This window comes from Mastigoproctus giganteus, chromosome 9 (assembly GCF_048544385.1).
Source record: "Mastigoproctus giganteus isolate SK-2022 chromosome 9, ASM4854438v1, whole genome shotgun sequence".
NCBI classification, from domain to species: domain Eukaryota; kingdom Metazoa; phylum Arthropoda; class Arachnida; order Uropygi; family Thelyphonidae; genus Mastigoproctus; species Mastigoproctus giganteus.
In genome coordinates, this window is record NC_143583.1 from 95,160,542 (window position 1) to 95,282,437 (window position 121,896).

Sequence of the window (121,896 nt, forward strand, 5' to 3'; positions counted from 1 at the left end):
GTCTCGATACGCATTCACATTGATAGTTAGTGGATAACCTCCGTGTTGTATTCAATGAACTAAGGTTGAGCAATGTCATGGATTAACGTAGCTGTCCACGGTTTTTTTTCTCAAAAGGTATTTGTACTTAATCCTCTGCTTTCTTCCATTCTAGAAATAATGTTTTGCATATTTATAATTTGTATCGGTTTGAATATTGTTTTGTGTTAAGACATGATATTCATATGACCACAATTATTCAAATATCCTTAATTCTGTTAAAAATTACTTAACGTACACTGTCTTATCACTTTATCAGTGACAAGACAGGCCACGTCTCATATCGCCAAAGTGACAATGGACACTGTACGCTGTTTTTCCACAACTACATCATCTCCAGGAATGGTGACATTTATTGGTCTCCGAGGCCCCCCAGGCTTCTCGGCGTGTGGCTGTTTTCATGGGAGCACTTAAAAACTAAGGTGTATTTCAGCTCTTCACTATTGTGTGGTCGCCCACAACACTGAAGAGCTGAAAGAAAGAATTCGTGAAAATATTTCCGGAACAAATTCGCTTCCTTTGGAGGTGCTACGCCGCGTCATAGGAAACATGCGTGGAAGATTAGAAGAATGTGCCTGCACAGAGATGGAGGTCACCTCGACGATATCATCTTCAAAAAATAAATGGCACGATATGTTCTTTAAGATGGCATATTTGTAATTTGGAAAATACATATTCTTTATTTAATTATTGAGTTTTAAAATCGCTCGTTTCTCTGCCTCATCCTCTGCTTCTAAAATGTCGCCTGGGCATTTTACAAGTTTAAACAAAAACACTTAGCCTATGTTTTTGTTTATTCTCACAGTTTACTTCCATTCTGATTTTGGTGAGTATTGAGTATATGCAGAACCAGTACCATCCGAAATTTCCGTTTTATTTGGAAACCTGACTTATGAAATTTATGTTCAAATATTTTGCTTCTTTATGAGACAGCCACCATTTCGGTAATTTCAAAAGCTTCCCTTTCCCTCACCGAATACGAATACAAAAGCATTCGTATTCGGTGAATATTGTGAATCATAAGATCACTGTACACCATTCACATGAAACAAGGTAAATCTGTAGTATTGTACTTGGATGATATTTGCTTAGAGAGTGACTTTTATGCGCTTGATGAACTTAAGTTATAATTCGTTTGTTTCAGATAAACATCTACCAAAAGTCAGAAACGACAACCACTCTAGAGATGAGAGGTAAGTTTTCAATATTTTCCACAGTACATTTATAAAATAGTGAGGTGCAGGATAATTAACAAAATACACTCTCACTAAAATTTCGGCTCATTAAAAGAGATTTCTTTAAAATTTTAAGAATCAGTAATTCGGTTCTAACCAAAACAACGAAGACATTTTGGGTGATGTTAAACGTTTGTAACATAAGAAATGGAGTTATCTTGATTTATATGAGCGGTCATACCAAAAATGAAAATACGCTCTAAGGGGCAGTGATTGCAGAGAAAGGAAAAAATCTCTCTTCCAATATTTCTTGCGTACGCCTCGAAAGCTAAGTGCTTTCAAGGAGTACACAAGGAGAGACCACTTTTTCATTACCACTATCTCAATATGCCATGTTTTAAAAGTGCTGATAAAAATTAAAACTATTATTGTAATGGTGGTTTTATTATTTCAGGGTCTCCTGTTAGCCAGGGTGTAGCGAAAGGTACTGCCAGAGTTGTACAACACTTTGAGGATGTTTCAAGTATTCAGGTTTGTGTGTGTGCGCACTTATCTTTCAATGTGGTTTTTCAATGATTTGCTAAGTTGCGAGACTGAAAAACCAAAAATCTTTTGTTTTCACTTTCAGCCAGGCGACATTCTGATCACTTTCAGCACAGACATCGGGTGGAGTCCCTACTTCCCCATGTTGGCAGGAGTTGTTACTGAACTTGGAGGTCTCATATCTCACGGTAAGAATTTGTGGTACTAAATTTTAAGGTGCAGTATTTTATAATCACTGATTTTTAGATATAATTTTTATCAATTCCGGAGAAAATTCCATAAGAATAATCCACTGTTTCTTCTTGATAGTAGAAAGAATCAGTGCTCGCATTGATGGTCGATAATCCACGGAGTCCCAAAAAAGGTTTTCAGATTTCAAATGAGAATAATTCCGTACCAATCAACCGTCTATTAACTTGGCATACACCAAATGAAAAAGGAAATCTACGAGTTTTAGAAGGTCACCTCGAGACGGCTCCACTGTCGCTGTGGCTCCAATTCTGCTCCCCGTTTGTGTTCAGTGGCAAAGCAACTTTTAATTTAAGTGGCAAGGTGAACTGTCACAACCTTTGCATATGGGGCATAGAAAACCCACATGTAACAATCGAGAACGAGCGCCATTCACCTAAAGTTAACGTCTTCTGTGTAATTTCCCGGGCAAAGGTTTATGGCCCTTTCTTTTTCATGGAGAACACAGTGAGTAGTCACTCCTATCTTGATATGTTGCAGAACTGGCTATTTCCCCAATTTAACGAAGATTCCGGCTACTACATTTTCCAGAAAGATGGGGCGCCGCCTCATTGGCATTTGGATGTTCGCAGTTTCCTCAACGAAGTGCTCCCTCTCCGTTGGATTGGTCGCAGTGGACCCCATGACTTGGTGCTCTACAGCTGGCCAACTAGGTCACCGGATTTTATGCTTCTTTTGTGGGTACGTTAAGGATGCTGTGTACGTGCCAGCGTTGTCCACAACCCTGGATCAAAAATCGCATTGTTACTGCTGTGGAGTCAGTGACAAAGGACATGTTGGAGCAAGTATGGGAGGAATTCGAATATTTAGCCATAATAATCGCAAAAGATCATTCACAATCCGTGCAGTTTTGAAGTGAGTCACAGTTTAGAAACCTTACAATTGAGCAAATGCGGATGAGAAAGTTCTTCCTGAAATTTCTCACATACCATATGCGCAATATAACGGCCACAAGCATCTGCCATTTCATAGATGTACCCTGGATATCTCAATGCTATTTATAATACCATCATAAATAGCACCAAGGGAAGATAAGATATTCCTTAAAGTAAATTCTTCTGGAATGTTTTGATTTTACAATTTTTTTAAACATCGTTTGAAAAATGGATAGCTTAAATTATTGAAAGGGTTGCTTGTAGATAATAAAGCATTCAAAACCTACGTTGGTATTACTATGCTTATTTCCGAATTGGAAATATGTACATAATGGAGTTCAAACATTTCGTGGTATTTCTTTACCACTTATTCAGTGACAGCTGCCTTTGCAATATTATAATCACAAAAGATCAGTTTTTACCAGAACAAATTTTTGTGATAATCATAATAAACATAATAATGCCAACGTAGGTTTGGAGTGCTTTATTATCTTCAAACAACACAGTTTACCTACGCAATCATGCCGCCCAAGGAATATCATATTGAAAGGACATTGTTGCTTACCAAGGCGCAACATGGATCCTCTGAAAAGTTGCTTTTTTCTCCTCTTAGGGATTTTTTTTTCTTCTCTGAGTCAGTGATTCCAGTTGCTCTGAACGCATATGCGATTTTGAAAAAACGTACGATCTGGAACCATTCACTCCAGATCCTACAACTCCAGGACCAAGTTTAAATTCTCAGCATCAGATAAATTATTACCAATTACTTACTATACAGCACTCAAGATCAGCACTCTGTGTCTTATCAAGAACCTTATCATAGCAAGAGAAACATTTCTCGCTACCCACTTACCTCTAGAGTGATTCAACCCAACTACCAAAGGTCTCGCTTTAAAATCACAATAAGTGATAGCTGGAGTTTGCAGTAAAATTATATTCTGGCCGAACATATTCGGATGTGAACGAATTTTGTTTTATGCAAATTGCAGAAACAGAGCATAATTTTAGATAATTTGAACCGAACAACATATAAGACCTGTCGATTAGAATACAGATACTTTATATCGATAATGCTACTGAAAAAAGACAAAACTACTTTCGGTAAACCATAATAACTGGCTCTGAGAAAGATATCTACTGTAATCATTATTGAATTTGTAAGATAAAATCTTACAAGGAAATTGTATATAAAGATAACAGATCGACGTTCCCAAACTGAGAAATTTAATAATAAAGGATACGTCAGGAATAGTTATATTGAAAAATAAAATATAACAAATCAAATAAATTCAACAAAGTGGATCGTTAAAAGGGGGGGGGGAGATTAAATTAGGAGAGGGCTAATCGAAGGGAAGGGAGAGTCGTGGGACTTACTGCTCGAAAATTTCTACCAACAGATGGATAAACACTCAGCTACAAGTACCGTAAACAAATCTAAAGGTCTAAAACGGGTAGCAGGGTCGCTCAGGAACAACAATAGAAAGGTGAGCCGGATTAGTCGGAGCATTCCTTTGATCAGAGACTCCGGGAGACAAACAGGAAGTAAGTACAAGACTAATACCGTGCCCAAAACAATGGGGCTAGCATCTGGTTGTCTGCAATAGCTTGTTCCGCAGAAATTTAGGGTAAGTGTGAGGTAGTAACAGGTGCCTGTGGTAATGTTCGGCCGACTTCAAAAGGAGCAGACGGCCTGGGAAACGAATATTGATATTAAAATGAGAGGTTGGATCTACCGGGGATGGAGACAGTATGGGAAATCCACACTAGCGAATAGTTCTGGATGTAAATTTAAATATTGAAGTACGAGTGGTTAAATTTCTGAGCGAAGGTGGGCCAACAAAAAAAAGGGCGGTACACAAATTCTTAGAACAAAAAGAGAGCGCGCGTAGCCAAGAAGACAGAGGTTAGCAAGTTTAGAAAGTTTGACAAAGTTAAGATGGAAGTAGTAAGTTGTGGAGGGTTAGATAACTTTAAGTACAGTCAAGAAATATAGTCAAGGAAGAAATATAGTGGAGAAAAACAAGCCTAGTCCATAATCGGAAGGTAGTGAAAGTGGCTCGTATGTAAACGAGTGAAGTGTAAGGAGAAATAAGATTAGTCCATCATCGGAAGGGAGTGAACGTGGCCAGTGTGCAAATAAGTGAAAGGAGGAACCTTGGTAAACCTAAAGAAGCAGCCTTGTGAAGCTGAAGTAGGAGCCTTGGTAAGGAGAAAATAAGCCTAGTCCGTCCTCGGAAGGAAGTGGTAGTGGCCCGTATGCAAATGAGTGAAGTGTAAGAAGGAATAAGCCTAGTCCGTCATCGGAAGTAAGGGTAGTGGCTCGTATGTAAACGAGTGAAGTGTAAGGAGAAATAAGCCTAGTCCGTAATCGGAAGGAAGTGAAAGTGGCCAGCGTGAAAATAAGTGTTTGTGTAAGGAGAGAAATAACTCTAGTCAGTCATCTGAAGGCAGTGATAAAAGCCAATGCACAGATAAATGAGCTGAGAAGGTAAAGTTGTAGTCCCGAACCCGCCAGAATAGCTGAACCGAAGGCTAAGTAGCAGTATCGAAGACCAGCCCATAAATTCCTAAGAGACTCAGTGATGCCCTATCCAGACGTAGACTACAGCCAATTGAGAAACGAAAGGCCCAACCAAAAGATCCTGTTCAGTATCAGAGGTAAGAGTCTAATTAACATGAGTATTCACTTGTAAATTATAGGACTCTAAAGAAGGGTTAGGAATTATAAGAGGGACATTATAACATATGTAATAAGAGATATGTACCTTAAAAAATGTGTAATTAAGATAAAGTTCCCTAGATAAAGGTAAAGAGAGGGAGATTCATAGATGCAGAAAATTTTCTTGAGTAACGTAAAGTAAGGTAACAGTTTTGGAAGTGGGATAATTCAGAGGGATTATAGAAAGAGCGTTTGTATATATGTGATACACTGAACTGTCATAAGTTGACAAGTCAAGAGTAAGGTTGTTGGCATAACTTAGGGATTCAGATAAATATTGATTTAAAAGATGAATGCTAATGTATTAGAAAAGATAATCTAATTAGAAAGAGATTACCCTTAATGTTGCTAACAGAGAAACCTTACTGTTAAAAAAAGGAAGATTGGAATGTGAGAGACAAGCCCGATCTATTAGAATAAAACATGATTTACTCAGAGAATGTTTTACTCAGTAATGTATAAAAAGAGTGGCATAAGAAAGATGTTGTTAGCCTTGTGATATAATGGAAGTTGTACAGGAATATAACTAAACTTAATCAATAATTTTATGCTTGTATGGTAATAGAACAATACCAATTATAATATGTACTGGATCATTGAACAATTTCATTTATGTAAATATATGTAATAAAATCTTGTGTATATTTTAAACGGTCTTTGTTTAGTCATTTTGTGCCAAACCCAATGGAGGAACATAATAATATAGAAACCCCTTAGAACCTGAAAGCTCCTGATAGATATACGAGTCAGATTGCAAAGTGGGGAATTGCAAAGTACTGTGGGGGTTGGTATTTTATTTTGGGGGGTGTGGGTATTTATTGTTTTTCTTGGTTGCCCTAATTTTCTTTATATTTTAATTATTATAATTTATCCCCTTTTTTATATGTATATCCCCGTAGTCCAATCCTCCCACTTAGCATCTGACTTGTTTGTTCTCAGAAGATTACCAGACCCAAAGGGGACCCCAATTATTTTAGGTATTTTTCTACCGGATTGGCTGAGTTTCGGAATGACAGACTCTAACACATGAATGTAAAATAAAACAATGTTTATTAACATATCATACAAAAATTAGCAATAGTATTTGGTCAAACTATATTTGGCTGGTGACTTGTTAATTCATTAACCTTTATATGTGTAAATATCTTGTTCAAACTCAATTGTTTCATCATCTGATATCCTATTCTAATACACATTATTATTCATTATGACATGGTGTCTCTTCATGTTCTTTACAGGGACTTCAATAGGTCGTGTCATACACTTTACATAGATTCTTCCCACTCTTCTCCTGAACAGTCTGTATAATAAACCAACAACTACCACCAATGAACTGGCTCACAAAAACCTTCAGAGTTCGTGTCTCAATTTGTAAGAAAATTGCATTTATTCAATCAGACACCCTTTCTGCAATCAGGTCAACAGGAGATATTAATCAATTCAATTTAACATTACCCTTCAGAACAGTTAATCCTCTATACCTTTATATATAACTTATTAATTAGCCCCTACTCAAATCAGAAATACTCTCCACAAATCAACTCATAATAAATTGAAATTTCAACCTTCAATTTCATACATATTATAAAAACCTTTCCCAACCTTTAACAATTCTCAGTTATCTATTATACCCTCTCCTTCCAGCAAGCATTTATATGAGGAGCTTCACTCCAAATTATAGGCTGCGTCCGTCTTAAATACATTACCCCTTTATTCATATATTCATTACTTAAATATACACATTTTTCTCCTAAAGTCCTCTCCTTAATAAATTAAGTACACCTATTTCGGTAAACTCTCTAGCACTTACGTGTTTGGCCTGGAACTTTCCTCTCTGCTCGGCTTCCTTTCATATCGGTCATTCAGGTACTGGAATGCGGGGGCGCTCATTTGGGGATCTCGGTGATCATGGTGTTTCCCTACCGGGTACTGCACGGCTGGAATCAATCAGTGTCGCATACTCTTTACCGGTCAGCATTTCTTCTTCCGTGGATAGAGGGGTTTTCGAGTAGGTCAATGGTTCGACCACTCATTCGACTGGCTTTGCCTATATAATTCTCAGGGTGTGATTCTTCCTTCTTCCTCACTACGGCTTCCATGTTTACAGGTGAACATTCCTACGGGCTGTCGGGATATGCAGAATTTCTATCACTGCTTCCATCTACCTCAGGTCTGCAGCTATCACCCAAATTAGACTACTGCTCTGCTTTGTATCGTTCTCCAACTCCTTCAAATCATTCTCCAGACCGCTCCGTGAACTTCTTCCGACTCCTCCGAAAACTTTTCCAGAAATGCCACGAAAACTTTTCCAGAATCTCCCTCTCAAAATTCCCTCTACTTTCTTCCTGGCCAATAGGAGATCTGCACATCCTTTTTCCTGTGTTCTCATTTGTCTCCTCTCCTCTTCCGTGGGCGGGTCTTCTTTACTCTTTGTGTCCCAACTTCCGTGGACCTCGAACATACGAGAACAATCCAGAAAGAGAGGCGGAAGTTCAGGTCAGCTGAGAAGCGTCACAGCTCCTCCCGTGACCTCACGCGCGCATACCTGGTGACGTCGCCTACCTCTAATAGCGTTTCACCGTGAAATCTTTAAGAGGGCCAGCTTAAGCACTCTTGGCCCTTACTATGGTGCATCTGCTTCTGTCTTAATGGGGATTTGTCATGGTATATTACTTTCACTGACTCGTCAAAGAACTTCCATACAAACAAGCTACAACTAAACAAGGAGTGACTGGAAGGTATTTTTGAATTCCAGTGCTACTTAACTCATGTTGTTTTTACCAGAAAACCACTATTCGTATTACAGTTAAATTCTCATAATATTTAACAAATTTTATTAATTAATGTAAGGACGGGTCCTTACATATTTGGTAATAATACCTTTATTTGGTAATAATAAATATAAGGGAGGATATAAATAACAAAAGGGGTTAAAATAAATATAATAAAATATAAAATAATTATAAAGTAAATAAAGAAAAAACTTCCCCCCCACAAATTGCCAGTATAATTAAAGTACTATTTCTCTTAGGATATATTTTTATTTTAACTAGTTCTACCATGTCAGTTTTATTATTTGAATATTCTTATGTGAAAAATGCCTTATCACATTTACTTGACGTCATTGATCAGAGAAACATTTTAACACTACCAAAGACTATCAAAATCGAAATGTGTGAGACTGTCCTACTTGCTTTGTGACATTTGCTAATGATTTTCATTCGTCCTTTTTCAGGGGCTGTTGTTGCACGTGAATATGGTCTGCCATGCGTAATAGGTCTGCATGGAGCTACTTCTATGTTTTCTTCAGGTAAGCTTCATATTCATCAGCGCATTTCTCACCTAAAAGTGTAGAAAATATTAAGTCTGAAAGTCGTATAAAAGAATTTTGCATGCACAATAATCTCTCTCTCTCTCTCTCTCTCTCTCTATGATTATTATGAGTACAATATTCTCTTAATAAACCTATGTCAGACTGTATAAATGCTTGTTGTGGCAGATATTGCAAGTTCTGCACAGTAAAAATCTTTCACACGGATATATTTTGCTTATGGGCAACGTATGACTGCTGTATTCGTGCCGTTGTTCTCTTATTAGTGTACCACCCACCTTTCTAAATTGTCATTAATATTTTTATTGGCCTCCACCATACATTGATTTCCTAAACTGATAGCAGAAATTAAAGTATTGAGACAATTGTAAGAGGAAATACTACATTTCTTGAGTGGACATTAGCTACAACGCAAATAAGCTACATACACCATAAAGCAGATCATGAATTCGTAAGAACACAAACACACAAAATATCAGAAAGGGGATTTCAGTAGTCATTTTTCTTCTATTTTTATTGAATATAAAAGCTCACAGAATCAATTTTCATACTAAGCAGAGGCCCCTTCACACGTGAAATGAGAAGGAGCCCTTCCTTTGCAAATTGATTTATAAATTGAGTCGAAATTGTGCGCATATGTCAATTAACTGATGCAAGTACAAATGAGCCTTCTAAATACGGTTTGGAATACAGCGGTTTGACCGCGAGTCACTCAGTTCAATTTCCAATGACAAGATATGAACGATTTATTTCTTTGGAGAGCAGTCGACAGGATGGCGTCGGGAAAATCCAGGCCGATTAGGAAGGGCCCTAAATATATATCCAAATGTGATATTTCGATTGTGTAGCCAGTTCCAGGAAACAGGGGAAAGCATTCAAAAGTTGTACTAGGTAACCAAGAAGGATCACAACACTAGCAGATAACAGATATTTATTCATAACTACTGATATCAGAAAAGACAGAAAGACGTCAGCACACCAACTGTCTTCCAAATTTGCATCTACTTCAGGAATATCTGCTCGTGGGGTAGTAAAGTTGGTAGGATCGCCATTTTCCCCACACCGGGTGGAAAAGACCTGAGTTTGAATTCCGTCAACGAGGTGAGCAATTTTTATGGGCATTTTTTCACAAAGTGACTGAGTTCAGTCAGTCTCAGGCAAGATGAGCATGGTTTTTCCTCCCGAAAACTCTGGTTTTTCGTCCAGCAGACAGAAAAATCGGCCATAGAAGGCACGCAATTTACAGATATATTATTATATATGCCGCAATATCGCCTAAGTTGCTGATGCGCCTTAAATCCTACAACAGGATTATCTCGCCGAAATGTAGGCCCAGAGAGAGAGAGAGAGACCAGAAGCCAAGGGACCAGAAGGGAGAAGGGATCACTATGAAGGGATACGATGGTCTGCGCAGGCGTAATGTGCAATGCAGGTCTCGTAGTTGTACGTCTTTAAGGGAAACACTTAATCATAGGAATAGATTCTCCCCAAAACTGGACGTCTCGACAGACGTCCATTTTTGGATAGCACGAACCAATTTGCATATTTCACAGGTGGCATGCTTTATAAATTATCATAAGTTTACACGCATTGTTAAGTCATAACAAGCTACTTGTCTACTAAAGTTTATTGGCTTGTGTTTTTAGCGTGCTGTTGATTTGTGTTTAGTGTACTGATCAACTCTTGGACTTTGCCAACTATTGCACATTTTTCCACTTGAACCTTAATTTTCCCCCTAGTTTGGAAACATTAGGGTTTAGGAGCACCAAAGACTAAGGCCATATTTCTCCGTGTATGCTGTCTCTAAATTGCGTGCGTTCTGTCGTCGATTTTCTGTTTGCTGGACCAAAAACCAGTTTCCAGAAAAAAAAAAAAAGACTATGCTATCCTCACCTGAGACCGCCAATTGTCGGCCAATTCAGACATTTCTGAAAAAGGCCCATAAAAATTTCTTTCCTTAATCGACGGGATTCTAACCCAGGTCTTTTCCACCTGGTGTGGAGAGGATGACGATTCTACCAGCAATGCTGCTCACGAGGGCAAGGTACAGGTATAATAGTATAAGGTGTTAGCATATATTCATACAGACTGACCAACTCTTTGGACTTCAGATATCTTTAGTTAGTGATCTATTTTAAATTTAGGATTTATTTTGATGTGTCGAAAATATCTTCTTCCAAGTATGTCTTTTAATTGAACCAATAAGCTTATCTTGTATATTAAATGATATAAAATAAATTATCATTAATTGTAAAATAATATTAGAAAGTGTATTTTAGTTCGATGAAATGCTAAAAGGTAATAGATTTTCCTGGAAAAATCTTTTGTTTCTTCAAAGTTTATCGTTTCAAATTTTGAAGTTGAGAGAAAAAAAAAGTTTATTTTTCATATATAGATATGGACTATGAGCCCCAGATGGATATTTATACACTTTTTTTTTTTCAGGAGATACTGTGATACTGGATGGAACTCGTGGCATCTTGAAGAAAGTTGAATAGTATTTTTGATACAGTGGTTTCTCGCAAAAGTCAACTTGGAGGCCGAATACCCGCTTTTGAATAGATCTATTTTGTGTAAGCGTTCGTGTTAAATATATCTCAAGTCGATAATAAAGTTCAATTTTCTCTTATACTGAAGTCTTATTTCATGCTAATATTCTAGCAGCCAAGATTCACTTGAAAGTCATGATGCATTCACACCACTTATGATGAATTCAAACTTTTGTAGAACTTTTTACAATGTCACTGAATTATGACCACCTATCAATATCGTCTTGGGCCATTATTCGCACGTATAACAGCCGCTATTCGCCTAGGCATTGACTCCACTACATGTCTAAAGACGCCCGTAGGGATCTGCAGCCATGCTGCTTGTAAGGTCCTCCACAGTATTGGAATAGATGATAGTTGTCCATACGCTTCACTTCTGTTCCAAAATATACCACAGATGTTCAATTGGAGTGAAGTCAGGCGAATTTAGAGGCCATTCAAGATGAGTGATATCCTTACTATGTTTGCTCTTATGAGACCGTGTGCACTAGGGTGCACACGGTCTCATAAGAAACGGGATCTTCCAAGGCGATATTGCGTCATGTCATCGAGCCCACAATGTGCAAGAGTGGTTCGAGGAAACATAGTGAGGATATTACCATCTTCAAATTAGCCTGACCTCACTCCAATGGTGGGAATGTCTCATTTTCCATAGACTCGTGTTGCTTGCGCCACGCACACGAAGGCGTCTGTCGACGTGTTGCACCAGGTATTTGGACTCATCCGACAAGCACACTCGTTTCCAGTGTCTAACCAGCGTGTTGTTGATTCCCTAGCATTCGCCGTTGATGATAATCAGCCATGAGGAGAGGGTGTCTCTTAAGTCGCTGCTGTGGAACCCCATATGTTTGAGAGTGCGGTGTATAATCATTTGGGACATTGTGCTTGCTGTCCTCATGTTGTATTGCAATGTCAACCATCGCACAGTGACTTGCTGTTGAGCCCGTACAGCGCGCTGCACTCTTCAGTCACGAAGAACATCCACCTTGCATAATTCGTTACAGTTCTGTCGGCGGGAGATGGTCTGACCCTTTCAAAACCATTTTTTGTACACGTTAACCACTGTGAGCTGTGACCAACCGACAAGACGTCCCGTTTCTGGTATGGAAGCACCCGATTCATGAGTTCCCACAATTATACATATTTGAAACTACGTGACATCTTCTACTTTCCATAATTCCTAATTTATCATTTTGATTTGCACTACCAGACGCAAATTACCACTGCTTTAACGTACGTTAAAGCAGTGGTAATTTTTTAACGCATAAAAGCTGTTCGGCTTTTATAATGCAAGCAATGCGGCTTAATCCATTACGGATGGGGTGGTCATAATTAAAAAAAAAATATATATATAAGGATCCTCTGTAAATGATTACATCTATCCATATATTTATTTTGTCTGTAAATTGCATGTGTTCTCTGGTCGATTTGCCTGTTTTGCTGGACGAAAAAAACCACAGTTTCTGGAGGAGAAAATCCTTGCTATCTGCGCCTGAGACCGACTAACTCAACCACGGAGTGAAAAAAGCCCACTAAAATTCCTCGCTTCATTAACGAGATTCGAACCCGGGCCTTTTCCACCCGGTGTGGGTAGGACAGTGACGATACCACTGTGCTACCGTGCAGACTGGTCATAATTCAAATTATTATATTAGGGCCACCCGTGATTTCTTACAACTACCCATATATTTATTTGTCCGTAAATTGCGTGCGTTCTCTGGTCGATTTGCCTGTTTGCTAGACGAGAAAACCCCAATTTACTGGTCATAATTCAGTGATCGCTGAGTGTACGACCTCAGGTTGAAAGGAATTTGGAGGTTACGGAACACATCTCTGAGTATAATCCAGTCCACTCATCGCCGATTAGGGACAATGGGAATAAATCGTTAGGACTTAACAATACTTTCGCTAATAAACCGGCGCTCAAAAGTGAGGAACCTTTCATTGTACACAATAAAATAATCACGAAAAACATTTTGTTTTGTTAATTTTGTCGAGCAATGTACTTGATTTCTGTATTGCCTATAACTTCATAGGCATCTATTGCTGCGGAAAGAGGTTTTTCTCTATCATTGTGTCAGATTATCAACAGTATACCTGAGATCTATGGATTTTAGGATGAAATGTGGAATTTTATCAGAGTCGGCGGCATCAGAGTGTAATACTTTGATAGCATTTAAGAGCTGCTTTTGGTAATGATAATCAAGTCAAGGGTAACGGGTTATTTGAGTATTTGGGACCTGGAGTGGTGGGCACCACGTTCAAGAATCTTCCGATATGGTTGGGCCTCTCCTCTCTTTGAGATTTTGAGGGAAGTTTGATTGAACGTTTGCACAGGGGATTTCCCATGTATTCTTTTCGATGTTCAAATAGTCATTTTATCAGAGTCGGCGACATCAAGAGTGTAATACTTTGATAGCACTTAAGAGGTGGCTAGAAAAATTTTTATGCATTTCCAAGTAGCTCGCTGAAGTTAGTGAAGGGAACTGGAAGGAGTAATGTCACTGGTGCCCTGGCATTACTTCATGATCTGAATAAAAATGTTTCCGCGAGGGAGAAAAATTTACAGTTTTGAGGCAGAAAATGAGGTCATGCTGATTGGAGCTCCGGGCTGAAAGCTCAATGACATTTTAAATGCCACTAGCCATCACATTAATAGATTCTGTGTTATCATTTGTTAGAGTTTGCCAAGTTGCTGCGAAAGATTAAAGTTCCACAAATCAGTTAATTGACAAAGTTGAGAGTGGCTCTTAAAGCATCAAAGAGATGGTCTTGGTTGGACTCCTGACTAATTGCTGCAGAGTGGTTTAACTTATGGAGTAGGTAGTCACCTCCACATCTTATATCCGATCAATATGCAAATAATGTAGCATATTCTACAGGGTTATCCGCATAAATAGTTGCTTTGGTTTTCTCTGGTAGGAGACAACCAAGTTTTAATAAAAACAACATCATATTACTATGATAGGAACATTTGTTCAAGGATATGGCAGTCATCTCGAAGACTTCAAACGTATATTAATCCTTCTGAATAAAACGTGTTTTAAATATTTACGTAACTTGTAATGGAGTTTACTTCTTTTTTTTTTCCTATTTGACGTGAAAAAAATATAAGTTTCGTCACAAGATGGCCAAATATATGTAGCGCCATCTGCATTGGTGTTTGTAATGCGAGGAAATGTTTCTGCCATATTGCAGAAATCTTTTCTCCAAAATACAATCCGTATGAGTATTAGCATGGACTCTTCAAGGTATTACAGGGTGTTCTGTGATCGTGCTACCCATGTGTTGCACAACGTGTCCAGTAATGCCAGCACATTGTCAAGTGGATGGTCACAGAATCGAATGCCTTGTTCCAGTAGGTCCTAAACATGCTAAACTTGTGGTTAGAGCTTGTTGATGTAGAGTTTTAGGACCACCAGCAAACTTAGGCACTACTACACTGTATATATGTCTGTAAATTGCGTGTGCTCTGTGGTAGATTCGCTGTTTGCTGGATAAAAACCCCGAAAGAAAAATCTCCCAGAAACTGAAAGTTTTTTTCTGGAGATTATGAGAAAATCTTCCGGAAAACGAAAAAAAAAAAAAAAAATCTGGGTTCGAATTCCGTCGATGACGGAATTAGAACTCAGATCTTTTCCATCCAGTTGGGGAGGCGGCAATTGTACCAAATGTGCTACCCACGAGGCTGCTCTCGTGGATAGAAGAGTTCGCAGAATCGCCTGCCCACACGCCTTCGTGGGTAGCACAGTTGGTGGGATCGCCGTCTTCCCCACAGTGTGGAAAAGACCTCAGTTCCAGTCCTGTTGATGACGGGAGGAATTTTTATGTGCCTTTTTCACAATGTTACTGAGTTAGTCGGTCTCAGGGGAGGGTAGCACGGTTTTTTCTCCCTGCATATAGGATTTTCCGTCCAGCAAAGAGAACAAATCAACCATAGAACACACGCAGTTTACCGACAAAATACAAGGAGCAAAATGTCCTTCATCTCTGATGCTCCTAAAACAACTTCCCCACACCGGTTGGAGAGGATCTGACTTCGAATCCTATCAATGACTCGAGGAGGTGTTCCCTGTCTTTTTCACAATGTGATTGAGTGTTGGTTTCAGCCGAGGGAAGCTAGTTTTTTTCTCCCGGAAAGTCGGGTTTTTTATCCAGCAAACCGCAAATCGACCACAAGAACACAGGCAATTTACAGACAAATTACATACAGCGTAATATGGCCTAAGTTGCTGATGCGCCTAAAACACTACACCTTGTCTCTACCAAACGTGCTCAACTGGGTTGAGATCGGCTAATTTGGGTGGCTCTTGGAGGATGGAAAATTCATTGTCATGTCACTGAAATCAGTTAGCAACCTGCCGGCCTTGTGGCATGGTGCGTTGTCTCGTTAATGGACACTAGAATTGTTTGATATACTGTCATCATGAAGGGGTGTACTTGATTGGTGATTACAGAAAGGTAGGATTTCTACGAAGTAGTTGATTAATGGTGAGCAGAGAACCCAGGGAATGCCACAAAAACAAACAGGCCCCCAAACTTGCTGAACACCAACAATGTATCCATTGTGTCATATTGCTTTCTCCAAATGCGGATATGCAAATCAGCAGGATAGAGTTGGAAACTGTATTCTTCACACCAGGCGACAGATATCCATATGTCGGTGGTCCAGTGTTGGTGCTGATGTGCCCATGCAAGGCTTCTTATGCCTCGCTTCTTGATCGTCACCGTCCTCCCACACCGGGTGGAAAAGGCCCGGGTTCGAATCCCGTCGATGAAGCAAGGAACTTTAATGGGCTTTTTTCACTTCGTGGGTGAGTTAGTCGGTCTCAGGAGTAAATAGCAAGGTTTTGCCTCCCACGAACTGGGGTTTTTAGTCCAGCAAAACAGACAAATGAACTATAGAACACACGCAATTAACAGACATAAGACACACAGCACAGCAGATGAATTTAATTATTCGGGTGACCTAAAAAGACTCCTGACACCACAGGTTAAATTTCGCTTAACCATGCTGGCTGTTGTCGAGATATCGCCACCTGCACGTCTTGCCCTCCACAATAATTCCACGTTCGAAGTCGGAAAGATCTCGACGCCGACCCATTCCTCTTCGCAGACGCTCAAAAACTGCTTACCCCGTGTGGGAACACGGGATAAGCTTCACACAGGGGGTAAGCAGTTTTTGAGCGCGTGTGTGTGTGTGTGTGTGTGTACAATCTTATATTAGCCGTTACCGACTTTTAGCCTTCATGTGTCACAGACCAGTTCCTTTGCACTCTAGAGGGTTGTCGCCTTTGCTCATTTGAGTGCAAAAGCTTTATTAGCCTGTCCAGAGTCCCTACATCTTCACTCAACAACTTTCGAATAAACTGGTATCTGGATTGTGTTCAAGAAGAAGAAGAATGTATAAAAAGACCTCCATACTGCTATCAAAAATGGTTCGGAGAGACGAGAATATATTGTATAAAACAGGCCTTCCGGTGATTATAAGTAGGAGAGGGGGCACTTTGAACGAAACTGACCAGGGGGGGCGGTCTGTCAAGCCTCCCTTCCCTCCCCCACCCCGCCAACCCTCCCCTCTCCGAGCTTGCGGTCTGCCTCCCCCCTCCCTCCCCTACCCCCGAAACACTTTGAACAGAATTACACAGCGGGTGGTCTGGCGACTTCCCCCTCCCTCCCCCACCCCAAAACACTTTGAACAGATTTTGTCAGCGGGTGGTCCGTCGATCCCACCCCGCCACTAGGTGGCGCTGTCATCGAAACACTTTGAACAGAATTTCACAGCGGGTGGTCTGTCGACCCACCCCCGAAACACTTTGAACCGATTTTGGTTGCGACGGTCGCCGCTAGGTGGCACTGCCATAGAAACACTTAAGCTAGCTGACCAAGGGCAGTATTCCACCCTCCCCACCCCCACACACAGATGTTGAATCTTTGATTGTGATGACGTCATCAATCACGTGAATCCTTCCCATGATAATGTTATTTTTAGGCAATAAATTAATTAGTGTTATTTTGAATTGTTTTTACTTTAAAGTATTCATGAACAAATCAATGGTATTTTTAAAGTATTCATGACCAATATTTTTAACCAATGGTATTTTTTAAAGTATTCATGAACAAATCAATGGTATTATTTGAACATAATTAAAGTATTCATGACCAATATTTTTAACCAATGGTATTTTTTAAAGTATTCATGAAGAAATCAATGGTATTTTGTGATTTGAAAGTGATTTTCAATATAATTTTTAATGAAGACAGATTTTAACGGATGACCTTTTTTGTTTGGAATACTGAACTACAGTTGCTTTCGAATAGATTTGAATAAATTTGTACATGAACATCCTCGTGAATATTGTTGTTTGCCGTATAACGAACAGTGAAACTCATTCATGGCAAGATTTCACTGGTTCTCTTTATTTCGAACACAGTTATAATTTGATTAGTGTTATTACTTGAATGCAATTAATGTGTTTTTTCATAATTATAAAGTTCGAAATTAATTTAAAATGGTTGAAGTTTAAGGGGAAATTTAAAAAGTTAAAATAAATTTACCACAGGTTGTGTGAAAATTACAAGGTAAACATCGTAACTCCCAAGCTGTATAACATTCTTACTATTCTGGTTAAAATTCTAAAATCTTCATTGCAGACTGGGTTAAACGGGCTTTTATCGGAATTGTAAAGAGACCGCACAGGTCTTTACTAATAATAAAATCTCAATTCAGATTGCATACTGTTATGAGAACAATCCATTTTTTGTTTTCCCGTATGAAGTTTTCAAGCATAGTTCCAGAAAGTGTTCAGCATTTACAGTATGGAAAAAATTTTGAGCTCCACAAAAATAGACCGGCGATGCTAAGTTTAAGTACTTAGCAATTAAATTTAACTTATTTGCATAGTTTTCCACTCACCTAGTTTTATTAGAGTTCACATTTTGTCTTTCCAGTGAGCGAAACTTTTACACACACACACACATAGCTGAACGAGAATGGTTTCCATTTGAAATTGTATGTTACCCAGAGCCACAATCCAGAGACACGTTGTCTTCCTTTTGCTGCGAATATTTTATCAATTCAGGACGTTTCTTCTCCACTTTGATAACTACACCACAAGAATCTGAATGGAGGGTTGAAAAATTCACAAAACCAACACAAGCAATCCATTTGAAGATACAGAAATTGTAATGACACCAACCCCACGGCTAAAGGCAACTGAAATGCTATAATTATCATGTGAGAGTTTAACCAATCATAAACCAGCTTTGCACGATAACAAGCAAAAAATTAAGTGATATCCACAATATTTTTTCAAAAATGTTTCCAACATTTGTGCGAAACGTAATCTGTATACTGATATGTCCATAAGCCTGGAAAACGTAAAATAGGTAGAACTCTGAGAAAACCCCCCAAAACAGCAGTGTCATAAAATTCCGTTTATGTCATAATCCTTTGGTTTAATTCCAGGAACACAATTCCCAATTAAACAACATTTTTTACATAATTGTAATATGTCTCTGTAGCCAATAGAAAATACTGTAATTGCATGTCTATATGAACGCAATAATATTTATTGTGATCCTGCGATTGTGTTTTTCCCAAAACACAATCGTTAGTATGAACTTATTTTCACTCTCAATAATAGTACTAAGACACAGATAAAATTCGCAAAAGAATAAAAACTTATTTCTCTATCAATAATAATGTTAAGGAACCACAAAGATACAGATAAAAGTTACAAAAGAATATTCTATTTTATTCTTAAAAAAACTAAAGAAAGATACAAAATACTTACAACTAAAGATTCCCTAATCTAAATAAATCAAGCTACTGTAACCACCATCTGTTGTTAAAACATCGTTACTCCGATCGTGCCAGATGATGGGCACGGTGGAAGCACCGGACGTGGAAAAACCGCTCTCGTCAACGGCATAGGGATTCCGAGGACCACCAACATTTACATTGTCTTCTTCATACTCCCTGACAATAATTATGTCCGGTGAATGAACCTCACGATCAACGTATGCCGATCCTATTGACACTCCCGATGCCGACCGTGAGGAGTTGGATGCGGATATATCACCATCGTATGAAAGATGCAAACTTGCAGAGGTTGAAAATTTCATAGACACTTCCCATGAACAGAGGCTATCATCCAGCGATAGAGATGAATTGGTGTAATCGATACAGGACAGCCCCGTACTAATGGGAGTTGAGCTCCGTGTTTTTGGAAAATATGTCGAGGCATTCCAGTCAAAGACCTCATAACGGTTAGCAACGTCCGAAAGGTCTATGTCGTCGCAGGAATCCAAGGGAGTTGAACTCCGTATTTTCGGAAAATATGTCGAGGCGTTCCAGTCAAAGGTCTCACAACAGTCAGCAACTTCCAAAAGGTCTACGTCGTTGCAGGAAACCCACGGGTCACCACACTCTGAACTTTTATCATAACAGACACCTGACCCTGAACACATGCACAAACTGTAGCTACGCAACATTGTAAGGACGGAAAAAACGTGAGAGTAGCATGAAGAAATAAACACAAAACTAGCCCTTTTAAACTCAAACAGGTTCAAATGTTAACCCAATACAATCAGATTGGTAGGGAAAGCTGAAAATTTAACCAATGAGATGCGTTCATGAACGTGAGTACGCGCCCGCGTGTACGTACGTACCGGAATCATCGTATATAATACTGTTGCTAAAAACAACTTATTAGTTAACGTGCTCCTTTTTACATAATTTGTTAACACACATTTTGTTGGATCTGTGAACTGCAAAGATTTAGAACATATTTTTCTGATATAATTTTAAAACTTCATAAATGAACGTTCTGTTATGGTAATAGAAATGAGAAAATACAGATATATCCACCTAAAAATTAACAGATTTTATAATTTTCACAACCTATTTGTAGGTGTCAAATGTATATTTTAGCCGTTAGGGGATAGCACAGCTTGGAACTTCACAAAGTTTACGAAAGATAGCCTTTGTTTGTCCATAAGATCTTCACTGAAAATGGGAAAGTTTGAGAAAATCACATGTCACCTTTAGATATTTTGCATGTCCAACCGGAAAATTTGTCCCGTTATATTCGCTTTCGAGATAGAGAAATTGTCCTTAAACGATTTCGCCCACCTTTCAATGCAACCCTCAGGTTTTTTTATGCATCCCAACTCAAAAAATTACGCAAAACGACTGTAAAACGGTTCGCAACCGACTCGTTGGAATTATTGAAATTATGAAAAATAAATATCGTAAAGCTACATTGACTGGTAGTTTAAAATCAACACTTGTTGACAAGCTGATGGAGGGGAAAAAATAACTTTCAATCTCAGCAACTGCGAATGGATCCAAAACAGTTAAAAGCTGAGATTTTTAATAAATTTTCAGTTATCCATCAACATTTTGTAACCTTTTCAAAACAAACGTGAAAAAATCAACTTAAAATTCTTAATTTTAAGCATTTTCCGTGTACTATAAGATAAATTTGAACCTGAACAGCTCATTCAAATCATAAAAAACATCCCCAAATGGCGTAAAACTCAAACAAATACAGCCAAACCTCGGAAAATCTAACAAAAATTATGTAAAAAATCTTAATAAAATGTTTTTCAACATTTATTTAAGATTGAGACCCCCACCACCCACACAAGAGGATTACGGTGTCCCACCAGATTAAAGGCTCATGATTCAAAAATATATAGAGCGTCATCACCAACTCAAGGGGATTAATAATGATTATACCGTTCCTGGGTTTTTTTCTCAGAATTCCGATAAGCTTACACATTAACATGAAAAAACAACGGAAACTGTGTACAAGTAATTAATGGACCCTTTAAAATTAGTGAAAATGGTCAGAAAGAGAGAAAATAATCGGCTTTTTCCCATGTACCCAAGAGATGTGTTTGTGAGATTTTTAATTAAAAATTTGCTTACACATTACAACATTTTTGTTCTGTCAAAACATGAAATTCATTCATCACAGTAAAAATCAGGGTGGAAACACGCAAAACACTGTCAAGAGACAGAAATATAAGAAAATTAAGTAAAAATATCTTAACAATACAGCTTCAACATTTATTCAACCCTCAGACCCCAGCCACAACTTCACAGGTTCTTAAAAACCCTCCTCAAAACGATTATGGTGTTAAGACACGCCTAAGGTTAAAAAAATATTAACCGTTATCATTGAAATAATCACATTTTAGATCTTTTGTGTTTCCAGGAATTCCATCATCCCACAAAATTTTAGAAATTACACATTTGGAATCAAAGGAACATATTAGAAAAATAATAGGGTTTTTTCAAATAAAAAAGCGTTTTTTTTCTTATTTACAATCAAAAGTTGAAAATTTGCATGTGTGCGACATACAGACAAATAACTTTGCTGGTTTTTACCTAGCAAAACAGTAAAAAGATGATATTTTTAATAATAAAAAAGACTTTTCAAAGTACTCTGAACAGTTGAAATGTTAACAATTTTTGGATCTGTTGTTGCAGCAGAAACATGAATGTACACACACCACACTGTAAAATTAACAATGACAACAGAAACTATACTTTTATGAATCTATCGGCATAACAACTGATGAATTTTCATATGCACACACTCATACAAAAGATGAGCAAAAGTAATTTGAGACAAAAATCTTGATTTAACAAAGCTAGACAAAAAAACAACATACTAGATGAGGGCAAAACACCATACATGTGTTCATACAATTCTAAACTACCATATTTAAAGTGCATGTTATAATAAGAAAGACCAGCAGTGTGTTACAATAGGAAAACTCACCACAATTTTCCAGAAACATAAGTAATTTTGAATCTCAAAGCAATCATCCTTATTCATGTATCAGCAGATACCGTGTTTATTATATAATTCGTCATTTACCAATGTAACGCCATATTTGAAAAAGGAAAAATTCGAAGCAAACACATGAAAATTTAAGATAATTTTAACTGGAAGCGTATACATTTGAATCGTCACACATTTAATTTCATTATTTCGACTGAAAATAGCCGATTTCTGCCGAAGGCAATTAGGCTAACACACGCTGTGCATGCTCTTTTCACATTCACGTTGAACCAAAATAAACCTGAAAAATAAAAAAAAACAGCTGCAGATCACCGGCTATTTTACACACGCTAAGACCGAACAACACCATCCTAAGTCAAAGATGGGGTGCATAAGGAACAAACTTAAAACGGGAAAATTACACCCACTAACAATGCTCCTTTGCGACAAGCTTAAGAATTTTCATTTAACCCTGATCACTGTGGGACCACAAAATAGCTCGTCGAAAACGAGCTATTTTATTTTATTTAATAAAAAAGCTATTTTGAGATTCAAAATTACTTATGTTTCTGGAAAATTGTGGTGAGTTTTCCTATTGTAACACACTGCTGGTCTTTCTTATTATAACATGCACTTTAAATATGGTAGTTTAGAATTGTATGAACACATGTATGGTGTTTTGCCCTCATCTAGTATGTTGTTTTTTTGTCTAGCTTTGTTAAATCAAGATTTTTGTCTCAAATTACTTTTGCTCATCTTTTGTATGAGTGTGTGCATATGAAAATTCATCAGTTGTTATGCCGATAGATTCATAAAAGTATAGTTTCTGTTGTCATTGTTAATTTTACAGTGTGGTGTGTGTACATTCATGTTTCTGCTGCAACAACAGATCCAAAAATTGTTAACATTTCAACTGTTCAGAGTACTTTGAAAAGTCTTTTTTATTATTAAAAATATCATCTTTTTACTGTTTTGCTAGGTAAAAACCAGCAAAGTTATTTGTCTGTATGTCGCACACATGCAAATTTTCAACTTTTGATTGTAAATAAGAAAAAAAACGCTTTTTTATTTGAAAAAACCCTATTATTTTTCTAATATGTTCCTTTGATTCCAAATGTGTAATTTCTAAAATTTTGTGGGATGATGGAATTCCTGGAAACACAAAAGATCTAAAATGTGATTATTTCAATGATAACGGTTAATATTTTTTTAACCTTAGGCGTGTCTTAACACCATAATCGTTTTGAGGAGGGTTTTTAAGAACCTGTGAAGTTGTGGCTGGGGTCTGAGGGTTGAATAAATGTTGAAGCTGTATTGTTAAGATATTTTTACTTAATTTTCTTATATTTCTGTCTCTTGACAGTGTTTTGCGTGTTTCCACCCTGATTTTTACTGTGATGAATGAATTTCATGTTTTGACAGAACAAAAATGTTGTAATGTGTAAGCAAATTTTTAATTAAAAATCTCACAAACACATCTCTTGGGTACATGGGAAAAAGCCGATTATTTTCTCTCTTTCTGACCATTTTCACTAATTTTAAAGGGTCCATTAATTACTTGTACACAGTTTCCGTTGTTTTTTCATGTTAATGTGTAAGCTTATCGGAATTCTGAGAAAAAAACCCAGGAACGGTATAATCATTATTAATCCCCTTGAGTTGGTGATGACGCTCTATATATTTTTGAATCATGAGCCTTTAATCTGGTGGGACACCGTAATCCTCTTGTGTGGGTGGTGGGGGTCTCAATCTTAAATAAATGTTGAAAAACATTTTATTAAGATTTTTTACATAATTTTTGTTAGATTTTCCGAGGTTTGGCTGTATTTGTTTGAGTTTTACGCCATTTGGGGATGTTTTTTATGATTTGAATGAGCTGTTCAGGTTCAAATTTATCTTATAGTACACGGAAAATGCTTAAAATTAAGAATTTTAAGTTGATTTTTTCACGTTTGTTTTGAAAAGGTTACAAAATGTTGATGGATAACTGAAAATTTATTAAAAATCTCAGCTTTTAACTGTTTTGGATCCATTCGCAGTTGCTGAGATTGAAAGTTATTTTTTCCCCTCCATCAGCTTGTCAACAAGTGTTGATTTTAAACTACCAGTCAATGTAGCTTTACGATATTTATTTTTCATAATTTCAATAATTCCAACGAGTCGGTTGCGAACCGTTTTACAGTCGTTTTGCGTAATTTTTTGAGTTGGGATGCATAAAAAAACCTGAGGGTTGCATTGAAAGGTGGGCGAAATCGTTTAAGGACAATTTCTCTATCTCGAAAGCGAATATAACGGGACAAATTTTCCGGTTGGACATGCAAAATATCTAAAGGTGACATGTGATTTTCTCAAACTTTCCCATTTTCAGTGAAGATCTTATGGACAAACAAAGGCTATCTTTCGTAAACTTTGTGAAGTTCCAAGCTGTGCTATCCCCTAACGGCTAAAATATACATTTGACACCTACAAATAGGTTGTGAAAATTATAAAATCTGTTAATTTTTAGGTGGATATATCTGTATTTTCTCATTTCTATTACCATAACAGAACGTTCATTTATGAAGTTTTAAAATTATATCAGAAAAATATGTTCTAAATCTTTGCAGTTCACAGATCCAACAAAATGTGTGTTAACAAATTATGTAAAAAGGAGCACGTTAACTAATAAGTTGTTTTTAGCAACAGTATTATATACGATGATTCCGGTACGTACGTACACGCGGGCGCGTACTCACGTTCATGAACGCATCTCATTGGTTAAATTTTCAGCTTTCCCTACCAATCTGATTGTATTGGGTTAACATTTGAACCTGTTTGAGTTTAAAAGGGCTAGTTTTGTGTTTATTTCTTCATGCTACTCTCACGTTTTTTCCGTCCTTACAATGTTGCGTAGCTACAGTTTGTGCATGTGTTCAGGGTCAGGTGTCTGTTATGATAAAAGTTCAGAGTGTGGTGACCCGTGGGTTTCCTGCAACGACGTAGACCTTTTGGAAGTTGCTGACTGTTGTGAGACCTTTGACTGGAACGCCTCGACATATTTTCCGAAAATACGGAGTTCAACTCCCTTGGATTCCTGCGACGACATAGACCTTTCGGACGTTGCTAACCGTTATGAGGTCTTTGACTGGAATGCCTCGACATATTTTCCAAAAACACGGAGCTCAACTCCCATTAGTACGGGGCTGTCCTGTATCGATTACACCAATTCATCTCTATCGCTGGATGATAGCCTCTGTTCATGGGAAGTGTCTATGAAATTTTCAACCTCTGCAAGTTTGCATCTTTCATACGATGGTGATATATCCGCATCCAACTCCTCACGGTCGGCATCGGGAGTGTCAATAGGATCGGCATACGTTGATCGTGAGGTTCATTCACCGGACATAATTATTGTCAGGGAGTATGAAGAAGACAATGTAAATGTTGGTGGTCCTCGGAATCCCTATGCCGTTGACGAGAGCGGTTTTTCCACGTCCGGTGCTTCCACCGTGCCCATCATCTGGCACGATCGGAGTAACGATGTTTTAACAACAGATGGTGGTTACAGTAGCTTGATTTATTTAGATTAGGGAATCTTTAGTTGTAAGTATTTTGTATCTTTCTTTAGTTTTTTTAAGAATAAAATAGAATATTCTTTTGTAACTTTTATCTGTATCTTTGTGGTTCCTTAACATTATTATTGATAGAGAAATAAGTTTTTATTCTTTTGCGAATTTTATCTGTGTCTTAGTACTATTATTGAGAGTGAAAATAAGTTCATACTAACGATTGTGTTTTGGGAAAAACACAATCGCAGGATCACAATAAATATTATTGCGTTCATATAGACATGCAATTACAGTATTTTCTATTGGCTACAGAGACATATTACAATTATGTAAAAAATGTTGTTTAATTGGGAATTGTGTTCCTGGAATTAAACCAAAGGATTATGACATAAACGGAATTTTATGACACTGCTGTTTTGGGGGGTTTTCTCAGAGTTCTACCTATTTTACGTTTTCCAGGCTTATGGACATATCAGTATACAGATTACGTTTCGCACAAATGTTGGAAACATTTTTGAAAAAATATTGTGGATATCACTTAATTTTTTGCTTGTTATCGTGCAAAGCTGGTTTATGATTGGTTAAACTCTCACATGATAATTATAGCATTTCAGTTGCCTTTAGCCGTGGGGTTGGTGTCATTACAATTTCTGTATCTTCAAATGGATTGCTTGTGTTGGTTTTGTGAATTTTTCAACCCTCCATTCAGATTCTTGTGGTGTAGTTATCAAAGTGGAGAAGAAACGTCCTGAATTGATAAAATATTCGCAGCAAAAGGAAGACAACGTGTCTCTGGATTGTGGCTCTGGGTAACATACAATTTCAAATGGAAACCATTCTCGTTCAGCTATGTGTGTGTGTGTGTAAAAGTTTCGCTCACTGGAAAGACAAAATGTGAACTCTAATAAAACTAGGTGAGTGGAAAACTATGCAAATAAGTTAAATTTAATTGCTAAGTACTTAAACTTAGCATCGCCGGTCTATTTTTGTGGAGCTCAAAATTTTTTCCATACTGTAAATGCTGAACACTTTCTGGAACTATGCTTGAAAACTTCATACGGGAAAACAAAAAATGGATTGTTCTCATAACAGTATGCAATCTGAATTGAGATTTTATTATTAGTAAAGACCTGTGCGGTCTCTTTACAATTCCGATAAAAGCCCGTTTAACCCAGTCTGCAATGAAGATTTTAGAATTTTAACCAGAATAGTAAGAATGTTATACAGCTTGGGAGTTACGATGTTTACCTTGTAATTTTCACACAACCTGTGGTAAATTTATTTTAACTTTTTAAATTTCCCCTTAAACTTCAACCATTTTAAATTAATTTCGAACTTTATAATTATGAAAAAACACATTAATTGCATTCAAGTAATAACACTAATCAAATTATAACTGTGTTCGAAATAAAGAGAACCAGTGAAATCTTGCCATGAATGAGTTTCACTGTTCGTTATACGGCAAACAACAATATTCACGAGGATGTTCATGTACAAATTTATTCAAATCTATTCGAAAGCAACTGTAGTTCAGTATTCCAAACAAAAAAGGTCATCCGTTAAAATCTGTCTTCATTAAAAATTATATTGAAAATCACTTTCAAATCACAAAATACCATTGATTTCTTCATGAATACTTTAAAAAATACCATTGGTTAAAAATATTGGTCATGAATACTTTAATTATGTTCAAATAATACCATTGATTTGTTCATGAATACTTTAAAAAATACCATTGGTTAAAAATATTGGTCATGAATACTTTAAAAATACCATTGATTTGTTCATGAATACTTTAAAGTAAAAACAATTCAAAATAACACTAATTAATTTATTGCCTAAAAATAACATTATCATGGGAAGGATTCACGTGATTGATGACGTCATCACAATCAAAGATTCAACATCTGTGTGTGGGGGTGGGGAGGGTGGAATACTGCCCTTGGTCAGCTAGCTTAAGTGTTTCTATGGCAGTGCCACCTAGCGGCGACCGTCGCAACCAAAATCGGTTCAAAGTGTTTCGGGGGTGGGTCGACAGACCACCCGCTGTGAAATTCTGTTCAAAGTGTTTCGATGACAGCGCCACCTAGTGGCGGGGTGGGATGGACGGACCACCCGCTGACAAAATCTGTTCAAAGTGTTTTGGGGTGGGGGAGGGAGGGGGAAGTCGCCAGACCACCCGCTGTGTAATTCTGTTCAAAGTGTTTCGGGGGTAGGGGAGGGAGGGGGGAGGCAGACCGCAAGCTCGGAGAGGGGAGGGTTGGCGGGGTGGGGGAGGGAAGGGAGGCTTGACAGACCGCCCCCCCTGGTCAGTTTCGTTCAAAGTGCCCCCTCTCCTACTATTATAACTACTATGCCACCCGCAAGGTCATTGTAACACCAGAAACATATTGGTCACAACATCTAATTTTAAACACATAAGAACCTGATGGTGTTCAGGCTTGACAGCATTATTTAAAACTGAATTTATGAGAATTCAAGGATTTTGTGCGCGCGATATTTTCGTCAACATATATTTCACACTGATGGGGCGCTTCGATACGTATCACTGCAAAAATGGGTGGTACGCAGAATTTGAAATAGCACAGTCATCTTGAAGCGTCAGTTATTCGTCCTCTGAAAAAAATAAATAAATAAAAAAGTAGCGGTGGATTTCCTGTAGCGCTCAGTTGTTTGTGCTTGAAAACCAGTTCCAGTACTGCCTTGAACTGACATTGGTGTCTCTGCTGGTAGTTCTCCAAAACTTGCTGTATCAGAAGAAAATAAATAAATAGTAAGTGGATATTGCTCACCGTTATCTAGTGTAAATGTACTTTGTAATCACTCCGGTTTAATAGTGTCACACTCTCCTTGTTTTACTGTTATTGATGTCAATGGGTTAACATGATTGGTTTACTAACAATTTCTGTGAGCTTCGTGCTGCTCTTGCTGTATTTTTTAAAGAAAGGTAAGTTTACTCAGAGGTATTGGATCTCTAAGTGCATGCGGTAGGGAAATAAATTCCTGAGACCATTCAGGAAATAAACATAAGCGAAATAAGATATTACGAAGTAATGTATTCTGGATCGGGTACTTAGGATGAGGAGAGGAGAAAAATAAACTGAAACGTTATCAGAATCAAATTGCAACTTTTAAAGAATGAAAGTTTCGATTCGATCATGATAAAGATCTTCTTAATTCCGTGAAAAAAAAAAAAAAAAAAAAAAAAACGTTTTGTATTTTATTCCTTTTTTTGTGAATTTCCAGGTGAGACAACTCATCTGGAATTTCCTACATCTTTCATACGTTTACACTTGATATTCTAGGTGAAAGCTGAATTTTAGCAATAAATAAAGATCGAATTATTGTAGTTATGGTACTGCTTTAGTTTATGAATTTCGCACAATCAACTAATATAATTGTGGAATGGATCAATGTTGATCTTATCTCTTTTCAAACTTCACTATTCGTATGCATCATATTGATATTTCGATTACCCTGAATCCATTTAGAGAAATGCTAACAATGTTGGCAATCTGCCTGTTTAGAAACATCCTTCTAATTCCCACGGTTTCTGTTTAAAGTCCGGGAGAGCGAGGATTAGCCCTACCCGAAGTTTGTAGTCTTATTAAAAGTCTGCCATTCTTGAATATAAACGTCTACAGAAATATAGGGCAGTTCAAGAGTAGCTTCACAACTTTGCAAGCGTAAAATTTTATTGCATACGTAGCTCATCGATTGTGTCAGACACAGCATATCTAAATGACAAGAGAACGAAGGACTTAAGTATATTACGTATATTGTATGGTTGGTTTTCTGTTTTTTACCAGAAAAAAAATCCTACTTTCTGGGAGAAAACACATGCAACTTTCTCTCGAGACTGACTGACTCAGCTATGGTAAAAAAAATCCCATAAAAATTAACTAGTTAGCATTCATTAATTGTCCAACTCCAAACTCACAATATCAACCTTTTTTCTGCCTTATTTTTCCTTTTACTTCTGTTCTCAGGAACAATCTTCCTTTCACCTGTATTTCCCTAAAATTATAATCTGTGAAATTGCAGTCGAATCTCAGAAAGTGTCTTCCATGGTTTCAAACTTCATATTGGTTGTTCTTTATCGATGATCTTGAAGTATGAATTGGTGGTGTACTTCACCGTTCCAATTGAGATCGTCTTCTATGCCATACAAACTGTTTGAAATACAGACTCATAATAATGATAGCATTTGTTGAAGCGCTTGGTCACTACACGTGCACATATTGTACCAGGGGCGTCGAGAGCCAGTATGTGTCCTGGGACAAATGGTCTCACCATCGGCCACCAGCTCATCTCTTCGTGAGGGGGTCCTCGAACTTCGAGTTACTGCCTATCGGAGTCATTTTATGTCTGATGTCCATTGACCATACTGCTGCGTTAGAACAGCTTTAAACTTGGTTCCGTCAGCGCGTTGTGAAACGTTAGAATAAGTTGCTTGCAAGGGTTGCTAAGGAAAAAAGTTTGGCAAAATTCATGGAAGAATTTCCATGGCACTTTTTGGAGATGTGAATAGCGTGAGAGAGCTTTTTAGACAGATGCAGAATAAGTTTGCTTCCTTGCATCTATACGAATAATTGGTTAATAGAGATTAAAGAAAATTTAAAGAAATAGGCAAAATTGAGTATCCGGTAACCTGTAACTATAGGGAGAAAAACAGCAATTGTATCATAAATAAACTATTTAAATTTAAAATATATAAAATGGACGAAATAAGCACATAAAAGGAGAAAAATGGAAGAAGTGTCCACAGTAGACTGGACAAAAATGGACTAAAATATCCACAGTAAAATGGACAAAAAAAAGTAATTTATAAAAACAATCGAAAAATGTCGAATGAAAATAAAATTCAAAATAGCATAGTGCAAGGCAACAACGTGAATTTCCTTATTTATTATTTTTACAGCCGAAATATCTTCATCTTAATCGCCAACTTCCCAGTTAAGTGATAATTCCTATACTGTTATGGACTGGTGGGCACCACGTGAAAGAAAAAGAAAGGCAAATTTACGTTAACAAAGAATCCCAATAATGATGAAAAGACCACCAATTCCACATTTATCTCTGTAGCGTACTTAGAGAACTGCCGATAACCTTTAAATTCTCAAGTACCCTTTAACACAGAACCCTTTGCACCGAATCGCTTTTTTATCTGTTGAACAAACAATCATAAGCAAGGAAACCTTTTTATTTCTAAGAGGTTACGAAAACGAGTGTTGATAATCTGCTTGTTTAGAAACGTCCTTCTAATTCCTCACCATCAGTTTATACTCTTCGAAAACGTCTGTTATTGGTTGAACATAAACGCTTGCACAAACACAGGACAGTTCAAAAGTAGCTTCTCAACTTGTCTATTGTGAACGGCGTTAATCGATTGGTTTAGATAAGTGACAAGGCAGCGAAGACCATGATGCGTCATCCTATGATGTCTTTACTTATTGCGTGTATTCCAAAGTTGGTTTTCCTGCTTTAATACAGAAATTTCATCAATGTAAATTAAAAGATTATTAAAAATTATATCTTTTTTATGGACGAAAGGTTCACCTTTATGTTGGAAATGTTCTACAGAAAAACATCCCTTCAACGCACCACACAGATGGCATGAAAGATCTTAGTAGGCTGATTTTGGCTGCATTTTGTATGCAAGCCACATTGGGATCATTGAGTTCATTGAATTGTTACAATCGTTATAATTCGTTACACCATTCAATTCGTTACAATCAGGCCTCAACAAATTTGTCCAAAGATCTGGGTCTGGCAGCGAACTTTTCCCCGCACAAATAGTTGTGTGGGGAAAAGTCCTTAAAAAAAAAAGCCGGTAGGCAGAAACCAAATTTCTTGGTCGCCAGTAGCAGTCAGAGCAGAGTAGATTTCTTTGTTTTCAGTAGCAGTCAGGCCACTGGATTTGTCGAGCCCTGATTACAAGAGAGAAGAAAAACAGTCTTATTTAGCCTCCTTGCACATAATTACGTTTGTTTTCCCCTCATTACCTTTACATTTTCTTTACTTTAGAAAACTTCAAATGGATGATCGCTTACTGTTATATACGGAGGCAGCACTTCTTGAAGAAAAGCAGATTTGATTTGTACGAACTCCAGAAAAACAGTTCTCGACCACTCGGAATAGTAGTGCCCATTGAAGAGAAAAAGCTTGAAAGTCCACAGCATGATGGTCACTTGCAAAAAGTAAGTATCTCTTTTAATCTTTTGTTTGCGAACATTTCTTTGCTAGCACTTAGCAATTATACTGCGCAGTACATAAGAAATGCAAGTAGTCTCTAATAATTGAAAGATTATTATATATATTATTATTATATTATATATATATATAAGAAATGCAAGTAGCCTGTAATAACTGAAGGATTAAAATCTGCTGAAATGGGTGCAGAGAAGGGTAACGAATTGGTGAAGGGAACGAAAGGATATTCTTATCAAGAAAGGATTTAGTTCTGCAAATTGCAGCGTGTATAGAGATTAGGCACCTGCGAGGTGATCTTATTGAGGTGTTTAAAGGCTCTAAATGGATTGAGCAAGCTCAATGACGATGGCATTCATCCTCTTTGCTCAATGTACACATGTGAGGTGGAGATACAGATTCAAACTGAGGAAGGATGGCTGCAGAATAGATGTGCTTTTTTTGCTGGCGCTTTATAAGCTTGCTTTCTTGCATCATTTGCCACTACTGATAGTAATACTGATACTAATCAAATACACGTGGTCTAGATCATCATGTATTCAAGTCCTCATAAAGCATTGCACCTATCGAAGATAATTATCTGCATAGCGTTGATGGGCTTAACGCTCTCGTTTTTGAAAATGTATTAGAAGTGTTATAGGAGAATGAGGTTTTTAAGATAAAAAAAATTGTATTCTTATCACATCGTAGCTGAGTGGTCAGGCACGCGGGTGCGTAGGTACACGTGCCTTGAGTGACCCGGGCTAAAGCCTCTGACTGCTGAATACGGTGCTGTTTCTTGTATTCTCTCTACTTTGTGAACTCCTCTGACCCGGGGGGTCGTCCCGGGGTATAAACAGAAAATTTATTTATTTATCTCCGACAAACGCTCTGCACAGGCAATTTCCAACGTTTTGAGTTTCTTAGACTTGAGACAAACCTTCGGCTCGAACCCTCTCCCTGTTGCGCTGGTAAACATTGGAACTTTCGCTCAAGTTACGTTTTTCAGTCTGATATCCATGTTAACTGTGGTCAATTCGTAAATTGTGCAACTTTATTTTCTTATTAAGGGAAGCTCTACTTCGAATTCCAAGTATATCGATGACAACAATTGTTTAATTATAATTTTAGGGCTCCGACGAAATTTCGTTTTTTGGAGTAAACTCGAAGAAAGAATACTTGATAGTGAAGATAGCCAGGAGTCTCAATGGCCAGGCAGAAGCGTGTCTACGTTTGGCACTACCTAATGGGCGACAGTACGAATTACCCCAAGTTAAAGTAGCGAAGCCGTCTGAGGAATCCCAAGTCTTTTGTACCAGGGGTTTGAAGATTCAGTGTTTGAGTCCAATGAGGAGATGGAGAATATTTTTCAATGGGATGCTCAGGTAAGTTGCATTCCAACCATTCAAAGATTTCTTTTCGCCGGTTTTTTTGCTATAATTGTACTAAAATTTAAATCTGCTATTTGCATTTTTATCACATTAATTCTACATTGTTCGAAAAATTAACAAGACATGTAGAAAATGTGGTGCAACTCGTGCAGCTTGCGATGGAACGGGACAAAATTTAGTATGGTAGGGTTCCATATATAATGACAATGAAATGAGGAGACAGGGAGGAACTTCGGACAGGTATAAGGGACATTTATAGGGGTTGTATAAGAATTACTAAAAAAGGGCGCATTACAGAAGTCGATACAAGACCTCTGTAATCCTCTAAAACATGGTCACATGACATCAGTACGGCGTATGATCCCCTCCAACGGTTAAACAGGACTGACAGCGGTGAACCATGCTCGATATAAGATTGTCTATAAGAATCTGTGGCAACAAATCCCATTCTTTCACCAGCGCAGACCTTAGCTCACCACGTGACTGGAGTGTTGGCTGTCTGCGTGCAATACGACCCCAAAAGGTGTCCCACACGTTTTCGATCTGATTTAAGTCTAGTATTTCAAATTTCAAGAAATTCTTATACCACTTGAGCTCTATGTGAAGTGGCATTGTCGTGTATGAAAAGAAAATGTGGGACAAATGCACCTTTAAAAAGTTGCACGTAGGGTTCGAGGATCTGTTCTCGGTACCTCTTCGCAGTTATGACACCCCTATCAAAAACATGAAGAGGGGCACGGTCGTTGATCATTATTCCACCGCACACGAGAACCGCCTCAAGAGAAAGAGTCCGTTCTCTGATGGAGGGTTGGTACCGCATTCCACATCGTCTCCAGACGAAATAACGTCTAAAATCTCTTTGTAGGGTAAAACGGGACTCATCAGAGAACAGAACTGTAACCTCATTTGTTACGGCTCCAAGTCACACGTTCATGGCACCAGTTTCGACAAGTTCTACGGTGGTTTGGGGTTAATGGGATTTTTTTAATTAACATATATACACATAAACAAATACACAAACACTTTTCTTATACAATCATCCGGTTCTGCAAGGAAACGTTTTCTAATCATAGACCATTTCATACAAATCTATAAATAACAATAAAACACTCAAAGGCTCTAACGAAAAACATGTATGCCTGTATCATGCAACTGTTCAGTGTAGCTGAGGAACCTGGAGCAGAGTTCAACTCCACCAGTTATCATCGTATTGTTTACAGAATGCTGTAGTTTGGCCAAATGGAAATCACATGTGGTTTGTATGTGCCACCTTAACCGGGCAGCAACAAAGCGGTACCCATCCTCAGCGCGAGAAAGTGGGCCTATATTAACTTAATTGCCCAAAAAGGGGCAGATCCCGCACCCACCGAAGGCAGTGCTAAATCAGTGGATGCCAGCAGATTTCTCTAGTTGTCCATACTAGAGAGGAAACAAGAGAAAAGAAAGAAATAAGTCACTGAAGGCTTCGTGAATTTCAGTATTACTAAGGATAATTCTGAAAGGCGAGTCAGATGCAAGAAGAAATCATCCATTCCCAATGATGTGTCGTTGGAACTCGTCGTGGAAGTTGTCAGTAACTACTTTCTTCTGTTGAAAATGGTGGAGGGCGCTGTATCGTCCAATGTGGCTCATGTGTTCTGAATGTGCTCCTGCTTTTTGAGATATTTAATGCGTTCATTGACAACCCCCTTATGTGTAAATATGTTTTCCTAGAAGTTAAAGTTGTGGTGAGTTCATAGGTGATTTTTTGGTTGTTGGGACCGTGGGGTTGTGGAATTATTTGCATGAGATTATATTACAAACTGAGTAATTGATTTCATAGTGCTTATACATATATCACTGAAATCTCCCATAGAGATACCATTATCCCATAGACTTTGTATGGATGATAATGGCGACTTGAAATATTCCTTTTTTTGAAATTAGTCATGGAGACGGAAAACATTTACTAGCGCCATCGCAGTATTTTGACTTAATATCGTTTGTTCATTAGTTTACTTAAGCCTTCTGCTGGATAACATTGTGGGCTTGTTTGGGCTATCATTTCTCAATCTTAAAGTTGATATTTCTCCTCATCTATTGGTCCTTGGGACCCCGTTATTGGTAGGTGAGGATCTTATAAAAATACTTAATTTCAAGAATTTTTCTGGCGCCCTCAGGCTATTAGGGACTGAGATCTAGACACTGCTTTTCGAAGATTTCAGAACTTCCCTTCCACTTTCCATCCAGCTGGATAAGTGAAATACATATTGAACATAGACATATTGATATAACTCTGTCTTTAGGGTACTAATGAGTATCCTATTAGGATTGAGAAGACAAGTTTAGAACAAGAGGATAGACAATAGTCGTGTGGTTTTTTTTTTTTTTTTTTTTTTGCCTACACTTATCTGACATGGATACTGACTTGGACCATGACCAAGTTAGGATACTGACACAAGATATTGACATTGAGAATTCTTCTGGATCAGAGTCTACGGATTCATCTAAGAAAAAAAAGGGATGCAGGGGGAAGAAAACTCCCAAAACTCCTAGAATTACTCAAGCTCGAGGAGATAAAAACATTGTGGTGGAGAGTCCCTCTGTTTCGTTGGCTTCTGAGCCGCCGATGGTCATTGTCGATAGTAACTCGATTCCAACAGAATCTTCTGAAGATCTTTCTCTAACAGAGGGATTGGACCTGGGTGGGTCTTTGAATGCTTCAATTGTATATGCGACGGTTGCCAAAATCAGGAAAGCTCTGGGAGAGTTTCTATCAAAGGATTCTAGCAAGATAACTAAGTCTGCCTCTAACCGCATTCATAGTCTATGGGCGGATCTAGAGGCAGTTACCACCGCAATCTTAATTGACAATGAACGACTTAAGACCAAAGCATCTGAATTGGAAATCAGAGCAGGTCTTTTGGACAAGATGATACAGATCCAACGTGATCTACATCCTCATAAGACTTTTACGGAAGTTGTTCGTGGTGGGACAAAGCGAAATAGACAGACTCCTGAAATAACAGAGATTCCTCTGCTAACGTCTTCAGTGGAGGTGGCAGCTTCTTCGGGCAGACCAATTGCTGGTGAAGATAGGATGGATTCCGGAAGTGGGATCTCTGATTCCGAAAACATACTAATACTTAGGCCCTCAGCAGAATCTTCCCTGGCGTCTAGCCAGGATATCAGGAAGGCAGTTACTGAAGTGATTAAAAAAGATCACAAGGACATGAAAATCAAGGGTGTACGTCTTTTGAGAAATAAAGGTGTGTTGTTAGAGACAACAAATCCTGATGATGCCAAGAAGATCTCAAGTGCTTCTGCATTAAAAAAAGCAGGATTATCAATAGAAAAACCCAGATTGTCCGATCCTACAATTTTGATCTACGGTGTCCCGAAGGAATATTCTAAGGAGGATATTTTGGAGGATTTAATTAATAAAAATTTAAAAGACTTTGGTTTTAGCCAGGAGGAAGTTAAGAATGAGATTACATTCAGATTTAACTCTGGCACCGGAACCAGAGTGACCAATTGGGTTATTGGTTTCAGCCCACGCCTTATGGGACACGTGATTCAGAGTGACAAAATTTATCTAGGTTTCACGTCACATAGATTTCGTAAGTTTACACTTGTAAGCAAATGCTTCAGATGTCTAGGATATGGTCACAGTGCGCAGTTCTGTTCCCATAAAGCTGTATCTTGTGGCCACTGCGGGGGTGGAGGCCATGTTTTTTCTGACTGTATTCACAAGGAGGAACCACCACAGTGTGTTAATTGTAAACGTAGAGGTAGGGATTGTAATCACTCGGTCAGGGATAATAAATGCCCTGAGTATCTTAAAGCTGTTGAATTGACAGACCGAAGAACCAGACATGAATAATACAACGGTAATTGATTCAACAAGTGTTAACCTGCAATACGGCGAAATAAAAATTCTTCAGATTAATGGGCAAAGATCTCGTGCAGCGGCGGACGAGATTAGGAAAGCTGCTGATGATCTGGGGTTTGATATTGTATGCTTACAAGAACCGTATTACTCTTCTCAGGTAGGGGGTTCAGCGTATAAAGTTATAGGATATCCAATTTCGGCAAGGATTATTGCCTCAAGTGATGATCGACCCAAGGCCGCCATAATTATCTTTAACAGTGAACTAGTAATAACAACTATATCAAGTGAATGTTCTGCTACCACAGTTTGTATCCTGGTTTCCTCCAGGGACCAGTCGTTTTATCTGGTTTCCCAGTATTTTCCTCCCTCAGAAGATATTCAGCCAGCCTTACACAGACTTGACAGGGTATGTAGCAGATTTTCAGCTAAAAACCTACTAATTACAGCAGATTTCAACGCTAAGTCTACACTTTGGAACAGCGGCTTTTCTGATGCTCGAGGCGAGCAGTTGGTGGATCTGATCTTGGATCATAATCTCTGTGTAAAGAACTTGCCAAATAAACCATATACATTCTCGACGACAAATGGTGAATCTAATATAGATGCTACTTTAACCTCCATTAATCTGGTGGATAGGGTGCAAAATTGGGACGTCAATCCGTATCTAATTAATAGTGACCATCGAGCAATCACCTTCTCGATTTTACCGGAGGATAGGCAAGTGAATATAACAATAAGGGATTTAAGGCGTTTTCGGATAGACAGGGTGAACTGGACCAAGTTTCGTGAATATCTGAATACAATTTTTAATGGAGATAACAAAGTAATCATTAACACCTTAACAGCAAAAGAATATGTTTTTCTGGTTCAATATCATTTATATCAAGCGATGGCCTACTCGACGAAAAGAAAACAGACAGGAAGAACTTCTGTCCCATGGTGGTCTTCGGCACTAGCTGAATTGAGACAACAAACTCAACAAGCACGAAAAGCATACCAAAGGAATAGGCATCTATCGGACGCAGACACTCAGGCTTTGAAAAATGATTACAGAGACTTGAGGAAGAGGTACCATAAAGCAATTGCTGATAGCAGGCAAAATTGTTGGCAACGTCTGGTGAAGGAAACAGGAAATGCTGACCCTTGGGGTATAATCTATAAGCTTTCAAGAAATAAACTTTTGTGTGGTGAAATTTACAACACGATAATTAGAGAGAATCAAGAAACTTCGGACTGGGAATCTACAGTCGAAGGGATAGTGAGTAGCCTATTTCCGGAAGATTTGCCGTTTATGGACAGCCCTGATCAAGCGGAAATTAGACGCATTAATCGTGAATATAAGGGGACAACCGAAACTGCCATTTTTAATATGCTTGAGCTAGGTGCTGCAGTAGCTAAATTGAACCATAAAAAATGTCCTGGCATTGACCTCATTGAGAATCAAGTAATTGGAAAATTTTATGAATTCTTCCCTGAGATTTTATTAAACTTATTTAATAAATGCCTGCTAGAAGGGCTTTTCCCTCTCGAATGGAAGCTTGCACTCTTAAAAATCTTGCATAAACCGGGAAAGCCAAAAACAAACCCCAGAGCATACAGGCCAATCTCTTTATTGGCAAATCTTGGCAAATTATTTGAAAGGATGATTGCCCCAAGGATTTTTAAATTATTTACAGAACATAATCTCTCCTCTGATTGCCAGTTTGGATTCAAAAAAGGACGTTCCACTGAGGACGCAATCTCAACCCTGCTGACTTACATTCAGGAGGCAAACAGCAAATATGTTCTTGCTGTTTTTATTGACTTTGAGGGCGCTTTCGATTCCCTTTGGTGGGAGAGTGCTCTCAGGTCACTGCAACTGGCAAAGTGTGATGACTACCTGTTCAGAGTCCTCAGATCTTACTTTAAGGATCGACAAATTAGAGTATGTGCAAAGCATTTATCATACACGACTACCGTTTCAAGAGGATGCCCTCAAGGTTCAGTCTTGGGACCTCTCTTTTGGAATGCAGTGCTAGACCAGTGGCTCACGAAGGATAGCGATGAGTTCATCAAAGTTGCATATGCAGATGACTTGGTGGTGGCGGTGCAGGGAGGATCAAGACAAATTCTCGAACAAAAAATTCAGTCAGTTTTGAATAATTTAGTGGCATGGGCGGGTTTGAATAAACTAAAGATTTCTGTCACCAAGACCAATTTCATGGTGTTTAAACACCACTTCGATTATGGAAGGCCGCCAAAGGTAACCCTATATGGTACTCAAATTCCATATGTACAGAACACCAAATATCTGGGTTTAACTTTAGATGATCGTCTCAGGTTTCATGTACATGTCACTAAAATCAATGAAAAAATCAAAAAATTCGTAGCTGCAGTTGTTAGAATTTCCCGCAAGGAATGGGGTTTATCCAAAAAAACTCTGGTATTGTACTACAAGACGATATTTCTTCCCATTGTAGATTATGGTGCTGGTATTTGGTTTGCGGCTGCTACCAAGGTTACAACTAAAGCCAAGCTTCTGTCCCTGCAACGTACAATGTTGCTTACAGTTATACGCGCTCCAAGGACAGTGTCGACAAATGCCTTACAGGTTATTGCAGGTACCATCCCCTTGGATTTACACATTATTTTCCGAGGTATTGTATATAACTTAAAGAAGGGAAGGGCGTTACAAATATTGAATATCACCTCTAATCCAAATAACAACATAAAGGAGGAAAAACGTAGAATTTGGGGCGAGCTTGTGAATTGCTGGCAGCAACGTTGGGATTTGAGTGAGTATGGAACCATTACAAGAGGCTTCATTCCAGCCGTAAGCTTTGCAATGGACAGGAGGGTGTCGTCTTGGTTTGCTCCCACCATGACAACGAGTTACTTAATCACTGGACATGGCTTAAGGGCCAAACTATTTGAAAGAGGATTAGAACCTGACCCCTACTGTTCGTGCGGTGAGGTGGAATCTTGGAGACATGTCATCCTTGAATGCGGACTGTATACTTCAGACAGGCAGGAATTACTAAATAGGTTGCCAAACCTCACGGAGAATAATTTACCTCTCTTGGTTCAGAGGTGGGACATCTTTGCTTTGCTTCAGGAATTCTCGGCCAAAGTTTTTAAAAGAAGACAGGAGCTAAGAAATCTATTGCAGGATACCAATTAAGGGAAGTGCTGCACATTTGACGACAGAACACTTCGTGTAATTTCATCTTTATAGGATGTTTCTTGTCTACAGCGAGATGATCTTCTGCTCCTGGACACCCAATTCAGGCTTGCATTTGTGGATGGACTCTAAAGTGGCGATAATGTTAATGTTAATGTTTCTAAGTGTTAAGTTAATGTAAGTGTATGTATTTGCTATTTGCATGTAAATAATCGTATAATGTTGCTTTTTTTTTCAACAAGTGTACATTGTTCTTAGTTGGAAAATTTTTATTCTTATTTTTTATTTTATTTTTATTTTTTATTTTATTTTTATTTTTATTTATTAATATATATTTTTTTTTTTTTTTTTTTTTTCGCTGGCCTCCAAGTTTGGGCAGCCTTGGGGGCGGGATTGCTGGCACCTACCAGTATAGCACTACTTCTGGTAGGTGCAGGATTTGTGCATTACAGCACAAATAGAGAATGGTGGATCCAGGTGTTAGTTAATCCCTGGTGGCAAAATGGCCTGACATAATGCTCTTTTTTTCAGGCCTGTCTTGCAGACGTTCTGAGCTTTCTCAGGAGTAAAAGGTGGAGATGGGCTTGTGTCTAGGAGCCACCCTTCATATCAGGACACACACAATCAATGTACAGAAAGACTACAGTATATATAAGAGCATGTATATAAATCTGTATATAAATATTGTATATAAATTGATTAATATTGTATGTAAATTGATTAAGATAACTTGAGAATGTATATACAGTTGTGTGTTAATAAATAAAATAAAATAAATAAATGTTGAAAATGGTTGAAATTGGAGACAGTTTCAATCAAAACTTTTACATTGTCAAGCGAGATCTGCGGAACTTTTTTCCAGTAGGGAATTTCTAAAGTCACAATAAAAAGGGCAGTGGAAGACAATGTGCGCCCAGTCTTCTCGCTGTGGACAAAGGCAAGTGCCATTGTTTTCTAAACCCAACTGAACAAATTTCGATTTGATGGAACCGTGCCGAATGACGAGAAAAGATGTGTAGATATTTGGAGAGAATCAAGTTGATTGCGGATGAGAAGCATTATCGATAAACTTGTATTGTAGGGATTAATGGAATTTATTTATTATTATTACTATTATATATATATATATTTGTAATAGTGATAAAAAAGAAAAGAAAGTTAAAACGACAGTAACTGCAACTAATATTTATGGGTCAATGCAGTTGCAAGCAATCATGCAATACACCCATAATGTCCATAAAATATTAAAATATTAAGGATAATAGAAAATTATTATTAGAAAAAGTGAATCAATCCAATAATAATACCATAAGAGACCTAAGAAAACGCAAAAAAAAAAAAAAAAAAAAAAAATTATTGCCTTTTACCGACAATCTAGATGACTTCAACTGGGGCCAACCACCGAGACTGAGGGCAGAAAACGATAAGAGGTTCTCTGTTTCTGTGATGATTAATATATGCTAAGTAATTTAAATCTAAACCAAATATAAACCAGTATAGGCCAAATATAAATCGAATGTAAATAAAATTTTAGAATTATTAGAATCAAATGTCAGAAATATAAGTAAAATATAAATGTAAGCATATATTAATCATCGTTGACCCGACAGAGAACGTAATTTAATGATTAAAATAAGATTAAATATAATACATACCACATATTCACCGTATCTAGGACATAATGCAATAGTCGTCAAAATAATATGTGCTGCCCCCTATGTGATGGATACGGTAAAAATAAATATAAATAAATAATTAAATTTAACGCAAAGGGAAACATGCAGATAGTAAGAAGAAAAACTAAAGGAGTAGGAATAATAGAACCTGAAGTCCACAAAGGCGAAAAATAGTGGTATGGATAAGAAATAGTTTCTCCCGACCTCGGATTGCCCTAATAATTTCGGAGAAATAAAAATGAAGAGTGTAGGACAGTTTAAAGACATTACAAGATATAAGTTGTGGCTCGGGTATGCCCGGGATCGCAAACCCGTTCCTATAGTAGGACCCTGAGCTGAATTTGCATGTTATCTCAGCGTGAACTTAAGTAAATTTAAATGAATTTAACTATATGAATATATATATACATATTAAAAAAAAATGATACACTGTAATTTGCAAGCCGGTGGGTACAAGTTTTCTACTCCGTAAGACACCAAGAATGCAAAGTGTATCCTATCCTATGTACATATATACATGGCACTAAATATGACAATTATATAGAAAATTATATTGAAACAATAGGTTCAGAAAACAAATTTTTGAAAAATAGGGAAATTATTATTAATCAACTTGCCATACAACGCTGTTAAGCCCGCTGAGCAGTTTTTATTACTATTGCAAATATAAGCAATTCTTAGACATTGCGATAAAATTATATTAGCACGCACTAATTTTGAAATATTAGATCTCCAGTTAGTAAAGCTGACTACATTAAAATTAAATGCGTCTCTTTTATTATATACGTTTACGTCTATATTGTTATTATGGAATATTTCTATATGAAAATCCAAGTAATTTGCTATAGTATCGGAAGTATTAGTTTTTTCTAATACAAGTTCTACTGGATATAATTTACTGTAATCCTGGACAAAATGTGGACAATTAAAAACACATAGATCATCTACGTATCTGTATATAAGTAGGTTATCTTGGAATGCTCTTTCTGTATAATACAGATAAAGGTTTGCGATTATGCTTGATGCTGGACTTCCCATAGGGGCGCCAGTCACTTGTAATTATAACGATGTTCCGTCATATACATAATTATTAAAGATGCATAATTTTATTAGAGAATCCCAATAGGTTAAATCAACCTTTATAGCATTTTTATTTTCCAAATATAGTTTCTGGAGAACGACTTTTAAATTATCAAGATTAATGCTCGTAAATAGACTGTTAAAGTCAAATGTCTGTATTTATGTATTTATATATACAAAAGATAGTTGTGTTTATTATATGTTTCAAATTGCCAAACTTCATAAATATAATCGCAATAGGAAATATAGTAAATCCAACATATATAAAAACAACCGAGAACATCTAGGAGACTTCATAGATTTATTCAAAATGTGGGACACTGATCCTACAAATATTAGTAAAATACATAACACACTTTTCAGTATTAAACTTAGTGTACTCAAAGCCCTAAATAGAAAAATAAATGATTATGTCTTTGCATCTTCTCACCTTTTGCACATTATATTAGATATTGTTAAATTTAGAATCAATATTTTGAATGTTGGCAAGCAGCCGGAAAACTCTGTCCTCGTCTTATACTTTCAAAATAAAATGATGGATCATTTGGATATACACAAAACTATTAATTTACGTAATGACTTGCTGCCTATTAATAACTTACATATTAATATCAGATTTAGATATTCTAAACCATTTGATCTTAAAGCGTGTAACTATAAAATAATAGCTACAAACCTTCACAATATTAACATCGGACAAGATACATGTGTTTGCCACAAACCTTCATTTCATAGATACATGGATCCTAACCATAATCACATTATAACCGGCAATTTAGATATAATCCCATATCCCGAACTTAGAGATATTTTATCATTGGGTTTTAAATTTCGACCTAATCTACCTATTAATAAATCTACCTTTAAAAAATTGTTATATCTAGATTTACTAAACTGCATAAGATCAGCATACAAATATAACATACCGGTTGAGGCATACCACATGTGGTTATTTACAATACTTAATATCATATCTAACAAATATAATCAATTGAAATTCATACAGGATAATCTATATAATACCAAATTAATAAATAGGCAGCTCAAAGATATACATGAACATTTTGTAATTACTCCAGTTGACAAAGCTGCTTGCAATTATGCAATCATATGTAAATCATATTATATAGAAATTATAAAAAATGAACTACAGTCTAGCCATACATATAAACAGATAACATCTTCCTCTAATATAATAATCAAAAAAAATTAATTGCATTGCATAAAAAATTAAAGTTAAAGTATAATAACATAAAATATCCGTTTATATATGGCATACCCAAATTTCATAAATCACCTATTGCTTTTAGATTCCTAACATCATGTAGAGATAGTTATGCTAAATTTCCCGGAAAAACGTTAGAAAAGTTACTTAAAATTATATTAAATAACTTAAATAAAACTATTATAATAAATAATAACTTACCAATTATAAATGCTCTAAAAAATAACAATATTCAACAAATACAAGCATTTGACTTTAACAGTCTATTTACGAGCATTAATCTTGATAATTTAAAAGTCGTTCTCCAGAAACTATATTTGGAAAATAAAAATGCTATAAAGGTTGATTTAACCTATTAGGATTCTCTAATAAAATTATGCATCTTCAATAATTATGTATATGACGGAACATCGTTATAATTACAAGTGACTGGCGCCCCTATGGGAAGTCCAGCATCTAGCATAATCGCAAACCTTTATCTGTATTATACAGAAAGAGCATTCCAAGATAACCTACTTATATACAGATACGTAGATGATCTATGTGTTTTTAATTGTCCACATTTTGTCCAGGATTACAGTAAATTATATCCAGTAGAACTTGTATTGGAAAAAACTAATACTTCCGATACTATAGCAAATTACTTGGATCTTCATATAGAAATATTCCATAATAACAATATAGACGTAAACGTATATAATAAAAGAGACGCATTTAATTTTAATGTAGTCAGCTTTACTAACTGGAGATCTAATATTTCAAAATTAGTGCGTGCTAATATAATTTTATCGCAATGTCTAAGAATTGCTTATATTTGCAATAGTAATAAAAACTGCTCAGCGGGCTTAACAGCGTTGTATGGCAAGTTGATTAATAATAATTTCCCTATTTTTCAAAAATTTGTTTTCTGAACCTATTGTTTCAATATAATTTTCTATATAATTGTCATATTTAGTGCCATGTATATATGTACATAGGATAGGATACACTTTGCATTCTTGGTGTCTTACGGAGTAGAAAACTTGTACCCACCGGCTTGCAAATTACAGTGTATCATTTTTTTTTAATATGTATATATATATTCATATAGTTAAATTCATTTAAATTTACTTAAGTTCACGCTGAGATAACATGCAAATTCAGCTCAGGGTCCTACTATAGGAACGGGTTTGCGATACCGGACATACCCGAGCCACAACTTATATCTTGTAATGTCTTTAAACTGTCCTACACTCTTCATTTTTATTTCTCCGAAATTATTAGGGCAATCCGAGGTCGGGAGAAACTATTTCTTATCCATACCACTATTTTTCGCCTTTGTGGACTTCAGGTTCTATTATTCCTACTCCTTTAGTTTTTCTTCTTACTATCTGCATGTTTCTCTTTGCGTTAAATTTAATTATTTATTTATATTTATTTTTACCGTATCCATCACATAGGGGGCAGCACATATTATTTTGACGACTATTGCATTATTAGCATTAGCATTAGCATTAGTAGAGGCATTTGATGCAAGAAAGCAAGCTTATGCAGCATCACCCAAAAAAAAAAAAAAAAAAAAAAACCACTTCCACTTCACCCCTCTGTTCGTTCAAAATACCTGTCCAGCTGAGCCTTAAACTTATTTAGGCTATCAACCTCCACCACAAGGGATGGAAGTCTGTTCCACCAACCAACCACCCGCTGGCTAAAGGCAAATTTCCGCACGTCTATCCTACATCTGTCTTTCCTCAATTTGAATTTATGCCCTCTCAGGTGATTTTTCTGAGCTAGAGGAAGAATCCCATCAGCATTGAGCATGCTTAAACCATTCAAGGCTTTATACACCTCTATCAGATCACCTCGCTGGTGCCTAGTCTCCAGACATTGTAATTTGCAAAACTTAAGCCTTTCTTCGTAAGAGCACCCCTTTGTTCCATTCACTAATCTTGTTGCCCTTCTCTGTACTCGTTCCAGCAGCTCTCCATCCTTCTTGAAATGAGGCCTCCAGACCTGTATACAGTACTCTAGGTGTGGCGTGACCATCGCCTTATACAATGGAATAATCACCTCCTTATCCCTGCTGGAAAAATTCCTGTATATCATTGACAATACTCCATGAGCTACTCTTGCAGCCCGTCTGCACTGCTCAGAGAACTTCATATCTGCCTGCACAACCACCCCCAAGTCCCTTTCATTCTCTACCACTGTCAGTGTTGTACCACAGAGTTGATACGTTGCTCTGGGGTTGCTGTTTCCCATGTGTAGTACTTTACATTTGTCAATGTTAAACTTCATTTGCCACCTCTCAGCCCATCTGCTCAACCTTTCCAGATCCTGTTGCAGCAGCATAGTGTCAGTAGTGTCCTTGACAACCCTGCCAACCTTTGTATCGTCTGCAAACTTGGACATTAAGCCCGATATACCATCATCAATATCATTTATAAATACAGAAAACAATAATGGACCCAACACTGAGCCCTGAGGGACTCCACTAATAACATCAGTCCACGATGAGCAGTGTCCATTGATTACCACTCTCTGTCTTCTCCCCCTCAACCACCCCTTTATCCATAGCAGCAATTTGCCTCCAATGTCACACTGCTCCAATTTGTGTAGCAGTCTTCCATGTGCAACAGTATCAAAAGCCTTTCTAAGATCCAAGTATATAATATCAAAGTTATTCCCTGCATCCAGTTCTTTTGTGACTGCATCATAGTATCCAATCAAGTTGGTCAGGCAAGACTTCCCCTTAACAAAACCATGCTGTGTCTGAGCTATAACTGAAGTCTTGTCTAAATGATCCTGCAGTGCTTCTTTAACCAGTGCCTCCATTAATTTTCCTGGAACAGAAGTTAAGCTCACAGGTCTATAATTACTTGTGTCAGCCTTTGATCCTCCTTTGTGAATTGGGGTCACATTTGCAAATTTCCAGTCTATGGGTACCTCCCCTGAGTCCAAGGAAGCTCTCATAATTATGGCTAAGGGTTTGCTTACTTCCTTTGCTGCCTCCTTTAATATAACTGGATAGATCCCATCCACCCCGGGTGCCTTTCTTGTGTTTATCTTCAACAGTTTCTCCTCCACTTTACTCCCAGTTATTTCAAGATTCTGTAGCTTACTGCTAGAGTTGAATACACCTCTGGCATTCCCCTCGCTGAATAACTCCTCATGTGTGAATGTCGATGCAAAATATTCATTTAGTTTGTTAGCTACCTGAGCAGGATCATCAACACTTGACCCATCAATATCAAGTGGACCAATCTGATTCATCCCCTTCCTTCTAGAGTTTACATAAGTAAAGAACTCTTTGCTGTTTTTCTTTGCATCCCTTGCCAAGGATTTCTCGTAATCTGCCTTCGCCTGCCTAACCTCCTTTGTAACTTGGTTGCATATCAACTTGTATCTATCATAGGCTTCTGTGTCATGTGTTAATTTGTATGTATCCCATGCATTTTTCTTCTCTGCCATATGCCTCATTAGTTCATCTGACATCCATTTTGGCCTAAACCTTGAACAATATTTCTTAGTTGGTATGTAAAGCCTAGTAGCTTCCAAGATAAGTTCTTTGAATGCTTCCCATTTTGAATTTGCTGTTGGTAACATCATCAGTTGGTCCCACTGTATAGAATTTAAATACTGTCTCAGTCCATCGTAGTCGCCTTTACGGAAGCAATAACCCTTCCCTTTACCCCTAATGGTAGTTACCTCTTTGAGTAAATCCCACTTCAGCACACTGTGATCACTGCCACCTAGTGGTTCATTTATCTGAAGATTCTTAATGCATGAAGAATCACTGCTGATAATCAAATCAAGAGTATTACTCCCTGTAGTTGTCTCCCGAACATGCTGATGTAAAAAACAGTCATCCAATAAATCCACAAAAGCCTTGCTAGTGTGTAAGTGACCAGCCCCCAAATTCCAGTCAATATCTGGGAAATTAAAATCTCCCATTATAAGACACTCTGATTTACTGGCCCACTCTATTTCCCTGTACAGTTCCTTATTATACTCATCAGAGTCATTAGGCCTATAGCACACTCCTACTCTCAATTTTGATCTCCCAATGTTTATGTCACACCAAACTGACTCCACACTGCACTGTCCAGCGATGTCGACTGGCTTCACTTCCTTGGTTTTTATGTGTTTCTTAACTAATAGCATAACACCTCCCCCCTTCCTATCCTGTCTATCCTTTCTGTAGACGTTGTACTCCCCAAACTGCAGTTCCGCATCCCTTATATCTGTGTGACACCACGTCTCTGATATCCCAACAATATCTGCCTTCGATGTTTTGAGCAATACCTCAAATTCATCAAATTTATTTACTAAACTCCTAGCATTGGTGTACACGCAAGTATACCTGCACCTGTTTCTATTCTTAGCTACCCTAATACAACCCATGTGTTTACTTGTGCCGCAATGGCTCCCAGCAGTCTCTGAAATACCATGCATCTTGTTTTTCAGGCTTCTGCTCATTCTAATAGAAGCAGTGCAAGAATCTCTTTCACCTCTGCCAGTGGCTACTGTCAATCTATTGGTCTTTGTCTCCCCCCAAGCTAGCAGTTTTCCGACCCACCTAACACTGCCTCGATAGCATCAGCAAATATTCTTGCACCCTTTCTATTTAAGTGTATCCCATCCCATCCTGTAGAAACAATCTCTCCTGTTAACAAGTACAGTCCAGGCTGAAAAAAATTCTACCCCTTGAGCCTTGCACAATCTTTCCAGGGCCGAATTGATCGACAAGGCTCTCATCATATACTCCCTCCTATCGTGTCTGGGCAGAATTGCAGACACTTTCAAATTCAACCCTAATTCTCGGCTTTTGTTCAACAGTGACCTGTACTTGTTAAGTAATTCTGCCGGTCTCCTACTCTTAATATTATTAGTGCCAACGTGTACAACTATATCACCTTTTGTGCCCTTAAAAGATGATATTCGCTCTACAACGTCATCAACCTTTGCCCCTGGCAGACATACCCTGGTCCTGTTCCACCTATCTTTTTTACAAAGCATGTTCCCCGTTTCCCTGACAATAGAGTCACCAACAACTACTAGTTCCTTCGGGACCAGCGCATTCTGCCTTGGGGGTTGTCTCTGTGTCACGCGATGCCCAAGTGCAAGCTCTGGCGTTGATGTGGGCAGCTGAGAGCTTGATGGGCCCCTCAATTTAGTTTCTTCGAGGGCATCCACCCTGTCCTTCAAGCTCTCATATAGGCCCATAAGAACGCCGAGTTGTTGCCTGATATCGATACACTCCTTGCATCGCGCACACACAAAGACATCCCCCTTGGCAGTATCATGTCTCGTACCCGATTGCTCTGCAAACATCAAGCAAACAGTGCATTTTATAAGGCTGTGAGTCAGAGGACAACTGCCCCCCTCAGTTCTGCTCTGAGCCACAGCACTTCCATTAGCTTGAGCCTTTTGCTTTGCTGCTCTTGTCTGAGTCATGATTCTATTAATTTATTAATTAATTATGTTATTAATTATACTACGTTTGTAATCTAAGTCGTTATATGTATTTATTTAAACGTACAATTTAACTGCTAACGAAGTTCAACTAACGCTATCTAGTACGGTATATCTAGTACGGTATCACAATGGCGGGAAAATTACTAACGGTAGTTACGAACACGTGGAAACCCTTACCGATACTTTTACAAGGCCGAGTAAAGAATAAATACACCAAATTAATCAACAAATCACAAAATAATGTTATACTACTAAATTTAAATCAAAAGTTTTATAAAAACAATAATTTCAAATCAATTATGTCCTAGATACGGTGAATATGTGGTATGTATTATATTTAATCTTATTTTAATCATTAAATTACGTTCTCTGTCGGGTCAACGATGATTAATATATGCTTACATTTATATTTTACTTATATTTCTTACATTCGATTCTAATAATTCTAAAATTTCTTAACTTTTTATTTACATTCGATTTATATTTGGGCTATACTGGTTTATATTTGGTTTAGATTTAAATTACTTAGCATATATTAATCATCACAGAAACAGAGAACCTCTTATCGTTTTTTGCCCTCAGTCTCGGTGGTTGGCCCCAGTTGAAGTCATCTAGATTGTCGGTAAAAGGCGATAATTTTTTTTTTTTTTTTTTTGCGTTTTTTTTTTTTTTTTTTGTTTTCTTAGGTCCCTGATGGTATTATTATTGGATTGACTCACTTTTTCTAATAATAATTTTCTATTATCCTTAATATTTTAATATTTTATATATATATATGTATATATTTTTTTTATACTTTGTTGCAACCTCCAGGGTTTCCCCTAAACGCCGATAAGGGTTAATGGGATTCAAATTATTATATTAGGGCCACCCGTAATTTCTTATTTATACCAGTTTATACATTATGTTTGTAAATTGAGTGTGTTCTCTGATCGATTAGCCTGTTTTGCTGGACGAAAAAAACCACAATTTCTGGGGAAGAAAACCAAAACCTTACTATCTACGCCTGAGACCGACTAATTCAGCCATGGAGTGGAGGGTTAATAGGATACAAATTACTGGCTTCCTTGCGTAGAATCTACTTGAATTGAGCCTTCTTAACTCCGTCCGGTTGGAAACGTTTCACCTGAACAGTGCACTTTGAGTCAGTTTGGTGTGAGATAAGCAATGCGAAAGCAAAAATAAGAGTAGGAGTGTGTTATAGGCCTAATGACTTGAATGAGTACAATGAACAATTGTACAGAGAAATAGAGTGGGCCAGTAAATCAGAATGTCTTATAATGGGGGATTTTAACTTCCCAGATATTGACTGGAACTTGTGGGTTGGGCACTCACACACTAGTCAGACTTTTGTGGATTTATTGGATGATTGTTTTCTGCAGCAGCATGTTCGAGAGGCAACCAGAGAAAGTAACACTCTTGATCTGGTTATCAGATCAAAGGAACCACTAGGTGGCAGTGATCGCAGTGTACTGATGTGGGATTTACTCAAAGAGGTAACTACCATCAGGGGTAAAGGAAAGGGTTTTTGCTTCCGTAAAGGCAAGTACAGTGGTCTCAGACAGTTTTTAAATTCAGTACAGTGGGATCAACTGACGATGTTACCAACAGTAAATTCTAAGTGGGAAGCATTCAAGGAATTAATGGTGGACGCTACTAAAAGCTTCATACCTATTAAGAAATGTTGTTCAAGGTTTAGTCCTAAATGGTTATCAAATGAACTAATGAGACTCGTGACAGAGAAGAAAAATGCATGGGATGCATATAAATTATCAAGCGACACAGAAGCCCATGGCAGATATAAGCTAGTTTGTAATCAGGTCACAAAGGAGGTTAGGCAGGCGAAGGCGGATTACGAGAAATCTTTGGCAAAAGATGCTAAGAAAAACAGAAAGGATTTCTTTACTTATATAAACTCTAAAAGGAAGGGGATGAATCTGATTGGTCCACTTTACATCGATGGTTCGACTGTTGATGATCCTGCTCAGATAGCAAACAAAGCGAATGAGTATTTTGCATGTACATTCACACATGAGGAGTTATTAAGGTTTGAAAATAGCAGAAAGTTATCAAATTGTAGCAGTGTGCTTAATGATTTTGTAATAACTGAGAGAAAAATGGAGGAGAAATTGTTGAAGTTAAACATAAGAAAGGCACCTCGGGTGGATGGGATCTATCCAGTTATATTAAAGGAGGCGGGAAAGGAACTAAGCAAACCCTTAGCCATAATTATGAGAGCATCCTTGAGCTCAGGGGACGTCCCCACAGACTGCAGATGTGCAAATGTATCCCTGTTACAGTTTATCAAACTGTAACAGGGTGCTTATTGAGTTTGTAATAACTGAAAACAAAGTGGAGGAGAAATTGTTCAGGTTAAACATAAGAAAGGCACCTGGGGTTTGGATCTATCCAGTTATATTAAATGAAGCGACAAAGTAAGTAAGCAAACCCTTAGCCGTAATTATGAAAGCATCCTTGGACTCAGGGGAGGTTCCCACTGACTGGAGATGTGCAAATGTATCCCCAATTCACAAAGGGGGATCGAAGGGTGACACGAGTAATTACAGACCAGTTAGTTTAACTTCTATTCCGGGTAAAATAATGGAGTCGCTGGTTAAAGATGCATTGCAGAATCATCTAGACATGACTGCAGCAATAATTCAGACACAGCATGGGTTTGTTAAGGGAAAGACTTGTCTGACAAATTTGATTGGTTATTATGATGTGGTCACAAAGGAACTGGATGCAAAAAATAATTTTGATTTCATATATTTGGATTTCAGGAAAGCTTTTGACACTTTTGCGCATGGAAGACTATTGTACAAATTGGAGCAGAATGGTATTAAGGGTAAGTTGCTACAATGGATAAAAGGATGGTTAAGTGGGAGAAGACAGATGGTGGTAATCAATGGGTGCTGCTCTTCGTGGACTAATGTTATTAGTGGAGTCCCACAGGGTTCGGTGTTGGGTCCACTATTGTTTTGTATATTTATCAATGATATTGATGAAGGTATATCAGGCTTAATGTCGAAGTTTGCAGATGATACAAAGGTTGGCAGGGTTGTTAATGACAGTCATGGCAGTGTGCTACTGCAACAGGATCTAGATAATTTGGGCAGATGGGCTAAGAAGTGGCAACTGAAGTTTGACCTTGACAAATGAAAAGTACTGCATATGGGTAGAAGTAACCCCAGAGAAACGTACCAACTATGTGGTACTACACTTAAGGTGGTAGAAAATGAAAAAGACCTGGAGTAATTGTGCAGTCAGATATGAAGTTTTCTGAGCAATGCAGACAGGCTGCAGGGCAGGTCATGGAGTTTTGTCAATGATATATAGGAATTTTGCTAGCAGGGAAAAGGAGGTGATTGTCCCTCTGTATAAGGCAATGGTCAGGCTACGCCTTGAGTACTGCGTACAGGTCTGGAGGCCTCATTTTAGGAAGGATGTAGATTTACTTGAGCGTGTACAGAGAAGAGCAACAAGATTGGTGAGGGGAATGAAGAGATCCTCTTACCAAGAGAGGCTTAAGTCCTGCAAATTGCAGTGGCTGGAGACTAGGCACCTGCGCGGTGATCTGATTGAGGCGTATAAGGCCTTGAATGGGTTGAGCACGCTGAATTCTGATGGGATCCTTCCACTTATTCAAATTACGAACCTACGGGGACATAAGTTCAAATTAAGAAAGGACAGATGTAGAATAGATGTGCGGAAATTTGCCTTTAGCCAGCGGGTGGTTAATTGCTGGAACAAACTTCCATCTGTCGTTGTGGAAGTTGATAGGTTAAATAAATTTAAGGAGGAACTGGACAGCCATTTGGAGGGAATGGTGTGATTTTTTTTTTTTTTTTGGCTGATGCTGCATAAGCTCCTACACTTGCTTGCATCACGTGCCACTGCTACTACTACTACTACTACTACTACTACTACTACCTGTGTTCGCAGCAACCTCAAGAGAAAGTTGATGACAGGACATCGTAGGGTTCATTCATACTGGTACAGCCAGATAGTGGTCTGTTCTGGTTGGCGTAGTCCTCGGACTTCTTTGGCCAGCTCTTGTTGTAATGGTTCCTATCTCCTGAAACTGCTTCCATAGTGCCGAGACGACAGTGCATGACAGATTACGGGAACGTGCCGCCTCCGCCTGCTGTTGTTATTAGGTTTTAGGAGCATTGGCGACTAAGGCCATATTGCTCAGTGTGTCTGTAAATTTCGTGTGTTCTGAGGTCGATTTTCTGTTTTGCTGGAAGAAAAATCCGCGTTTCAGGGAGAAAAAACCACACAACCCTCACCTGAGACTGACTAACTCAGCCACGTTGTGAAAAAGACCCATAAAAATTCCTCCGGTCATCAGCAGGATAAGAACTGAGGTTTTTTTCACCCTGTGTGTGGCCTGCGACTGTCTGGCTTCAAGTCGTCCATCGGCTTGCCATCTCAAAGAATCATCTAAACGACGGTGACGTTCCATTTTTATTACTGGAGATGTGGCTATCCCACTGAGTAAACCAATAAATGGGAATGAAGTGGTGGTGAAACGTTGCAACCCGCGTTTTTGTAGGCATAAGGTGCGGCGCTGTAGGGTGGTAGATCGATTGCTATTTGATAGCCGGAATTTGCATGCCAGGATGCCTATTATATCAAATTTTGCTTTTGGCGACACTGTTCACAATAAATTATTCATGAAAACATTATTTTCTGTTAATTTTGTCGAGCAGTGTATATATGATTTTTTTACGAATCTGAGTCGAGATCTTTGTTGCTCTTCTATCAGTGGCTTATAATAGTATCACAAATTTGCCACTTCCATAACACATGAAAGAGGCTTCCACTTTTAACAACAATTAGCCAGAATAAAAAATAAACATTTGGTTTGAATTTACCATATTTATTTATTTCATGTGACTAACCTTATTTATAGACCACAAAAAGGTACTTGTATGTTTAATTCACACGATAAGCAAACTGTGGTGACTATTTGAAGAACGGATGTCAACTAAGGCCTAAGTGGGTCTCACAGTCATGGCTTCCATTCCAGGGCTGCAGTTACAGACATAGAACCAACGAAAGCCAGTGATGCATGGTGCGTTGTCCTCTCTCCCTTGGAACCACAGAAATAAGAGGAACTATGGGAGGACGAATCATGCATCAAAAATTGCTAAGATCAGACAACAAATGTGAGTTTGGAAAATGCTTGGAGAAACGCGAATTACGCAAAGGAGTCGCCCAACAATGAATCTCGGAGAGGGTGCTGCCATGGTGTGGAGCTTCTTATTGCTTGAAATGCTTGTGTGCTTATAAACCTGACTGCAAAATCTTGATATGAGTTGTATGGTAATGCGTCCTGAGTTGAAGCCCGATAGTGCTCTGATCATAAAATCAGGCTTGTGCTAATCCGTTAGAGGATTGGTCTTCTTGTTACCGAAATTCACCTTTTGTTCACCGATGCTGTAGAACAAGTTGAATGATTTGATACGGGAGCATGGCTAACACGTTTCTCTTCGATTATACACTATTTCGAAGCAAAATCTGAGAAATACTAGCTTACAGAAAGTAATGGTACACCTCTGTGAATGGAGAAAAATGCATCAGACGGGAAATTTTGGAAAATTTACAGGATAATTACTGGACATTTGGGATAATGTTCAGTAGTTCAAATAATTTGTCCAGTCTTTCTTTAAATTTACGGAAAAGATAATTTTGTATTCGTTTCCACAACTCCTAGAGAGCTACATATGATAAATTTGTACAGTACAGTTCTAGCGCATAAGCTCTTCATGAAGTACTGCATAGAGCTGATTGACATGGCACAAGAAGCACCAAAACTGGACTGTGGATCAGTGGGTAAAAAAAAAAAAAAAATTCCACGTTAGGGCTACCCAAGAACAAACTCTTCTGCCCATATGTAATATGTCTTCAAACTGCATGCGTACTTTGGTCGGTTTGCTTGTTTTGCTGGACGATAATCCCGAGTTTCCAAGGGGGACCTTGTAATCCATGCCCAAGACCGACTAACTCAGTCACGGAGTGAAAAAAGCTCAAAAAATTTATGTCGACGAGATTTTACCCCGGGCCTTTCCATCCGGTGTGGGGAGGACGGTGATTATAACCACTGTGTACCCGCACGGCCTGAGGATCAGTGGAAAGTAATAAATAACAGTTCCCGGAGACTCATCCGACCAGATGTGTTGTCCCAGCTGTGAAGTTTCCTGGTGGCAGGAAACTTGTTATGGTTTGATCTTCGTTCATTGGTCCAAATGATTGGTTCATTGGAACCACCTGTATGAATGACAAGTCTCAACGTAATGCGTAATGTTTTGAATCCTGCAGATGACAGATTTATCCTACACCAGGACAATTTTATAGAACGAACTTCTACATCTAGCGAAAAAAAGTCCAGGTATTGAATCCAATACTTGTATTAGATTTAACCTATAGTCATTTAACCTATCCGGGCAGAAATCTTTAGATATTCCTTATTACAGAGAGTCCAGAAAATACTTAAAAAACACTAAAGAGAAATCCTAAAACATGATTAAAATCAATTTTTTTATGAACTGTGGCTTATTAACTGTAAAATTTCTTTTGGCGTAGAGAGAAAGCAGAAGAAGGAGTAGGTTCTGCCCAGGAAAACTATGTGCATGTGAAGTTAGCAATGATGTGAGTATTGCATTATATTCTTGGAAACTTTTACATTGAAATTTAGTAGGATCAACCGGTTAAACATCTAGTTTCCATTTCTTTTTGTACCATAGCTGGACCACATCTTCCACGATGTTCGACTATGTCAACCACATCCCTCCTTGCCTTCTGGCTTCAGCCATGGCAAGACAAAAATGGAAAGGATTCTCACCTCCAGTTAGCAGGTAAATAATGCAAAATGAACAGCCTTAACTTTCATGTTTCTTCATTTGTAAAAGTTTTTTGCCATCATTGTAAAAGAGTTGTATGAGACACGACATCTTAGCTCCAGGTTTTAGAACTTGAAAGTCACGTGGGTGATATTCGTTGCAGTAAAGTTACAAGTTCTCAGGTAGGTCTTTCGTATAGTCGTTTTTCGTTGAAAACATTTGTATAAATAAGTAAAAATTGACAATATTACATTGGAAATTGGTGGAATAATGAGCAGGTAAACCTGCACGGAGTGCTATCTGCCTTTAATTTCTTAAAGAATTACAGGTTATTCTCAGACATTTCTTGGTACTTCCTGCACCACTTCTTCATTGAACTCCTGCAATGCTGCCCTTACGATACCATCAGCCTCACATACCTTGTAAAAGTACTACTCACTCACACAAGAAATCGAATGTAACGTTCAATTAAAGTGCTACAATATGGACAGAGTTCATGCTGAAATAGGCATTTGTTCACTTTCCAATTTGCCTATGAGAAGGATCGAAGTGAATCGTTTATAATAATTGAGTGAAAGGCAATTTGGTGAAAGGCTATTTGCCTTTCACCAAATTGTCAATTACTCTGAACTGTCATGGACCGAAATGTCGCATATAACGATTTGTCATGCACTGAATTGTCTTTTAGTATTAGCATTAGTAGAGGCATATGATTCAATAAACCAAGCTTATATAGCATCAGCCAAATGTTTGTCTATTTCTGCCTTGAACTTAAGTTGTCGACCTCCACTATGAGAGATGGAAGTTTGTTCCAACTATCAACCATAGGCTTGCTAAAGGCAAGTTTCCGCACATCTGTTCCACGGCTGTCTTTCCCCAATTTGAATTTATGTCCCCTCAGGTAATGTACTTTGAGCAAGAGGAAGAATCCCATCAGCAGTGAGCTTGTTAAAATCATTCAAGGCCCTATACACCTCAATCAGATCACTAGGTGCTTAGTATCCAGGCACTATTTGCAGAACTTAAGCCTTTCTTGGTAAGAGCAACCAACCCTTTGTTCCATTCACCAATCTCGTTAGCCTTCTCTGTACTCGTTCCAGCACATCTACATCCTTCTTAAAATGAGGCCTCCAGACCTGTATACAGTACTCAAGGTGTGGCCTGACCATTGCCTTATACAAGAGGATAATCACCTCCATATCCCTGCTCGCAAAATTCTTGTATATCATTGACAAAAATCCATGAGCTACTCTTGCAGTCTGTTTGCACTGCTCAGAAAACTTCATATCTGACTGCACAATTACCTGAGGTTTTTTTCATTCTCCACTACCCTGAGTTAAGTACGACACGATTGATATGTTACTCTGGGGTTACTGCTACCTATATGCAGTACTTTACATTTGTCAATGTTAAACTTCAATTGCCACCTCTCAGCCCATCTGCTCAACGTTTCCAGATCCTGATGAAATAGTGTACTGTCATTACTGTCATTAACAAACCTGTCAATCTTCGTATCGTCTTCAAACTTGGACATTAACCCTGATATACCTTCCTCAATGTCATTGATGAATACACAAAACAACAATGGGCCCAACATCGAACCCTGGGGGACTTCGCTAATAACATTAGTCCACGAAGCGCAGTGTACATTGATTACCACTCTCTGTCTTCTCCAACTCAATTATCCCTTTATCAGTTGTAGTAACCTGCCCTTTAAGCCATACTGCTCCAATTTATACAGTAGTCTTCCATGTGCAACAGTATCAAAAGCTTTCATGGAATCCAAGTATATGATATCAAAATAATTTTTTGCATCCAGTTCCTTTGTGATCACATCATAGTATTTAAGTCTTGGACCATTTTAATAACTGTACGTTGAAAGTAATTATTAATTTGTGCAGATTTAAACACCATAATCCCATTGAAAAGAAGAGTGAAAATGATCAGAAAATTAAAAATGGCTTAAGGAATTGTTTCGAAAATTACCGGACAAGTAGAAGAGCTATAAAAATGAGAGAAGATTAATTTGAAGTGAATGCCAAATAACGTGATGCTACACAGCTAATCTTAGGGTTGTAATTTTCGCGCTTGAGATAACCCTATCAATTGCTATAAATTCTTATAACTTTAGTTATACCGTTTTACGAAAAGAAATGTATATACTCAGACTTCGAATACTAGCCTAAACACATGACATAAATTGTTCATCAGACCTTCCGAAAGAGCCGATAAAACTTCAGGGCTTGTGTGCAGCTTTATGTCTGAACACGTATAGAATAGAGTACAGGGGATTCAGGAATACCAGTCATCCCGTTTGTGGAAGCAAGGAAAGGTAAAGAACGTTTGCGTACCCTATTCTGCACTTTAAACTACGAGCAAACAAATTTTGAGTTCGTCTGGGAAAAGCTTATTTACTTGATGTTACATCGTTGTTTAAACGGACATCTTGGCAACTGCGATGGATAGACAACCCTGATGAAGAGCGTGCACACATAAGAGCACACATCTACCCCCCTCCCCCCATACGTCTGAAAACGAATAGATTGCTCCTGTCCGAATCTCTTATTTTTTGGTCGCATACAAGTGATGGAAAAAATAATGGAAACACCTGTGCAAAAGTTACAGGTATGCACTAATATGGTATTGACCCCTGCCTTTTGGCTTTTAAAACAGCTTCTACGTGGAATAGATGCAAATAAATTTTGAACTAACTTAAGAAGAACGTTAGACCATTCTTCATGGAGGAACGTTTCAAGTTCCCTGAGTGATGAAGGTGGAGGAAATCTGCATCTCACACTCCTCTCGAAATATGCCTACAATGGCTCAATAGCGTTTAAGTCTGGTAATTGCACAGACCATGGGAAATATAGCTCCAGTTTTATACTCTTCAAACCAAGGCTGGATACACTTAGCTGTGTGTATCGGTGAATTATCAACTTGAAACATGGCATCGTTTGTAGGAAAAAATGATATTATAGGCTGAACCTGGTCACTGGGAATGTTAAAGTAATCAGTGGAAGTAATTCGCCCGTTCTGGGTAGTGATAGGACCTAAAGAGTACCAAGATATGTACCTGCCCAAACCATTGATGATCCTCCTTGACAGTATCCAGAGCAACGACATATTCATAAAATAAGTTATACTGCCATTACAAAAACTACTACTTTCGTATTAGATGTTTCCATTATTTTTTCCATCCTTGTATATCCATATATGTTCCTGCGTGCACAAACACAAAGATATGCGTCAGCAGCGCGTTCTTCCAAAAGAAGTACGCGACTCTTTGAGGCTGTTGCGAATGAAAGTATCCTATATTTGCGATTCCTTTATTGGTTTCTCAGTCAGTTTATTTTCTAGGTATTTAAATAACGTTTACACTTTCTGCAGTGATACACCATGCTGATTTCTTTTCAGATTCTATGAAGTAATGAACGGATACCTGCAAACCGGGATGTATTCTGGGACACTGAGCGTGGACGGTGGAGAAGAGCAAGAAATATACCTGTGGGGAATTAGGTCACGTTTCTTAGGTGAGTTTTTTTTAAGAAGTACAACCCTGAAGAAGTACAACCTTCGCTCTTAGAGCCCCCTTTAAGATAAGAGGAGTTCAAGTTGTTTAAAATCCAAAAGTATTACGAGAACAGAAGCGCAGATTGAATTTGACAATAACAAATACAAATGACAACCAGTCAGTAGGATAGATGGATATCTGGAAATGAAAGGAATCTATAAATTCCGAGCACAACTGGACCCATTGTGAAAACCTCGAAGGGTCAATTGTGTGTATGCTGTGTTTATTCTGTAGTATGTTTGCATGTTGCTGTAAGAAACAGACCGGAATTTCATGTTGGGAAAGAAGAACTTTTGACTAAAAATCTATTTGTAATACAAATGATAATTGGTCTCGGGCAACATTAATACTAAAATTGCTGTTAGATATATAGCGCAAGGAACTCTTTTGATGCACCAGAAAGAAGAATCAAAAAGCACGGTGTGTTTCAATGCTCAAGTACCAGCTGAATTTCTGACATCGGAATTTATTTAAGCTGTCAGCTTCAACATTAAATAACGTTTTTCAGGATTTAATAACTACTGACTGAAAGAAGCTTCTTAAAATGCAGCTGTAACTTTTCCTCTGTAATTTCAATTTATGGCGCTCAGTCAGTGTCATTTATCACCAAACAATCTTTCCCGACTCTAACAATGTCTTATAAGTAAATCGTTAATGGTTCAATGTACTCTCTAGCCGAGTACTTCAAAATTATTGCATATATGCCATCACCCCAGATGTGTTTTACTTGAATTTGGGATCAAAAGTTTTTTAATAAACAGTCTTCTGTAATTTCATTGTCACTAATATTGTACTTCTCAGTTTCACTTACAGTTTCCCCTGGCCGTGAAGGGTTTTCGTCTGTAAAGATCGATGGCAGTACCTGTTCAAGTCATCAGCGCAATCAGCTGCGCTATTTAAATAAACATAAATTTCCTATTTATTCTGTGGGACGTGTACATAAGGTCAGAGAAGTTAACAATGTAGAGGCAGAGATAGAGAGAGAGATACAAGGTCATCACCGTATTTAGTAATCATGCGGGCTTGAACCACGGTCACCCAAGCACGTGTACTTTTGTACCCTTCACAATCGTCTGGTCCATACCATATCCCCACTGTCATTTTCTCTTTGCTTCCAGGTATCTCACACTAAACAGATGCTGTACTGGCACGCTATGTTCAAAATCTTGGAATGGTTTTTTCGAGCTTAGGCTGGTTTTTATAAGAAGCATGATCCACCATTCATATTTTGCCTGCCTTTTGTAAATACATGTAATTTATATATCATAATGAAACTCACGTCTCCTATTTCTGGATGAAGCCAAGCTTCTTTTAGTCCTGTTGTGTAGCGTTAGTTGTTCTAACCAGGAGTTCAAACTCGCTTTATTGACAACGCTCCTGGCATTAACTGTAGACATAAGGTATAAGGTATAAGGTATGTTAGTGTCTAACTGCTCCTGTGATTTCTCCCATCTCCGCGGGTGTACATTGTATCGCGGCCAGAGATTTGAAGTGTATGTGGGGGTCATGTGCTGTATATTGTGTTGTTCCCTTTGTTCCTCCGGTCTATTAGCCGGAGGAACAAAGGGCACAACACAATAGACATAGTTCAGATTCTATTTTTCAATATTTTTGTATTTTTAATATTCTGCTAACACATATCGTAAACCAGGACAAATTTGTGACACCTCCGCCGCATGACTTATTTTTGATTTTACCGGGCATTCTGCAATCCGTCAGAGGGCAAAATCACCCCCCAGCATTTTTACAGTTATTGTTTCATCTGTTGGAACTGTTAAAACTACTAGCACAACCTTCAAGCGGCCTAGTGCAGCCATTGTGTGTGTGTCGCTTGTGAATATCATTTTCAGGAAGCTGTTGAATCTCCCCTTTATGTGAACTACAAATCCAAACATTTGTGGAATACATGGAGTGAAGCTGGTCCTGCAGATGCAAGATATAACTGCACTCCTTCTGGATGGTTTGACTACAATATGTTTGAGGACTTCTTCACCAAGGGACACTAATCAATGCAATGGAACTAGCAGGTAAACATTGGAGATGGCTGGCTGAAAAAGACGAAATTTGGTACGAAGACAAGGAGATTATATGTAAAATAAATGCTCCTAAGCAGAGGGGGCAGCGAGCAATTTTTCATGTTCCAGAAATAACCCAGTTGTTTTCAACGTAATGAGTAATGAAATGTGTACCAACTGCTTTGAAGGATTTCTTTTTGTTGTTTTTAGTAAAGTTTCTACCCTATGTTCTATAAAAAAAATGTTTGTACTGAAGTACTGTAAGCTAACATATCAATAAAATGCTTTCATGACATTGTTCCATCGAAAATACTGAATGATTTGCTTCCGTTTATTTGTTCTAAAAAAATTCTAATTGTTCTAATGCAAATTTGTAAATAAACGTAATGGTATTCAGAAAATGAGAGGTAATTATACCCATAATCATAATCGGAATATCATTGCGTTTATACTTACATGTATTTATTTTTAGAAAACAGCAAAAAGTGTCACAAAGTTGTCCTGGTTTACGGTACATTAAAGTTGTCTGAGCATGTTAGAAAATGTTAGCTTTCCAGGAACCAATTGCAGTACGCGAACATTCCATTCGTCCTATGTGACTTCAATTTTTATCGAGGGGAGCTGCCTTGCTTCGTAAGCATGCGCCAAACCATACGGAAACTGCTGCATACCCATAACCATGATTTCTTAATTTTTTTATTTGACTTCAGGATTTTGATTATTCATTTCTCAATTAAGAGAGTGTTTTCTGTTTGCAGTTCCAATTTTGACATCATTGCTTCAAATACGTCAATACTAGATTAAGAACTCTTTATTTTATACTTAACTACAAAAGTTATCGCCATGAATATACACGTTGGAAAGAAATATTTTAAATCGTATGATTCAATTCTACCAATATTTTGCGCTTCTAATGCAGCATGTTTATATTTTCCATTTGCAGGGCAAGTGAAACATCTGAACGGTGGCAGCTTCAACATTATTCATGGAACTGTTAAGGTGAGCATTCGGGATTCATTTATTCTCTTAGTAATTATATTTAAATGTAAAGCATTGTGTGTATTACTTGGATTCAAATTTAAATGATACAAATATACATACTTTACAAAATACACATATTATATTCTTTACAGAATGGCTCAGTCGTTCATATCTGTGAATTAACACTTGCTGGACTAGTAAAAGAGTAAGTATAGTTTCGTATTTATTTAGATATTGGAGCGAAATTGCGTGCTTATTTATTCAATAAATATTGCAGTTTGCACCATATTCTTCAGTCTGTTGGTGTAAAACAAAAGCGGTCTATATGAGTTAAATTACTGAAGTGTTTTACAAAGAGGGACTTTAACGAAACAGGCCTACGCGCTCTGGATTCATTACTGTCAGTGTAGTACTATTACACAGTTGATACATTACTCTGGGATTACTACTTCCCATATGTAGTACTTTACATTTGTCAGTGTCGGGACTTTACAGTATGAAATGAATAACAGAGGCAGTATTAGCCCTCTAACTTTTAAAGTCCTAATACAATAGTCACAGGAATTACATGTCTCATAACAGAATCAAAAAAATCATTGGTTTCTTAAAACAGGTACATTCCGTAAAAGATTCCAATGTAAGCAGATAAAGGCATTTTGTTTTTAAGGTTGTTTTTAACCTCACCTTGGAGGTCGTTGCCTAGGCTTGAAAGAGAGAAGAAAAGAAAATGTTTCTTGGTTTTTCATCCTTGTTATTTGATGAAATTTTAATATTTTACAGAGTTTTGTTGTTTTAAGAAACCAAAAGCTATTTAATTTTCCACAAGTTTTGTGCTTTTAAGACCACGGCCGATTTTTGATCTCTGCTCACAAGTTTAAGAATTGAATGGAATTTGAAAATCCTCTCTCGCAACACAAAAAAAATATATTATTTGTCATTTATACGTTCAAATTATCACAATATCTGAATTAGGACAGTTTTTGTCATAAAAATAATGCTAAATTTAGATCTGAAGGCTTGAACCTTCCACCAAAACTAAAGTCGGGGTAATGTCATAAACTAGTTGTAATAATTCAATCAATAACGTATCTAGAAGAAACAGTTACAGCTGAAGCAAGTAAATTTATAACCGACATGTTTTTGTATTTTTTTCAGCTTAAGGTTTGGATTCTTGGTGAAACCCGACAGTTATATGGATACTATTCGATATTCCGATGAAATACCCCGCATGGAAGTGGAGAAAAGGCACGTGAACTTCATTGCAGGTACGCACATGATTCCAGAAGTAGTGAATTGCCTTAGGTTAAGCTGTGATACTGTGAGCTTACTCTTAATATAATTAGTTCTGTGTGATGAGCAATTCATTCCAGTTGTTAATAGTACAACTCTGAATTATGTGAATGGTCTGATTCTTAGAAAAATTTTAGATCGTTCTTAAAGATTTCCTGATTTTTTTCTCCCTCAATCGCTTAGTCTTTCTGTACATCTCTCTGTATATCAAATCGTGACTTATTACTATTCATGTAAACTGGTTATGTGTTTCGCGTTCTTTCTTTCCCTCCAGGTGATTTGAGCTACGAGCTTGCTTTTAACGCGTGCAGTCCATCTTCTGAATTGGAAACTGAACTGAGCTGGATCTGCCAGTTAGAGATTAATCACGTGACTTTTACCTTAAATGATAAAAGCGGACAAGGTATTATTTTTAGAAGGTATGTTAACAATTGTATATGATTTAAACGGGATTTTAGTATTCATTTTGGTTTATTAAAGAAGTAATTGAAGCATTTGTAACATGTATATTTTTATGAAGTTATATATATGCATTATTAATTATGCACATATGCAAATAAAGCTATATATTGCATAATTAATCTTGATTTTGATTTAAAGTGGGTGAAGAAAACGTTAATTGGTAAATTACAACATAGACAGGGTACTTCTGATTTGTATCCCGAAAGGTCAAATAAATGTCGTTACAACTCATTTAATAATGGTTTTGTTTTATTCAGTTCAACACACAATAGCTTCACCTGCTAAGAAAAACCTGCTTTAATGCGAAGAGAAGCCTGAAATGAATGATAAGCATACTTTATGTTGAAAAGTCACCTTAAGCTCTTTTTTCGGCACCAAAAATAATACACCACTCCATAACCTACTCGAAACGTGAAAATATGTGTTTATACCTTTTGTGGAGAGAAAATAATTTGTTAGAATCCGCAATCTCCTCTCTGAGTGGATTTAACATCCAGTGAAATCCAATAAAGCACTGTGTTGGATTGGGTGGAGGAGAAATCTTTCAGTAACCTCTTTTAAAAATAGCATCATAGAAAACACCAGATAAAAACCACTCATTTCTACAGATGATATTAAAATTAAATTTGCAATGTAGTTGGTGAGAGCATTTTTCAAAACAACATTTCCAAAATCTCAAAATCGTTCTCCAGAAACGTCTTGGAATTCAACTCACTGTACATTAAGAAATGGTACATGTGCACAATCTGTTCTGAAACTTATTAAAGAAAATTTTATTTTCAGAACTTCAAAAAAGCGTATTGAATACATTCAAATAAAATTATTTTAAAATTTCACAAGTATTTTTAGAGCTATACTTTTGAGTTAAACTGCGTGTTAAAAAGAAAACTCTGACTCAATTATAAATGGCGTTTTATATATTTGAGGTCCAATAATAAAAGCAAACAATGAATGCCATTTGAGATCCATCATATTCAGTTCTGTCGATTTTTCTCTTAATTTCTTCACCCACGAGGAAGTCACTGATATGCGAATACAATATAAGCGAATACTATCCTTGATTACCTCAACAGAGCAGCCACTTGCAAGAACGAATTATGAGGAACAGTCATTAATCAGCTCCCGCTACTCAATGTCAAATATCGTGTGCAAGACTGTCATCCTGATTTTCAGAAAGAAGTAGAAATGCTGAGGCACTTGTCAGGAGAACTACATGGATCAATGACGATCAGTGGTCCACCTAGAGGGCCTTTAATCCTCATTGTTAAACTGCTTTTACCTGCTTCCGCGCTGACTACATGAGGAACATAACAGTTTGACTTGACCGCTGATAAATTGTCAATGTTATTCTTATGCGATTTTAATATTCAACATAAACCTTCTGTTTTTTTTTTCTCTTTCTTTTAGTTCTTTAAGGAAGTCTCGGCTTACCTGGAGTTCAAAATTGCCTAGCGTCATACAGGAAGGTAAGTGATTCCCGATATTAAAATGGTAATCTGTCTTGTGTTGCTCTCTACTTAGTTTGAAAATATGTTTATTTATTTATTATTTATTTTTGTTAGATCAAGTTTATGGCAACGGCTGTACATATTTGAAAATCCAATAAGGAAGATTGTCTTTTATCAACTACTACGTTTTATTCATTTTTAGAGTATCCACCACCCCTCGTTATGTCCCTTTCCAATCCCCAGTGTCAACTGGTTAAAATAAGTGGAGGTAAAGGAGCATCCCTAGCCAAACTCAGAGAAATTAGTCAAAGAGAAAATTCTGTAAGTATAAAAAAATTGCGCTCTAGTTGGAAAGCAAACGTTCATTCTTTTCTGTTGTAGTTTAGAAATATATTCACTATTTTCACTTCATCATCGAAGCAAAGCATTCTTTGATTATGGACAATAGAAATGAAATTTCACTTTTCATAAACAACGCGTTTAATATAATCGATTTAATGTAAAAAAGATCTGTTTGCAATGCTCAGGGAATATAGTATTTTGGAGATGATTTTGGTAGTTTACTTGCTTAATTTTTACTCCAGTTTTGTGCTAGTTTAACATAATGAAATTACCCGTTGAGTAAGAGCCACATTGATATCTATTAAACCTGCAGTTTAGGGTTCCTGAAGGTATCGTGGTGACTACAGCTGCATACGAAAGGTTTGCAGAGAAACTACAGAAAATATTGCAACACTTGGAAGGTGTCGCATGGTGAGCAGTTTTGAAGCTATTAAATAAAAGAGACATGCGAATTAATTCGCATGTCTTAATTCTGTTCTTGCTAAGAACCTAAGAAAATAAATTTGCATTTCATTAAAGATCACATGAAAAAGCTTCTGCCTTGAAACTTCATGAAACTTTCATTTGTTCTCTGACTTTTTACAGGGGAAAAGTAAAAGAAGATTTGAAGGAAACATGCGAGAAGTAAGTGGTTCATCGCTCATCCGTAATTTATAATAATAAAATAATGCGCGTCTGTGTGTGTGTGTGTGAATGCAACATGCTGAAATTTTGAATATTTTTAATTTCCTGTTTGAGGCATTAAAATTACTAATTGGCTAATTCATTTCGAATTCCATTGTCATCTGCAGTATTAATTATACAAAATCATGATATAACAAAGGATGCCGTCGTTAAGTTTTAATTTCTTAATTTATGAATTAATGTCAATGGAATCAATATAAATGAATCAATTTAATTATGCAGTACCAACGGCTGCAATTATTCTTTCTTAATAAGTGAAACATTAGGATTCATTTCCAAAAGTATACGGACGTTCCTGGGATTTTTGAAAAATAAGCCATACCTGCCAGACACGTATTAGGATTAGGTGCAAAAGAAATTGCATCTAAGGTAGAATCAAAATTAACGAAATACGAACACCTTTGAGAAGAATTGGTTTAACAACTTCCAGTACTGATCATAGGATGCTATATTAACAATCGAGTCACCATAAGATGCTATATTAGCAATTGATCTGTTCGTGCCATTGCAGCGAGATTGTAACTACCCAGATCGATGGTGGAACTTGGCCCATTGAACTACAAAGGTGTCTCAGGGCTTCATACATTTGAAAGGACATTCAGCAGCTCAGCTTAGTACAACCAAAGTTAGTGAGACATTCCGTTCAATACATTTCAATAAAGATTCTGTCCTGTAACTGTTGTCGTTCCTGCCTGGAGCATTCAAGGCGTGCTTTGTTGGTTTATAAATATCTGGTAGTGGATGCGGCTCATTGGAATGAGGTAAGTGTTGTTTTGCTCTCCAGTGGAAGGTGATAAATCGCTTCCGTAGGTATTCTGTGTGGTCATTAAATCTCAGCTGGGATCAAAATAGACGCCGAGATCCTTATGGTTGGTAACCACGGGGATTAGAATGCCATAAACTGATGGTTGAATTACTGTTGGTTGCTGTTTGAGTGAATAAATTATTATTGAAGATTTATTGAAGGTTTATCCTAAAAAATCTGCAAGTAAGTTGAAAGAGCGATCAAGTTCTCTGTGATTGAAGACGTAATTGACTTTGGGTTTGCTGACGGTGGGAGTAAGGTATGCAACTTTATCATCGGTATATATTATTAAAGCATCGAAAAAGTAACCATTAAAATTAAGAAAAACTTACATTTCGTTATTTTGTTCTATTCAAGTACGGTTTCTGCTGTCCTTTAAAAAATAATAAAAAAATATCTAAGAACTGGAGACGAACCAGAAAACAAAGTAGAGAAAAGCCAAGGAAAGATAACCTATCCCAATCCCAACAAGCAGCATGCTGAATGGGAAAAGAAGAAGAGAAGAAAAGTTTTATTCGGGTTTTCTCCATAACGGATCTGATACTTCTTATTAAAATTAATTTAATTAAAGAATTGGATATGTCCATGAAGACGTGTATAATGAAGATTTTACACTGAAGAGTGTACCTCACTTTTCACTTTTTTTTTGCGCTTGAATTTCGACAGGGATAGCTGTATTACTATAAAGTTCTTAGTGATCCCTTAACGGGAAGAAGTAGTATTTCTGACAATGAAAAATTATAGTGAGACTTAGAAGTACTGCCTGAATTTACTGAAATGAATTATAAAGCGATAGCTTAATTTTATCAGTATTCACCTCATTATCCATATATTATCTTTTGAAGTTCATTGGAAAGATGAAATCATGAATAAGAACTAATTAAAAATAGAATTTAACTACATTAGTAATTTAAGATTGAGCCGGGAGGAAGAATGAGTGCACCACCCATTCCCCCGGTTGTCATCTATAAAATCACTATTGTGATTAATATTTATGATTAATTTATGCAGTATTTATGATTAATATGACCGTCAAACAACTACCACTCTCCGATCAATGTCACTTTTGATACATTTCTTTTAGTTTATTTACATTAATGATGTCCGGTATCCAAATGTCTTAAAACTGAAGTTCTTTTACAGAGTCGTGTTAGATATTACTCAAGCTCAACTTCCAGATGATGTGCGACTTGCAATTGAAAACGAACTTGGACGTATCTACAAGGACAAGCTATCCACTGTGAAATTTGCTGTTAGGTCATCTGCTGTTGGTGAGTACTGAATTAAAGAACCTTTTATAGGTAAACGCTGTTTGGAGACAATGTCGATCTAATTGAATAGCGCACTAATATTAATTTTATAATGCTATGCTTTTCTTAACACGACGAAAAAATATTGAAATTCTGAATTGAATATGCATAACAATTTGAATAGAATATGAATATAGAATGGAATTGAATATGAATAGAAATCAAGTTAATAGAAAACTGGCCTTCTGGTCCCATTATTTACTTTTAATTTGACTGTGGAATGTTCCAAATGAATAGAAATTACAATAAAAATACAACTACTGTCCCATTATTTTATATTAAATTTGTCATAATGAGTATACTGCATTTTTGTTTTCATTTATTTTTTTATTTTATTTTTTTTACCGAGGAGAATTATTGCTTTCCAGGAGAAGACAGCGCCGAGATGTCATGTGCTGGACAAATGGACACATTCCTTGGAATTCAAGGATTAAATAATGTAAGGAACTTAATAATATTTTAAGCTTTACTGGAGTGTTCTGAAATAAGATTCTGCGCTAAGTTTTATACCTAAGAACAGTAAGGACCGGTAATTTTCTCTTTAAGTTCAAGAGAAAAAATAAGTTGGTTCTGCCATATTCCTTTTGACTATGTCCTGCTCACAACTTGTTTTGCTATGATGTCACTACACCGTTATATTAACTATTATATTAATATTACTAATGATACTGGGATTGCGATGCTTCGGTTAATATTTATTTATAATACAAATGATTGTATCCTGGCTTCCATTGAAGAATATCTGTGACGACATGCTCCATTATAAATAAAATAACTTATTCATGGTCATGAATTGCAGGACTGTTCTTAGAGCTTCGAAATTCGCCTGTGTTTGTTTGTATGAATTACCGAAGATGAAATAACAGTATTTATATGACGTAGCACTTATTTATATGACGTAGCACTTATTTATATTTATGTTATTTTATTTTACGGCTTTTTGACATATCTCTTTTTAATTGATTTATTTATAATGGAACATTTACGATTGGGCAGTCATCATTAGACGATATCTATCATCGTAAAAAATAGTTAAAAAAATGCTTAATTATTATTCAGTACATTGTCCATTACCTACTTCTTTAAACAGGTTTTCACGGTTTTCATTTAGATCATGGATGCTGTGAAAAAGTGCTGGGCATCGCAGTTTTCTTTTGTTGCAACTGCGTATAAGAGGTAAGCAAGCAAAAAATGTTGTCTTCTTTTATTTAAAATTTAAATGAAACATGATATTTAAAAAAAAATTAATAACTTTTATATTATACACTGAAAAATAAATTTTCAGAATCAGGTGGGAATCATTTTTTTAAATTAAAGTTACACTCCTCACGTACCACGGATGTAGGAAAAATTGATTTGGAATAATGTTTTGGAATAAAATATCTCCTCAAAATTGTTGACACATTTTATAATCTAAGTATAAACACATATTTTACAGTTTCTGGAAGAATTTATCAACTTGATTTTCTCAAATTACTTTAGGCATTTAATCCATAAACGAAATAGAAAACGGATCAACATACATTTAAGAACATTTATAATAACCAATGGAAACACTCATAATGATGGAATACATTATATACCTCCTAGTCTTGTAACCTTATGGAAATTAATTATAATAAAAATATTTTTTTATCATCACTCGGTTCTGAAATTTTCTTTAAATTTTTTGAAGTAAAAATTTAAACGTCTACAAAAAAGCAAATCAGTTCATTTCATAATCACAAGGTTTAAATATGGCTGAAAGTACAAAAGAGTATATACGCAAAATCCAAGTAATCATTTAAATTAAACAAGTGACATATTTCATACAAAACTTATGAGAGAAATAAAATTATAAACATTTATAAAAGGGCAAGGTTCCATTCGTTATTAAGCAGTTTTCAAAGGAAAATCAATATGCCCCAGAAATATTCACCATATCGATCCTTATAATTGAAATCGAATGTTTAACAGGCCCGATCTGAATTCTCTCTCTCTCTCTCTCTCTCTCTCTCTCTCTCTCTCTCTCTCTCTCTCTCTTTCAAAGAGATGATTGTTAATTCAGAATTGGACGGCCAGATGCTTTCTTTACATAGAAAAATAGTGTTCTCTGGAATTCAGCCTATAAAAAGCAATGACTTAAATGTTTTTGAGTCATTGCTTTTTATAGGCTAATTTCATTTTTATTGCCAAAATTTTCCTTTGAAGCGCTTTTTCATTGGTCCGAACAGGTGGAGGTATCTATGTGCAAGATCTGCTTGTACGGAGGATGAACGAGTGTTTCAGTGAAACTGCTCCCAGAGTAGCGTTACCATACAGTTCCGACAAGACATCTTTGTCTTCTTCCCCAGGCCATTCATACATTCCACATTGTTTGTTGTCGATGGCCCACCACTGTCCCTCTTATCGGGAATCACGAAAGTCCAATGAAGAAACTCATTCCGACGCGTTTCAAACATTCATAACTTCTGAACACAAACCTCTTTCAAAATGATGATTGATTGCCCCTACCGCAGCATCAAAGAAACCTTATCACCGCAAGAGAACTTTCACACGAGACCGCATTTGCCAGGTGTTTCCCATTTCGCACTGAAATGTATCTTATATCAGCGTTACATTATTACACAAAACTTTTAATCTAACTATTAGTCAAAACTATTAATTATCCATAATTAAAAGTTTTGACTGCGATATATATGGTGCAGTAATACTTTGGCTAATATTTCATCGAAATAATGCCTTGTTCATAATTTGTGATTTCAGACGCAATGGACAGTTAATAATCACTCCGATGGCAGTAGTAATTCAAGAGATGGTTCCTTGCGAAATGGCCGGGGTTATGTTCACTTGTGATCCAGTCACTAGCAACCCCTCGGTAATCAGTATTACAGCTAATTACGGACTAGGAGAGGTAAGATGAAGTGATGAGAGAAAGTAATGTTATCATAATTATGTACTTGATGGTAGCTAATCATTAATTAAGTTTGCTATAAGTAGGAAAAACTAAGCTAATATTTATCCAATAGATGCTAGATGCACAATTGGAATTGTAGAACGATTGCTGTTTCCAAATGAAGTTACTAACTCTGTCTTCTTGAATGATAAACCATGAATCTTATCAATTGTTAAGCAACGCAACAGTTCTGTGTGTGAACACATTAAGCAGCATTTTTCAACAGGTTTTTCCCCTATATTAGCAGAAATCTTATATGTGCATATCAAGCAAGGCGCAAGAGAATAACGAAAGGGCGGTAAATTTATCTTTATATCTTAATAGTAGTGGCATAATGGCATAGTATTTAGGGTTAGGCACCACCTGTGGTTTCCCACATCTGCGCCGTATTTACTCTGTGTTGAAATGCAGAACTACTGCATAAGCCAGAAAAAAGTGTAGTTATGTTCTGTTGTTGTGTCTCTGGCTACTTGGCCGCAGGGCCCCCTAGTGGAATACTATGTTCCTCGCCACCACCACTGGGAGGTGAGCCAGACTGCCTTGACACTCTGGCTGATCTCCGCCAGGATCGCCTGAGCTTTCTGGACAGAGACCAAAAAAAAAAAAAAAAAAAAGGGAAGACAGTGGGGAAGATAGTAGAAGTGGAGGAGTCAAAGTAGGTAAAAGGTGGAGGATGAGGAAAGAAGGCATCCTCCAGCGGAAAGAAGATGTGGGGAAGGGAGAAGTAGGAATCATCCCTGGTCTGGGGGCCCACCGAAGGCCAAGGAAAGAAAGGCAGCTTGCAGTACAAGGGAGATCTGCAAAGTTGGGAAGGTGCAACGGGAAGTGACTGAGTTTGATATATATCAGTTCAGTGCCAAGATTCCAACGCGGAAGATGTCCAGTTAGGTGTTCATTCAGTTCTGAAAGTGGCCGGTGATAAGAGAAGAGCATATACGATGAGAGATCATAGCGGTTTCAGGAACGACTGGTGCGGATGTCTATGTTGTGCGATCAGACGTGGAGAGATGATACCAACGCCTTTTGAAAACTGCTGAGGCATACCTGCTAAAAGCTAAAAACGCTTCTTTTGATTTTAACAGGTTGCTTTCTCGACTGAGTGTGATTAAATTTATATTCAATAACAGTTGATTGCGTAGGTCCAGGTAGATATTACAGGAGTGCATTACGTGGTGCCAGTTCTCCAGTTCTCCACAAACACAATGGGCATCGTTTACAAGCCGAAAGTCCTGAAGGTCGCTTTTTGAATGACCCATGTCCTGTCAGAAGAAAGGTAGCGTGTAAATTAGGGAAGAACCACCACCCAAATCTTTGTTTGTTGAGGTAGGAGACACTAGGTAGAAATAGCTTGGTAGTAATGCCTTTGGTGGAATCATCCAAACGGATTTTCCAGAGGGAAACAAGTTCCTGCCAAGTACGGCGGAGTTCTTGTTTCGGATCTGCATTGACTATAGTTTTTATCCCCAGGAATTCAGTTTCTTTGTTCTTTCTGATGGCATATGAAAGCGCTGTGAAGGCCGCTTGGAGGTCAAGGGGGATACAACCTGTTAATACTTGTAGTGCTGCTGTTGAGGTCATTCTATAAGCCCGAGTCATTTTTAATAACATCAACCGTTGTATCTGTAGAATAACGTTCCTAGTGCTGATGATGGACGAACGATGGAACCATAGCAACGCTGTATGTTACGAACGATACAAAAACAGCTGAATAAAGAAGGTGGAGTGCAGTTCCCTTAAGACCGCACTCTTTGCGGGTGAAGCGAGCAAGCATATTGATATAATTTTTGGCCTTCTCTTTCATGGACTTTAGATGTGGCATGAAAGTTCTACGATCATCTAGGGTGACGCCTAAATATTTGAATGAACGTTGATTCTTGAATGCATGTCCTTTATAACAAATGGTTTGTGGTCTGTTAATGTCAAAACAGCCTTTGAGAAGCAGGGTTCTGCTTTTATCTGTAGAGATTTCCAGCTTATTCTCTTCAGTCCAAACCGACAGGGCATTCAAGACTATGTTGGCTCTGGTCTCAATAGTTGCACGAATAGGGCCCTCAACAACGATAACCAGGTCATCCGCATATGAGAGCTGTGTGGTGTGGGAGAAGCCATGCAGGAGCCATTCATCCAGAATCATATTCTAAACAGCTGGCCCCAGAACAGAGCCCTGCGGGCAGCCTCTGGTGAGTTGGCGGGTGATACTATGAAATTTTGATTTCATGGTAATTTTTCTGTTATAGAAATAATCTGTAAGACATTTGAAGATGTTGAGGGAGCAGCCACCTCTGGCTGCTCCCTCAAATATTCTGGCTCGCCGCAAGATCCCTGACCACCAGAGGGTGTCAAAAGCTCCCTTAAAATCTATAAAAATCGCCAGTACGTAACGAGCATCAGAAGTATCCGCCATCTGAGTGTTTTTCAGTAGTGCATCAATAGTTGAGCCTTGAAGCCAAACTGGAGTGTAGAGGCTTTATATCTTAATATGTATGTATGTACACTGCCCTACCATTAATAGCAGGACAATTGCATACTTACAAATAACTTTTATTTAAATGAAAATTCATAATGCGCGCCGAAGCCTTTCTCCTTTATGACAGCCTCTAGTCTATGTGGAACACTACCAGTGTTCTTTTCGTAAATGTACTCCGATATTTCTGCCGTTCGGCATTCAATGCGGCAACCATTTCAGCTCTGTGTTTGGAAGTCTCTCTCTTCACACACACCTGACGATTCAATTCAGCCCATATTCTCGCTATATGGTTGAGGTCAGGGTTCTGGGCTGGACTGGCCAGTCCAATTTTCCGACGCTCATGCTTTCAGAGCAAATCGTCACAATGCAAGCAGTATGACTTGGAATGCCGATACAGGTGAAGGGCTTTCCTGACGTACTGCTATATCGTATGTAAAGCATCATTGTCCGGGACGTTTGATTGACCTCAGAATTTATGATTATGTCCGAAACAACTAAAGGTTCTTAGTCTAAATCATGATATAAACAGCCCCCACACCATCCCACTACCTCCGAAAAAAAAACTTCATTGTCAGCACGATACAGCCGGTCAGGTAGCCTTCTCTGGTCATTTACCACTCCCAGGCACGACCGTCAGACTGGTAGATCATGTATCGTGACTCTTAATCCAAAGTACGGCTTTCCATTGGTCTGCGGTCCAAGTACAACGAAACTTACACCAAGATAGACGGCGTCTGGCGTTAGTCAAAGTGATTATGAAAAAGAAACACTTATTTCTTTTTTCATGTTGGGACACACACTGACATGTGTCCCAATCGTCTCATTGAGGGCTTGTGTGTGCTGCTTCAAAATGAATCCCCTTTCCGAGGACGCTTCCCTGCACGATTCTCCCGTCACATTTCTCATCTTCGAAGGTTCTTTACCTTCAGTTCCTCTTCTTTATTTCGTGACGATTTCAGCATCAATCCGCAATTCCATTTTAAAATCACATCTCCAATCGTCAAACTAAGGATCTTCAGTGTCATTGAAATATTTCGTACAGTCCGACTGCTTATGTGGCACCCCATTTTCCTTCCATTCTGGAAGTTAGCATTATCATTAGTAGAGGCATATGATGCAAGAAAGCAAGCTTATGCAGCATCAGCCAAAAAAAAAAAAAAAAACTTCCACTTCACCCCTCCATTCGTTCGAAATACCTGTCCAGCTGAGCCTTAAATTTATTTAGGCTATCAACTTCCACAACAAGGGATGGAAATCTGTTCCACCAACCAACTACCCGCTGGATAAAGGCAAATTTCCGCACATCTATCCTACATCTGTCTTTCCTCAATTCGAATTTATGCCCTCTCAGGTGATTATTCTGAGCAAGAGGCAGAATCCCATCAGCATTGAGCATACTCAAACCATTCAAGACTTTATACACCTCTATCAGATCACCTCGCCAGTACCTAGTCTCCAGACACCGTAATTTGCAAAATTTTAGCCTTTCTGCATAAGAGCAACCCTTTGTTCCATTCACTAATCTTGTTGTCCTTCTCTGTACTCGTTCCAGCAGCTCTACATACTGCTTGAAATGAGGTCTCCAGACTTGTATACAGCACTCAAGGTGTGGCCTGACAATTGCCTTATACAAGTGAATAATCACCTCCTTATTCCTGCTAGAAAAAGTCTTGTATATCATTGACAAGACACCATGACCTACACTTGCAGCCCGTCTGCACTGCTCAGAGAAATTTATATCTACCTGCACAATTACCCCCAGGTCCTTTTCATTCTCTACCACTGTCAGTGTAGTACCACAGAGTTAATACGTTGCTCTGGGGTTGCTGTTACCCATATGTAGTACTTTACATTTGTCATTGTTAAACTTCATTTGCCAACTCTCAGCCCAACTGCTCAACCTTTCCAGATCCTTTTGCAGCAGCAGCATAGCATCAGTAGTGTCCTTAACAACCCTGCCAACCTTTGCATCGTCTGCAAACTTGGATATTAAGCTTGATATATACCATCATGAATATTATTTATAAATACAGAAAACAATAATGGAACACTGAACCCTGAGGGACTCCACTAATAACATTAGTCCACGATGAGCAGTGTCCATTGATTACCACTCTCTGTCTTCTCCCTTTCAACCACCCCTTTATCCATAGCAGCAATTTGCCACCAATGCCACACTGCTCCAATTTGTGCAGCAGTCTTCCATGTGCAACAGTATGATCCTGCAATGCTTCTTTAACCAGTGCCTCCATTAATTTTCCTGGAACAGAAGTTAAGCTCACAGGTCTATAATTACTTGTGTCAGCCTTTGATCCTCCTTTGTGAATTGGGGTCACATTTGCACATTTCCAGTCTATGGGTACCTCCCCTGAGTCCAAGGAAGCTCTCATAATTATGGCTAAGGGTTTGCTTACTTCCTTTGCTGCCTCCTTTAATATAACTGGATAGATCCCATCCACCCCAGGTGCCTTTTTTGTGTTTATCTTCAACAATTTCTCCTCCACTTTACTCTCAGTTATTACAAGATTATCTAGTTTACTGCCAGAGTTAAATACACCTCTGGCATTCCCCTCGCTGAATAACTTCTCATGTGTGAATGTCGATGCAAAATATTCATTTAGTTTGTTAGCTACCTGAGCAGGATCATCAACAGTTGAACCATCGATAACTAGTGGACTAATCTGATTCATCCCCTTCCTTCTAGAGTTTACATAAGTAAAGAACACTTTGCTGTTTTTCTTTGCATCCCTTGCCAAAGATTTCTCGTAATCTGCCTTCGCCTGCGTAACCTCCTTCGTAACTTGGTTACAGACTAGCTTATATCTATCATAGGCTTCTGTGTCACGTGTTAATTTATATGTATCCCATGCATTTTTCTTCTCTGCCATATGTCTTATTAGTTCATCTGACTTTCATTTAGGCCTAAACATTGAACAATATTTCTTAGTTGGTATGTAAAGGCTAGTAGCTTCCAAGATAAGTTCTTTGAATGCTTCCCATTTTGAATTTGCTGTTGGTACAGTTGGTCCCACCGTAGAGAAGAGAATTGAAATACTGTCTCAGAGCATCGTAGTCGCATTTTCGAAAGCAATAACCCTTCCCTTTACCCCTGATGGTAGTTACCCCCTTGAGTAAATCCCACTTCAACACACTGTGATCACTTCCACTTACTGGTTCCTTTATCTGCAGATTCTTAATGCATGAAGAATCACTACTGATAATCAAATCAAGAGTATTACTCCCTCTAGTTGCCTCCGGAACATGCTGATGTAGAAAACAATCATCCAATAAATCCACAAAAGCCTTGCTAGTGTGTGAATGACCAACCCACAAATTCCAATCAATCAAGTCTTTTAATGGGGAAATTAAAATCCCCCATTATAAGACTCTGATTTACTGGCCCACTCTATTTTCCTGTTCAGTTTCTTATTATACTCATCAGAGTCATTAGGCCTATAGTACACTCCTACTCTCAATTTTGATCTCCCAGTGCTTATGTCACACCAAACTGACTCGACACTGCACTGTCCAGCGATGTCGAATGGCTTCACTTCGTTGTATTTTATATATTTCTTAATTAATAGCATAAACCCTCCTCCCTTTCTATCCTGTCTATCCTTTCTGTAGACATTGTACTCCCCAAATTCTAGTTCTGCATTCCTTATATCTGTGTGACACCACGTCACAGATATCCCAACAATATCCGCCTTTGATGCTCTGAGCAATACCTCAAATTCATCAAATTTATTTACTAAATTCCTAGCATTGGTACGGACGCAAGTATACATGCACCTGTTCTTTTTCTTAGCTACCCTAACACAACCCATGTGTTTACTTGTACCGCAATGTCTCCCAGCAGTCTCTGAAATATCCTGCATCTTGTTTTTCAGGCTTCTGCTCATTCCAATAGAAGCAGTGCAAGAATCACTTTCACCTCTGCCAGTGACTACTGTTAATCTATTATTCCGTGTATCCTCCCAAGCTGGCAGTTTTTCGACCCACCTAACACTGCCTCGATAGCATCAGCAAATATTCTTGCACCCTTTCTATTTAAGTGTATCCCATCCCTGTAGAAGCAATCCCTTCTGTTAACAAGCATAGACCACACTGAAAATAATTCTACCCCTTCAGCCTTGCACATTCCCTCCAGGGCCGAATTGGTTAACAAGGCTCTCATCATATACTCCCTCCTATCGTGTCTGGGAAGAATTGTAGACACTTTCAAATTCAACACTTTTCACGGCTTTTTTTCAACAGTGACCTGTACTTCTTAAGTAATCTCGCCGGCCTTCTACTCTTAATATCATTTGTGCCAACGTGTACAACTATATCACCTTTTGTGCCTTTAAAAGATGATATCCGCTCTACAACGTCATCAACCTTTGCCCCTGGCAGACATAAGTTTATTAACTCCATCGTCTTGCATTCACAGTCGTACTGCTGTCTCCTCGAAGGGTAGAATAACGTATACGAATAGTTGTGGTTAAAACCAAAAATCACAGTTACCGTTGATTACTCAAAGTAAATACAAAATAATGAAATATTTAATGCTTAAAAGATGACAGTTGCCATAAGATGTGATTATCTTTGCAGTCGGTGATGTCTGCATCCGCAGAACCAGATACAGTGCTGCTGAAACGGGACATCAATGACAGTTTAATGTTGCTGCTCATCTCTGTTGGTTGCAAAGCGAAAAAAATGGTTATCCAAGGTAATTTAAGATGCACCTTTTAAACCAAAACATTCAAGAATTCAACTTTTACTTTTTTTTTTCTGGGTGATACTCTTTCGCTCAAATCATTATTATTCTCTCTTTTCTGTTAAATTAATGAAGAACCTCAAGTACATGCTACTATAAGTGTTGACTTTTCGTATTTAGAGAGTGGTGGAGTTCGAGAAGAAGACGTAAAACCATCCGATGCCCAGAAATGTTGCCTGTCAAGGAATCAAGCTCTTCGTCTGGGACAAGTGGGTCTGCTGGTAGGTAAACGGATGTGACCACTTTGTGGCACAGAGTCATTGCTAAATTCTTATGCGAAGGCCGTTTCCAGAGCCGCATGAAATCAAATTTTCTCGTTGTTGGTACACGCGTTTACCTTTCTTCTGGTTTCCTTACACTGAACAATTGAACTTGCTTAAACCAGTCATTGATTACGTATATCTTACCTCAATTATGCCCAGGCGCGAAGATGTGTACAGGCTTTACTTTCTTTGTGCGACTGTTTCGAAAGTTTGCTTTTCGATTCAATAAATGTACTGGAGTAGATTCAAAAACTATTCATATTAACTTTTTCACTATAATAATATTATATTCACTACTATGATATTAATATTATACATAATAATATAATCATAATAACTATTTCACTATATCGTTATTGGTTAACAGAATAGACTGCTATAAAAATGATAAATGGAAAAGGAAAATTACAGAATTACTTATGTTTTTCTTAGAGTAATGATTCTTAACCTTTCCAACGCTATGATCGCGTTTCAATTGAATAAATGTTACGTCAACAACCGTCCTGTTTTTCCATTTTTTGTTTTATTGAAATAATGGAAGTAATCTTAATTTATTATTACGGAAGTTTTATTAACGTGTATTCAGTCAATATTAACTAAATCATGTTTATTATAAAATGAACAAGGGTATAGCAAGAAAAGCAATGATTGGTTCTAGGTCCCTCACTAGTCCTTTTTCTTCTTACGTACTCCATATGGAGCCAGTAAGCCGTCCTCGTGGTAGTACAGTTGGTAGAATCGTCGTACTCCCCCACACTAGGTGGAAAACAATTGAGTTCGAGTCCCGTTGATGAGGTTAGGAATTTTATGGGCCTTTTTCACAACGTGCCTAAATTAGTCGGTCTTAGGCGAGAGGTAGCATGGTTTTTTCTCCAGGGAACTAGGGGTTTTCTTCCAGCAAAAAAAAATCGACCATAGAACAGTAAACACAGAGCAATATTGACTCACTCGCTGATGCTCCTGAAATCATACTACAAAAACAATAACAATAGCCAGCAAGCCTAGTTACTGACTTAGCAACCCCCTCTTGATTTACTTCTTTTGATCTTTGATCATTGCATGGACCGCATGTTACATACTAGTGGACCAGAAGTCAGGGAACTGTATCTTAGAATGTAATGGCTGTCCTCCGTTTTGCTGAACCATTTAACACTTCGAACCATTTAACATTTAACGAACCATTTAGCACTTCGAAGAGATGTTTCTTGACAGAACGTAACTGCTCATAATGGAATAAATCGAATGGAATTTATAGTTCATGGATTCCTCAGCAAAGTTTCAGTTCACCCTAATATTTCATTCAGTAAGCAATAAAGAAATGCTCTCGCAATTTGTAATGCACGTTAATAAATCCTTTGCTCTTAAAATATGTCTGTATTAAACTATAAACTGTAAGTTACTGCTCTGTAATTCAATGCATTTAATTTAATATAACCTTAAACATTTATTTTAAGTAACATTATCTGTATGTCACATAATAGACCACTTCAGTAATGTTTTGGAATAATCCTCAGGTAGAAGACCAGCATTCAACACCAAGAGATATAGAGTGGGGTTTAGCCGGAGATCAGATCTACCTTTTACAGGTATGTGCATAAACGCAGTGAAATCAAAATGGATTGGCGTTAGGTAATTAGCAATATTGAAGTTTTAAATTACAGCTTGAAATTTCCTAAATTACACTTCACTGACTTATAATTTGAATAATTTAGAACTTAATATAATATTCAGGTTTTGTATTGTGATTATCACTAAAACAATTAGTGTTGAAATATTAACTGCATGAAGTGTGAAATTACATTTAATATTGGAAAATTTTGTTAAAAAATTCAGATTTTGATGTTAAAAAATAACAATCGTGCCTGGATTTGTTTGACTTTCAGTGCTGGCTGCTAACTTTTAATTAATTGTTTATCTTTCAGTCTAGACCAGTGACATCGATTGACATTGAAAGCGATTTTGAAATTAAACACGAATTCGACACAGCTATAAGAACAGAGGAAGAGTATATCGGGACAATGCACGTTGGGTAATGCTCTCTCCAAAATCTTCATTAATAAAAGCTTGAATATAAGTAATGAGTATTCATTGCACCAACAATAATCTCTTTAAAGTTTCCTTTAAAATAAATAAATGCTCCGTAAAAATGACTGCCCATTCTATTTTTGCTATTACTTTATTCCTATTTTTTTCTCTTTGTTTTAATCTATTCGTACTTTGGTAAATTGAAATGATTGATTGAAATCTGTTAGATATTTGTAATAAGAGAGGACGACAATATATAGATTGTTTAATCGAATTTATTCCAACATTATACCTGTTTAATAAATCATACCCAAATTAACGGTACAATCTTAATGAAAACAATATCTTCTGTCTTCTCAACCCTTCAACCCATATATTGTGTACTAAGTCCTGCTACCTTTCGTTCTCGAAATTCCCATAAAAATCCGGGTAATTTTATCGATTATCTTCTCTCTATGTATGAATTCATTCCATCTCAATGCTATTGTTGGCCATTAAGCATGGAACTGGTTAATCTAAGAGTGCGATGGAAAACTAGGGCATTGCTTTGATGTTTTTAACTTTAATAAAAATAAAAACAGGTAGTTTTTTTATTATTTAATTTTTACCTTCTAACTCTCTCCATATTATTATTTTTTTTTATGAAAACCCCAAACACGAAAGGTATCAAAACCTATAGTACTTAGTACCGTGCATGGGTTGAAGGAGAAGTATGGGGGGGGGGGGGGAGTGCCTGAAACTTTGCTCTAGAGACTAAACATGGGTTTCACCACTTCAAGCCTCCAATAAGCAAAGTGGTGGTATTTCACCGGTTGATGAAAGTCATCTACCACCTTATATCTATTTTGTTGCATTAGTATAAGGTGAGGTTCCGATTTTATTCACTAATTATAAGTTAAGCGTTGGGGAAACAGGCAGTTTTGTATTTATGATATTAGATTTCCTTAAAGATATTCCCAAGCAGTCCCAGCAATTACATAGTAATTTGCAATTTTTGTAGTTTATTTAATTTTTATTTGGTTTGGTGATGGATCACTTTATTGTTTGACTCCAATTTCTGGTTATGGGAATCGTATTTCCCATTTGCGGAAAATTCATTAAACCATTATAACGGCGCTGCAGAGAACACGGGATTTAAAATTGGACTCGGTCTTCCTTAGTAGGCAATTAAGGCCATGAAGCATCAGCATAAATTATCTGTAAATTGCTTTATTAAGCAGTAATCTTACTGTTTGAGGTATGAAAAACTAATTTACTGGGAGAAAAAATTACATACTTCTGTTAGAGACCAACGTCAGATGACATCAGTGATTTCTACCTTCTCGACTGAAGTACTGTTCGGTCTCGTAATTTGATTTAAATCCTGGTACAGAATTTAGGTTAAATCTGTCAAAAGGTCAGTGAAAATTTTATTTCTAGAAAAAGTAGCAAATGCTGTTGGTGGGCAAAATTTGGGATGGGAATGGGGGCAATTGGGAAGAACTCGTGTCACATAAAAGTATGGATAATCAAGCTGTCGTCAGGCAATGTCATCTCTTTTCGAATAGCCTGAGCGGCACAGTGGTATCGTCACCCTCTTTCATCACTTGGAAAAGGCCCGGGTTCAAATCCCGTCAATGTCGCGACAAACGTTTATGGGCTTTTTTTACTTTGTGGCCGAGTTAGTCGGTTTCAGTTTTAGCCAGCAAGGCTACAACTGAGACCGCGGAAATTTGGGTTTTTCGTTCAGCAAAACATACAAATAAACTAGAGAACACACACAATTCACGAATATACACTTCTTCAGCAGATTAATTTATATTCTGGGTGGCTCTTGTGTGACATTCATATTTCTGTTTTTGAACAATTCTGAGTTATTAAGGATTTGGTAAAAGAAGGAAAAGTTCCTAGGTTCTCATGAATGGAAGGTTTAAAATAATTGGAGCAAAAGCGGATAATAAATACAATAAAAACGTAGCTTTAGGAGGCTTTTAGTAGTGACTTTGAAAATTAGTTATAAACAAACGAATATATTTATATCAAATTAATTAATTACTTTTATGTTTTTAATGGCAGAGAGGTGGCCCCAGGAGCTTTCAGTCCTATGAGTCTGTATTATATACAACAGATAGTTGGGCTGGGATTTCAAGTAAGTGTATATTTTAAATCTCATTGCCAATTTCATAACATTCTTTAACATTATTATTTCTGTATGGAGGAAGTGGTAGTGGAAGAAGTAATAGTAATAAAAACATTTCACAGGCTGCCGGCTAAGTCTCTTGTGCAACTTTCGACAATTAGGTTTCCTTTATAGAGATGCGGTTCACGGACATACTTTTTTTTTCCTTATTGATTCTTCAACTTCAACTTTTTCTTGGCTATGCGATCCGCGTATTTCCTATACGTTTTACTCATTTATTCACACATTTCTTACTCTCCGCACAACTTCTGAAGTGCAAACTTAGCTTGAGTGCTACTTACAGATTATATCGTAAAAGGCTCTGTTCTGCGTGAACTGTTATGGAAATTTAACATAGAGGCTATAGATGTGGCTATAGGTGGCATAGATCAGTGGCTATAGATTATTGCACAATAAGAAAAGTTCTGATATTCGTAAAGAATTAAGTATTGATACAATACTAGATAGAATCTACAAATAGAGTGGAAAATGGATTAATAATTTGGATAGCATTAGCATTAGCATTAGCATTAGCATTAGTAGAGGCATATGATGCAAGAAAGCAAGCTTATTCAGCATCAGCCAAAAAAAAAAAAAAAAAAAAACAAACACCACTCCCATTTCACCCCTCCGTTCGTTCGAAATACCTGTCCAGTTGAGCTTTAAATTTGTTTAGGCTATCAACTTCAACAACAAGTGATGGAAGTCGGTTCCACCAACCAACCACCCGCTGGCCAAAGGTAAATTTCCGCACATCTATCCGACATCCGTCCTTCCTCAATTTGAATTTATGCCCTCTGAGGTGATTATTCTGAGCAAGATGAAGAATCCCATTGGCATTGAGCATGCTCAAACCATTCAAAGCCTTATACACCTCTATCAGATCACCTCGCAGGTGCCTAGTCTCCAGACTCTGTAATTTGCAAAACTTAAGCCTTTCTCCGTAAGAGCAACCCTTTGTTCCATTCACTAATCTTGTTGCCCTTCTCTGTACCCGATCCAGCAGCTCTACATCCTTCTTGAAATGAGGCCTCAGACCTGTATACAGTACTCAAGATGTGACCTAACCATTGCCTTATACAAGGGAATAATCACCTCCTTATCCCTGCTAGAAAAATTCCTGTATATCATTGACAAGACACCATGAGCTACTCTTGCAGCTCGTCTGCACTGCTCAGAGAACTTCATATCTGTCTGCACAATTACCCCCAGGTCCTTTTCATTCTCCACCACTGTCAGTGCAGTACCGCAGAGTTGATACGTTGCTCTGGGATTACTGTTTCCCATATGTAGTACTTTACATTTGTCAATGTTAAACTTCATTTGCCACCTCTCAGCCCATCTGTTCAACCTTTCCAGATCCTGTTGCAGCAGCATAGCGTCAGTAGTGTCCTTAACAACCCTTCCAACCTTTGTATCATCTGCAAACTTGGACATTAAACTTGATATCCCATCATCAATATCATTCATAAACACCGAAAACAACAACGGACCCAACACTGAACCCTGAGGAACTCCACTAATAACATTAGTCCACGTTGAGCAGTGTTCATTGATTACCACTCTCTATCTTCTGCCACTCAACCATCCCCTTATCCATAGCAGCAATTTGCCTCCAATGCCACACTGCTCCAATTTGTGCAGCAGTCTTCCATGCGCAACAGTATCAAAAGCCTTTCTAAGATCCAAATATATAATATCAAAGTTATTCCCTGCATCCAGTTCTTTTGTGACTACATCATAGTATCCAATCAAATTGGTCAGGCAAGACCCTGCCCTTAACAAACCCATGCTGCGTCTGAGCTATAATTGAATTCTTGTCTAGATGATGCTGCAGTGCTTCTTTAACCAGTGCCTCCATTAATTTACCTGGAACAGAAGTTAAACTAACAGGTCTATAATTACTTGTGTCAGCCTTTGATCCTCCTTTGTGAATTGGGGTCACATTTGCACATCTCCAGTCTATGGGTACCTCCCCTGAGTCCAAAGAAGCTCTCATAATTATGGCTAGGGGTTTGTTTACTTCCTTTGCTGCCTCCTTTAATATAACTGGATAGATCCCATCCACCCCAGGTGCCTTTTTTATGTTTATCCTCAACAGTCTCTCCTCCACTCTCCTCTCAGTTATTACAAAATCATCCAGCTCACTGCCAATGTTTACTTTACCTGCATCATTCTCCTTCCTGAATAACTCCTCATGCATGAATGTACCTGAGCAGGATCCTCAACTGTTGAACCATCAATATCCAGTGGACCAATCTGATTCATCCCTTTCCTTCTTGAGTTGTAAATATGTAAAGAACTCTTTTCTGTTTTTCTTTGCATCCTTTGCCAAGGATGTTTCGTAGTCTGCCTTTGCCTGCCTAATCTCCTTTGTGACTTGGTTACAGACCAAATTATATCTATCATAGGCTTCCATGTCACCCATTAATTTGTATGTATCCCATGCATTTTTCTTCTCTGCCACATGTCTCATTAGTTCATCTGACAACCATTTAGGCCTAAACCTTGAACAATATTTCTTAGTTGGTATGTAAAGCCTGGTAGCCTCCAAGATTAGTTCCTTGAATGCTTCCCATTTTGCGTTTACTGTTGGTAACATCATCAGTTGGTCCCACTGTATAGAATTTAAATACTGTCTCAGACCATCATAGTCGCCTTTACGAAAACAAAAACCCTTCCCTTTACCTCTGATGGTAGTTACCTCCTTGAGTAAATCCCACTTCAACACACTGGGATCACTGCCACCTAGTGGTTCATTTATCTGCAGGTTCTTAATGCATGAAGAATCACTACTGATAATCAGATCAAGAGTATTGCTCCCTCTTGTTGCCTCACGAACATGCTGATGTAGAAAACAATCATCCAATAAATCCACAAAAGCCTTGCTAGTGTACGAGTGACCAACCCACAAATTCCAGTCAATATCTGGGAAATTAAAATCTCCCATTATAAGAGTCTCTGATTTACTGGCCCACTCTATTTCCCTGTACAATATCTTATTATACTCATCAGAGTCATTAGGCCTATAGCACACTCCTACTCTCAATTTTGATTTCCCTATACTTATGTCACACCAAACTGACTCGACACTGCCCTGTCCATCGATGTCGACTGGCTTCACTTCCTTGGACTTTATGTGTTTCTTAATTAATAGCATAACCCCTCCTCCCCTCCTGTCCTGTCTATCCTTTCTATACACATTGTATTCCCCAAATTCCAGTTCCGCATTACTTATATCTGTGTGACACCACGTCTCTGATATCCCAACAATATCTGCCTTTGATGTTTTGAGGAATACCTCAAATTCATCAAATTTATTTACCAAACTCCTAGCATTGGTGTACACGCAGGTATACATGCACCTGTTTCTATTCTTAGCTACCCTAACACAACCCATGTGTTTACTTGTACCGCAATGACTCCCAGCAGTCTCTGAAATATCCTGCATCTTGTTTTTCAGGCTTCTGCTCATTTCAATAGAAGCAGTGCAAGAATCACTTCCACCTCTGCCAGTGGCTACTGTTAATCTATTAGTCCTTGTATCCCCCCCCAACTAGCAGTTTTCCGACCCACCTAACACTGCCTCGATAGCATCAGCAAATATTCTTGCACACTTTCTATTTAAGTGTATCCCATCCCTGTAGAAGCAATCTCTCCTGTTAACAAGTACAGTCCAGGCTGAAAAAAATTCTACCCCTTGAGCCTTGCACAATCCCTCCAGGGCCGAATTGATCGACAAGGCTCTCATCATATACTCCCTCCTATCGTGTCTGGGCAGAATTGCAGACACTTTCAAATTCAACCCTAATTCACGGCTCTTTTTCAACAGTGACCTGTACTTGCTAAGTAATTCCGCCGGTCTCCTACTCTGGATAGGATGCATGCAGCAAAGAAGATTATGAAATATCAGCCAGTTGGCAGAAGAGATCCTGGACGTCCGAAGAAAAGATGGACTGAGACCGGAACAGGCCACCTAGCCTAAATCCTTGAATGGATGATGAACATAGAGGTTGTAATAATACATTTTATTTTAGAATATATCATCTCTAAAGCCAGTCGGGCAAATGATATGAAAATAGTTTTAAAATAACTTGTAATAAAATTGAATATGATCTTTGGATAGCAATATTACATTGATAAAAGATGCTTTCTCTATCACAGCTCATTGAAAGAAGAGAAAGAAACGACCGTTCAGCTAATCCATATTATCGTCAAGGTATGACGTCATCCTGTAATGTCATGATGTTAAACCTAGTTGACGTAAGTATTTTCAATGTTTTAGGTAAACGTTAAATACCAGAAATTAAAGATAGTTTTCTTGTAGTGTCTATTCTCATTTCTTTTGAAACTGCTATTCGAGTTCTACGCTCAATTTGTTTCTAGGAAAGTGTCAAATATTGCTGGAGGTGTAAAGTTCGTGTGGGATTAATGGAAATAGATAAAAGTGGGTCCGTAGGCACCTACTGCAAAAAGAGTAACCAAGATGGCATCAGGCAATGTCTTCTGGTTGCAACAACTCACTTAAAGGGGCTTAGAGGGGAACAGGTATCCTGTGTGTTATCAGACACTGATGGATCCAATATCTCTCTATTACAGAAGATTTAGGAGGAGTCCGGTTGGCCTGCCTCCCTGAAATCCATTCATGCACACCTTCTCGATGGTAAGCCCTGTTACGCCACTTAGGTGGCAACGAACGTGTAGAGTGGTTCTCTTCAAGACGCCTGGTCAGTGTGAAGAGGAAAAGACCAAAGCCCCAACATATGACAGCACGACAGAACGAATGGCCCTCAGTCCCCAGCAGCTTTCACTCTCCCTCTTACGGCAGCGAGAGGATCAGAGTGGAAGCAGAGGGTGCTAAGAATCTCTGGGTACGACCAGGCTGCCATGCACGGAAACTGAACTTGGCCTGTTATAACGTTAGATCCGGTCTGCGCGAGTAGCACAGTGGTATCGTCACCGTCCTCCCCACACCGGGTGGAAAAGGCATGGGTTCGAATCCCGTCGATGACGCGAGGAACTTTAGTGGGCTTTTTTCACTCCGTGGCTGAGTTAGTTGGTCTCAGGCGTAGATAGCAAGGTTTTTCTCCCCAGTAACTGGGGTTTTTTTCGTCCAGCAAAACAGGCAAATCGCAACATACGCAATTTACAGAAACAAATATGGGTTAATGTATTTAATTACGGGAACCCTAAAATAATAATAATAAATAAATAACGTTAGATCACTCATCGGTGAAGACAGGATATTAGAGCTGGAAAAGGAATTAGAAAATGTGAATTGGAACATCATCGGTTTGGCTGAAACAAGAAGAAGAAATTTATCAAAATAATAATAATAAATAAATAACGTTAGATCACTCATCGGTGAAGACAGGATATTAGAGCTGGAAAAGGAATTAGAAAATGTGAATTGGAACATCATCGGTTTGGCTGAAACAAGAAGAAGAAATTTATCACTTATAAGTTTATCAAGTGGAAATCTGCTGTACACCAATGGAAGCAGTGAAAGGAGTGAAGATGGAGTTGGGATTCTGCTCCATAAAGATTTTAAAAACAACATTTTGGAATTCAAAGGTATATCACCAAGGGTGTCAATGGAAGCAGTGAAAGGAGTGAAGGTGGAGTTGGGTTTCTGCTCCATAAAGATTTTAAAAACAACACTTTGGAATTCAAAAGTATATCACCAAGGGTGTCAAGACTAATATTCAAGATTTCTAAGAGGTACAAGCTAAAGATTATAATGATTTATGCACCAACATCGAGCCATGATGATGAAGAGGTTGAAGAAATGTACACTGAAATTGAGAGTCTTCTAGATGAGCAGAAAACCCACTACACTATTATTATGGGGGACCTCAATGCTAAGGTTGGAAAAAGACAAAACAGTGCAGAAAGGGGAACTATAGGAAATTTTGGAATTGGTGAAAGAAATGAAAGAGGTGAAAGACTTGTGGAATTTTCAGAATCTCAAGGACTGTCAGTAATGAACACTTTTTTCAAGAAAAGGGTGAACAGAAAGTGGACATGGAAGAGTCCAAATTGATTAACTACTAATGAAATCGACTTCATCCTCACTAACAGAAGATATATTGTGAATGATGTTACCGTCCTGAATAAGGTAAATGTTGGAAGTGATCACAGAATGGTAAGATGTACACTTGATATAGATGTAGGAAAGGAAAGGAAAAAACTGACTCGAGTAAATAATACAAAGGTCTTTGAGATAACAGAAGAGGAGAAAAAGCAGTATGTACTGGAACTTAAGAACACGTTTGAGCTTCTGCAGACTGCTCAGGACCAAGATATTGACGAGGAATATTACAACTTTCTGAAAGTGATAAAGCCCAAGAAACCTATAGGGAAAAAGAAATCCAAAGAAGAAAAAATTAGTCAAGAAACACTTGTCATGATGAACCGAAGAAGACAAATGAAAAGCAAGAAAAACACTGACAGGGAGAAAATTGAGTATACTGAGTTATGCAAAGCCATTAGAAAGAGACTCAGAGAGGACATAAGAAGATTTAACACAAGAAAAGTAGAACAAGCATTAAGGGAAAACAAAGGATTTAAATCAGCAGCCATGAGCAGTAATACAGAAAGACAAATGATACTGAAACTGAAGAATAGCGATGGTGTACTTATAAACAGCAGAGAAGGCATAATTCAAATAGCAGAAGACTACTATAGAGAATTATACAAGGAGCAGGGGAATGATGACAGCAGTGGGGAATATGGATTGCAAAGTAGCAACACATATGACATACCCGATATTCTTCCTGATGAGGTAGAACATGCATTGAAGAAAATGAAGAATCAGAAAGCCCCGGGAGAAGATGAAGTTACTGTAGAGTTGTTAAAATTGGGAGGAAGAGACATAACACAAAAACTGGCAAGGCTCTTCACTAAGTGCATTAGAAAAGGTGTGACGCCTAAGCAGTGGAATAATGCAATCATAGTTTTGCTGCATAAGAAAGGAGATAAATCAGAAATTGCAAATTATAGACCAATTAGCTTATTATCCCACATCTACAAGTTGTTCACAAGGGTCATTACTAACAGATTAGAAAGAATACCTGATGAGAATCAACTGAAACAGCAAGCTGGCTTTAGGACAGGATTGTCAACTATGGATCACCTTCACGTAATATCACAGCTAATGGAGAAAGCAAATGAATATAAAACACCATTATGCCTGGCATTTGTGGATTATGAAAAGGCATTTGACTCCATACAGCATAAGGCAGTGTTTCGGGCACTGGAAAGACAAGGAATAGATACCCCATATATTATGATTTTGAAGGAAATATATGAGAGTGCTACCTCCTTTATTAGACTAGACAAAGAGAGTAGGAAATTTAAAATTGAGAAAGGAGTTCGACAAGGAGACACAATATCTCCGAAGCTGTTTACTGCTGCCCTTGAGGAGGCTTTTAGAAGATTAGACTGGTCGCAGAAAGGAGTCAATGTGAACGGAGAGTACCTAAACCATTTACGATTTGCAGATGACATTGTGGTCATAAGCCACGATCCCAAAGAATTAGAGGAAAATCTTAATCAGTTATGCACAGTTAGTAAGGATTTTGGACTAAAGATGAATATGGCTAAAACAAAAGTAAAAGTATGCCACATAAAGGGAAATAATGATTGAAGGAGCAGTAATTGAAAAGGTGGAGTCATACACTTATCTGGGAGTTATTAGCTGTAATAATGATAAATGGCTGGAAGTCAAGAGAAGAATAAATTTTTGATGGATAGCATTGAGGAAATATAGTCACATACTGAAGAGCAATATCCCAGTTTGTCTGAAACGTAAAATAATGAACCAATGTATACTCCCCACCATGACTTATGGAAGTGAAACTTGGGCACTCACCAAAAGAATGGAAGAGAAGCTGAGAACTACACAGCGAAGAATGGAACGAATTATATTGGGAATCAGACTGTTAGATAAGAAGAGAAACACATGGATTAGGCAGAAAACTCAAGTAAAGGACATTCTTATCAAAACTAAAGAACTAAAATGGTCTTGGGCAGGACACATAGCTCGAAGACATGATGACAGATGGACTAAGAAAATAACAGAATGGTATCCAAGAGGAGCTAGAAGAAAACCTGGAAGACAAAGGCGGAGATGGATAAATGAAATTCATGAATTTGTAGGTAGTAAATGGATGGCCAGTGCTCAAAACAGGGGGAACTGGAAAGTTACTGGAGAGGCCTTCATCCTGCAGAGGATTGAAAATGGCTGATGATGATGATGATGAATGAAAGGATGAAACGAAACCAGTTGAAATTTACGGAAGATTTAAGAAATAACTAGCAAATGGATGGAAGATTTCAAAATTTCTGTGTATCAGTAAATGACAGCGTACAATTAACTGCGCTGTCAGAGCTGAACATTTTCCGAATTGAATGGAAAACCAGATAATGATTGCTAAGTGGTACTCTGAGGTAGATGATAGGGACATGTCCCCGAGAACGTTATAAAAAGATACAACTTTACCACAGGAACACGGTGTTTTCGGTCAATGTGACCATAAGGATTCAGTCAGAAATAACAATAAAGACAAAAGTAATGTCTTCGAGTGTCTACTCCTCGTGACATATAATGGTTCGTAATTTATCACTCCATTGGAAAGGGCTGTACTCAAATTTGTCGGCCTCTGAATAAATTTTAAAGGAACTGTTAAGTCTTGATGGGACAAGTGCATCTGAGCAGCATTAGAACACGCTGAGAAATTGCTCTATATGCTGCAAGTTTTTACAATACTTAATGAAGGAAACTCTGGATCACTATCTAACACTATAGTACACTAAAGGGGTGGGGGATGAGAAGATTCTTGTTGTTATGGTTATTGGCTTTTAAGAGAATCGGGGACTGGCATGCTGCTCGGTGTATATTGTCTGTAAATTGCTTGTGTTCTGTGGTCGATTTTCTGTTGCTGGACGAAATACTCGATTTTCCCAATAACGATTTAGATATTGTGGTGATACACGGGTTGTGTAATCAATGTGCTACATGCGTAATGATTGCAACAACAACATTGCAATTTTATTTTATTTCATTATATTGTCCTCCATCAATGGATTTTAATAGCTCTTTGGATTATCTGGAACATGCACTATTTATGTTGAAGCCTAATCACGTAATAATCACTACTGATGCAAATGCTAAATCAAGTCTATGGCATAGTTCTACAACAGATGGGAGAGGTGGTCTGCTTGAAGAATTTATATTTAATCACAATTTATATGTGATGAATATATCCAATCAGCCGGCCACATTCTCTGGACCTATGGGGCAGTCCAACATTGATGTAACTATAGTAACTTCTGGCCTACGACACTACATCTATGATTGGCGAGTTATCTCTGACTGGACATCTAGTGACCATAGAGTTATCTCCTTTTTATGTAAAAACTGTTACAACTTTAGTTCGTCAACATCGAGTGCCTGGGTTGGTTCGGTTCTCACTGAAAACAATTGATTGGTCTGCGTTCGATGCATCAATTCTTATGAACTTCTCTGTGATAAGGCAACGTCAGCTAATAAAATATTCGGCTGACTCTCTTGCTGTATTTATACAGGCTTCAATTATAAGAGCAGCGTACAAGGCTGGTAAGAAGAAAGTTGCTAGATCGAAATCCTGTCCTTGGTGGACTTCAGAGTTAACAGTATTAAGGCGAGCAGTAAACAGGGCTAGAAGACAGTATCAACGCCACAGACATTGGTCCTCCGAGGTTGCAAGGCTGCACGATGAGTATTTGTCCTTAAAAAACAACTACAGTAGGAAGATAGCTGATCAGAAACGGGCGACATGGACACTTTTTGTGAAAGAATCGGGAAATTCTAACCCATGGGGTTTACTATATAAACTGTCACGTGACAAATTCAGGTATGGGGAAGTGTTTAATACTGTAACCACGGATATCAGTGAGACTATTGGTTGGAAGGACTCCGTTGAGATATTAAGTAAGTTATTTCCAACTGACGATCCTCAGGAAGATACTGAGTATCAAACTGGCATACGTAGAGATAATCGGCTCTATGTAGCTAGAGAAAATACTGCGGAGTTTACGATGGAGGAACTTACAAGAGTTTTGAAGAAGCTTAATCTCACAAAATGTCCTGGACTTGATTTAGTCGAGAATATATTTATAACGAGGTTCTACAAGTCGTTACCTAATATCCTTTTATTAATGTTTAATAAATGTCTAACAGAAGGGCTGTTTCCAACGTAGTGGAAGATTGCATTATTGAAGTTAGTTAGAAAACCTGGGAAGCCACTAACTGAACCTAAATCATATCGTCCTCTCGCTCTTTTGGCAAACCTTGGTAAAATCCTTGAAAGGTTAATGGCATTACGGGTAACCGACCTGCTAGTGCAGCAGGATATGATATCGCCTCAGCAATATGGGTTCACTCCTGGGAAATCCTGTGAAGATTGTCTAGTGGCATTTCGAACGCATATTGAGAATTCTACATCCAAATATGAATTAGCAATGTACGTGGATTTCGAAGGGGCATTTGATACTGTTTGGTGGGAGGCAGCGATGGCTCAGTTAAGAAACGCTGATTGTTCCAATGAATTATATATGCTTTTCAAGAGTTACTTTTCAAATAGATATGTGCTAGTGAAGTCCAAGCACTTTGAGATACGAAAACAGGTTGTGAGAGGATGTCCTCAAGGCTCCGTCTTGGGACTCCTTATTTAGAACCTAGTTTTACAGAATTTGTTGGTTCGCACATTCCCTAATTGTAAGGTGCTGGCATTTGCAGACGATCTGACAATTATAACTGCAGGACGATCGCGCTCACTCTTAGAACAGAGAGCTAGTAGTGTGCTGACAGACTTAAGTTCTTGGGCTCAAAGCTTTAAGCTTGCTATTAGTCCTTACAAAACTAAAATGATGTTATTTAAAACGGCTTTAGATATAAATCGACCTCCTCAGATCAAGTTGAATGGTGTACAGTTACTTATGGTCCTTGATATCAAATACCTGGGAATTATTGTGGACAGTAAGTTATCATTTCACCAGCACTTATTATATTTAAGCAATAAAATCAGGAAATTTTCTGGTGCTATCATTAGAATTTCAAAGTCTGACTGGGGCCTATCACATAAAACACTGTTTCTGTATTACAAGGCAGTATTTCTTCCTATCACTACGTACGCTGCAGGAGCCTGGTTCCATAGAGTTAATATAGCTACGTTTCGGGCTAAACTAAATTCCATACAACGCATCATGCTTCTTGGTATTCTAAGAGTGTACAGAACGGTGTCCACTGCCGCGCTGCAGGTGTTGGCCGGAGCGCTACCCTTGGATCTACATTTGTTGTATCATGGTTTTTGCTACCGTATTAAGAGGGAAATTCCTACAGAACTTTTTGGTATAGAGATAAATATTCGCTCTGACTGTAGAGGCGAAAACAAAAGATGTATGAATGAAATAATCAATTTATGGCAGACAAGATGGGATACCATACCTACTGGAAGAGTGACCAACTTGTTTATCCGAACGTGACTTTTCTGAATGATAAAAAGGTTCGCAATTGGTTCACACCTAGTTTACAGTCATCATTTTTGTTAATAGGGCACGGGTCAAAGAATGAGAAATTATATGCATTAGGACTAAATAATACGGACCTTTGTTTTTGCGGGGCCAGGGAAGGCCGGCGGCACATACCATATGATTGTCCAATATATGACAATGCCAGGACAGCGATAAGTGAAATTCTTGAGAGTATAGCTCCAGGAGAAGAAGCTATATTTTTAAGAGACTGTAGTAAGTTTGAGATGTTCCAGGTATTTGCTAAAGAAGTTTTTGAACTAAGGAAAAGTATGATTCCAGTGATACGAGGTTGATCAAATCCATCTGGCTGGAGGCACCGAAGTGTTTTGATGCTGCCGTTCTTAATGGTTGCACAACTGGAAGTCTACCCTTTTCTTGATCTCTCTCCTCCCCCTCCCTTGGTTTTTCCCTTTTCAGTTTTTGATATATATATATGCATGTATGTTTGCGTATATATGCTAAAAACCAATATATATATATAAAAAAGTAAAGTGCAGCCATTATCAACCCACTGCAGGGTGGAAGCCTCCTCAACAATTCATGCTGAGGGAAATGGACCATAATCTGCCACGCTGGTCCAGTGCGTGGTTGGCAGATCGACCGTATTCAGCAGTCAGGGGCTTGAACCCCGGTCTACTCAAAGAGCGTGTGCTACTGCACTCCCGCTCCTGCCCACTCGGCTACGGAGGCCGTTCTATATATATATACTTAGTATATATATTTATTTTTATTTATTTTATTTTTTTTTCTATTTATTTACTTTTTTTTTCTTTATTATTATTTTTTTGTTATCTTAGTTAATTATTTTTATCCCTTTCTTTCTCTTCCTTTCGTGTTTTTGTTTTTTTTTTTTTATTTCTCTCCTCTGGAGTGGGCCCCAGAGAAGGAAAAATTTTTTTTTTTTTTTTTTGTCTCATACTCTGAGACCATAGGTGTCCCATCTACTGGAACTGGCCTAGCTTCCCGTGGTGTGGACGAGTACCCAGAATCATCTGTCCAGGTGACTGATGCTTCTGGGTAGCCAAGCGGTCAGAACATAACAACAGAACACACACAGAATACACACAAACCTCCGTCACACACATCTGGCCCATTTGTAGTGACACTGTTCTTCACAGAGATACAAGGCGGAGTTGAACTGACGTTCTAGGAGCCGCCCCTTACATAAACACATGTCCACATGTCCATGTATCCGGGAGAAAAAACTATGCTACCCTCGCCTGAGACTGACTAACTCAGCCACGTTTTGAAAAATACCCATAAAAATTCCTTCTGTTATCGAAGGATAATTACTCATGTCACCTTCTGTTCCCCCTTTGTGAACTGGGGATATATTTCCACATCTCCAATCCATAGGGAACTGCAATTCAAAGATGCTGTCAAGTAACCTAAACAAACTTTCCCGTATTTAAAAGGATTGCGTTTTTTACTACAAAATACTTGTATACTTTTTATAAATTATCATATTTTTTTAAATGTAAATCTCAGGGACGAGTATTGCTAACAGATTATGCATTAAGTGCATATCCAAAGATGACAGTGCTTAAAAGAAATAAATATTTGTAATAGTATAATAACATTTTTAAAAAATTGACGCAGCGTAGAGCAAGAACCAGTTATGTCTCAGCTTTCTTGAAGGCAATCACAGAAATTGAATGTCGATGTCCACTTGGAACACCCTGTCTTTTATTCTACTTGCATATTATGTAGTTGCATTTTTAATCAATATGAAAAATTTCTAAAATTCGCATAAAATTTAGCTTTATGTATGAGTTATTTCTATCAATTTTATCAACAAAATTGCTATATATAATATATATTTTTTTGATTTGTTTTTGTTCTAGACTTTATTCCGTGGCATTGAAGAAAACGGACCGGATTTCATAACTAGCATGATGATCAACCTTTGTGGGCGAATAATTGATGATCCTAAGCTTTTCGAAATGGGTAAGGAACGATGGGGTTCCACTCCACCGTCAAAATTCAAATCCTTCCTACACAAGATAAACTTCAACCTTCTAGCGGTAAGTAACATTTTGTAAGGCACGTGCTATTTATTTTCCTGCTTAAATTATAATTTACACGTTGATCACAGAACCCGACTCATAACGCGGATAAGAATAAAATAACTGAGCTGCATTTATGCACAAACTATATTACTAAAAAATACTTCGCTAGAGACAATTTGAATTCGGTGTGAAAATACTACATCTCATATAAATAACATAAAAAGGCTGATTTAGTATGTACAGTACTTTGCTTTAACATTGCGAATCGCTCAGAATACTTGAAAGTATAATATTTAACATCAAAAGTGAAAAAAAAGTATAAATGTCTCTTTTGAACTTTATTTCTCAATTTCTTTTCTTTTCTTTTCTAAATCAAAGGCTCTCCTAATGTGTGGAAGATGGCTCAAAGCTGCAAAAAAACATTATACTCAGAAGGCCTTGAACTTTGATACATTCCACAGTGCTAAGAAGCTTTGTCTGGAATTACAAAGGGAACTTAATCATCCCATGCTGGTAAGGAATTTTAACTAAATTTTTATCTCAAATATTAGATCGAAAGAAAGTAACTTTATTTTTCTAAGTCCTGGAAAAGGTGTTTATTCAAGTGAAAAATAAGAGTTGGTAAATCTTATTTTCAGTTTGTTTCGTGTTTCTCTTATTCCAGAACATAAGTAATGAACGAAGTTAGCCCCTTATATAAAAAATGAGCGTAGATGAAATTCATATACGTAATTGCTTTATTTGGTTATGTGGCATTATGTTGCAATGAGTTCAAATTTCTGATCCTCCAGTTCCGATTTGAGCTTAAGAGAACCACTAAAGAGATGAACTTTTGAAGATGGCGAGGACTTGTCCATAAAGGTCAACACCACTTGAATAATTTTCTGATGAAGTAGTGAGTGAAATATTTCCAACAATACTTGCCACAAACTGGAAAACAGTTTCGAGTACTAGGGCAAAGAGACATTAGTTCTATCTATCTTGTAAATGGTATCAATCTTGTTGACATACTCTACGTGATACACTCATTGTCAGAAAAATTACTTCATACTGAAAGAGTCAACGAAAGAGTATGAAAATTTCCATTTCTGTGGCCGAGTTAGACGTTCTTGGTCCGAGAAGTGCCCGGTTATTTCTTCCTGACGGTTAGGTTTTAACACCACACACAACTTACAGTGCTATTACATTAATGCCTAATAGCCTTAGTTGCTTTGGTGTAAACAAAGTATCACATTTGGATGGTTTGCCACTACATCGTGATGATATCCATATATAAACAGCCAAAGAGGTTATAAATTTGAACCAAAACTAAGAATAACACGGTCATTAGAGGTGGTTACTTTAAAATGGTATCTACTCCAATGATGCCCTCGTGGATAGCACAGTTGGTATTATCACCGTTCTCCCCACACCCGGTGGAAAAGACCCGAGTTCGAATCCCGTCAATGATGCGAGAAACGTTATGGGTCTTTTTCACAATGTGACTGAGTTAGTCGGTCTCAGGCGAGGACAGCATATTTTTTCCCTCCTGGAAACTCGGATTTTTCGTCCAGCTAACAGTAAGTCGACTACAAAACACACGTAATTTACAAACATTACATATGGTGTACTGGGGCCTAAGTTGCTGATGCGCCTGAAACCCTATAACAACAACAACGACAACTCCAATGACTTCCTTTCAGTATTCGTACGAAGCTGGCTAGAATGAAGAATGGGGAAAGACTATCTTTAGTAAAGTGTGAAGACTGTTTGGGCAGCGTAACAGAAGAATCCCACTATGGCCACATCCAAAAAAATTAGCCCTTCAGCTAAGATTCAGCAAAGATATACAAATCGAATAGCAAGAATCATGATTTTTGGTGTTGCAGATTTTCTCTGACTTCTGTTAGTCCATCTAGAAAGTCAGAGAAGCTCTGACTTTCTAGATGGACTAATTTGTCTACTATTATTGCTGCTTGATCCTCAACACATATGTTCAAGCTGAAGCGATTTTCTGGGAACAGTTAATTTAGACATGAAAAGTTATTCCTTGTGATGCGCCCTTTTGACTTGACACAAAGACAGTTTTCAGAGGGGGGGAGGTTACTTTTGATTTTTTGATGCTTCTTTTGCACTTTTAGTAGGACAATATTTGTGATACTGAGTGTATACTACTTGATTAGTGAAAGTGGTTGGGGCGGATATATTTTAGAGAATTGTTAATAATGGGTAATTGGAGCAAACGCAAAATGTATAAATATGTCACGTCATATTTATCTAAATATTTTAGAAAAGTTATTGCATATGGCAGTTTACAAAGAAATAATTTTCATAATTTAATTCTTGAAGAATCAATTTTATGCCTCTGTTAGTTTATTAATGTTAATATTACATTTATATGTTGTTATTTATGACAATTAAATGCATTTTTAAAACTGTTCTCAATGATTTACTTCTCAGTAAATCGACAAAAAGCTTCCTATATATATATCACGGTTTAATGCCACCTAGTAAATCAAGAAACTATTATTATCTAAGGTACGAAGGTGTTCTCAAAGTACATTATTTTCTTGTCAAATTTATTGTGTTTGCCCACAGGTTAGACATTTCATTTTCCTGCAGAATAAATATAAAGTAATAAATGAAAATTTTAAAAGATTTTCTTTACAGGCTTACATTCGCCATGTTCAATGTTCTCTAGCGGCATCACTGTTCAATGTAACTCTGTACTCTGTTCTCTCAAAGGCCAGAAAAGGTATAAATATCCTTAAAACAATAAATTACATGTATTATATTGAAATCTCAGTCATTTTTAATTAATTTTTATAACTGATTTTTTTTTTTTGAACTGGAACCGGGACATTATTATTACATTTCCAATATTGAGTCTGCTTGTGAGTTCGTTCCGGTGTGACAAATAGACTGATCAGTTCATCCTACATAGAAGATTAAAAAGGATTTGGAAACCACGACTATCAAAATGATGGTTGGCAAGATTTCGGCACCATCATTCTGGTACTTGTGCTCATGGAGAGTCCCTCAGCCTTCCCTCAGAGCGACTCCAACTCTATACCCACATCTCAGCCGTCTCCACCTGTCCGATAAGTTCCGGCCTTTTCTGTGCCCGGGCCTTCGATGCCGACCTTAATAAGTTCGCTTCTAAGAGGGAATACAGACGTCGCATCCTTGAATTGTACTTCTCTGTCCCTGATCCTTCTCCTCGAAGTTCGAAAAAAAGCAAATAAGGCTGTGATGTTGTCTATAAACTGAAATTCCTGCTTGTTCTGCGAAATGAAAAACTATAGGGTCGGTGACCGACTAACTCGCCCACGGTGTACGAAAAAAATTGCATAATATGCTTTCCTAATCACATGACGAAGGATCTGAAAGGAGGAATTTATAGACAAACTTTTGATTCAGCGTAGGAAAGTCTGTTCCAATATATTTCCGAGAGAAATTCACTGTCGGGACATTTTTTTTGTTCCTTTATTATAAATAAATGTTTATTTGTCCTTCAATAGATAAATAAGTGTAATTCGTTGGTAAGAGACAAACCGACAGCAATGAATGCGAGGGGATTGACATATACTATAATATCCAATGAATAATTGAAAATAATAAAATGATTGAATATCGGTTAATGAAAATAATGAATTCTTAATTTTGCTTCAAGCAAACAACTGCCAGCTACAGTCCTGGCAGTTATTGTATAAAATGGTCAGTTTAACAACACAAACAGCGTGATTATGATACTCACATCATATATATCAGAATTAATCGTGTCTAAGCTTAATGACATCTATTAAACTTGAATTTACAAAGAATTAAAATGTTTATATACAAAATATTCACATAAAACACGTAATTAACACTACTTCGTCTGTCCGTCCGCTTTATTCATAATGAGGGAAATATTTCCAAATTGGAATTTTTATAAATGACATCAACTGATATGAGTTTCACCCACTGCTTTTGAAGTAGCTTCCATCGCAAACTAATTGCCTGAATCCCATTGTAATGAAATCCATCTTTACTAAAGAATATTATTCAGAAATTTATTTCTATATATTTATTTATATATTTTTATTTTATAATTTTAATATATATTAATATTTAATTATAAAAATTTTAATTATAATTGTAATTTTATTTAAAATTATTTCTTAATTCTATTTTTTATTATATAGTTTATTTTTTTATATTTATTAAATTTAAAAATTAATTGTATTTCACTTTATTTAATTTTTTTTATTGCAGGGCAGATCACAGAAGCGTTTAGGGATTTTGCGTATCTCCTCGGTACTTGTACTCAGGTGGAGAGTGCAGATGTTCCAGCTGCAATCCAGGTTAATATATGATCCACACATATTTGAAAAGGATACAAAACTAACTACTTCGTTCCTTTATAAGTTGGTTGCTTATCTAAATTATCTCTTGGGCCCTGGAATAGAAAGGATGTTATCTAGGTCTAAGCTTTACCACTCTTGATTTCGAAATTAGATGGAAATTTGGTCCATAGGTCTTACTATCTTCGACAGAATTTTTTTTGTAGAATTTTCTATAAAATCTAAATAACGATATTGATTAGCCACATAATAAAATTACTAGACATAGTTCCGCGATTTTAAAATAACTTTCTTCTCTGTTGCATTTCAGACTCTGAGTTCCATGATATCCGAAGATATAGAGCCAAAGAAGTTTAAAGCCATGAGTTCAGAGGCAGGTATCCATCTCTTTTGATGCTCTATAGATATTGTTTTTACAGTAATTACTTAAACTTACAGGAAGATATTACTTCGCATTTTTTAGAATATTTGTCTATATTCTGATGATACACCAGTAAGGCAGTTAAAAGGGGAAAAGACATGCTTTTATTTTAAAAAAATTACTTTCCATTATCTTTTCCACACTTTTCTTTTCCAGAAATAGCACTCCATAATAAATGAAGATACCATACTTGCCTTTAAGAAAACATTCCACTCTTTATTCTATGGATTCGAAGACTTTTTCGATTTAACTCAGTGAGATAGCACGGGTTATTGAAGAATCACCAGAGAAGAAAACGAAACCAAAACAATTTCATTGTTTCGCTGATATTTAAATGTAAAATGAGAGAAATACAGTAAACGAAATTGCCAATATGTCTTTAATAATTGTGATTTTGTTTGGTTAACGTAATACAACTTATTGGAACAATGTCTGCTATTTTTCTTTGCTTACTATTATTACAGGAGGCCTTACGGTGGCTAAAAGAGACTCCATCTAAATCCAGTAAAAAGTTCAAGCAATTTATAGAGACACATGGGCATAGATGTCTGAAAGAGGTAAATTTGCATTATGTTTATCTTTCAGAATTTAACTGAAGGCTAGTAAGACCAATTCATTTAACCAATTAATGCAGTAACTGTTTCATTACTTCAGAAAGAACAGAAAAGTTTCAAAGTTTCATTGTGTTTTGCCCAATATCTAACAAAATAATTTATTGGTTCCTCCTTTCCAGTTCTGGATAAATTTTAAATTTCAATTTCAGTCCGACTTCTACAGTGTGCCGTGGGGAGAAGATCCGCTACCGCTTGTTAAAATGATGCAGGTAAATATTGTGTGTGTGTGTGTGTGTGTGTGTGTGTGTGTGTGTGTGTGTGTGTGTGTGTGTGTGTGTGTGTGTGTGTGAAAAGTTTGACCTCCTGTCAAAAGTTATGCGACACTCCTCTAATTGCAATAAATTGTACTACGAAGTATACAGATATTTCAGATTATAAACGGTATCCGCTGTTTTTTGCAGAATTCATTTAAAACATGTACGCCTAAAATAGAGTACGCGGAAAGAGTCAGTACAGCTTCAGAGGAGAATAACAAAAACCATTGGTACAAAATGTAATGCACACAGAACCAGAATTATGTAGCTCAATGGAAATCGGAACAATGTTATGTCATATACTCATCTACTCTGATGAATTTTATGTATGTTGGATACCTGGAGAAACACTTACTACTTGACTGTGATATCCCAACTATGAAGTTGGGGAGGTGTCATAATCTGGGAGTTTTTTCATGGAATGGACCATTCCATCAGTTGAGCAAAGAGAATCATAAATGCTGTTTCCTGCAATGATGTGCTCCATGGCCCACGTCAATTCGGTGCATAAGAGTTCGGTTTACAAGACAATTTTGGTGAATGACATTTCGCTGTATGTGGCATTTTGGTAAAAGACAATTGATGACTACTTCGATTCGATGAATACGACAATTTGGTGTATGACAATTGGGTGTATCACACAGAGATCAGAAATTAACAAAATCAATGAACTAAAAGGTTTAGGAAACAAGAGAAATTTTAGAAACTTAGAAATAAGGAATGTAGAAATTTACACAAAAGAAAATAACGTATTTTTATCGATATTTTTGTATAAATGGATTCACACCGATCCTTCTGATAGGCAGGTTGGACAGTGAGTATGTGTGTATTTAAGCATGACTCCGTCCGTATTGCTATTAACAAAATCGGGCTCTGGTGGAAATGCCTTACTGGACCAGATTGCTTTACCGTTTAGAGGACTCAAACTCCAATTCCGACCTCTATACAATCTCCAGGAAAGCTTACCCGCCTGCCCTTAACCCTTCCATGGTACTAGCAAACTACTACTTTCAATAAAAAGTATAGCCGGGTAATGCGCATGGATGATGGATAATGGATAATAATGTGACAATAGATAATGGGATGATGTGCATCTGCATCTTCTGACGTTCGGCTTGCACCGAACTTCAGAAGATGCGCATTGTCCAGCCGGAATCCATTAATGGTCTCCACTTTTGGTCTTTGGAACAACTCCCCTCCCCCATGTGTATTTCCTAAAAAAATGCAAATTACAGAAGTGAAAGTAAAGTGCGAACAAGGTTCTCTTGCAACCCAATCTTTAACCTGTCTGTGGCTCTTTATTAGTAGAAACTCCAAAAAAAGTAGAATTTGCATTAAAAACGAAGGTGGATAGTACGTTCCATCAAAAATATAAAATATCAAGAACGATATCGTGATCACAAAATTCACTGTTTATAGCACGGCATGTTAAAAGTTTGCATTTTCTGTCTTGCTTTACCATACACCGAATTCTCCCAAAGAATTCACCAAATTGATTGTCGTAGCTACTAATTGTCTTTCACCAAATTGTGGTGAAATTTCTCCAAATCATGCACCCAATTTTCGTGATACCATTCTAAACAATTCCCCATATTGTGGAAATTTTATGGAAATGGCCCTTACACCTCCCAACAGCTCCTTGTCACAAAGCAAGCATTGGGAATGCATAGATTGAAAACAGTAGCATCGGACACTGCACGGAGAACCAACGTGAATCCAAATGAACATTTTCGGGATGAATTAGAACGCAGAATTAGAAAAAGGCAACGATAAACCTCTTCATTAGCGGACTCAGGAAAGATTTAAATCAAATGTGGAGCACAGTAGCAGCAGATTTCTACCGAATATTAGTAGGAAGTCTTCCACCATGCGCATTGAAGTAGATGGGCCAAACTGATAAGGATTTTTTTGAATAAATATATGTTATGCTCATTACTAAACTGACTTTTGGTAGGAGAGTATATATTATGTTAATCATTTTAAGATAGCTGCTTTTGGAAGGGAGTATTAACAATGGTGACGGTTTACCCATGGATTTTGTCTTTCAGAATTCAGTTGGAGGCACAAGGAAAGAAATCTCGCCTAAAGAAAACAGCAGCGTCAGCGAAATAATATCGAAATTGCAAATTCCTGCTGATTTCAAAACAAGGTAAGTTTTAAAAACTACATTCATTATCTTCTGAAATAAATAGCATTTTATTAATCAGGGAAAACGAGAGTAATGTTGGTAGTAGCACAACAATGGACTGGGAATGACATGAACATCAGCAATCGCTTTCCTCTTGATGGGCTAAGTGGCCAGATGAGATTCTTGATCATCATATGTGAAGCGACATATAATGTTCTAGAGATGAAATGGTGCTTTTGTTCCTAAACTTCAAGGCAACCAAAATAACGGGGCAGTCACTGAAATCACCAGACATGGATGTCCTATGGTTACCGATTTACAAGCCATATTATACTCTCCACGATTTCAAATTACCTTAACTTTCTTAAGGGAATGGCCTTTATTGATTCTACTTTTTATAGACAGAGCTATTTTGAAGGTAAGATGCCAGTATAAATCATCAGAGGAAATCAACTATCTGCTAACTTCTAAGCATGTCTGTTAGAACTTATTTTTCATAACATAATTATCATAACTCTGTAATACCAAATTTTCGTTTTTTATATACTTATCGAAAATGACAAAGTATCTCTGTAAAAGTTTTCGTTCGTGTACTCTACCCTATGAAAAGTATTCGGACACCATCACGATTGAAAAAGTACGAGTTTTAATGAACAGATTAATAAGATGTAAGTTCACCTTAATCCCCAATGATAGCATCAATTCGTCGTGAACACTTTCACCCAGTTTCTTGCAGCAGGCAGCAAGAAATTGTGTCCGTTCCTCCTCCAGTGTAGTAGCCACTTCAGCTATTGGGGTAGCTTATTGTCCGCACCCTAACCTGCGGTTCAAGTTCATTCTAAAATTGTTCGATCGGATTCACGTCTCTATTTTGGACCGACTAATCGAAATATTGGATTAGCTATCCTCGAACTAGTTTTTTGCACTGCTTGCTGTATGCGTTAGATCGTTATGCTGCAGGCATATGAAGGACCTATTTCCATTGGAATTGCCAGAGAATGGGGGCCACAGGTTTTAGTGTAAGGGTCACCATTGATGGTTTTTGGCACTGCAACCAACAGTTCTAGTACGAACCATGAGAAGCAGCCACACCATTCTCCTCCCTCTTCGAAACTTCATTGTGAACATAATACACTGCAGTGCAATAGATGATATTTCCCAAGACATTTGCAACACCCACATTTCTTCATACAGAGAAGAGTAGCGTTGCTCAGTCATCAGATCGGACGGTAGAGGTTGATGTTGTAAATATCTGAGGAATATCATATACTGGAGTGTATTGTACCCACAGTGAGGTTTGAAAGGAGCGCGATCATGGTGTGGTACTCCTTCTCGTGTTACGTACTGGAACATCTGGTTTCAGAACCAAAAACCATAAATGCCAAGTCGTTCACTGAAATCTCATCTTAGATAATTTCGTGGTGTACTCTACCCTATATTTCAATGGAAATGAGCTCTACATATTCCAGTCAGATCTAGTAGGCAGTGATGCCTATTTCACCTTTAGCATTAGCATTAGTTGAGGAATACGATGCAAGAAAGCAAGCTTATGCAGCATAAACCAAAATAAAAACCTCCCACTTCACCCATCCATTCACCCCAAATGCGTATCTAGTTCAGCCTTAAATTTATTTAAGCTATCAACTTCCACAACAAGAGATGGAATTCTGTTCCAGCAATCAACTATCCGCTGGCTAAAGGCAAATTTTCACACATCTATTCTACAACCATCTTTCCTTAATTAGAATCTATACCCCTCTGCTTCGTAATCTGAGCAAGAGGAAGAATCCCACCAGTATTGTGCTTGCTTAATCCGTTTAAGGCTTTACACACCTCAATCAGATCATTTCGCAGGTGCCTAGTCTCCAGGCGGTGCAATTAGCAGAACTTTAGCCTTTCTTGGTAAGCGCACCCCTTTGTTCCCCTCACCAATCTTGTTGCCCTTTTTTGTACTCGTTCTATCAACTCTACATCCTTCCTAAAATAAGCCCTCCAGAACTGTACATAGTACTCAAGGTGTGGCCTGACCATTACCTTGTACGTACGGGATAATCACCTCCTTGTGCCTGCTAGCAAAATTCTTATATATCATTGGCAAGTCTCCATGACCTGCTCTGGCAGTCCGTCTGCACTGTTCATCGAACTTTATACCGGACTGCACAATTACCCCCAGGTCTTTTTCATTCTTCACTTCCCTGAGTATAGTACCAACAGTTGGTACGTTTCTCTTCGGTTATTGCTACCCATATGCAGTACTTTGCATTTTTCAATGTTAAATTTCAGTTACCACTTCTCAGCCCATTTTCCCAACTTATCTAGATCCAGTTAAAGTAGCATACTGTCTTTATTGTCGTTAAAAATCCTGGAAACCTTTGTATCATCTGCAAACTTGGACATTAAACCTGATATACCTTCATCAATATCATTGATAAATATACAAAACAACAATGGGCCCAACACCGAACCCTGGGGAACTCCACTAATAACATTTGTCCACGAAGAGCAGTATCCACTGATTACTACTCAACCACCTCTTTATCCGTTGTAGCAACTTGCGCTTAATGCTATAACGCTCCAATTTGTACAGCAGTCTTCCATGCTACCCATATGATATTGTTGCACAATATTAAAAAAGTATTTTGATATTGTATCAAAAGTATCAAAACAGTAACAAAAGTTTTCCTGAAATCCAAGTATATGATATCAAAATTATTTTTTGCATCCAGTTCCTTTGTGACCACATCATAGTATCCAAAAAAATTAGCCAGACAAGGTTTCCATTAAACTAACCCATTCTATGCCTTAACTATTATTGCAGGCTTGTCTAGATGATCCTGCAGTGCGCTTCTTTAACCAGACTCCATTAGTTTTCCCGGAACACAAGTTAAACTAACAGATCTATAGTTACTTGTGTCATTTTGTGAATTTGGACCATTTTGTGAATTTGGGATACATTTGTACACTTCCCCTGAGTCCAAGCAAGGTCTCATAATTATGACCAATAGTTTTTATGTTTAATATCAACAATTTCTCCTCCACTTTGCTCTCAGTTATTACAAAATCACTTAGCTCCCTGTTAGAGTTAGATACACTTCTGGCATTCCCCTACTTAAATAACTCCTGATGTGTGAATGTAGATACAAAATACTCATTCAGGTTATCAGCTATCTGAGCAGGATTATCAACAGTTGAACCATAGATATCAAGGGGACCAATCTGATTCATCCCTTTCCTTCTAGAGTTTACATAAATAAAGAACTATTTGCTAGTTTTTTTTTTGCATCCTTTGCCAAAGGTTTCTCGTAATCTTCCTTCGCCTGCCTAACCTCCTTTGTGAGCAGATTGCAGACTTATATCTGCTATAGGCTTCTGTGTCGCCTGATAATATATATGCATCCCATGCAATCTTCTTCTTCTTCTCTGCCACGAGCCTCATTAATTCATCTGACATCCATTTAGGCCTAAACCTTATTTCTTAGTTGGTATGAAAAGCCTTGTAGCCTATCTTCCTTTTCACGGTCCAATAAAGGTGGAAGAGGCATCAATCCGCTAAGTCTAGCACTCCTTGATATTCGTTTCACTGCATGCAATTCTGCCACTCAAAGCCGTACTGTGCAGCACCATGCAGACACTTCTATGGACATCTGGAACTCTACCTTAAAGTTTTCCAAGAACATCGCTCAGTTCGTTTTGATCACTTTATTCGTGTATCTATGATTCTTATCCATCAGTTTTTTTAGCTTATCTGACCGTTTGCGACCTTCTTTGAAACTCGTCATTACCTTTTGCGAGCGATTCATTCTACTTATTTTTAATATCTCCTAGCACACTTTGAGTACCTTTTCCTGTTTTGAACACCTCTCATTCCCACAGTTCACTGCAGTTTGGGGTGGGGAAAGAGTATACTTTTTCTGGAGGGTAGAATATCTCGGATAATAAAAATGCTGTTCTAGGTTTTCGTGACTATTATTTTCATTAAATGGTCTTATGACAGTTAATGACCCATCTGTCATTTGAGAAAATAAACAAGATTGATGAATTTGGCCTTTGCTAGTGCAATAATGTCACTTTCAGTAAGAGTTATATTAATCTGAGGAAATAGTTGACATTCTTTTCATCCAGCAAAGTGGTCATAGAACATATTCAGTTTATATACGAATTAATAAATAGAACAGCAATTTCTTATCCTTCTTTACCATGTTTTCAGACAATGTAGAACTTATTGAGCCCTGTAGCTCTGCCTATTACTACTTGCCATTCTTTATATGAAGTCGAAATCATTGTTATTCAAAGTATGTATTAATGATCATACGTTTCTAACTGTTGTCAACTATTTTTAGGTGTTTGTTGAAATTTCTGCTGCCCCAGTGCCGTAGGGGTGTGAGACTAAGGGAAATGTCCAAGGTAAGATTTTGTTGTAGATTGAACCTAAAGAATCGGTACACTGTATCATTTTAACAGTATTGTGTATTTAATGTTCTCCCATTTAGCTGTTTGATAACTGAACAATTAGAATTAAAGCAAAATTATAAATTACTTGGCTCATTATACACCGATTGTCACTGAAGTTGCCTTGCTTATGAAAATTTGCACGAATAAATGAGTATATGGATGTAAATGATTATCATGTCTTGTGATACGCAAAAGAATTTCCAGTGAAGTGCCTGTTACTACCTGCAACAGCCGTTATTGATGGTACGTGAACAGAAAGACATTATGTTAAAAACATTCTTAGGACCAGCACTCCTGCCTTTTCTCGCTCCATCCCAAATGCTATCTTCCAGCAGGACGATGCCCATCCACGTACAACTCTCACGTGATGTTCACTGACTCCGCCTCTCAGTCCCCTACTACACCCATCTCAAGCACGGTCCAACGTTAGTATTAGCCAAATGGTACAAGGAAGACAGACGATTTGCTTCATCAGACAAATAAATAAATAATAAAATAAAACAAACCACCTATTTGACTCCTTTCTCCCATAGGTACCTATCCAGCTGACCGTGAATCTTCCCAAGCTGTGAAACAACCAACTATAGACAAAATTTATTCCTGTAATCAACGACTCACTGTTCACCAAGATAATCTTTTTTTACGACTCCCTATAGCAACATTTGGACATTTCTATCGATGTTCCTGGCAGCCATACTTCATTTTCATAAAGTATAACTGCCAGGAAGGAAATTTTTAAACAAATGCTGCTGAATTGACACTAACTTAATCATTCTCATTTACACGGATATATGTCACTCGGGTTATATTGAGCTTAAAGCATACACTGCTTTTAGGTATAGAAATATTAACGAGAGCAGTGTAATTACAGAGGGGTGTTATTATTTTTTTTTTAGATTATTAATATAAACAAATCCAATTTCCAGCTGTTATAATTATTATAGTTATCTAGCCGACCATGGCATTTTAACTGAAATTAAATGAGGTTGCTCAACTCTTGCATAAAAATTAATGGGCTACGCTTGCTTGTACTTAATGTGTTGTAATTGACCTACAGACAACTTGAAGTATGGCTCGTTGAATCAATCTTCTGTAAATAAATTATGAAAATGACTAATAAGTTATTTTCACTCGTGAATTTATTTGTATATACAATATATACTGTATATCTAAGATGTCTTTAAATTCGAAAGTTAAATGCATTTTACAGTCGCTGTTTGTGAGGAGCTTGGATGACCTGCGTAAAGGTTTACGAAGACTCGGCTCCTTGATGGTGTTGGAAGGATACCTACCTCAGCCTGAATTAGTTTGCTTCATGCAGATGGATGAAATAACAACTCTTCTCCTCACGAGGAATCCACGGCTTTTATCTAAGTGAGTTAAGGACATGCTTAATAGTAGAGTATATGCATTTATTATGAAAACCAATAAGCAAAAACCAAAGAAATAGCTATAGTCAATTTTAATATAATGTTATTTTTAATTTATTTCGATTACTAAAACACATTCTCATATAATTTTATAAAAAATAATCTCACATAATTTCATAAAAATATCAAGCTGCTTATATTTTGTATTCACACTCACTCATTTCTGGACTAAAATATAGACATTTTGAATGCCCTGGTCTTCGAGTGGTTTGCCAACATTTCAAAAAGCATTTTCCCAGCCATTGAAACTGAATGAAATTACTGACTTTCTGAACCCAACAAGAGCTTAGATTATAGACGAATACCATTCTTGATTTGTAATTCCTAAGTGTTATCACGTAGAAGGATTAATTTTGATATTAAGGGAAGGCTCGTTCCTCTAAAAATTATTTAATGTTAGCTAAATTTAATGTTAAATGGAACTATCATTTAAAATAATTTTCTGTGTTCTCTCAAGTGCTTGCCTTTTTGGTAGACGTATCTCCCTTTATAACTGGATGCAAATTGCAGATATGTGCTCACTTAAGAAGTCCTCTTCTCTGATAAAACACCAGACAATTACATATTGTAATGATATACTGTATTTAATTAATGTTCAGTTTCAACGTCCATTAGATAAGTTAGAGGTTGCTTGTTTTAAAATTAATCCCAAGCATCTAAGGTCTTGAGCCATACCTCGCTAAAAAAAAAGAACAGCGATGTTAACCACTGTGATAAATACGAAGTTAGTTTTGGGGAAGGGAGTAGCTATCACAACTTCGTTTACTGCTAGATGTCATTTTTGTAATTAAGCCAAGACATCTCCTGAGTTAACAATGTACAGAACATATATTTTAATGAATAAATTATTCTAATTTAGGGTGATACGAAGGCATCGTGTCCACAATGAACTGGATCAGCTGAGGTTTCCAGAAATGGCTCCAGGGATTCCCAAGCCGGTAAGTCTTATCATTGTAATTAGCAAAATAATTTACAATATGTGACATCTCAGCTATTTTATAAACATAACTCCACATGCGAGAAAGTAAACTGTCAGCCATTCAGCAGATCTGAGTTCTGTGTAGGGTACAGAAGATAGAAGCCAGTGAAATTTGCCAATCAGAAAACATTAACTTTAGCAGATTTTATGCTGTGTATGAGCTGTTGTTCCATCTTGTTACAAAACTTTACTGTATATGAAGATCTTTTCGATTAAAATGATTTACAAATCATTCTGGAAGCTCGAAAATAGTGGAGGATCTCACACACATTTATTGGCAATTGGTGACCTTTGTTGTTCTCTCATTTTCGTCGACAAAGGATACCATAGATTGAGAACACTGTCCACACGCTATCTTACCTTCGTTGGTAGGATTGCCGTCCTCCCCACATCGGGTGGAAAGACCTAAGTTCGAGTCCCGTCGATGACGGGAGGAATTTATATGGGCCTTTGTCACAACGTGGCTGAGTTAGTTGATCTCAGGCGAGGGTTGCATGGTTTTTTCTCCCGGAAAGTCAGGTTTTTCGTCAGCAAACAGAAATTCGACCTCAGAGCACACGCAATATACACTGAGCAATATGGCCAAAATCGCTAATGCTCCTAAAACCCTATTACAATAACATGCTGTCTTCTCAGAAATGCAAAGGTATTTGTGCGCAATCATTAGCTTTTTCCCACTCTATAAATCGCATATTTTGCACATCTGTCAGCAAAGCATGGTAGTATTCATTTAATCACAATTATTCCAAGTATTCTTCAATTTAATACAAGTTACCTAGAATTCATGCACAATACTGAACGTGGTCATTTGATAACAATTCTTGGCATTCGGTAAGCAAATGCACGTGCATCTGTGATCAATCGTTAGACTATGGAAGACTAGACTATGAAATACTGAGTTCCTTAAATATTTTGTTCACAAAGTAAGGTTTGTGGAAGGAAGAACCACTTTCTTGTATGCCTGTCCTGTGTTTCCAATTCTTCTTATTGATTTTGGTGAATATTTAATACACACACAGAACCTCTTTCCGAAATGTTTGCGTCAGTTGCTGCACTGTTTCATTCGGTGGTGCGAATTATGAAATTTATCTTTAAATTTTTCGCTTCTCTAAGAGACAAGCCACAATTTTGCACATTTGCAATGAACTGAAAGTAATGTTTCTATCCAAATGCATTCATTTAGCGAATACTGTGGATAAAGTAAATTTATGGTAAATGCATTTCTTATACATATATCATTATTTAGATAGTAATGTAATTACGAGAAAGTTAAACTATAATTCATTTGTTTCAGGTAATCTTCAAAAAGTTAGAAAGCAAAACTACTCTAGAGATGAAAGGTAAGTTCTGAAGGATTATGGTGGAAATAACCACGAAGATGGATACATCAAATGTATGTAACAATAGATTATATTTGGCAAGGTGCAATTTTGAAACCTGACCTTTAAGATGATCAACGAGCACTTTAAAATTTTGAAAATGAAAGAAATGAATAATAATAGTAAATTTCATTATTATTGATTGGTTTAATTTTTTTTTATTATTATTAAAGTAGATTCTATCATTTGTTACGATTTTTTTTCCACGGATTAATTTGCATATTTGGGTTTAATTTATACTAGTCAATTAGCTGAGTCTAAATTTGCATTTCGTTTATTAATTTCTTTTTTTAAACTATAGACGGCGGTAGCCATGACAGTGTGCCTTTCGAGTTTGATTTGTTTCTTTCTGATTTGTTTGTTTCTTCGTGAGTATGAGAGTGAATCTCCTTGGGCTGGAAATTGTGCATTTGGGTTGTCGATAATGAGCGTCACCTTTCTTCCTTTAATTTTAGGATTTTAAGTGGTCGTTGGATATCTTGTAGATCAGAGAATCTGCACCTTTCTAAGTATAGCCTAATGTGCATACATTTGAAGTGTATTCAGCTTCATGATATTTTTTATTTCTCTCACGGTTTGAAGACATTACATGTTTGTTTTATTAGAAAAGTGAAGTTCTGAATGCTTTCCACAGTGTTTAATAAAGTAGCAAAGCACATAAGCTAATATACAAAATATACACTTACTAAAATCTGGGGATAAGACTGACTTCTTTGAAATTTCAAATATTAATTCAATCTCACCAAAACAAGGAAGACATTTCGTGCGATATCACATCTTAGTAGTCATGTAAGGAGACAAAGTTGTCTAAAGGTAGTACCACACCACGTATTCATTACCACTGGTCCAAACCATGGCGTATTTTAAATTTCTCAAATAAATTACAATTGTAGTCTTGTAATGGAAGTTGTGTTATTTCAGGGTCTCCTGTTAGTCACGGTGTGGTGAAAGGAACTGCGAGAGTCGTTCACCGCTTTCAGGATGTTTCAAGTATTCAGGTTTGTGCCGTGCTTACTGTATGGTTTTTTTTTTTTTTTTTTTTTCAGTGATTTGTTCTAAGAAAAGGCTATTCATTGAATTGCACAATTTAAAACAAATGAATGGTTTATTTTCACTTATAGCCAGGAGATATTCTAATTACCTACAGCACAGACATCGGGTGGAGTCCTTACTTCCCCATGCTCTCAGGAGTTGTCACTGAACTTGGTGGTCTCATATCTCACGGTAAGAAACTGTGCCCTAAATTTAAAATAGGGGGACTTTCATTTTACGATCACCGATTTTATGTTTTACAGAATTTTACATAGGTTACTTTTTTTACTGATCTCAACGAAAATTTCCAAACAACAATGTTAAAGTTTCCTCGAAATTTCGTCTGGTTACCTTTCTGTAAACTTGAACCACTGCACTTTATTTCCGTTTCTTTTTATCTTGAAGGTCACTGTTCTGGTAGTAAGGATGAACGTTGTCGATAGGTCACATAGATAACCATTATTTTTGATTTGCAGCTGTAAATATTTTTCTGAATCATTCATATTATCCACAGTTTATGCAGTGAATGATAATTTGCCCTCTCTGTGGTTATAATCTTCGTTCTCCAACATCATGTAGAAAATATCCGAGTTAGAAGTCAGTCAATGACTTAGAACTCAGACGTTTGAAGTTAGTCAGTGACTTCGAATTCTTCGTGATTGAGTTAGTCGGTCTCAAACGCGGGGTGAATGGTTTTTTCACCGGGAAATTTTGGTCTTTCGTTCATGGCGCCTTATTAATTATATTGGCGCTTAACGTACACCTAACCTAACTTAACCATTATAATATCTTTGCTTGCTTTATTTCCTTAGTTCTGCCAGTAACTTTGAATTCCATGGAATTTCAGTGCATGTTTTCTTTTTATTATTACAAAATAAAATATGTTTTCACTGTGCATTTTCTATTTTTTATTGTTCGTATCAACTGCTCTGAAGATGTCCAATAATTACTGAAATGACTGTGCGACTAAAATATTTTATGTGGAGTGTGCTATAATGTTCTTTCAACTAGTCAGAGTTGATTTGTGAAATTCGCCCGATGATTTTCATGTTTCTCTTTTCAGGGGCAGTTGTCGCACGAGAATATGGTCTCCCATGCGTGGTTGGTTTGCACGGAGCAACTTCTATGTTTTCTTCAGGTAAACTTTATATTCTATGGCGCATTTAATCCAAGCTTATAGAAATTTTGAATGGGAGGATGTGTGCACTGTATCTTGAACAGACAACGTCCTTATCCAGAAAGAGACACAGTTAAAGACTTTGCGACTTGCGAAAATTTTATTTACTTTGAATAGAGGATTGATGTTCTTTTGACCGACCTGACAGGGTCTACAAAAAACGATGCACGGCGAAGTAATCTCGCTATGATTATTATTAAAATATTCGCTTCATGTGTCTGTGTTAGAATTGATGAATTCCTCTCGCGGCAGGTACTACAAACCTTGAGAATTTTTTAATAAAATATTTACCATTAACGTGAATTATTTTCTTGATGATAGTATAAGACTGTCGTCTCTGCGGTTTTATTTTCTTATCAAAGTTTTTCTAGTTTTACGAACTCTCCTTCTTGGTATTATTACTTTCTCTTTTTTCTACATCGGTCTTCTAAGCTGAAAGAAGAAAGAAAAATATTCAGATAATTGTAAGAGGAAATACTACAGAATTTAATGAGTGAAATGAGAATTAAAAACGGTGAAAATTAGCCGTGCACTCACCAAATGTAAATCACGCATTTCTTTAGACTACAAATACGATAAAATAGTAAGAAAAAGGATTTAAATTAACTTCTCTCTCTCTCTCTCTCTCTCTACCTCTAATGTTTCGTATGTAATGAAGCTCATAGCATTTTTTAACTATGAACGGGGAGACCCGTTCAATAAGTGAAGATTATTAAAATTGATGATTATCATTTTGAAGAATCGTAATTTTAATTAATTACCATTTTATTTTAATAAGCTTATTTAATACTTTTAATTATAAATAGATATTTATTGTATACCCAGTATAAAATGAAATATAAGTACAATTTCAGTTCAGTAGCTTTCGGAACTCGTGTCCCTTTATCAACTGACAAATTTGAATACATTACAAGCAAAGTGTGGCACGTTACTCATTCGTCATTGTTGTAGCACGGACGTGTGCTGCCTTGCGCCAGTGATCATCCATCAATAAAACGGTTGTCTCCAGGATTGGATGTATACGCATGCCTTTCTGGCGATTTAATGCCTTAGGGTTGTTCATTATGTTTAGTGACTCTAGCCATAGGCGGTGGCGAAAGTGTCGCGCGTGGTCCACTATCTCAAAGTCGCGCTTGGGGTCAAGATCGTGGTTGGTAGCCCAAAAATGTTCTGCAAGCGCGGACTGGTCAGTTTCGGCAAGCCGGATTGCTCTGTCGTGTTCCGTGAGGCGATCCTGGAGACGTCTCGATGTCTCACCTACGTAGCAACTGTTACAGGCCCTACAGGTGATACGGTACACTACATTGCTGCGTAAGACAGGTGTGACAGGGGTCTTCACACTGGAGACAAGTGAACGTAGGTTCCTACCTGGTAATTGCACACATTTGATGTTGTAACTTCTCAGGATCTTCGAGATACGTCCTGACACTCCTGGATAGTACGGAATGTAGGCGGATGATATGCCGACTTGCTTCGGAGGTCTTGGGTTGGAAGTAAGTTCTTGTGCCTGTAACAAGCATCTGTTTAGTACATGGGATGGATAACCGCATCTGGTTAGGTCCGCCTTCACACGGGAGATCTCGTTACGTCTAATTGTGTCGGTGCTGGAATGGCTCCAGGCCCTGGAGAACAGGGTGCGGGCAGTGCTATTGAGATGGCTTGGAGCGTGGCCGGACCCGTAGTTGGTGAATTGACCGCACCACATGGGTTTGCGGTATACTGAGGTCTCTAGATGTGGGCCTACGTGATGCACTAGCACGTCCAGAAACGGGAGCGAACCGTCCACCTCTGATTCTACGGTAAACTTGATGAAATTGGATAGAGAGTTGAGGTATTCTAGTAGTACCGTTTCAGAACCACGTGGTATTATGGTTAGCTACTACGGAACTGACAGGGGCACCCATGGGTGCCCCTGTCAGTTCCGTAGTAGCTAACATCGCCATGGAAGATCTGGAGAAGCAGATACACCAGAACCCACCTACACCTATTACAACGTGGTGTAGATACGTCGACGATATTTTTACCATAATACCACGTGGTTCTGAAACGGTACTACTAGAATACCTCAACTCTCTATCCAATTTCATCAAGTTTACCGTAGAATCAGAGGTGGACGGTTCGCTCCCGTTTCTGGACGTGCTAGTGCATCACGTAGGCCCACATCTAGAGACCTCAGTATACCGCAAACCCATGTGGTGCGGTCAATTCACCAACTACGGGTCCGGCCACGCTCCAAGCCATCTCAATAGCACTGCCCGCACCCTGTTCTCCAGGGCCTGGAGCCATTCCAGCACCGACACAATTAGACGTAACGAGATCTCCCGTGTGAAGGCGGACCTAACCAGATGCGGTTATCCATCCCATGTACTAAACAGATGCTTGTTACAGGCACAAGAACTTACTTCCAACCCAAGACCTCCGAAGCAAGTCGGCATATCATCCGCCTACATTCCGTACTATCCAGGAGTGTCAGGACGTATCTCGAAGATCCTGAGAAGTTACAACATCAAATGTGTGCAATTACCAGGTAGGAACCTACGTTCACTTGTCTCCAGTGTGAAGACCCCTGTCACACCTGTCTTACGCAGCAATGTAGTGTACCGTATCACCTGTAGGGCCTGTAACAGTTGCTACGTAGGTGAGACATCGAGACGTCTCCAGGATCGCCTCACGGAACACGACAGAGCAATCCGGCTTGCCGAAACTGACCAGTCCGCGCTTGCAGAACATTTTTGGGCTACCAACCACGATCTTGACCCCAAGCGCGACTTTGAGATAGTGGACCACGCGCGACACTTTCGCCACCGCCTATGGCTAGAGTCACTAAACATAATAAACAACCCTAAGGCATTAAATCGCCAGAAAGGCATGCGTATACATCCAATCCTGGAGACAACCGTTTTATTGATGGATGATCACTGGCGCAAGGCAGCACACGTCCGTGCTACAACAATGACGAATGAGTAACGTGCCACACTTTGCTTGTAATGTATTCAAATTTGTCAGTTGATAAAGGGACACGAGTTCCGAAAGCTACTGAACTGAAATTGTACTTATATTTCATTTTATACTGGGTATACAATAAATATCTATTTGTTAAATTATGGACCCCAGTACTCCAGGCCCATTTGTCACTTTTAATTATCATTTTATTAATTGCGTCTGCGTATTCCCACGGTATTTTCTATAATAATAATGAGTGAGTAGCACTGCGAACTCGCCCCCCCTAGAGACATTCCTAACTTTGGAATAAAATTTACTTCTTAGAAATACTAAACGCTTTTCTTTCGACATCTTACCCCCACTCGCAAATTTTACCGCTATCTGCGCTGTACATGGACTCGAATATGGAGTTAGATATATTTAGCCGAAAAGAATCTGCACAATGAATGACTCAATACATTGAAAAGCGATCAGCCGGATGGTGGACAACAAATCACAAGCGATACTAAATATCCATCCAAATATGACAACCCGATTTTAAAGAAGTTTCAGGACACAGGAAAGTATTCCAAAGAGCTATATATGGTAAAATAAGATCGATGACAACAATAGTAGGTCATCATCATAGCACAAAAACAAGATTTTGGGTCCCTTTCACCTCATTGCCCCATTGATGTTCACCTCATCAGTGAACATTAATTTGATGTTCACTAATGAGTCCACATTCAGTCTAGTCGAGATAGACTAAAAGCCAACCCAAAAGGGGACTGCTACGGAGGAGGAATTCTGCTACCATGGGCAGCCATGTGGAGAGGTATACATCTTCAAGAAAGAGGAATTTGATCAGCGGAATAGTTTCTCTCCTCGAAGAGCGGGCTTCAATTCTACCAGAACTCTTGAACACCCATTAACAGCATGAAAACCCCGTTGAAAATAGCGTTGAGAGAATCCGTTAAAAAATCACTGTAAAGACTGTCATGGACATGTATATTGCGATGTAGCTTTTAGAAATTGTGTCTAATCTCCGACAATGAGTGTCAGGGTAATTATGATTCCTATCGCGGTCTGCAACCTGTTCTGATAGACGTCCACTTTCGAGTATGCATGACCAAATTTGCATATTTCACACATATGCAAATACGCTTTACATCTAAGCGCATACGTACCATCGAGTTTTAGCTGGTCCCCATCAGATATCATTGGCTCATGTAAATTATTTTTCAAAAAATTGCATTTTTGTCATTTATACCTTAATGTTTGTCCACTATTATTAATGCAGACAGACCACCTCCTCTTCACATTAGACAGACCTGGTTAGTACATCAAATTTAGTTACATTTTCATTTATGGTGAATGAACGTAGCGTCGAATGAGAGCAAGAGTCTTAGCTGAACCGTGAAGCTTATCTCGTAAAGAATAAAATAAACTATCATTAATTGTACAATTATATTATCAAGTGCTAAAATTCAAATGAATTTTTAAGGAAATAAAATATGGAATTTTTATGGAATAATTCAATTTTATGAAAATTTTGTCTCTTGTATTTTAGACTTTTATCAGTACAATTTTGAATTTGAGAGAAAAAAGAAAGTTCAACCACACATGGAGGGAGATTTACACCCTTTTTTTCAGAAGATCTTAGGATACTAGATGGTATTTGAAGTCTCTTAAAGAAAGTTGAAAAATATTTTCGATACAGTGATTTCTCACAAAAGGCAACTCGAATGGTGAATTCTACTTTGGAATAGATGTATTTTATGTGAGCCTCGTGTTAATATACCTCGAATCAGTAATAAAATTCAACTTGCCCCTATATTTAAGGATCACTCTTATTTTGTAACAACATTTTATTACAGGAGTTACGAATTATATTCTCCTGAAAGTCATAATAAAACCTCAAACCACGTATGAAGAATTTAGCCTTTCATCGACCTGAATGTGGAGTATGCCATGAGATTAGAAATGAGATTTCAGGATTACTGGCACACAATTCTCATTCACTCCCTTGTAAATTCCCTAAAAGACAATAAATAGTTCATATCATCACGGTATCATTAACGTATTATGTCTGTAATGAAGTAACTAAAACTCAACTTATTTTCGAGTAACCCTTTATATTTGGATTATCATAAAATTTTGAAATTTGATAGAAATGCTATATTCTGTTTGAATTATAAGTGTACATACGATATTCAGACTGATATCTAAATCTATTTTAAAATTTTCTTTTATATTTTTTTTCAGGAGATACTGTGATACTGGATGGTACCCGAGGCATTTTGAAGAAAGTCGAATAGTATTTTCGATATAGTGATTTTTCACAAAAGACGCGATATAAATGTATCTGATCGGTAATAAATTTGTTTTCCTTTTATTGAGGACTCACTCCTATTTTTTGCAATATTCTATTTCAGCAGCAAAGGATTGTCACCAGTTGAAAGCTATGATGCAACAAATCACTTGGGTCATGAGGACTTCATCCTTTTACAGAACTTTATGCAATTTCTTCAGGCTAGAAAAGGATATTAAATTTAAAGAAACTAGACCATATCCTTCACTATTATTTAGTCAAACTAGTGGCAGATTACAGGCAATGGAAATCCACTCTTCGAAGTTGATGAAGCCATCACTAGTGAACCAATAATTTCACGAATTAAAATAAATACAAATCATGGTCCTTAGAGAAAAATAATTTTGTCGAATTCGTCCTTGGATTCCTCTGAATCCAAGGATGTGTGTGTGTGTGTGTGTGTGTGTGTGTGTGTGTGTGTGTGTGTGTGTGTGTGTGTGTGTGCTATGGAGGTTTACTGGCGCATAAGCTGCTGGGGCTATAGTGCGCCTCCATGGATGCTCTCATAATTATGGCTAAGGGTTTGCTACTTTCTTTGCTGTCTATTTTAATATAACTGGATAGATTCCATCCACCCCAGGTGCCTTTGT

General features: G+C 37.5%; 1 protein-coding gene across 1 annotated transcript; it reads left to right on the plus strand.

The window, feature by feature from the left end:
- The first annotated feature begins 28,677 nt into the window (after positions 1 to 28,677).
- LOC150080559 (uncharacterized) lies at positions 28,678 to 121,287 on the plus strand. The gene is made up of 40 exons (XM_090380735.1): positions 28,678 to 28,774; positions 31,855 to 32,027; positions 33,148 to 33,401; positions 56,468 to 56,533; positions 56,629 to 56,739; positions 60,139 to 60,254; positions 63,254 to 63,309; positions 63,444 to 63,496; positions 64,447 to 64,556; positions 64,856 to 65,000; positions 66,451 to 66,509; positions 66,694 to 66,812; positions 67,147 to 67,244; positions 67,419 to 67,457; positions 69,466 to 69,593; positions 70,001 to 70,071; positions 70,744 to 70,808; positions 72,378 to 72,525; positions 79,628 to 79,745; positions 79,914 to 80,014; positions 81,571 to 81,642; positions 81,979 to 82,085; positions 84,137 to 84,209; positions 88,404 to 88,502; positions 97,658 to 97,837; positions 98,201 to 98,335; positions 100,472 to 100,556; positions 102,059 to 102,147; positions 102,458 to 102,520; positions 103,033 to 103,125; positions 103,332 to 103,391; positions 105,485 to 105,585; positions 109,905 to 109,968; positions 111,227 to 111,390; positions 112,306 to 112,384; positions 113,720 to 113,765; positions 114,726 to 114,802; positions 114,926 to 115,028; positions 115,900 to 115,974; positions 121,201 to 121,287. Exons 1-40 carry the CDS (start codon positions 28,711 to 28,713, stop codon positions 121,251 to 121,253), a joined length of 3,912 nt encoding a protein of 1,303 aa, XP_090236861.1. The 5' UTR covers positions 28,678 to 28,710; the 3' UTR covers positions 121,254 to 121,287.
- The last annotated feature ends 609 nt before the right edge of the window (positions 121,288 to 121,896 follow it).

What these genes read in the sequence shown, in the direction of transcription:
- LOC150080559 (XM_090380735.1), top strand. Translation starts at nt 28,711, where the DNA reads ATGATTGGTTTACTAACAATTTCTGTGAGCTTCGTGCTGCTCTTGCTG. An exon ending in ATGTTCCAGCTGCAATCCAG is followed by an intron (nt 102,148 to 102,457) that starts GTTAATATATGA and finishes GTTGCATTTCAG; the next exon opens with ACTCTGAGTTCCATGATATC. An exon ending in AACTTCTATGTTTTCTTCAG is followed by an intron (nt 115,975 to 121,200) that starts GTAAACTTTATA and finishes ATTTTTTTTCAG; the next exon opens with GAGATACTGTGATACTGGAT.